Genomic DNA, 144179 nt, shown 5'->3' with positions numbered 1-144179 from the left:
GATTTGCATTTCCCTGATGATTAGTGATGTTGAGCATCTTTTCATGAATAATGTTTTAATTAAACATTACTTTTGGAATAATTTCGATTTACAGAAAAGTTGCAAAGATAGTTCAGAGTTCCTATATACCCTTCACCCAGCTCCCCCTAATGTTAACTTCTTACATAACCATTCTACATTTGTCAAAACTAAGAAATTAATACAATACTATTAATTGAACTACAGACTCTATGTGAATTTCACTCATTTTTCCATTAATATCCCTTTTCTGTCCCAGGATCCAATCCAAGGTTCTGCTTTGAATTTACTCATCATGTCTTTTTAGTCTCTTCTGGTCTGTGATGGTTTTTCAGTCTTTTCTTGTTTTCATGACCTTGAAAGGTCAGGTATATTATAGAATTCCCCCAAGTTGGGTTTGTTTGGTGTTTTCTCATTACTAGACTGGGGTTATGGGTTGTTGGCAAGAATACCACAGAGACAAAAGGCACTTCTCATCATTTCATGTCAAGGAATACATATCAACATAATTTATCACTGGTGATGTTGACCTTGATCATTTGGTTAAAGTGGTGTCTGCCAGGTTTCTCTGCCATCAAATTACTATCTTTTCCCTCTCCACACTCAATTTTTTAGAAGCGAGTCACCAAGTCCAGCCCACACCCAAGAGGAGGGAAATTAAGTCCCACCCCCTGGAGAAGGAGAGTCCACATACATAATTTGGCATTCTCTTTAAGGAAGGTTTGTGCCTTCTCCTCATTTATTTATTTCTTCAATTGTTTCTTTATATCATTATGGACTCAGATAGTTATTTTATTCCTTAGATTATAATCCATTACTATTATTATTTATTTTGTTCAAAATTTTCTAGCTTTGGCCATTAGGAGCTCTTTCATTTGGCTCCTGGGTCCCTTTGACACACCCGCATGCTTCCTTCCTCCCTCCCTCTTCTTTTCCTTCCTTCCTTCCTTCTTTCTTTTTCCCCTTTTTCTTTTTCTCCCCACACACCTCTCCTCTCCTCTCTCTCTCTTTCTCTCTCTCTCTCTCCCTCCCTCCCTTCATCACTCTCTTCCTATTTCCTTACTTTCTTCCTTATTTATTTAGTGAGCACTTCCTTACTTCCCTGCTTCAAGGTGCACCAAGCTCGTTTTGTATTTCTCTGCCCAGTTCTACTGACGGCAATTTTGATATTAAGATTTTTAAATGCAGGACTTCCCTGGTGGTCCAGTGGTTAAGAATTCACCTTCCAATTCAGGGGACGCAGGTTCGATCCCTGGTCGGGGAACTAAGATTCCCATAGACCAAGGGGCAACTAAGCCCGTGTGCTCTAGAGCCCACATGCCACAACTAGAGAGCCCATGTGCCACAACTAGAGAGCCCACGTGCTACAACTAAAGAGAAGCCCGAGCACCACAACTAAGACCCGACTCAGCCAAATAAATAAATAAATAAATCTTTAAATGCACAGAGAGCAGAATACAAAGCAGCCAGAGTTCACAATATTGATGCTAATTAACTAATCAGCATCGAATCCATATAATGAGGTTTTTAAATGACATTTCATCTGTCTTTATTGGGAAAGAATGGGGTAACTCTCTGAAAGACGAGCTCACATATGAAGGAAGAGGCCACATTGTTTAGCACTGGAATTCAGCTGACCTCTGGAATTCTACCTTCTTTATTCTGTTGGGCATCTCACCTTGGTACTCATTTTCAGATTCACACAATTTTTCCAGGACAGACATCCAATTAGAAGAAACATTTTATAAAGATCATCCTAAGAGATTTTGACTATGTAAATTCCAGAAAGGAGAGGGGTATGATGCATGTGCCATCTGCTAGGATGAATGCAAAGATGGGACCAACTCAGCATCCTTCCCAGTTTCCTCGTTTATCACTGCAAACAGGTAGTTGCAGACTCTTGGTTAAATATATCCCCAAACTGCCTGTCCCACCTGTAAACAAAAAAGAGGGTTCCTTCTCAGAAAAATTCAGACTCTGACACAGAGTGGTCATGAAGTTTCCAGGCACACCCCCCATTATATCAGAATGCGGCTGTATTTGGAGACAGAGCCTTTAAAGAGGTAATTAAGGTAAAATAAGGTCACTGGAGTGGGCCCTAACCCAATGACTGGTGCCTTTATAAGAAGAGATTAGTACAGAGACACACACACAGATGGAAGACCAGGTGAAGACACAGGGAGAGGACAGCCATCTAACAAGCTGAGGAGAGAGGCCTCAGAAGAAACCAATCCTCCCGACACCTTGATTTTGGACTCCAGCCTCCAGAACTGTGAGACAATAAATTTCTGTTGTTGAAGCCCCTAGTCTGTCACACTTTGTTACGGCAGCCCTAGCAAATGAATCCGCTAGTCATCTGGGGCTCTGTGGAAATCCTGCTCTTATCAGAACACGACAGAATCCTCAGCCTCTGAGGAAGACAGCATTAATTCCAAAAGTCCTGACACAGAGACAAAAGTGATAAACACAGGGTCATGGTCCAGCCGCAGCTGGGTGGGGGACAGGATGACAGCGTAGCAAATGCTTTTTGACCTTCAGAGGCTGATGAACTTATTTCCCTTCAAAATGCTGATTTAGGAATACTGTTTGGTTTCTTCCCCCTTCAAGTATTTCTGTAAAATAACTTACATCAGCATTCTACATTTTAATCAGATTATTGAAAGAAGGGTTTTGATCAGGTGTTTAACTGTAGGAATAAACTTCATTTCACTATTAAATATAATTTTTTCAAGTAGAATTTTTGTTAGAGTAGTTTTAGGTTCACAGTAAAACTGAGTGGAACGTACAGAGATTTCCCATACACCTCCACCCTCACACATGCACAGCCTCCATCACAAAAGAAACATATATTCAACAGCTGTCTTCCTCTTTTCTATTCCCAAAGCAAGAACAGGCTGTGTTGGGGCTGATTTTGAAATAGTGGTAATTTAAAGGTTTTCAGTACTATTGTGTTATGTACAAATTTGATTCGGCAGCTGAATGAAGACACTCTGACTTTTTAACCTCTTAAACTTCGGTAACCTTAAGAGTTTGGTGAGTGTCATCAAGTGAAAGATAGAAGCACCACATGGAAATCCAGCAGTTCAGCAACTGTTCTGTTGATACTTGTACTAAAGCTCATCTTAGGACCATCAGCCCAACTGTGTACAGGCAAATTGTGCACCTAGAGTATCAGATTTGAAAACGAATGCATATGTATATTTAACAGAACTTGTGACGTATCTAAACCATATATCAATAGTATCAAAAGCTAAATTATGTCATGTGCTGTTGTAACTCTGCAGGACACACATACGTATTTAATGAAATGCTAAGAATATCTATATGGCTGTGTTTGAAGCTACATACCCATGCAACAAATGCAGGTTTTCCACTTTAAGTAACAGCAAAAAAATTAATTTTAATAAAATGTCAGATTGATTCTTATATCCCATGAGTTCTTTCTGTGATAGTGATAACTGGCTTCTGCCTCAGTTTCAGCTTAATGTGAAATTTTTGTCCTTAGCCATTTGGAGATCAACCAAAATGAATATTCAGTGCCTCGCAATGAAGTCCACTTTAGCCAAGCACCCATTCTCCTACAGTGTTCATTTAAAGAAGCTGGGACTGGGACTTCCTTGGTGGTCCAGTGGGTAAGACTCCACGCTCCCAATGTAGCGGGGCCCGGGTTCAACTCCTGGTTGGGTACCTAGATCCTGCATGCATGCCGCAACTGAGTCCGCATGCTGCAACTAAGAAGTCTGCATGCCACAACGAAGATCCCACGTGCCGCAACTAAGACCCAGCACAGCCAAAATAAATAAATACATACATACATAAATTTTTTTTAAAAAATAAAAGCTGGGACTTTCATTTCTAAGTCAGTTCAATACCACTGAGACACTGAAGGGGCCCACGTGCCCAGAGTTCTAGCTCTGCTGTCCCCACGGTGCCCACAGAGAATGGGATTGATGGGAGTGGGTTTTCTCTCTCCCCTGCACGAGGTTTTCTCTCTCCCCTGCACCAGGTTTTCTCTCTGCCCTGCACTGTTGGCAAAGTACCTGCAGTGCTGCAGACACTGACTCTGGGCATTAGAGACTCAGACACGCAAACAAAAACTAAACTCTCCACATTAGAGCAAGGAAAATGGATCTCACACACCAAGGGGAGAAAGACGCCAGGGATACATTGGACTCTCCTTAGGCTGCTTTGGAAGTTCCTGATATTGGGCAATGTTGTTTCTCAGAGGACTCATGTATAGTTGGGCAATTTCCCTTACAAAATCAAGCCAAGAAAAAATAGGGTTTAGACACCTACAGAATCTTCTGTGTCTCTTCCTTGGTTAGGACAATAAAACTTGATTACGGTGAAAGAAATTGCATGAGTCACCATTTTAGAAGAATCAGACGTGATATTGTTAAGAGGTATTTGTTGGCTTTTGTTTGTTATTTTCCTGCCATTACTTTAACCTGTGAGCCTTTGCTTTGCGGGCCAGGAAATTCCGGACTGAGGTTGCCCCAAAGGGAAAAGAGCCATGAAGAAACAAGAGGGAAATAAAAGTTTTTGCCTTTAGGTTTAGAAAACCCCAGTCAAATTCTGCTGCCACCTAGATTTGTTCTCCCCCATGAAACAACCAAAACCTGGACAAAATACATAAAAAATGGTTTTCAAGATAGTGAACATCAGACAGGGAAGGACTGTGATCCCTGAGACAGGAAATAGACAAAGCAAGCCCTACAACGGCCGCAGCTGAAGCCTTGAGAGTTTCCAAGACACAGCACAGGGATGGGCATCAGGTGGAACCCGGCAGACTCCCTGAATTGGAAAGACAGATCTGAAAATCTAGAGAGCCCAAGGAGGCTAGAGTTTGCAGGACACAGAGCTGCCCAGGGAGAGAAGCTGGAGCTCTGCAGGGGATCACCCTCAAGTATTCAGCAGAGCACTGAGAGGGCACACACGTGAGGATACTACCGGTCCGGGAGAGACCCACGTGGAAGGATTAGAGGCCTCCAGGAATGAGGTGTGGGATTCATGGCAAATTAGATATCAAAGCTTGATAGCAATAATTTCAGATGCTACGATACCTCCAAGGCAGTACCCATATTTCTTTCTTGATCTTTTCTAATAAACAATACTCAGTTTCACTAATGGTTTGTATATTACATGTTTATTTACTTTCTCATTGATATGCATATATTTGTTAAATTCTTTCATCTATATACCTTGGACTTTATTTTTCTTTTTCTAGCTTCTTAAGGTGGAAGTTTAGGTCACTGATTTTAAGCTTTTCTTTATAATATAAGCACTTAACATTTTAGCTTTCTCTTGTATATCAATAGTTCTTTAGTTCCATCGCTCAAATTTTAATGTGCTGTGTCTACATTCTCATTCAGTTCCAAATATATTCTAATTTTCTTTGTGACTTCTCTTTTGACCCATGGATTATTTAGGTTTTATTTCTAGCTATTTTGTGATATGATGCATATATTTTTGTTATTGCATTCTAATTTAATTCTTTTTGTATCAGAGAACATACTTGTATATTTCAATTCTGTTGCATTGAGACTTTTTTATAGCCCAGAATACCGTCTATCTTGGTGAGTATTCCCTGTACATTTGAAAAGCAGTACCCATTTTTAATCAAAATTTTATACAGGGCTGTAACCCCAAAGGAAAAACACATGGCCTGGGAACCAAGGGGTGGCATCACTTACCATCACACTCAGCGACCCACATGGGGAATCTGTGCTTCTGTCCTTCCAGCTCTGGGCTCTGCAACTCATGGTTCCCAAAGGGAGGACACCTCTTCCAGTGGACACAGCAGGACTCCTATTGAAGCTGAGGTGGTGACCGCCATCTGTGCGCTTCAGCTCCTGGAGCCAGGGGACCACCAGGAAAGAAGGGGATGCACCATCCTGGCAGGGCTAATTAACACTGATCAACAAAATGGGGGTGGGGAGGAACCACTTGAGCACCTCTCGGCACTCCTTTGTCCAATTTGGACACAAAATGAACAAAGGCAGGAATTCCAGCCTAAGATGGCCTTAGTGACCACGGCTCAGACCCCCTCAAAGGTGAGAGTCTGTATTATGCCACGAGGACCAGCAAACATGCTAGCCAAGGTTGCAGGGAATCTAGGCAGTAGAGGAAGGGGATAATGAATGTCAGCGTGGCCCAGAGGCCAGCTCAGAGGTGAATGTTGTAGTTCATCCCGTAAACCTTCCCCTTGTAGATTTCCCCCAGGAGGACAAGTGCACTGGCACCCTGGAGTAGCTGCTCCTGAAACACAGATGGAGAAGATCCAAGCAGTGTGATGGACTGAAGTGGATACTGTAATGTATCACCAGATCTGCAGCTACAGGTGGGTGGGGGGATGTAATTGGCAGACAGCCTTCAGCTGTCAGCCACTTAAGAGTCTGTCTCAGGGGACTTCCCTGGTGGTACAGTGGTTAGGAATCCGCCTGCCAATTCAGGGGACACGGGTTTGAGCCCTGGTCCGGGAAGATCTCACATGCGGCGGAGCAACTAAGCCTGCGAGCCACAACTACTGACTCCGTGTGCAACATCTACTGAAGCCCACGTGCCTAGAGTCCATGCTCCGCAACAAGAGAAGCCACCGCAATGAGAAGCCTGGGCACTGCAACCAAGAGTACAGCCCGCTCGCCGCAACTAGAGAAAGCCCGCACGCAGCAATGAAGACCCAACGCAGCCAAATAAATAAATAAATAATAAATTTACCAAAAAAAATTTAAAAAGAGTTTGCCTCAGCTGCAGAGAGCTGTCTTGCCTGAGATTACATCACCTCCCAGGGTAGCCTACAACCAGTGACTGATCAATGTGCAAGTACGAAGACCTGGCCATCTCAGCCCAACTTGGGACAACTCAGAAGGCTTATCCTAGCTTCAGAGCAGCCCGTGGGGTTGGCCAAAGCTGTCTTTGGGCTTACATTACAATTGGACATCTTTCTTTGTCCACTCCCACTCCCGTTCCTCCCCTGAAAGGCATTGATCCCGAGGGCGCTCCTTAGCAAACATCCTGCATCTCATAGTTTGCTCCTCAGGAACCCAATCTGCAGCACCAAGACTGCACAAGATTGTAAGTAGAGATGCTGGTTTTCAGTGCAGGTTCAAAGCCTCATTCATGATCATAACAGTCTATGGCCTGCCTAAGCCTGGAATTTAGAATCAGTCTTCTGGAGAGGAAGGGGAGTAGGGGAAATCCTTAGCTAACTTTAAATCTAAAAGGACTGAGAAATCATTGAAGGGATGGAATTTTCTAGAAGTGGCTTGATTAAATTTTGATCAGGTAAATGAAGCTTGAGATAGAAATTATAGGGGAACAATTAAGGGTTCCTTTTTGCACATCTGAGTCTTAGAAATCATACCCATTACAAAATATTTAGCATCAGTGAGCTTTCACTATTGGAATTAGAGAAATAATCAGAATTATAGTGCTGATATAGTAACATAACCATTTCTGTATTTTCCCAGGAACTGTCTAGTACGTCAGCCCACAGAAATGTTTCTGTGCCCAAAACATCAAGGCATGGGGCTAAAGATAAAATATCTGTAAGTCATCCAATTTGAAGTCATTCTTAGTCCTCTGTGGTAGACTAAAACAAGGACCCCAAAAAGATACCCATGTCAAATCTGGAACTTGCGAACGTGAACTTATTTGGAAAAAGAGTTTTGCAGATGTAATTAAGTCAAGGATCTTGAGATGAGGATTATCCAGGTGGGTCCTTAATTCAATGGCAAACGGATTTAAGAGAAAGGCAGGGGAAGATTTGAGACAGACAGAAGAGGGGAGAAGACACAGACACACAGAAGAGAAGATGAGGGGAAGAGGGAGGCAGAAGCTGGAGTGAAGCACTCCCAGCCCAGGAATGAGGGGGCAGCCCCAGAAGCTGGAAGAGCACCCGGGGGAGCACTGCCCTGGTAGATTTCAGACTTCTGGCCTCTAGAACTGAGAGAGAATAAATCTCTGTTGTTTTAAGCCACCAAGTTTGCAGTAGTTTGTTACAGTAGCCGCAAGACACCTACACATCCTCCTGCCTTCTACATCTGAATGCATCCTTGACTGTTGGTGAAATATACAGATTTACATTCCTCAACTGGCCAAAGAAATAGTTGGAATAACACAGCTTCCCCCAGGTATAAGTGCTATGGGTACAATCGCTGTGTAAAAATTGCCCACTGCTGAAGACACAGCAGTATTGATCTGCCCATGAAGATGAATTACAGCTCCTTTCCTGAGAGAGTGCGCAGTGGAGTGGGGATGCGTAGATTTTTGCATGCTGAGTTTATTTCAGTCACATCTATGCTGAAGGTCAAACAACTTAAAAACCCATAGACAAGTCAGTCTTAGATCCAAAGAATTGATCTCACTGGCATTCTGTTAACAAACTAAAAAGTAAATCAATTATTATTCCATGACGAGCAAATGATTAATGCCAAGCAGGAAGTCAGACCTTGCTTTGATCCCATTTTCCACTGTAGGAAGAGTGCTGATAAACTGATGAGGATATCTGAATAAGGAAGAGGACACTTCCAAAGAAAGCCAAGGAGAGAGATTGTTCTTTCACTTAGCGTAGCAGGAGATTCATTTCACGGTGCATAATCCAACAGTTACATTGTCTAGAGAGCTATTGTTCTCTCTCCCCGGGGAGCATACAGAAGGATCCAGCTTATCTGTGGAGGTTCAGGAACCTCTCAGGAGGGACTCAGGAGCCTCAAAGCTCAGTGCCTTTTCTCCGGGGAGGGTGGGGGCAGGTGGAGGTAGGAGCGAATTAATGAATAAAGAATGAGGTTTTAAAGACTGTTAGTGAGAACTCCCAAGTGATGGCCAATTGTTTAATGCGAAGGCTTAAGAGTGAATAAGCAGAAAGGAATAAATATTTTACTTAACTCTCGGCACCATTCTGAGTGGTGGATGTTATTGTCCCCACTTTACAGATGAGAAAAATGAGGTTCTAAGAGGTTAAGAGACTTGAGGTCACAGTAAGAGATGAAGCTGGGATTAGAACCCAAACCTGTCTGGCTCCAAAAGCTCAGCTCCTTGAACTCTCCCCTAATTTCCCAAGGTCAGATATACACATAAATAGAAAGGGGGTATATGGACACTCCCTTGGGAGAGAAAACAGTAATATTTGTCTACCTCACAACACATGAGGTAGGGGGTCAAATAAGATAATTAATTTATTCATATAAATCAATATTCATATTAATATAATCATATTCATATATTGAGTTATTTCTATGTTTAACCAGTAAGAACAAGGGGCATATAAAGGTGAAAAATGGATAAACAACAAGGTCCTACTGTGTAGCACATGAAACTATATTCAATATCCTGTGATAAACCATTATGGAAAAGAATATGAAAAAGAATATATATATATATATATATATATATATATATGGCTGAGTTACTTTGCTGTACAGCAGAAATTAACACAACATTGTAAATCAACTGTACTTCAATAAAATTTTTTAAAAAGGGAGTTCCCTGGTGGTCCAGTGGTTAGGACTCGGTGCTTCCACTGCTGTGGCATGGGTTCAGTCCCTGGTTAGGGAACTAAGATCCCACAAGCCATGCAGCCATTAAAAAAAAAATTGTTTTTTAATAAAAAAAGAAAAGAAACTGGGAAAAAAGAAACAAAGATGAAAAATGCACAGTTGTCTCTACCTTCAAGAAATGTGTAGTTTAGAAGGGGAAGTGTGAAATAGAGAAACAATAACGTGAGGATGGTCTGAGCAAGCGAACACAGGTAGAGATCCAACACAGAAGCTCAGAAGGAAGAGGCTACTTTTAGATGGAGGTGGCATTTTACCAAGTGGGAGGAATTTGGTGAGGTGAAGAAGGAAATTTCATGCTAAAGAAAGCATACACAAAGTTAGAGAGGCAAGATGGGATATGAAAGGGCTTTGAAAATATATAAAATGCAAAGACTTATTTGGACAGAAGCCCAAATGGAAATAAATGTTAGATTCCAGCTTCTGTAATATCCAGGAACAGACCCTATATATAGGAGAGAATTTATTGGCCTCAGCGCATCAGACCATTATGGATCTGAAGTTGAAAAAGATTCTTTAGAACCGCAACTATACAGTAACTATGCTTTAGTTAATATTGTATATAATGCATTAGTTTGGTATATCGAAACAACTACACGAAAATAAACATAATAGTCAACTAAAACTTACAGTACAGAAAAATGCGCATTGTGAAGACTATGTCAAAACATAAACTATTGTGTGATATAATATGCAGGGGAGACTTCTGCTTCTGGGAAGATGGAGTAGACACACTTTTCCTTATCCCTCCTGCTAAGCACAACTAAAACTCTGGATATTCCATGTGCAAAAACATAAAAAGACTATGAAAGGTGGAGAGAAGATGGCCCACTATGTAGGGGCTTTGGGTCCCGAGGAACCTGGTAGTGAGCTCCTTGGGTTTTCTCTTTGCCTCACCTCTCTCAGACTTGGAGCTAAGAAGCTGCCAACTCAAAAACATAAATGACTGCAGATAAAAAGCCCCCCCAAAAGCTTGCTCTCTCTAGCCAAAGGACCAGATAAGGGTCAGCCTAACAAGGGACTTCTCTGGTGGCACAGTGGTTAAGAATCCGCCTGCCAACGCAGGGGACACAGGTTTGATCCCTGGTCCAGGAAGATCCCACATGCCGTGGAAGAACTAAGTCCATGCACAACTACTGAAGCCCACGCGCCTAGAGCCCGTGCTCCGCAACAAGAGAAGCCACCGCAATGAGAAGCCCGTGCACCACAACGAAGAGTAGCCCCCGCTCGCTGCAACTAGAGAAAGCCCCACGCGCAGCAACAAAGACCCAATGCAGCCAAAAATAAATAAAATTTAAAAAAAAACACCTAACAAGATAGAAAACATTTAGACAACAACTGCTCTACTCCAACCAAATATTATGGAAAAAAAATTGTGGCCCCACCTCCACCCATGCCAACAAAAGCCAAGTGGGGAGCCTAGATTTCCACACTTTTCAGGGAGTAATGAGGCATTCCAACACACCTCCCTCCAACCATAGTGGTGTCAAAGAAGACAGAGTGTGGACCAAGATGTTCAACCCTGCCAGGTTATAACACTGTTCATCAAAACCACCACCACCACCCCTCCCCATGGTGTCAGCGGAGAATACACTGGGAGTCTGCCCTGCCACCCCTATCAGGCAGTCATGAGGCACCCTCCCACTCCTCCTGGGTGGTACCAAACATTGCCTAGTGGAAAGTCATGACTTTCACCAGCATACAACAGTAACAAGACCAGCCTCCCACGTAAAACTGTCATTGGAGACCACGTGGGGAGCAGTGACAAGGCACTCATACCTCTCCCAGGCAAGTCAGTATCAGTGAATGCCTAGTAGGGAGATGCAACTCTTACAGCTCTCCAGTAGTAATGAAGAACTCCCCACTGTCACCAGAAGCTGAGAGGGGAGCCTAAATTTTTACTTCCATTTGGCAATAGTTAGGCAGCATCCCCCCTTCTCCTGATGAAGGAGTGTCAGAGGAAGCCAGCTAAAAGAGAAGCTGTTTGGGTTTCTTGGGGTTTTTGTTTATTGAACTATAGCTGATTTACAATGCTTCAGGTGTACAGCAAAGTGATTCAGTTATATATATAAAAGGTCATATGTGAAAAACCTACAGATAACAACAAAATCAACAGGGAAAAACTGAAAGATTTCCTTCTAAGATCTGGTACAAATCAAGGATGCCCACTCTCAACACTTCTTTCCAACATAGTACTGGATAGCCTAGCTAGAGCAATTAGACAAGAAAAGGAAATAACAGGCATCTAAATTGCACAGGAAGAAGTAAAATTATCTCTGTTTGCAGGTGACATGATCACATACATGGAAAAATCCTTAAGACTCAAAAAAAATTGTTAAAACTAATAAACAGATTCAGTAAAGCTGCAGGATACAAATCAATACACAAAATCAGTCACATTTCTTTACATAAACAGCAAATTATCTGAAAAGGAAATTAAGGAAACAATCCTATTTGAAATAGCAACAAAAATAATAAACTTAGGAATAAACTTAATCAAAGAGATCAAAGATTTGTACTCTGAAAATTAGAAAACATTGATGAAGGAAATTTTAAAAGATATGGAAAATTAAATGACATCCATGTTCATGAATTGGAAGAATTAATATTGTTAAAATGTCCATACCACCCATAGTGATCTACAGAGTCAATGCAATCCTTATCAAAAGCCCAACAGCATTCTTTAGAAATAGAAAAAAAAAATTCTAAAATTCATCTGGAACCACAAAGCACCCTGAATAACTACAGCAATCTTGAGAAAGAAGCACAAAACTGGAGGCATCACACTTCCTGATTTTTAAATATATTACAAAGCTATGTTAATTAAAACAGTATGGTACTGGTATAAAAAGAGTCATATAAACTGATGGAACAGAATAGAGGGCCCAAAAATAGATCCACAGATCTACAGTCAACTCATCTTTGACAAGAGTGCCAAGAATACAGAATAGGGAAAAGACAGTCTCTTCAGTAAATGGTGCTGTGTAAACTGGATATCCACATGCAGAAGAATAAAAAAGGACCCTTATCTCACACCACATACAAAAATCAAGTCAAAATGGATTAAAGACTTAAACATAAGACCTGAAACTATAAAACTACTAGAAGAAAACCTAGGTAAATAGCTTGTTGACACTGGTCTGGGCAGTGATTTTTTTGGATATGACACCAAAAGCACAGGCAACAAAAGCACAAACAGACAAACGGGATTGCATCAAACTAAAAAGCTTCTACACAGGAAAGGAAACAATCAACAGAATGAAATGATAACCTATGAAATGGGAGAAAATGTTTACAAACCATATATCCAATAATGAGTTAAAATCTAGAATAAATAAGGAACTCATACAACTCAATAGCAAAAACCCAAACAACTCAATTAAAAAACAGGCAAAGGACTGGTATCTAGAATATATAAACATTTTTAAAAACCCTCAAAACTCAACAGTTTGAAAAAAGCAATCCAATTAGAAAATAGGCAAAAGACATGAGAAGATATTTCACTGAAGAAGATACACAGATGGCAAATGAAAAGATACTCATCATTAGCCATTAGCGAAATGCAAACTAAAACCACAATGAGATATCACTACACACTTAGAACGACTAAAATAAAAGGCAGTGACGATACCAAATGCAGGAAAGGATACAAAGAAACTGGACCACTCATGAACTGCTGGTGGAAATGTAAAATAACACAGCTACTCGAGACAACAGTTTGGCAGTTGCTTAAAAAACTAAACATGCAACTATCACATGACCCAACAACTGCATTCGCAGGCATTTATCCCAGAGAAATGAAATCTTGTGTTGCCACAAAAGCTTGTACACAAAGGTTTATAGCCCAAAACTTCAAACAATGCAGATGTCCTTCAACAGGTGAATGGTTAAACAAACTGTGTACATTCATACAGTGGAATACTACTCAGCAATGAAAAGAAATAAACTATTGATACATACAACAACGTGGGTGAATCTTCAGAGAATTATGCTAAGTGAAGAGAAGGAGAAGACAGCTATCTACAAGCCAAGGAGAGACACCTCGGGAGAAATCAACCCTGCCACTGCCTTGATCTCGAACTTCTAGCCACCAGAACTGTGAGACGATAAATCTCTGTTGTTTAAGCCACCCAATCTATGGACTTTGTTATAGCGGCCCTAGCAAATTAATACATCTGCCTTTTCAGATTGGATTGTTAACTAGTGCTATACAACAAAAGGTCCCACAGGATCCTAACCCAGGATATAGCCTGGACTCGGAATCAAGTCAAGCTGGTCAATTCTGTGTCTGCCACTTCCTAGCTATGTGACTGGGGAAAACACTTCCTGTCTCTGGACCTTAGTTTCTTCATGTATTAAAGGTGGGTTCCTACCTCACAGGGTTAAATAAGGATCCAATGAGACTGGATGAAATGAGGTCAAGTTTAAGAAGTACCTGAAACCTGCAAGGCACTAAGTACATATTAGTTTCCCTTCCCTTCTCTTAAAGACTGCATATCCCCAGGTAGATTGATCCTACCGTCACTTGTAGACTGCTTGGTACTTTCACATATCTTCACATTTTCATCTAAGTTTTACTTGATTTTCAATTAAAATAGAAAGGGTAAACATGACCCCATTTTATAGAGAGGAAGAATGAAATAACTGGACAAAATACAAAGCTAAATATAGAAGAGACTAGAACCCAAGCTTCCTGTTTTTCTGTGACTATAGAAGGGTAAAACTTCCAGACGTGGAATGTGGCTGTCCCCATGTAGGATAGGAATATCTGTCCTTGGAGGAAGGGGGAAGGAGAGTGATGACCATGTTTGTAAAATTCTGCCAAACTGTCTAGTAAGAGATACTAAAGTGTTTGACCTAGTGATTCCACTTTGGGGAACAGCCTCCAAGAAAACCCACAGAAAAAACACTAATTTATGCAAAGAGGCTCATGATGGTTTCACAGAGAGAACTGAAAGTTTGGACATTCCTCAAATGCCCCCCTCGGCATGTACCACCACTCCCCACTACCAAAATTAGGGAAATGGTAAAGGAAATTATAATAAACCAATATGCTGGACTATTGTGAAGTTATAAATAATATAACTAGATATATTATATATATATATATTGATATATATATATATCTATATATCAAGTAGATAAATGATTTTAACACATGGAAATGTGTTTGAGAAAAAAATCAAGTGATAAAAGCCCTACACATGATTGCACCCACAGAGGGTGCATCTGTGCAAACATTAATCACCCAGCACTGACAGAACCACAGTGAAACTGATGCTATAGAAAGAAAACGTTTCATGCATTAGGTTCTTTAATATGTAAAGTCACTTAAGTTTTTAAAATGTAATGCCAAAAGAGTTCTCCCAACACGCACAGGGGGACGGCCACTATTTTAAAACTACCTCTTTGCCAGAGCTATAGAGAGTGTAAAAAGTCCCTCGCGGTCTTTCTAGCAGTAAATTTACCTATTTTCAAATAAGCAGAACAAGCAGGAGATGTACGTCTGCATTCCTAAAGCTCTGTGTTTTCTCCTCTTGATGGTTTTGGAGTCCTGCCCTCTCTCTGTGTAGATCTTCTGGCTAAAAGCTCCAGTGAGGACTGTCCCAGGAGCCCTGAGCAAACACAGCCTTGACCTCCAAAGCCCAGAATTCTGGACTGAGTCTCCCCCCTTACTTCTATCCCACAAAGCCTTCTCTTTGCCCCCCAAAAAAATCTGAGAAAAAGACATTTAAGTAGGATGCCTAACTATAAGAGAGTAGGAGTTTTCCCAGATATTTTTTTTCCTTGTATGGAGGCAAGGGGACCTTGAGAATCTGAATTCTGAGTCTGAATTTGACCTGGCTTGGCCCAATGCCAATATTTCCAAGTTGGCTCTGGACCAAGTTATTTAAGCCTCAATTTCTCCATCTGCAAAATGAGGATGCCACCATCAACCTGCTGGGGTGGTGTGAGTATAAACGTGCGAAAGACTTGGTACCCAAAAGATAAACAATCACCCGATCCTGCCCGCCCCCTCTATCCCTCTTGTCAGGCTCCAAAGCTATTAGCACAGTTTTCAGTACTTAGCTCCTCAGCTGTGTTTCTCTCAATAGATATTTTCACTGATGGGAGAAAGGTCCTGGAAATGGGCAACCTCGCAGAAATGTTTCTAATTCTTTAAAAGCCCCACGTGAAGAAAACTATACCCTCCAACAAGGAACAAGTAACAAGTCTTCTTCAGAATAAGGAAGGAAATAAACGAGCACGCTTTCCCTCTCACACACGCCTTGCCCAGAGGAGGTGGCCACCAAGGACCCAGTGACTGGTCTCTCTCCACCTACTCCCCCCCCCCAGCACGTGGACCAGGCAACCAGGGACTTGAGTTCGACTTCCGGCTTCCGGTTCTGTTGTGGGCGGAGCCTCCGGGCGGATGGCTAGGGAGGCTGAGCCTTCAGTATCCCAGCAGCCTAACTCTAAGGGGTATCCCCACCCCGCAAATTCATCCGGACTCGTTCTTGCAAACACACGCTTCATTCCATCTCTTCTCAGAACCTTCTCTGACTCCTCTCCCCCCCCCATTTCTAAAAGAAATCCTGCCCAGCGCTTCCGTCTGACCTTCACACGGCTTGGTGGCCGGCCTCACCCTCCTCGTCCAACCTTGTCCGTGAGCCCCTCCACTCTGTGGGCCCCGTTTCCCAGCCCTCCCTCTCCGGCCATACTCACCTCCATCTCAAGCCTTGGCTCTTGCTTTTCTTCCCTTCTCCTTCTCTCCATGCAAAACCAGTGTGCCTATTCAAGGCCAACTTTATTAGTCTCTGAAGGCTTCCCAGACTACTGCAGACCCCCTTTCCCGGCTCCTGGTACCTCAACCCCTCCCTTCACCCCCATTTCACTGAATGATGATTCCCTCCGCTCAGGAATCACCCTTCACTGCCTCACCACCCGCAGGACTCAGAATCTTCACAAACACAGCTTCCACTGTGTTTCAAAATAAATTAGTAAACAAGGACCCAAGGGCTTTTTCCTCAAAGGAGAATTAAAGGATTTGTTTGAAGACTCTTTTTCATTTAACAATGTACAGGGATCTAGCTTGGGGCCTCCTTCTGAAAGCAAGAAAAATACAAATTTCTTTTTAAAAGGCAAACATTCCATTTTTATGGATTAAATCTGATCCTCAGGATAGAGGCTTAGTAAAATATATTTGTAGTACTTTCTCTTAACACCAGAGATAACTGGTTAAGATAACACAGGGATCGTGCTGGGGCATGGCTAAGCCTCAGGAAGAGTGAGGAGAGGAGGTCAAAGGCCAGAGGGGAAAGAGGACTAGACACCTACACACTGGCTAAAGTGAGTTCTGGAAAACAATTTTGTCAAGATCATCATACGGCAGATTATATATTCCTCATGGAAACTACATTATAACTGGAAGTTAACTGAGCACCATTAACATACCATGAAAGCAAAGACATATTCAATACTATAAAATAGTTCTCTAATTATTTACAAGAAATATGTATGCAAGAATTGGCATAAATATATCATATATATGATATATGCTGATTAAAAGAGGGGTTCATGGTACACCCATAAACACATGAATGCACAATTCTACTGTATCACAAATTTTTATCTACAACTAACATATTAGTCATAACAACTATAAACATTGAATGAATACTAACTTTCCTTCTTGGTATTTGGACCAATTTTGAGAGAATGGTTTGGATGTTCCAGTTATCCTAAAGAGATAATTGGGAAAGTTTGAACAGATGTAGCAAAGAGAAGTATTGAAATGATCTGGTTAATCGCAGAGTGACCTCAGAGTTTGTAGGTGGTAAGCAGAGCAGGTGAGGGTGGCGGGAAAAGTGTGAAAGCCGAAGAGAGTGCCCCAAATTATTTTGGAAGGAGAGAAGAATGCAAGGAGTCATCCAACCTTTAGTGAAATTTTTGCTGGTAGGAGGGGGAGAGGAGGACCAATATAGATACTGAGGTGCAAGCAGCCCACATTCTCTTTGTGGTGGTGAACTCTGTGTGTCAATTTGGCTGGGCTCTGGTGCCCAGTTGTTTGGTCATACACTAGTCTAAATGTTTCTATGAAGGTATTTCTTAGATGTGATTACATTTAAATCAGTAGACTGTGAGTAAAGCAGATGACCTTCCAGAATGTGGGTGGGCCTCATCCAATCAGTCGAAGACCTTAAGAGTAAAGATTGAGGTTTCCCAGAGAAGGAATTCTCCTCAAGATGGCCGGATAGAAATGTTACCTGAGTTTCCAGTCTGTCACCCTGTGGAATCCAGGTTCAAGATGGCGGCATCCACTTTTACCCAGCTTAGCGACCTGCCCTACAGATTTCAGATTTGCTAGTGCCCACAATCACATGAGCCAATTCCTTACAATAGATCTAGAGAGATAGATAGGTAGGTAGGTAGGTAGGTAGGTAGGTAGATAGATAGATAGATAGATAGATAGATAGATAGACAGACAGAGAGACAGACAGACAGACAGATATGTATATCCTGCCATTTCTGTTTCCCTGGAGAACCCTGACTAATATACTAATAAACTTTCTGTTTCCCTGGAGAACCCTGACTAATATACTTTCCCAGCACCAGTGGGCCCCAGATGGGAGCAAGTTATACAAAGAGGGGCCTGTACAGAAGAGAAACTCCAAAATATGAGGAAAACTATGGCTGAGGACTCCAGTTCACTCCATCCATAGATCTCTCTTCCAAAGACAAGAAGAGACTTCTGAGGTTATTGGACAGCCCTGGACACCACACTTTTCTTTTCTTTTTTTTTTTTTTGGCCATGTGGCATGCAGGATCTTAGTTTCCCAACCAAGGATCAAACCCACGGCCCCTGCAGTGGAAGCACCAAGTCTTCACCACGAGACCACCAGGGAAGTCCCCGGGCTGGCCTTGATATTGCTTTGGGCAGCAGAATGTGGTAGAAGTGGCCTTGAGTGAGTTCTAGAACTGAAGAGGCCTGCAGCTCCCACTCTCTCTTTTTTCACAATCAGTATGTAAAGAAGTCCACACTCTCCTGCGGGAGAGAGGTCACACAGAGGGAGGGATCCCGAAGGATGAGAGGCCGTGGGCAGAGAGAGGTCACAGGAAAGAGACCCAAGAGCCCCCAGATAACAGCCCCACGAGGCTCCCTCGACGCGAGTAGCTCAGACTGCATCCCTGCTGACACCGCATGGAGCAGAGACCAGCTGGAGCCACTGAACTCTGCCCACATCCCTCACCCACAGAGTCATAAGCAACAAGATAGTCATTTTTGCCCACAGAGTTCTGAGGTGCTTTGCTACATGGCAATAGATAACTGATCCATCGTGACAGAACAGGAGATGAAAATACAGCTCAATTAACTGAGAGTTTTCAGGACCCAGTCATAGAGAGTAAACAGGAATTCAGACTATAACTGGGCCACCTGACTCTCATCAACTCAGCCAAAACAAGACAAATCTGACACCAAATTCTCTTTTTTTTAATTGAAGTATAGTTGATTTACAATGCTGTGTTAGTTTCAGATGTATAGCAAAGTGATTCAGTTATGCATATATATATACACGTATATATATTTTTTTCAGACTCTTTTCCATTATAGGTTATTACAAGATATTGAATATAGTTCCCTGTACTATACAAATAGTATAGGGGAAGTCCACCAGGGAAGTCCATCAAATGTAATTTAAACTAGGTCATCAATTCAGGTCCATTCCAAGAAAATTGACATTTGCTGAGATAAGCTGGGGACATTTGCATACTGAGCCCAGCCAAACTGGAAGCAACATCAAATAATAAATTATTAAAAATATAAAAATTATTTTAGGGACTTCCCTGGTGGCTCAGTGGTTAAGAATCCACCTATCAATGCAGGGGACACGGGTTCGAGCCCTGGTCCGGGAAGATCCTACATGCCGTGGAGCAGCTAAGCCTGTGAGCCACAACTACTGAGTCTGCGTGCCACCACTACTAAAGCCCGCATGCCTAGAGCCCATGCTCCGCAACAAGAGAAGCCACTTCAGTGAGAAGCCAGCGCACCACAACAAAGAATAGCCCCCGCTCGCCGCAACTAGAGAAAGCCCGCGTGCAGCAACGAAGATCCAATACAGCCAAAAATAAATAAATTTTAAAAAATAAATAAAAATAATTTTATAGTTTATACCCAAAAAAGTAATACACTTTATTTGCAAAGTGATAATAGGACTGATTTTTTTCTTCTACTTTTTCAGTGTTTTCCTAATTTTCTTAAGTAAATGTGTGCTTATTCATAATAAAAATTAACTTTTAAATGAGTAAATCAGAAAACAGAAATTAAATTATCATTATGTTTAGTCCACTGGATGCTTTTTTTCAAAGTGGTATTAAGGCAGATGTATTGTTTCTTCAGCCTGAAAGAATCATTCACCAGTTTTCTGATCATCAGCTAGATATGATGTGTGGTCCCGCTCTCTGACAGACAGAAGCCAAGCATCTAAAAGCCAGTCAACCCACGTGCCCAGCTGGCCAGCTTCCCTGTTTCCAGCTGATCCTTGGAATTTAATCTCAGTCCCAGATTTATGGGTGAAATTCTCCCATCATACCCCCCAACCATATGAATGATCAAAATGGCTCTAGTTTCATTATTTGAAATCTTTTCAAAGTTAAACTTCAAGAAACACCTCTGTTCTTATTTGAGGAGGCTTCACCTTGATATCTTTCCTTAAGAGAGTCTAAAGTTGTCTTTAAATTAAAATAAGATCTTCACTCCTCGATCTACCATAAAAATCCTTCACCGCCTGGTCCAGTCTGCCCTTTCAGCCTCATCTCTAGGTTCTCCCTGGAACCCTGTTTCTCAGTGTGGCTGGTAGAGCATCCGTATCAGAATCACCTGGGTCTGATTAAAATGCAGATTCCTGAGCCCATGTACTGATGCAGAATTGAAAACAGGTTCCCCAGGTGATGTTCTGGTCCACAAAATCTTGAGAGTCACTGCTGCCGAGCCAGAAGACTGCTCACCATTCTTCCAGCATAGCATGTAGTTTTGTGCCCTCTGCCTAGAACGCTCTGTCTTCCTCCTTTGCTGATGCCTGCCTATTTTTCTAGACCTCGCTTAAATGTCACCTGCCCTCTGAAGCCTTCACTAGCCCTCTGAGTGTGGACTGAATACTTGTATCCCCCAAAGTTCATCTGCTGAAGTCCTAACTGCCATGTAGCTGTAATTAAGGTTACATGAGGTTCATAAGGATGAAGTCCTAATCTGATAGGATTAGTATCCTTATAGGAAGAGACACCAGAGAACTCACCCCCTTCTCTCTCTGCATACACACAAAGAAATGGCCTCCAAGCCAAGAGAAGGGGCCTCAGAATGAAATTTACTCTGCCTGAACCTTGATCTTGAACTTCCCAACCTCCTGAGCTGAGAGAAAACAAATTTCTGTTGTTTAAGCCATGCAATCTATAGTATGTTGTCAGGCAGAATAAGTCATTTCCTTGACTGGTCCACCACACTGATCACTTTGTACTGTCATTAGCTGGACACTTCTCTGGCCTCTGCTGGACGGGAACTTTGTGAGGACGGGGATACCTTCGTCACAGAGCACAGGGCCCCATCAGAGCTGAGTGCAATAGAGGAGAGGTCAGGCTGCAGGTAACTTAGGGCCAGGCCAGGAGGGTATCGAGGGCGGTCTAAACACAACGTGTTGGCAAGACCATGAACTTTCAAGTCCAAAAAACTGTTTCAATCCGGCACTAGTCCTTACTGGCTCTGTGACCCAAGGATGTCACTCAAGCCTCCCTGAAGCTCTACTTCCTCATCTGAAAAATGAGGATGGTACCACCTACTTCCCAGGTGGGGTGTCAGATAAAAGGCAGGATATGCAGTTAAATGTGAATTTCAGATAAATAACAATTTTTTAGTATAAGCATATTCTGTGTAATGCTTGGGACATACTTTTACTGTGAAAAAATATTTCTTCCTCTGTAATGAACTATATGGGAAAAGAATCTAAAAAATATAGATATATATGTGTGTGTGTGTGTGTGTGTGTGTGTGTGTGTATAACTGATTCACTTTACTGTACACCTGAAACTAACACAACATTGTAAATCAACTATATACTCCAATAAAAAAAAGTTTTAAATATTATTTCTCTGAAATTCAAATTTAACTGGGCATCCTGGTTTTTTGTTTGTTTGTTATTGTTGTGAAATCTGTGAAGCTCTCCAGGGGTATTGTGAAGATTAAAGAAAATGATAACAGGGGCCTGTCAGCAGCATGCATACAGTAGGCGCTCTGTGGTAGTACTTACTAAACAACAGGACACCGTGAACATTACTTGAGCAAGAGCATGACAGAACCATCCATCTTAGAGGTTCTAAATTTAGTTCTGGCCAAAAACAATTATTTGAGATTTCTTAATGTGCCTAGAAGTATAAAGTTGAACTCATTTAAAATATATCACGTAAGTAGCTTTCAATTATAACTTCATCTTTTGCAGGTTCTGCCCCAGCAACTTTGTAATCTAGTGGTTTTTGAAGTGTCTGAAGTCTCTGCACATAATGAATGGGGATAATCATCCTCTCCCAAAATGCCTTGGCTTTGATGATACAGTGTTAGACATATGGCCTGACTCGAATGACAATTGACTAAATCATTGTTTCCGCTCAATTAACTTCCAGCCCCGGGGAACAGAGCCTGAGTTCTGAGCTCAGGTCTCCTGACAAGCCCCCTCCCCATTAACAGCCCCAGATCTCAACCCCAGGCTTTACTTGAAGAATGGAATATATCTTCCTTTCATAGGTGACCCCTGCAGCAAACAAAAAATTTCACAAATTTGCAGAGAAATCATGTAAAACTTAAAACAGGTGTATTTAACTCTCGCATCACTAAAAACACGATGCACAGATCCACTAGCCAGCTATCCCCCAGTTATTTCTCCTCTCTTTCCTGGACACGTGGCTATACAGCTGGAGACAGGCTCTCCCAGTTTCCCTTGCAGCCCAGTGTGTCCGTGGACTTGTTCCAGCCCCTGGGTTGTAGATGAAATTGACGCGTGTGAGTTTCAGGCACGTGGTGAGAACCGCACCTGCTACTCTGGGCTCCTGGATGAGGTCATGGTGCAGAGGCCACCCACCTGCCCTGGACCAAATCGTGAGAGAGGAGTAAACTGCTATGTTCTCGAAGCCATCAAATGTTCTCGAGTAGCTTTGTTACATCAGCCTCACGTTTACTCTAACTGTGAGAAAATTAGTCCATGTAACTCGTTTCGCTCACATCAATTACAAGAGTGAAATCCAAATGCCTTGATCAAAGCCTACAGGACGCGCATGATCTGGCGGCTCCCCCTGACTCTGCAAACATGAAGCCCCTGCTTCTTCTGCTTCTGCCTCCTTTCTGACTCCTCCTCAGTAAGTCTCACCTGCTGCTACCGGCTGAATGCTTGTGTTCTCTCCAGATTTATATTTTGAGCCTCTAATCCCCGGTGTGGCTGTGTTTGGAGGTGGGGCCTTTGGGCAGTAACTGGGTTTGGATGAGGCCATGGGGGTGGAGCCCCCAGGATGGAATTGGTGCCCCTCATAAGAGGATGAAGAGACCAGAGCACTCTCTCTGCCAAGAAGGCCCTCTGCAAACCAGCAAGAGGGTCCTCGCTAGAACCCAACCACACTGGCACCCTGATCTGAGACCTCCAGCCTCTGGAACAACAAGACATAAATGTTTGGTGTTTAAACCATCCAGTCTGTGGTTTTTGTAGGGTGTCTCACACCCTACATCTCTACCTGCTCTACTGATCTCCTTCTCGGCATTGATCACACTCTGTAATTTTCTTGTTGATGTATTCTTGTACTCGCTCATTGGCTCTGTCACTATGTAGGCCCCCTGACAGCAGCGGTATTCCCTCTCTTGTCCCCATTGCATCCCTAGCACCTGGAGCAATGCCTGACACACAGCAGTGCTCCATAAACATGTATCAAAATAATGAATTATTGATTATTTATATAGAGAGAGCTAGAGATAGAGATAGAGGCCAAGGGGCTAAGAATGAGGAACGCCGGACCTGGGGATGCGAGCAGACATCTGGAGGGGACACCAAAGGAAGCCCTCCACCTAGACAGCTGAGAAAGTCTCCAGAGACCTTCTCTCCACCTTGACTTAGCTTTCTACCCCCTACCAAAACTCCAGGTCTGCTTCTGTCAGATTCCTGAGGCCAAAGGAGAGAGGGCGAATAACAAAGGAACAAAGTAGGATTAGACTAACCTGGCCCTCTGACGATTATAATTCATTGAGTTTCAGGTCCTGTTCTAAGTGCTTCTATTTAATCCTCACTATGGGGTAATCCTATCTCTGAGGTAGGTCCTGTTATATCTTTCGAAGGGATGAGAAGACAGACACAGAGAGGTTACAGGATAAGCCCAAGGCTGTACAGCCAAGATTTGACGTTTGAGGTCTGGCCTCAGAGCCGGTGCTCTGACCCCCTTTGCGCACTGAGGGACAGAATACTTAATCCACAGCCTGCACACTGGCCCCGTGCTGGAATGAGGGACACCAAGAGTAGCTAACTGCAGCAGAACGGCAGGACAAGGAGTCCAAGAGAGGTGGCCACTCGACGCTCAGCAGCACCAGGCTTGCTGGCAGGAAGCAGAAAACACCACATCGAAGCCTGTGGGGATAAACAATAAGGTCCTACTGTAGAGCACAGGGAACCATATTCAATATCCTGTGATAAACCATAATGGAAAAGAGTATGAAAAAGAATGTATGTATGTGCATAACTGAGTCACTTTGCTGTACAGCAGAGATTAACACAACGTTGTAAATCAACAACACTTCAATTAAAAAAATTTTAAAAAGAAAACAAAGATGCCTGTGGGACCTGGTGTGAGGGCAGGGCCACTTCCAAAGGGAGGGGAAATCTGTCTACACTCTGGACAGTGTTATGTGTGTAAGGCTGCATCTATGCTATGTCTACGTGATGCATCGTGTGTGTGTGTGTGTGTGTGTGTGTGTGTGTGTGTGTGTGTGTGTGTGTGTGTGATCAGAATAAAGGTTAGAGCTGCCTTAGATACAACTCTAAGGGTAAAACCTAACTAGAGAAACATCAACTTGTGACTTGGCAACTGAAGCTTCTGTGCCCTGAGCCAACAGTCTCTGTCATCACTGACAACAAGGATTTGAGACCCCGATGAGAGGCAGGAGCTCTTCCCTTGCTACCTTGAACCCTACAGTCTGCTCACAGAAACTGCCTTAAGATGCTTCTATTTCATTCTTCAATGCCTTGGCCCAGCTCTTTGTCAGTTTGGGAACTGATTAGTTCCAGAAGCCCAAGTAAATTCAATCTTCAGTTCACAAACCCAAGGTAGTGAGCATGGGCTGAATAAGTAACCACACAGACCTAAGGAAAAATTAAATTATTTTTTTCTGTTCTTTCTTTTTCTTTCTGATATCATCTGCAGGGACGTGCCACAGTGAAAGGTTAGGACTGCTTGAAATGAGGGTTCTTCCCTCTACTGAACTAGTGTCTGAGTTCCCAAGATACAATCATATCTGAACAGCAGGGCCTTGTTGCTCTCCCTGGAACTCCTTCTTAGAGCTGCTTCCCTGTTAAGTCACTCTCTCAAGCAAGGCCCAGCATCATCTCAAGAGCTAAGATACTCAGCACAGCAGCAGCCGTGTCTCACTCTGGGTGTCTTGTGGAAGTGAGAAGAACCACGCTGCATGCAGAAGAAACTGAAATGGTGACTCACTCTTGCTTTCTCCTGGCACACTCGACTCAAGACTAAATTTGTTCCCGCAGAACAATAGGGAAGAAGTATTCACTGGGTTGAGTGTGAGACACCATTTCAACAAAGAGAGATTTCCAAGCTATTGACTCTAAAGAGTAGAATGGGGTCCCCAGCCAAGAGGCATCAGATAACAGTCAGAGAAACACAAAATAACAAGAGAAAGGGAAAAAAGAGCCACAGACACAAGAAAAAGAGCAGGGAAAAAAGAGAAAACATCCAGGAAAGTAAGAGACAGTGTGGCCAGCAGCAGCAGCAAAGGGCTTGGAGGAGAAATAAGGGGAGAAGATAGTTACCTGAATCCACATAAAGAAATTGGGGAGTTCCCTGGTGGCCTAGGGGTTAGGATGGTTTTCACTGCCATGGCCCAGGTTCAATCCCTGGTCAGGGAACTGAGATCCCGCAAGTCACGCAGCATGACCAAAAAAAAAAAGAACATCACTAAATGTAACTACATAGGTAAATATAAAAGACAGTTTAAAAGGAGTCAAAAGGAACAAACTCCCAGTTATAAAATAAAAAGTAGGGCTTCCCTGGTGGCACAGTGGTTGAGAATCTGCCTGCCAATGCAGGGGACACGGGTTCGAGCCCTGGTCTGGGAAGATCCCACATGCCGCGGAGCAACTGGGCCCGTGAGCCACAACTACTGAACCTGCGCGTCTGGAGCCTGTGCTCCGCAACAAGAGAGGCCGCGACAGTGAGAGCCCTGCACACCGCGATGAGGAGTGGCCCCCGCTCGCCGCAACTGGAGAAGGCCCTTGCGCAGAAACAAAGACCCAACACAGCCATAAAATAATAAATAAATAAATAAACGCAAAATTTATATAAATAAATAAATAAGTAAGTAATGGGGATATAATTTTAAAAGTAAAATTTAAAAGACAGTTTAAGTCTTAAAAAAGAATATTAATACCTGAAAATCAAAAGACATCTCCAAATGGGTCATGAATGATATGAAAAACCAAAATCAGAGCATCATCAGAACCTGGGAAGCACCTAGAAAAATATAAGTCTGGTAGAATCAGGGTAAATATAATCTCTGAGCCACACTTAACTAAAGGTTTTTAGAAGGCTCTTTGTAGGGAAGAATTTAAAATTAATAATACTTTTGCATTAATATTAGGCATGAGTTAACTCTACCTTAAAGTATATTTAGATTTTTTTTCAATATTTTTGATTCAATTATTCTTATGTTCTTGACTTCAGAAAATTTTAGGTTAAAGACTCTACCATTGCAGTGATCCTTAAACTGGGGACAGCCATGAACTTATTTGATTATCTATTAAAATGTATATGTTCTTTTCACTAAAAAAGGAAAAGAAATAGGGGAGAAGAAAAATGACAGGTAAGGCTTAGAAGGAAATAAACAGACACAGTAAGAGTCAGCCAGAAATGGTGATAGAGACAGACATGCAGAGATAAATGCAAAAACCACAAAAAAACAATAGGCAAAATGACCATAGGCAGAGGTCCTGTGTCTTAAAATAAGCCAAAACAGGGACTTCCCTGGCAGTCCAGTGGTTAAGACTTTGCCTTCCGGTGCAGGGGGTGCAGGTTCTATCCCTGGTCGGGGAGCTAAGATCCCACGTGCCTTGCAGCCAAAAAACCAAAATATAAAAGAAAAAAGAAGCAATATTGTAACAAATTCAATAAAGACTTTTAAAATGGTCCACATCAAAGAAATCTTTAACCCCCCCCGAAAAACAAAAAATCTTAAAAAAAATAAATAAATAACCCAAAACAATCAGTCAAAGCCCTTGGTGGCAAGTATGTCATTGAAAGACCATCTTTTAAGGGAAGACTGCAGGTGAACGTCCACGGTATAATTTCATCCCACCTGTGTCTCAAGTATGCCATCCCCAGTGGAAAAGCCTGGAAAGACAGAGAGCCCTCAGGCTCATGCAGCCAAGTGAATCTTGCACAAGTATTCATGCCCTTGAAGAAGAGTGGGTGATCAGCCACAGGTAACAGCAGACCATTTCACTTCAAGGTAATATCAGATGTTCTTTCCCATCCACCCTCTTCCCTTTGTACCCAGTGAGCGTGTACACAGCATCCTCTGGAAGGTTCCAATGAGCATTAACGGGGGTAGAGATGTGGGTGGGAACGTGGAACATGGGCAAGGTTGAGGGATATTTTCCCTCAATGACTGTCAGGTTTTCCCCATATTTTTTGAAATATTTCATTTTCTGTTTCTAAGCTCTAAATTGCTGATAAATACAGAGGTCCCTGGCTATAGCCTGGTTACTAACCTCAATTTTTTCCTGGCTTCACCATATTTACTCTAAAGGTCTAACTGGTTGCAAATAACCTCTCCTTTGCAAAACACTCAACAGTCATCAGAATGTATTCATATACACTGAGTAAAGGATGTTCACAGAAACACTTTAAAGAAGGTAGGGCCACATATGAATTTTCTCTACTCTACAAAAGGAAGCCCAGAAGAAACTCGTGGAAGAAATTCATCCAAGGTCTCACAACCCAGCCAAGGCAGAGACAAGACCCAAATTTAGGTCCCCCACCCAGTGCCCTTCACTGCCGACTATATTTCCTTGGCTGTATCCCTGGGGTACAGAGCTTCTGATCTCACCCAGTTTCCCTCCTTTTGCTTCAGATCTTTGTTGTTGTTGTTAAATTTATTTTTGTTGAAGTATAGTTGCTGTACATGGTCTTTGGTGTTTTTAATTAAAATATCACATTACTTGAGTCCCTACCTAGATCCCATCATCCTTCCTCCCTCTCCAGAGATAACCACTCTCCTGAACCCAGAATTTGTCCTTTCCGTGTATATTTGATAGTTTTATTACTAGGCTATATACATACAAATAACCTAACGCCTTGTTTTGTAGATTTCAAAATTGTTTCTATTATTCCACAACTTGATTTTTGCTTTCCACAATTGTTTCTGAGCTTTGTCCATACCTGAGCTCTGATTCATTCATTTAAACTGCTATTAGTATTCCATGTCCTCACCTGTTTTCAACAGCCAAAAGCCACGCGGCAAGTCCAATGTTTCCCTTTTTTCCACCCTCCTCCTCAGGACTAAGCATCAGAATTTGGAACCAGATGGGCTCCATGAGCCCTCCTGGGCTTTCAGTGGGCCCATCCCCTGCTACGTTTCAGCCTTTACTAATTTCCATTGGGGTTTATCCCGAGTGATTGGATTAATGAGACTTGATATTGTCATTTCACTGCCATCTTCATAATTAGTTCTCAGTGGAAATTGTTATAGTCATGACCCTCCTCAGTAGGAAGAAGTCAGGATCAAATTCCGGGAATAGAGCTTTCGAAACTACATGAAGCAGGAAATTTGAAATGGGACCTGACTCATTGCTCCTCAAGAAGATGACTAAAACTAGGTAAATAAAAATAAAGTAAAAGTTGTGGTTTGGGAATGTTGGGAAAGCATGTGTATGTAGGGATGTCATATTCTAAAAATATTCTGATACAATAATTAAACCAAACAATCATTATCTGAACACTCATTTTGGGGGAAAACCCTAGGAATTATATGGCATAACAAAGCAATAAAATGGCTTGTTTCTTGGGATAGGTGCTCATGAGAGTTGCTCATTGTCTATGCTTACCTCTACTGCAGCCCTCAGCATTACATGATAGCTGTTTACAAGCCCATCCCTCCTATTGCAAACTTCATGATGGTGGGATCCATGTCATTGGTCCCTGGAGCCTGACACATATTTGGAGTTCCATTTGTCAAATGAACTGTTTAGTAAGAAAAGAAGAGTAGCACCAGTGAAGTCCTATTGGCATGTAAGAATCTCCTAGAGGCTGCCCATGAAAAAACGAATCACACCAAGCTACTAAAATCGCTGCAGAGCAAGCTCAAATATGGCAGCCATGAGAGGAAGGGGCAGAAGCGCATCTACAGATGTGATGAAGCCAAGTTCATTCACTCAGCAAACACCAGCTGAGTGAGGACCTGAGGAGGAACAGAAACAGTCTAAAGGGAAGGGAAGGAGGGAAATATATAGTTACTGAACCTCTACTTTCTAAGCTTATTTATGTTGGATATAGTATTTACCACACAGAAAAGTGGGTACAATCTCTATTTACTCACGAAGATACCAAGTCTCAGGGAGGCTGCCTTAGATAACCACTATCATTTCGCTCATCAGTAATAAACCCAGGATGCAAGCTCAGTTCCATCTGACCTGAAGGCCAATGGACTTTCCATAGCAAACGTGGCATCTCTCCAAGGTGAGGAATGATTCCTAACTTTGAGGAGCTTATGGTCCAATAAGGGAGATCATTTTGGCTTAATAAAAAAATAATAATAATAATGACTAATTAGAAAATGAACACATTGCAAGAGGGAGGAGATATGGGGATATATGTATACATATGGCTGATTCACTTTGCTATACAGCAGAAGCTAACACAACATTGTAAAGCAATTATAGTCCAATAAAGATGTTAAAAAAAGAAAAGAAAAGAAAAGAAAAGGAAAGGAACGCAGAGACTGAGATGTCAACATGCCTTATAACCAGGTAAAGTTTAGCCTATTAAATTTTGCCTCCTACTACTTCTTTCCTACCTTCTAGAAAAACACCATGTCAATTGTTCTCATTTCTTCTGTTTCCTCTACCTAGGATACTTTATTTACTCACTCTACCTGACCACATGCCTTGCAGGTTTGTCATGGACGTGTTCACTTTTGGACCACCCAGAATCTGAAGCTCTGTCCAACATTTGGGAAATTCCCAACCTTATGAATTTTAGTGAGAGGCAGAGCCCACCTCCCACTTCAGAGGCCAAAAATGTCAATTGGTCATCTTCTGCCTACCTTGCAGCTAGAACACAGCTCAAGTTCTGCCAATCAGGCATACTCACCACAGACTTGGAAACAGGAGCAAGTGAGGTGAAGAAGCAAGGACCACAGATGATTCTGTCTGGAAGTTTAACAAGATTGAGGTCCTAGAGTGAAACTGAACAGGAGTGGGCACAGAAGCCTTTCTGTGTCCCTCATTTCTTGTTTGTAGGGAATAGACCCCAGCCACCATGACCTTCCCTGAGTTCCAAAGGGCAGATTCAAACAGCTGCTAATCAGGGAAGGGAGGGGTTGCAGAGACAAGGGAGGAGCAGCCAAGAAACAATAGTGCAGCCTTGGGGCAGGGTCCTGGTTCTGCCTCAGTTCCATAAGCGAGAAAGAAAAAGCCAAAGGAAAGTGGGATGAATGTTTATCAAAGATCCAATGGTGTGTGCCGTAGTCTACCCATGAGACCAGCCAACATCTCCATATCTGACAATCGAGCTCAAAGTCCAGGATCTTAGACCCAAACATGCCTTCTCAACGTCTGGTGACCTGGAAGCTTCAGAACACATTATTTAATTCACTCAGTTGAATTCACCCAATAAATAGCGATAAGGAAGGCATAGGATAAATGAATCAACATGGTGCAGAAAAGGGAAGAAGGGAAAACACAAAGCAAGCACCAGTCCTAACATGTGCCATATTCCACTGAATAGGACAGGTACTCTGGTTGGCAGAACAGTGAGTTCCTTTGCGGGTTAATCCAGAAATCCCTGGTTCTACTTTTGGAATGCTCCTCTTTGTCCCCTGGCCTCTGTGATCCCTTGTCCTGGCCTCTGAGAGAAACTTCCAGGCCCACTGTCCTCACAGCCCCCTCTGAGGTGGGCCTTGAGGAAGACAGCCTTCTGGGAGGTGCATGGCTTTCATGGTCTTTTTAAAATTGATGCAAGTAGTTTTTATTATTATGAGTAAGACTACTATGTACATTCTGCACAGTTCTTTCTGTGGATATCAGAGACCATCTTTCACTTAACAGATTGGAAAAGATCAAAAACTTTGATAACACACTGCATTGGCAAGCCAGTACTGGCAGACACTTTCATATATATGCTGACAGGAGCATAAACTGTAGCTCCTTCCATGGAGGGCAATTTGACTAAATATATTACTCATAAGTACATATGAGTAATTTTGAGATATATATAGCTATCTATCTATATACATTTGGTTATATACATATACATTACTCATGCAATATCTTTTGACTAATTCCACTTCTAGGAATTGATCACACAAATGTATTCACACAAATAAAATGACATTTCTGCAAGATTATTCACTGCAGCTGTGTTTCTAAAGCACAGGATTGGAAACCACCTAAATGACAATCAATAAAGGATGGTTAAATAAAGCATGGCACACCCATATAATGACGTCCTATACAGCTATAAAAAAAAGAATGATAAAGCTCTTAATTTAGGTCTCCTAGAAACATTGTTAAATTTTTTAAAAAACAGGTGCAAAACAGTATAAGGTAGTAAGTGTCACCTGAGTCAGAAAGAAAGGACAGTCACACATCTCTGGGAGGACCCCCAAGAAACAGATGACAAAAGTTGCCACTGGGGAAGGGAGCTGGGTGGCTGTGAGCATGAGTGGGAGCAAAACTTTTCACTGTGTTTCCATTCTTTTGTGTTTGAGCCATATGAACACGTAAGCCATTTAAAATCTTTTAAATTGAAGTATAGTTGATTTATAATGTTGTGTTAGTTTCAGGTGTACAGCAAAGTGATTCCGTTTTATGTATATATATATATATATATCTATTGTTTTTCAGATTATTTTCCATTATAGGTTATTACAAGCTGTTGAATATAGTTCCCCGTGCTATAGAGTAGGTCCTTGTTGTTTAGCTATTTTATATATAGTAGTGTGTTTCTGTTCATTCCAAACCCCTAATTTGTCTCTCACCCCCCTCACTATCCCTTTTGGTAACCAAAAATTTATTTTCTATGTCTGGGAGTCTATTTCTGTTTTGTAAATAAGTTCATTTGTATCACTTTTTTAGATTCCACATATGAGTGATATCATATGATATTTGTCTTTCTCTGTCTGACTTACTTCACTTAGTGTGATAATCTCTAGGTCCATCCATGTTGCTGCAAACGGTATTATTTCATTATTTTTTATGGCTTAGTAGTACACAGCCGTAAAATGTCAAGTGGTACACACTTGACTTTTAACCCAAGGTCACCTCGTGGTCCGAGATGGGTACTGGAGTGCCAGTCATCACAGCTAAGTGCAGGCAGAAGAAGGAAAAAGAAGAAAGGACAAAAAGGAACCTGTAAAACTGAATTATCTCCCTTTGAAATAGCCTTTCCAGAAATTCTGATGTCTCATTGACAAAACATAAATCCCATGTTCAACCCTACCAAGGGGACTGAGAAATGTAGTCCTTTATTCCAGAAAGCAACATATTCTACAACGTGTTACTAAAAAGGGGAAATGGATTTGGGGATAAATAACCTTTAGTCTTGCCAATAGTGGGTAAGGCTGCTGCTGACACTAGCTTCCGTTTGGCCTACAAAAGTTGGCTTTCCCAGTCCCTCCAGGCTCCAACTGTAGAAACTTCAGTTAATGCAGACATCAGGTTATAGGAAAAGATCTCTCTTTAAAAATTTCTATTTTCTTTTCTCTGTCTCTGCTCTAAGTTATTTCCTCTTTGGTAGGACTTTGCTGAAATCTAGATGCAAATGAACTAACACAATTTAGTATCCTGAATTTCCCCTGCTATTTGCCCCAATACTAGAGCCCCAGGTCTCAGAGGAAGAGCCACCCACGCTTCGTGGAAGCAGCAATGCCACTTGGCCTGCCTTGTGACCCAGTGAGACTGTTCCATGTGCCTGGGCCGAACTCATGTTAACCTAATTACAGACCCCAATGGATGCTCTGGGGCCACAGCAAGCCCAAGATGGAGAATCTTAGCAGAAGCCCCGAAGTTGTGGAGCAAAGTCATATTCCCTCTTCAGTACATAACCATTTTCCTTTTGAGGAAGAGAACACTTGATGGGGGGCCCCAGGAGGCCATGACAATGAAGTGTTTATGAGCTAGATTATCTGAACCACCTAGCAGCCATAAAATCGGAGGAGCTCAGCACCAACAGAAGAAAGCGGTACATGCAGGACTGGACCAAGCAACTGCGAGCCCAGTTTCCTGATGTCTCAGGGGGAAGTTACAGGTAAAAAAGGAAGACTATGGTGAGCCATGTGGTACTGGATAAGAGTTGAAGACATCAGTATGAACTCATGTTAACCTTATTACAGATACAGATAATATAGTACAGTTGAAAAGATACAGAATGATTATAGATATATGTGTACACATGGATTAGTATATACACATATATTTCATAGCTCTGCCCACAAAAAAGCCCAACGGCAGTAACACCCAAGTAGCAATAAGAACACCCAGCCCCCAAATCTCGTTATCTAAATACCATTTCTCTGCCTAGGGCTGAGGAATGGAAAACACAAGATGAGTCTGGAGTATTTTGTCGTGCCAGAAAGTAAGAAATTGTTCAAAAAATAGCAGAAGAGGGCATGTCAATGGCCAAGGCTGGAACAATTTGATCAGTGAGATAAATAACATAATACTGGATTATAATCCAAAGTAAAACATTTCATAAATAAATAAATGGGGAAGAAGAAGAAGCACATCATCCTTACAGAAGGATTCCAAATAATTTATGTAGATGATGCCCCATGCCAGAGGTGGAGTTTAATCCACCACTCTCAACCTTCACCCCCACATCCTTGGCCACAAGTGTGGACCAGATTTATGACTTGATTCCAAATATCAGAGTGTGGAAATGGGGGAAAGGTAACTTGAGACTGAAGAAGCCTGGCAAGCACAACCTTGATCAAGGTTAACCTCACCAGTGTTAAGTCATGTTGATATCATATACCCTGTGATATGATGTGACAAGAAGCATGCTTCTCCTCTTTGGTACTCTTCCCCAATACCAATAACCCAGGCTTATTTATTTATCAATAATTTGATAAATTATTTTCATATAAGTAACAGAAAGGAAAACCAACATGTCGGACAAACAAGGTCCTGAAGCATGAGCATCGATCATTTGGTCAAAGGCAGGGGACAAAACAAGCAGTAACAAGAAGAAACAAACCAAGGCAGGTCCCTACAGTCTGTCCTAAGGAAATAAGATCTTGTAAGGGGGGGAAGGGAGACAGACCTGAAAACTAATCTGAGTGCAAAGGGGAGTGCAAGAGGCATTCTGCAAAATACCTGACCAGTACTCCTCAAAACTGTCAAAATGATGAAAAACAAAGACTGTTACAGATCTGCTATACAATGAATGTCTATGCCTCCCCCCAAAATTCATATGTTGAAATCCTAACCCCCAAGGTGATGGTATTATAAGGTGGGGCCTTTGGGAGGGGATTAAGTCATGAGGGTGGAGCCCCCATTAATGAGATTAGTGCCCTTGTAAAGGAGACCCCACAGAGCTCCCTTGCCCCTTCTGCCATGTGAGGACACAGAGAAAAGATAGCCATCTATGACCAGGAAGTGGACCCAAACCAGACGCCAAACCCTCCAGCGCCTTGATCTTGGACAACCCAGCCTCCAGACTGAGAGAAACAAATGCTGTGTCTATAAGCTGTCCAGTCTATGCTATCCTGTTATAGCAGCCTGATCAGAAGGCAAGATCAGAAGAAACTAAGGAGACATAACAACTAAATGCAAGGTGGTATCCAGGATTAGATCCTGGAACAGAAAATGAGCATTAGTTTAAAAACTAATGAGATCTGAATAATGTCTAGATTTTATGTATTAGTAATGTGCCAATGCCAGTTTTCTACTTTTGACAAAGGTACCATTGTTATGCAAGATGTTAACAATAAAGGGAACTGGGTGAGGGGTAAACCACACTCTCTGTACTAGCTTGGTGATTTTTCTGTTTTTCCAACATTTTTAGTTAATTTCAGAAATAGAATTTGTCAAAATAATCTGACTCACCTAAATTTGACAAGGGAACTCCTTCCCCCAGGTACTCCCATAAGTATGTCCTTCAGGTCTCTGCCCAAACGTCACCTTCTCAAGGACTCCTTTGACCGCCCTATTAAAAATAGCAAACCCTATTTTACCTGGTTACTCTAACCTGCTTTGTTTTTATCCCTGGCACTTATCACCATCTAATACTCTACATATAATTTATTGGTTTATTTTCTTCCTTCCCACCTCCTCCAGCCAGAGGAGGGCAGGAAATTTTGTTCTCTGAATCCTCAGCACATGGATGGGTACCTAGTATACAGTTAGCACTCAATAAACATTTTTCAAATGAGTGAATGAACCTTCTTTTAAACTATTTAATTGGGATTTCTATTACTTGCAGACAAAAGCATCCTAACTAATATGCATGTACAGTGTTTTAAGTCAATGGAGAACCAGAACCACCTGACACAGGCAGGGCCACCATGGCTTCAGACTCTCAAGAATGATGATTTGGGTCACCGTATGGAGTGGCAAACCCCAGTCAACTGACAAAGAGAACAAGGGTTGGATGGTGCTGCAGAAGGACAGTCCCGATTATCAACCATGGCCTCATGAGTAGTCTAGAAACAAGAACTGTAACATCTCACCCTAACTTTTTTCCTAATGTGTCAAAGAAACATTTATGTATTTTAACTAATTTTACCCCTGGTGTCCATCTCCCTTTTCCTCATCACTCTATAAAGGATTTTGGTAGGTGGTCTACAAGAACGGCTTCTATCCCAAGACACTATAATGGGACCAAAGAGGTAATTGATGAGTATTTGGGTCATTCCTCTTTGGGGGAGGGATGGATACATTTTCTATTGTACTAATGCTGCACTATGTGAGTCTGGAGTTGTTAAATTTCTATTTGAAAACGTAAATATGGGAAGAAGTGCGTGTGTATGTGACATTGGACAACCATACTGGCGGACTCTGATGGACATTTATCTATCTCTTTGGCCACACAGCATTTGAACTCCCCACTTTTATAGCTAAGATTTATTGAGTGCTTATCATGTGTCAGGAACTGTTTCAAATGCTTCGTCTACGTTACCTAATAAAATCCTCACAGCAACCCTATGAGATAGGTACTATTATTCTCCTCCTTTTACAGATGAGGAAACTGAGTAACAGGGACATTTCATAATTTAATAAAAGCCATACAGTTAGTAAGTGACAGACCTTGAATTTGTATCCAGAGAGTTTGATCCCAGTGTCCACACTCTTAACTACTACTCAATGTTGTCCTCACTATATTGACTATATTCAGAAAATTTCCCATCTTGTGGTTTCTAGGGGAAGGCAGAACCCAACCGCCATTTTAGAAGCATTGAGAAAATTCCAGAAATTCACCTCCCCAGGCCCCCTGCAGGTCAGTCATGAGTACAGAATCTAGACTCCATCAATCTGAAGCAACTGCCCCAGACTCTAAGTCAGTAGGCATTTTGTAAAGATATAAAAATCACGGAGAATTTTTTCTGGAGGCAGTGGCATTGTACCAAGATTGAACTCCTGAGCTTGAACTCCTACTGAGATTGAACTCCTGAGCTTGAACTCCTACTGAGATTGAACTCCTGAACTCCTACTGCCCTGTCCAGTGTCAATGGTGTTACCCACACATGCAGTGTCTGGTGGTGGAGTCAGTCTGTCAGATAGATAGAACCAGTCTACAGCAGTAATTTTGATCCTGACTTCTGGCTGTATAGCCTCCAAGTCTAGTTTTCCAAGCCACTTCCCCCATGTGCTTCTCTGAGCTACCCAATATCTTTTTATAAGAATGATATTATCTTATTACTGAGTCTATTTTTTTCTTTTTTAATTGAGTTATAATTGACAGTTAACATTATATTTGTTTTAGACATACAACATAAAGATTTGATATATGTATACATTGCAAAATGATCACCACAATAAATTTAGTTAACATCCATCACCTCACATAGTCCCAATTGCTTTTTCTTGAGATGAGAACTTTTTAACTGTCTTAGTGACTTTTAAATATGTAATACCATAATATTAACTGTAGTCACCATGCAGTACATTACATCCCCAGGACTTATTTATCTTATATCTGGAAGTTTGTACCTTTGGACCACCTTCATCCAGTTCCTCCAGCCCCTACCACTCACCTCTGGCAACCACCAATCTGTTCTATGTTTGTTTGCATTCCACTTTTTTTCAGATGCCACATACAAGTGAGATCACACAGTATTTGTCTTGCTCTGTCTGACTTATTTCACTTAGCATAATGCCCTCAAGGTCCATCCAATTTGTCGTAAATGGCAAAACTTCCTTCCTTTTTATGGCTGAGTAATAGTTCATTGTGTGAATAGACCACATTTTCTTTATCCATTCTTGCACTGATGGACATTTAGGTTGTTTCAATGTCTTGGCTATTGTAAATAATGCTACAGTGAACATGGGAGTTCAGATATCTTTTCAGATATTGTTTTCTTCAGATAAATACCTAGAAGCAGAATTGTTGGATCATATAGTAGTTCCATTTTTAATTTTTTGAGGCACCTCCATACTGCTTTCCATAGTGGCTGCACCAATTTACCTTCCCATCAAGAGTGCACAAGGGTTCCCTTCCCATCATCAGTGCACAAGGGTTCCCTTCCCAATATGATTTTAAGAAATGACTTTGCTACTAATAGCAATGAGAATCAACTTCTGTTGCTTGCAGCCAAGGACCTTGGTATATGAGTCCTTTCCTGAGGATGAGAGACCCAGAAACATCTAGGCTCTAGTCATACCTGGGAAGTTGATGGCACAGTCATGCCAGAAGCCTATCAGTACAGGACTCATGTGGGCTGTGGTGCCTCTTGGAAAGAGAACTTAAGCTCTATTCTCTGCTGGACCTCATCCATATCTTGTATGGCAGACTGATGGAATGGCCACACGTAATCCTCTGTTCAGGAGAGCTGAGGACCCTGTGATGGTTCATTTTATGTACCAACATGACTGGGCCACAGGGTGCCCAGACATTTGGTTAAATCTTATTCTGAGTGTGTCTATGAGGGTGCTTGGTGATGAGATTAGCATCTGAATCAGGAGACTGAATAAAGCAGATTGCACACAGCAGTGAGGGTGGGCCACATCCAATCCACTGAGGGCCTGAATAGAACAAAAGGCTGAGCAAGCCAGAATTTGCTCTCTCTCTCTACCTGACGGTGTTCATGCTGGAACATCGGTCTTCTTCTGCCTTTGGACTCGTATGGAACTTACACCATCAACTCTCCTGGTTCTTAGGCCTTTAGACTGTATATCTTTGGACTTCTCACCCTCCATAATCATGTGAGCTAATTTCTTAATAATGAATGGATGAGTGAATGAATGAATGAATATTCTTTTGTTCTGTTTCTCTGGAGAACCTTGGCCAATACAGACCCCCTTGAGAGAGAAATGATCCTAGGGGAATAAAGAAATGTACTTGACCTAGTAAGGAAAGGAAAGGCAATTCTTTAAGAAGAGTTGTTATGTTGAACCAGGATTTCTCTGACTTTGAAATCCACAGACCACTTAACGAGCCAAATTTTAGGTCATTTCTAAAGAGAGTCATCGTGATTTTAATAATAAACATAAAAACCTTTAAAATCAATAGTTTATTTCATATCAATTGAAAGTGTTGAGACTTTGAAATCTTTCACTCTTTGGCTTGGTGACGTAGTTTTGTCACCAGATTCCACATCCAGTTGGTTTCTCCTCTCTATTTTTTTCTACCTAATTATAAAATTCTAAATTCCAATTATAAGTTATTGAGCATGGCAGGAAGAGTTAGGCTCTGTCAGATAACGCTAGGTATTTGGGTTGAACAGGGACACGGAAGTCATGGAGAGATGACTCACTGAAGTCTTCTTTCAGCTTTGCATCAGATGCTCAGTCAATAAGCAGATCACACTCAAAAGCTGGAGGAATGACTCGCAGCTTGGGAATCGGTGCTGAATGGATTCCTAATCTACTCTTTGGAAAGTAGCTTTTCATGCGCCCTTGCAGCCCCTGGACATAATTTTAAAATATGGCCAATAATACATCATTGATTTCTTCTCCCTGAGAAGGAAATCAGCAAGTGCTGGAGAAAAGACAAACTTTCTGCAACTGAGCTATTTGCACCATGAAGAAATTCTGGTATCTTACCCTCAGTATTAAAATTTATGATCATTCAGCCCTGAGGCAGTAGGCTCAGGCTCTCAAGACAATAAACACATTGCTGAAATACCCAGTTGAGCAAAACACTTGAAGTCCTAGAAATGGAGTTTATGACATTTATCAGTGTCATAGACAAATGTTTTTATTTCCTTCCTGACTTCAAAAATTCTTGAGCTCCTTTCTCTCTGACAGTTGGGTACTTCAGTATGGAAGAAGTCTTGTACTAGGTGCCCATTTCTTGACATCCCACATTAAAAAGGTATGCTGCCAGTGGGTATAATTTGAATGGATTCACAGTTTTCACTATTTCTATTAACTTTGAATCAAGATCAAGATGTGTTTGAAAATGCAGACTTTATTATTATTCAGGTATGATGAGGCCAACAGATCAGGAGAAGCTTGCCATTGAAAAAAATAGATTTGTTATACAGATCCCAAAAAGTAAGGGCACACCATGCCATGAGGGGGGCCACATGAGGAAACACCAGGGTTGGTCACAAGGCAGAGGGAGAGGGAATTCCCTGGCCGTCCGGTGGTTAAGACTCTGAGCTTCCACTACAGGGGGCACACGTTCAATCCCTGGTCAGGGAACTAAAATCCCACATGCCAGTGCGGCCGGTGAGGGGGCGGGGAAGGCAGAGGGAGAAGGAGAGAAACCTGAGCAATAGCCTTTATTGCGGTTCCCATGGGAAGGAATATGTGAGGCAGGGTAAACTGGTTTAGGATTGGCTAAATTAATATTTCAGCAGGCCCTGGGGCATAGCATAGGGACTGTCCCTAATTTCTGCTATGTTGTCTTGGAGGTTTTAGAGCAGATGGGTAGTGGCCCGGAGTGTGAGAGGCTGATAAAGAAGGTGGTTGGAGGTATGGGCTCTGGATTGGTTGGTTTGCATATAAAAGGCAATTCTGGAGATTTTCATTTACTTTCTCTAGGAATTAGCTATCCTGGGAGGGGTAGTCTCTCCAGTGTCAGCAAGGTCCCAGATGTCAAAGCATCAGCACACAGACAATGAAAGACACATTGAAGATAGGATGCATACTGTTGGCCAACAATTATTCTCAGTAAATAGAGCAGTGTGGGCACGACATTACAGAGGACTTTTTTTTTTTCAGGTATAATCTCTATGCTTTCTTCATTTCTTTTTCTTTTTTAAAATTTTTTATTGTAGTACAGTTGATTTACAATGTTGTGCCAGTTTCTGCTGTACAGCAAAGTGAATCAGTTATACATATACATATATCCACTCTTTTTTAGATTCTGTTCCCATACAGGCCATTACAGAGTACTGAGTAGAATTCCCTGTGCTATACAGTAGGCCCTTATTAGTTATCTATTTTATATACAGTAGTGTGTATATGTCAATCCCCACATCCCAATTTATCCCTCCCCCCCCATTTTCCCTGGGTAACCATAAGTTTGTTTTCTACATCTGGAATGCCCCTCCTTGCTTTACACACAGCTATGTATATTCAGGGAAGGTCCCAACATTTATTTCCTAGTCTACACCATCACTCATGAACCAATCAGCAGCTAGGTGAAAACTCTCTTCTGCGGCACATGCCTTTTGACTGAGAAACAAGACAAAAAGTCTCTAAACACTTCTCCCTCATGTTTGCATCACACGTATTCCAAGAGCTATTTCACCCTCTATACATCAGTAGTTTCGTCCAATCATACATGATGATAATTGCTCTTTCATATTGCCTGTGATATCCGACAGCATCATTTTATAAAATTTATTTATTTATTTATTTATTTTTGGCTGTGTTGGGTCTTCGTTGCTGCGCGTGGGCTTCCTCTAGTTGCGGCGAGCAGGGGCTACTCTTCATTGCGGTGCACGGGCTGCTCATTGCGGTGGCTTCTCTTGTTGCAGAGCACGGGCTCTAGGCGTGCAGGCTCAGTAGTTGTGGCCCGCGGGCTCTAGAGCGCAGGCTCAGCAGTTGTGGCGCACGGGCTTAGTTGCTCCGTGGCATGTGGGATCTTCCTGGACCAGGGCTCGAACCCGTGTGCCCTGCATTGGCAGGCAGATTCTTAACCACTGCACCACCAGGGAAGTCCCAACAGCATCATTTTTTTAATGAATTTTTCAATAATTTGTTATGCTTTCTCTCTGAGTACAATTGTCATCGTATTTAGCTGGTTTTATAAGCTTCCCTTCAATAACATAAATAATACCTCTTTTTCCTCTGAGGATAGCAATTCTGAATGATGCCTCTAGTTTTGGTCTCCCTTCTGCCTTTAACGGGAAAATTAATCAGTTCAAGGTTTACTAAGGAGGTTTCTGTGCTTCATTTGCAAGAAATTTGATGGCTCTCTTTCACTACTTGACAAAGTTTCAGACAACATATGAGGGACTGGGGGAAATAGATGACCTGTCCAACAAAATCCAATTTCTAATTTATTATCACGCTTCTTTGCACTCCTCTTTTGACAAATTGTGTGGTCTTACTTGTTCCAGCACATAGACTCACATACTACATTTGAGTTGTACTCTTTACATTATTGTTTTCACCTCTATTTGTAATGCTTCATTGAAGCACTTCCAAGCCATCTATCTTTCTTTGTAAACTAGGGAAATGCTACAACACATTTTAAACTAGAAATTTTCCCTTAAATGTTGCTTTCACTGTGTCCAACTGGTTTTGATATAAAATGTTCTCCTGTTCTCCACTTCACTGGTTTTTTCGACATTACAATAAAAAGATTAACTATGACAAATGCAAACTTCAACAAATGTATACAATAACTCACGAATGACATGGAAGTACGATGAGCTAGATGAACTGAATTCTATTCACTGAAACTTTACATGAGATGATATCGCAAAATTGGAGGAAATACACAATACATTTTGTAATAAATACAAGATGTTCAAGAAGACAAACAATAATGTAGTGAGATTTTAGTTAAAATTATAACTGAGATTATAAATTTGTAAAACTCAGATGAATAATATTTTCCCATTGTTTTTTCTTTTGAAAATCCCTGTGAATCACTTGATAGCTGGGCAGGGATCACAATAATCACAGTAGGTCTGGTTTCCCTTTTGATCTTCTGGATAACTAAATCAGTCATGTTTGTTCCATTGTTTCAGGTATTCTGTTCACTTTTTTAAATTCAGAAACAACTTTGTATTTCCAGAAATTTTTTTTTTCTATTTGACTGTTCCTTTGCAATATAGTAAGATTTGTATAATTTTTTTAATCTCTAATTTCTTCCTAAGTCTGTGTCAGAACTCCCTATTCTAGTTTTGGTTAGATTTGCCTTCTGGCTACTGAGCCCATTATATGATTCAGGGGCTTTCTTTGCCTGTTTGCATCACTTAATGCAAGTCAGGATGCTGGGCTCTTGCAGGCAGTGGGGAGCTGACTGCTTCGGAAGAAACTGCTTCTTCTGTAGGTCAGAGCCAAACAAACTGGCAAGCTGGGACTTTTTTTTTTAAAAAAAACAGGGTATTTATTTATTTATTTATTTATTTATTTTTGGCTGTGTTGGGTCTTCGTTGCGGTGCGCAGGCTTCTCATTGCAGTGGCTTCTCTTGTTGCCGAGCATGGGCTCTAGGCACACGGGCTTCAGTAGTTGCAGCGCATAGGCTCAGTAGTTGTGGCTCGTGGGCTCTAGAGCACAGGCTCAGTAGTTGTGGCGCCCAAGCCTAGCTGCTCCGCGACATGTGGGATCTTCCCAGACCAGGGCTCGACCCACATCCCCTGCATTGGCAGGCGCATTCTTAACCACTGCGCCACCAGGGAAGTCCCAGCACACTCATCATTCTTAAGTGTGAAGGAAAGGAGAGAAAGAAAAAAGAAAAAAGGAAGGGAGGGAGGGAGGGAATGAAGAAGGAAGGAAGGAAGGAAAGAAGGGAGGGAGGGAGGGAGAGAGGAGGAAGGCAAAGAAAAAGAGAGAAAGAGAAAAGCAGCATAGAGTACATCTTAAAACTTAACCAAGAGGATGGATTTTTGTATCTGCATGACAACAAGCCACTACATGATTACCTAGTTTCCCAAAAGATAAGGGTTTGTCCTGAATCAACAACAGAGATACCACCATTGCAGGCCACTGTCAGAAAATACAACCTTGAACCATCTACTCTGCTCTTTTAGAAAGTCTTGCTAAGAGGTATGGCATTTAAGGGGGTCCTAGAGCCACCTACTTCTAACTTCAGTCCTACCAATTGTTCAGATGAAGCCACCAAAAGGCTTCATACTTGGCCCCCAATAGCCTGAGCTACAGAACCACCTTCACTGAAGTGCTCTTAAGTTTTAACATCAACTTTCATTGAGCATTACTACAGAGACAGACGGTGTATGAAATGTGATTTTGCTTTTGTTAAAAATCTTGCTATTAAGTAAATTATTCAACATTCTTGATAACAAGGATAACAACAATAAAAACCCTGTGTGAAGGAAAGCCTGAGAAACTCACAATCCAGAGGAAACTAGGGAGACCAGATGACTAAATCCAAGATTCGGTCCTGGATATATGGATACCTGGATACCAGGACTGAATCTTGGACACCCAGATACTAGAACTGAATCTTGGATGAGAAAAAGGATGTTAGTGTGAAAACTGGTGAAATCTGAATAAAGTTAGAGTTTAATTAATATTTATGTACCAATGTTAATTCCTTAGTTTTGGTAAATGTTAGGGGAAATTGAGTGGAGAGTCTGCAGGAACACTGTATTATCTCTGAAACTTTTCTGTAAATCTAAAATTATTCCAAAATAAAATATGTATTTAGGGGATAAAAAGCTCACATGAGAAGCTTAGAAGCTTAGAAGAAAAAACACATCTCCCAAGAGAGTCTTCTATGCATTCCTCTTTTTTAACAATAAGTTCCCATAACTTACTGTCCTTATTTTTATGTTTGCTATTCAGAAGCTCAGAGCCAAATTCCACGCTGGGTCACATCAACTTCATTAACCCTTAGAGTTATCATATTTGTTTCCTCATTTTTCCTGATCCTGATTTCCCATTTCAGTTAGGAATAAAGCCTAACCTTGCTGTGTTTTTGCTATTGTTGTCCTAAGCCACCTCTAATCCTTTCAGGAAGGAGGCTCTGCATTAATTATAGATGTGAAAATTGTCCTAAAGCAGGGAAGGAAGATCGTGAAGGCTCAGAAAGTCATGGGTCACAAGGAACGGCTCCTTTAGGCAGAAAGATGACTCAGGGGAGAAACAATGGTTGTCTTCAAATAACTGAAAGATTGCCCTTGAGAAAGCAGGAGAGACTTTCTCCATGCTGCACCAGAAGGCCAAACCCCAACCAGGGGTGCTCATCACCAGAGGAAGACCCTCAACTCAAAGTAAGGAAGAACGAACAAAGCTGACCAATGGGGGAGTAGTTAGTTCCCTGGCCCTAGAGACACTTAAGGCATATCTAGATTATTTCAGCAGGATCCTCTATTTTTTTAAATGCTATTAAAATGCAATAAGTCTGATTCAATGGGTACCAAGACTCTAGTCTAGACCATCTGTCAGGAATTCCTCATTGAAGAGGTTCAGCTAGGAGATCTGAACATTTCTTTCAGCTGCATATTCTGCATAGTTCATACTACAGTTCTGGGACGTAGAATGAATAAACGTAACAGCAGTGGGTGATATTAAATGCATACTCTGTGTCAGGAGCTGTGGGGTGTGCCTTCCATCCATTATCTCTAGTAACCTTCCAACAACTCTTCCAGCTGGCCCAACAGGAGAGTTTATGCCCTCCTGGCCATGCCTTTTCACACTGCTCTTGTCTCTAGTGGCAGTGTTGGTGAGATAGCTGCAGCATGATACCCCAAAGGCAGAGTCTGAGATAGTTACTTGTGTCTTTTTGGAAAGAAGTATGGGTGACTGAGTCAGGTGACCCATTTAGTCGATAGCTATGGCCTTAGCAATCAACTTAATAATGTATTGAGAAGATGGCAAGTCTATCTGTTCAGGAAGAAAATCTCCTTTCCCTCAGCATCCCTAGCTTCAAGCAGAACTTCCTCTTCTTTCTATATTTGGGTGAAGGCTGTGTAATATATATTACAAAATATGGCACCCACTAGCTGTGTGACCTTGGGCCAGTCACTTAACTTCTGTCCACCCCTCACTTGCTCCAGGGGGTCAGACAAATATTTTTGAGAACCCTTAGTGCTAACATTACCGATGATGGACTTCCCTGGTGGCGCAGTGGTTGAGAATCTGCCTGCTAACGCAGGTGACACGGGTTCGAGCCCTGGTCCAGGAAGATCCCACATGCCGCGGAGTAACTAAGCCCGTGCACCACAACTACTGAGCCTGCACTCTAGAGCCCACAAGTAACAACTACTGAAGCCTGTGCGGCTAGAGCCCGTGCTCTGCAACAAAAAGAAGCCACCACAATAAGAAGCCCAAGCACCGCATCGATGAGTAGCCCCAACTCGCTGCAAGTAGGGAAACCTTGCACGCAGCAACGAAGACCCAACACAGCCAAAAATTAATTAATTAATTTAAAAAATAATGATAACATTACAGATGATGGATGGAGGTGAACTGATATTTTCAACAACATCCAAAAGTCACGTAATGAGTGAAGGATCATCTGAATGTTTCATCTTGAGGTTTAAACTTTTCTTTACAAAGTGCTCATTTGCCAGCGATTTTATTTTTATCCTTACTACCCCTTGAGAAGTAGCTATTGAGCTCCATTTTTAACATCTGCAAAATGGGGACATGGGCCTTACCCAATGACTCAGCCCTTCTGACCCTGGTGGGTTACCGGGCTGGGTTCCAGGACAGTGAAAACAGAGCTCTTGTGAAATCACAGTTTCTGCCGCAGGAAAGGGCTAATGATATTGACTGTTATTACACCATCCAGAGGAACATTTGGAAGCAGAATAGCATGGGCCCTACAGAGAATAAAACACAGGAGTTTGTGGAAGGGATCTTGGTCCCTAAGAGGAACAGCTTGTAGGAAGAGAATCAATGATGCCCAAGGTTCAAGGGAGAGAGAACCTTGTTAACAAGGTAACAAGTTATAACAATTTGTAACAGTTATAACAATTTGTCTCTCAGTGCCCAGATGGCATGTGGCATATACAGATCCATCAGACACCTTCCCTGCCCCTAATTACCAGCAGTTCACAGGGAAGGCAGAAAAACAACCAATAAACAAGGCAAACTGGGTTACATGTAATAATAGTGCTGTGCCAGCAGAGAAGAGAACAAGGTGGATTCAGAGAAGTCTTGATAAGCTTTTTGAAAAAAAGCGGCATCAGAATTTTGTCTTAGGGATGGTAAGAGTTCTATAGATGAGTTTAAGGGAGGAAGGAGGAAAAGGAAGAGATTCTGACCAGGAAGACAAGTTATAAATAAAGACACAGAAGCAGCCAAATTAAAATTGTGAGTTTCTATAAGATGAGGAAGAAAGGGGATACAGGAGATAAGGGGAAAAAAAGCAAGGTGAAGGCTAAGGCTTGCTAAGGAAATCAGCTGCCCTCGGAGGGTTTGGGGGCATTTGGAGAGTTTTCAGCCAGGGGAGAGGATTGTAGCTGTGTTTTAGTAAGACTGCTCCAGAGGCTGTGAAGAGGTTGTGATCAGACGCAGAGATTGAGGCAGGAAGCTCAGGAACGAAGCTTTTATAATGGTCCAAGTTCACAATATCAAAGGGCTCGGGTAGGGGCAGGGCAGTGAAGTGGAAACGGTGCGTGTGGGGCTCTACGGGATGCCCCCGGGTTGGAGGTCCAGGTTTCTGGAAGGCATTGGTGACATTAAGCAAGAGGGGACACATTTGCTCAGCACTTGAGTTTCCACACCACTTCCCCTTCCTTTCTCTCATCCCTGAGCCACCCCCATCTCCCTCAAGGCGTCACTCCCCTACCACCCAGTCTCTACTGTGATCCATTTCCAAGAGGCTGCTAGAATCACACTCCAAACACATTTTCCCACTGGCTCGAGAACCTGAAGTGGTTCCCAGTTCAACCCCTCAGATTCCTGGCAAAAAATAGAGAGGAAGGACTTCTGATTATTAACAGTGGATCTATTTCATCCACATTCTTTCCCCACTTGGGCCCCGGTGCCAGACAAGGCCTGTTTTCCAGCATGTATGAGTGACCAGCTGAGTCCTGCTGCTGCTGGTATTTCCTGATGTCATTTGCCCGACTCCCCTCCATCCATCTACACCCCTCTCCTTCTTCAAAATCCAGCCTGGAACTCACCCCTAGGAAACCCGAGAGTAGCGCACAGATGACCATTATCAACTGGACATGCCCCCCACTTTGGGCTCCCTGTCCCCCCCTCACTGCTGAAGACTAGCAGCCCCAGAGGTGGCCCTTCTGCCCAAAGGGACCCCATCTACTCTCCCACACCTGGTGGGAATCAAGGCTCCCTGAATCTCTTCCTGACAGAACTGTACATGCTGCAGAGACGTCCACCATCCAAAGTCCCTGGCTTCCCCTTTACCTTCCACCTGTTCTCCAAGGAGTCAGGGGGCAGAATATTTTAAGACACGGGCACCTCAACCTCACTGAAACTTGACCGCCAGGAAGACTCTCAGATCCCTGGATGACCTACCATCCCCTTCCTGCCAGCAATCTGCCAGAAACAGTGAAGGTGCCAAGATTTCTTCAACTAAAGAAAAGAGGATCCTCAGCCAGGCAGAGAAAGATACTGTAGATAACTGAATAAAGCGCTTGAAATCACTCAGTGGTGCAGCCATCTTTTAATTACCTTGGAAACAGGAGATAAGAATAACGGAAAGCTACAGATAAGCCATTAGTTTCAAAAAACCTTCCACGTCAAATGCGCAGTTTAAGTTGATGCTTAGGAGACACAAAAGAGGCCAGGGAAGAATTTTCGGAAAGGAAGTAAAATCCAAAGGACAGGAAAGACACAAAAACCTTCCGCGGTTATTCACCGAAGCTCCGCACACTCTTTCCCATTAACGGAAACGCTAAAGCTTTTCCAAGTATGACAAGTAGCATCTGATCACTCCCTAGGGATTCTCTGTTCTTTAGCCACTTAACAGTCACAATTTTCTGTAATTCCGTTTAAAACATTATTCTCCATGGGGGTATTCTAGTTTACCTTGAATAGCCTGCGACAAATACCCCAACCAAGAGCAAAAATGCTTAATTCAACCCACTGTAAGAGGCAGAAAAGTCTGCCCAGCCCAGGTAACTTTGTGAGCCAGGACGGAGGCTGGTTCCAAGTCTAATTCGGCCCTCTCGCTTTTACAGGCAAGACTGTTCAGTCCAAGAAAGGGGGAAAGACACGCCCGCGGTCATATAACTCATTAGTGACAGAGTCTGCTCCAGGTCTGGGTCCCTTAAATCTGAGACCACCTCCCCAAGAATCCTTCCTTCCTACCCCTTACAGCAGGTTGTGCCAACTACTGCTTCTGGAAGCTGTGGAGAATGTAAGGTCTTGTGTAAGTGACTAAGTAGATCTGTTAAGAGCTTTCTTCTCTTTCTATTCCTAACCCCCTACCCCTCAGCGGTAATTAGAGAAGTCACCCAAAGAAACCACTGTTTTGACCTATGAGGCATTAGAACTATGCTGTTCAATTGGTAGCCACTTTTATATATATATAAATTTATTTATTTATGTATTTATTTTTGGCTGCATTGGGTCTTCGTTGCTGCGGGCTGGCTTTCTCTAGTTGCGGAGAGCAGGGCCTACTCTTCGTTGTGGTGTGCAGGCTTCTCATTGCGGTGGCTTCTCTTGTTGCAGAGCACGGGCTCTAGACATGCGGGCTTCAGTAGTTGTGGCACACGGGCTTAGTTGCTCTGCGGCATGTGGGATCTTCCCGGACCAGGGCTCGAACCCGTGTCCCCTGCAGTGGCAGGAGGATTCTTAACCACTGCGCCACCAGGGAAGTCCCGGTAGGCACTTTTTAAAGTGGCTAAATTTAAGCCTTATTAAAAATTCAGTTCTTCAATTATATTAGCCACATTGGGAGTATTCATGTGGCTGGTGGATTCTGTATTAGACAGCACAGAGATGATGAAACATTTCTATCATCACTGAAAGTTCTACTGGGCAACAATGCATTAGAATACTTTTGCATTACCCTTCCTCAGATCAGTTAATTTTTGTTAGAGAATATTGATACCTTAATTTGATCAGTTACAATGTTCCATGAAAAATCTTGAAGACACTTTTTTATGTTCTTTATATCCTTCACCACAAACAAATCTTGCTTTGCTCATTTTCAGTTTCCTGTAAAGTTTATGATCTTCAAAAAAAAAAAAAATCTGAGACCACACCTAATTTTTTTTTTTATTAATTAATTTTTTTTTTATATTTATTTTTGGCTGTGTTGGGTCTTTGTTTCTGTGCGAGGGCTTTCTCTAGTTGCAGCAAGTGGGGCCACTCTTCATCGCGGTGCACGGGCCTCTCACTATCACGGCCTCTCTTGTTGCGGAGCACAGGCTCCAGACGCGCAGGCTCAGTAGTTGTGGCTCACGGGCCTAGTTGCTCCGCGGCATGTGGGATCTTCCCAGACCAGGGCTCGAACCCGTGTCCCCTGCATCGGCAGGCAGATTCTCAACCACTGCGCCACCAGGGAAGCCCCACACCTAATTTAAAATAGAAATTTTCTTCCTATTTTTCTGTCCCTCCTGTAACCGCCTGGGATGGAGGTGGGGATGCACCCCCCTGGACTCCCTTTCAGGAAGGACAGTGGCCCAGCTGTGGGATGCATATGCGGTCAGCACACAGCCACCGGCTTTCAGCTCCTTCAGGGTCTGCCTGCGCTGTACAAGCCTATGCCACGCAGGGTCACACCCTTCCTGGGCAGCCTGCATCCACTGACTGAACGAGGCGGAGTGTAAAGACCCAGCCATGTCTGCCCAACAGGGGCAGCGCAGATAGGCAACATTCACTCCAGAGCTTCCTGCTGGGCTAACCAGGGTTTTATCAGACCCACATCACACTGTGACTTCTTCCTCCGCCCGATCTTGTTTCCTTCCCCTTTCTTTCACAGATACTGATCCCTGAGACACACCTCTCACAACCCAGACTCCTCCTCAGTACCTGCTTCTGGAGAACCCGACCTGCCCCGCACCACACCCCAGGCCAGGCCACCCCACACTCAACTGGCGGCCCCCTGTGCTCGATTTGTTCTTCCCTGACTTGCCCATCCCAATGCTAGGCTTGAGCTGTAGGCCACCAATTCAGGCAGCCTTTCTTTCCTCACTTTGTACCCTAAGTCTTCCCCTTGACCCTGAACTGCGGCTCTCTGGTGTGTGGTCTTCCTGCCTCTCTGAAATCAGTGACACAGCAGAAGAGAAGCTTAGGACAGCTGGACCATCTCCTCACAGGCCTCTTCCCACCAGCCCAAACCCATACACAGGGGCCTCAGCTCACGTGGGACGAGCCAGTTTCCGGGAGCTGGTAGAGCAGCTGCGTGTAAGTGCGTGTGAAAATGCCCCTTATCCTGGGGCGTGTGGATTGCTCATGTACTTATGGCTCCCTTAGCATTTGCTGGGTTTGCTTTAAGGGACAGGAAATTTTAAAAAATAGAGTTACCATATGATTCTGCAATCCCACTCCTGGGCATATATCCGGAGAAAACACTAATTCGAAAAGATCCATGCATCCCAGTTTTCATAGCAGCATTATTTATTGATACAATAGCCAGGACATGGAAGCAACCTAAGCGTCCATCGACAGATGAATGGATAATGAAGATGTGGTACATATATACGATGGAATACTACTCAGCCATAAAAAAGAACAAAATAATGCCATTTTGCTGCAACACGGATAGACCTAGAGAATATCATACTAAGTGAAGTAAGTCAGACAGAGAAAGACAAACATCATGATATCACTTATATGTGGAATCTAAAAAAATGATACAAATGAACTTACTTACAAAACAGACGTAGACCCACAGACAGAAAACAAACTTATGGTTACCATAAGGGGAAAGGGGGCTGGAGGGATAAATTAGGAGTTTGGGAATAACAGATACACACTACTATATATAAACTAGGTAAACAATGAGGACCTACTGTATAGCACAGGGAAATATACTCAATATTTTGTAATAACCTCTAAGGGAAAAGAATCTGAAAATATATATGTGTGTATATATGTGTATATATATGTGTATATATATATATATATATATATATATATATATATATAAACTGAATCACTGTGCTGTACAACTGAAACTAACACAACATTGTAAATCAACTATACTTAAATAAAATACAGTTTTTTAAAAAGAGAAGATTAAAAATTAAGGCAGGATTTTGGTGGAAAAACACCTGTGTTCCAGTGAAGTTTGCCTATTTGTGGGTAGAGTGCCCATAGGTCTGGTTTACCTGGAACAGTTCTGATTTAAGCCTGCCATCATGGTATAATTAGCAAATAGCATCATGTTTCAGTCTCAAGTGTCCCGGTTTGGTGATAATGAGGTCACCCAGTGTAAAGGCCATGTGACTTCACAGCAAGTCTCTGTCTGTCTAACCGCCCCCCCCCCCAATCTTGGCCATGCTGAGAGAGAGGGATGGTGGTGCTCTAGGTGGTGAGTGGAAAGAACATGGTCCCAGGACAGACTTGGGAATGAGTAACCTCTGGACCAGGCACCAGCTCAGACACTTGGATGAGTTCCTGAGTCTCCTCTTGCTTTATCTAAAAAAATGGAATAAAGTACACTCAGCCTTTTACACATGGTTGTTGAGAATATCAAGTAGAATAATGGATGTAAAGTTGCTTTGAAACTATAAAGCCCTATTCAGATGTCAAGTAGGAACAAAATGCCCAACATAATAAATAGTTGCTAAATGAGTGAATGAACGATTAATTGATTGATTGAATGGCAAGGGAGAGATGTTAGGTATAATTATTATCAATATGTGGGAATGAAAACCAGCATTTTTTCCTAAAAGTCAATGGGCCTCCCGTCAAGAGGTAGAGTCTAATTCCCCTACCCTTGTATTAGGCTGGACTTAGGGACTCACGTCTAATGAAGAGAATGCAGCAGAGGTGACAGTGTGTGACTTCCAAGGCTAGGTTATAAAAGGTGCTTTAGCCTGGCTCTCCCTCTCTTGGGATGCCTGCTCTTCAATCTCAGCCGCCATGATGTGAGGAAGCCCAGGTGACAGTGGAGAGCCCAAGTGTAGGGTTTTCAATCCTCAGTCTCAATCGAGGTCCTAACAAACAGACAGCTTTTGAGATGACTCCAGCTCCAGTCACTATCTGATTGCAACCTCAGGAGAGACCCTGAGTGAGAACCTCCTCAGCCCAGTCAACAATAAGTGATCGCTTTGTTTAAAAAGAAGAAGAAGAAGTCAATGGGCATGTGTTCTGAAAACAAGATGCTCTTCTTGGTACAGACTACTTCCCAAGGATGTAAGAAGGAGCACACTAAATGTGACTTTGCCTACACAGCTAGAAATGTATGGCCCTGACAATAGTCTTAGGGAAGGGCCACTCAAAATATTCTTTTCCTTTTTAATAGCCAATTATGACTGTCATCTCCACATTTATTTTAATCTTTGAAATTACATTTTCAGGCAATACCACCTCTTGGGATAATAGTCCCATAAGCTTCTTGCCTATGAAACACTTCCAGAATTTGAAAAACAAATGTGTGCTCAATTTCTGTACTGCACTTAACCATTTCAGAACTTACAATCCCATTCGCTCTCAAATTTAACCTTTCCAGACTGAGAAGTCTGGTATTTTTCATCACATCCCCTACTGGCAAACAAACGTGGCACCTAAAACACTCAAGGCCTGTGAAGTCAGTGCAAACTCCCAATGAAATGGAGTTTAACTAAGTAGGTTATTTGTTAATATGTGTATGGTTTTAATTGAGTTTGAAGACAGCATGTGGGTTTTTAATTTGTGTAAAAGAATGTAATACATACTGGAGTACTTGAAAATAAATGTATAATGCTCTGAACTGAATGTTAAGATTCTTATGTGTGATTTTTATTACACATTAAAAACTAAAATTTTTCCTTGGGAATAAAGCATCACAATCATAGTATAATAAAAAACAGCCAGAAAATGTTTGAATGCATCAGGCCACCCCTGCTCAAAACCTTTTCTTTTTTGTTTGACTTTTTACATTTTTTTCCCACCTTTGAGATATTATTGACATATAACATATGTGCATATGTACATATATTGACATATAACATGTACAATGTGATGACTAGATATATGTATATACTGCAAAGTGATTACCACAATAAACTTAGTTAACATCTCTTATCCCTTCACATAATTACAATTATTATGTGTGAGGTGCTAACATTTAAGATCTACTCTCTTAAAAACTTTCAAGTACATAATACACTATTGTTAATTATAGTCACCATGCTGCACAAAATGTATTTAAAACAATGTAGATGTCCCTCAATTTACTGGTCAAATTATGGTGCTTCCATTCTATGAAATGTTATTCATTTGTTTAGAAAAATAAAGTGAATTGATATTTAGAAAGTTCTTCATAACATACTACCACTTGATTAAAGTAGGCTAGAAAATAATTATTAATACCGTCGTGCAATTTATGAAACTAAATGTATTTTTTAAGTCTAGAAAGGTATAAACAAAAAAAAGAACAAGAAAAGAACTTAGAAAAGTATAAATGAATATTTATATATAAACAGGTTGGCTATGAATGGTTGGACTGTGAATACCTTTTTCCTTCCTTTTGTTTCTTTTCAAAACCTTTAAGAGTTACTACGCCCTTGGACATATACACACTACCAAACGTAAAATAGATAGCTAGTGGGAAGCAGCTGCATAGCACAGGGAGATCAGCTCGGTGCTTTGTGACCACCTAGAGGGGTGGGATAGGGAGGGTGGGAGGGAGGGAGACGCAAGAGGCAAGAGATATGGGGACATATGTATATGTATAACTGATTCACTTTGTTATAAAGCAGAAATTAACACACCATTGTAAAGCAATTATACTCCAATAAAGATGTTAAAAAAAAAAAAAGAGTTACTATGCCTTGCCTTGCAGAATCGAGTCTACATTGCTCAAACGGATGGTGTCCACAATTGGACCTCCAACCGGATGCTCTCAACAAAATGTCAGATGTGATAAATAGGATGTACTTACTGATTCCCATACACACAGGGCTACGTTGCCTCTCCCCGTCATATCTGTTTGCCAACCCTCCCTCCACAGCTGGAGTGTCTGTCCATCTTCACCCACTTTTCCAAATCCCCTTTTGCATTTCTTTTTTGAGTCCTAACTATTTATAAGGATTGATATTTTAGGACTATCTTCTTTCTTAGAGGTTTTCCAAAGAACAAAAAGAGAATTCCCATATTTTTAATTAAGTAAAAACGTCTATCTTGCCATTACCATATGGACCCTTTTATCTAAGGGTAATGTGTCTAAGATACAACGTGGGATCTTAATGATCTTATTTTCCCTACATCTTAAAACATGTTACTCTTCCATTACCTGGGATATTGTTGCTCATCTTTCCCCATCATTACTCATCGACTGTTCCCAACTATGCTAAAAAAGACGAAAATAATTTTTAAATGGAAGGATGACAGCATTGCCTAGGAAGATGGTGCAAAGTGAAGAAATCATCATTCTTTTGTTTTCTTGTTGCCAAAAGAAATACATCATCTTTTAAGACGGTATAGAAGAAGGCAGTGGACACAATCTTTGTAGTCTGCTCTCAGCCTTCATTAAACACAAATGACAATTTGGAATTTTCAACTTCCTACCTTTGAAGGCAAAGAAAATAAAACGAACAGAGAAAGACATTTTAAATTATTAGACAAACCAGAAAACGAAATGAAAAGCGACAGACAGCAGCACTCTAGACTAGAATCATGATGGGAAAATGTACCTGTAAGTGAAATCTCAGACTGCAGGTCATCAGATGATGGTATCCTGATGATTCTTCTCAAATTTATGGACCAATGTGTGGACAATGTATTTTTAAGGACAGAAGGGAATACGGTATTTTCATCATTAGTCTGTCAAAGGATAGATAATTGTTACAAGCACCTGGCCTATCCCATTTTGCTAAAAGGACATGTGATAGCATTGTTTCATTTTTTATGATGTTTGTGACTCAAAATTTACTTGATACAAAGAGGTTTACTATGTTTGAATTCTTATTAAAATTTCTAATGAAGTTGTTTTTCACTATTCCTTTATGTTCACTTCAATAAAGTATTCATAGAGGGACTTAAAATATAAAAGACAAATAAATAAACCATTGGACCCTGATGGTGACTATTTTTCCATCTACCTCCTGGAAACCTCCCTTCTGTTCCAGCCCACCCTGATATTCCCTTTCTAGAATTGCTGTCCCCAAACTTCCACCATAACAATAGTTTCATGTGATTTTTACATTTGCTTGGTTTCTTACCTAAACCAAATAATAATGCTCTTCAGGGCAAAGATATTCAGCCAACAAACAGTTGAGTGCTGTGACTGGCCCTGCAGCAGGCCATAGGGACACAACAGTATGCACATTACACATCATCCTTGCCTTTATGGTGGTGCTTACTTCGGCTGTGGCAATGCCAGAAACTGACCAAGGGGGAGCGCAGTGAAAAACGTCATAGCTTCAGTGTGAGACAGACCTGGATTTGAATGCTGGTATCACCACTTCCTACCTGCAGGAACTTGGGAAAGTTTCTTTGCCTCTCTGAACCTTGTTCTCTTTATCTGAGAAGTGGTGATCCTAGTTCCTTCCTTGAATAAGTGTGTATTACTTTGCTAGAGCTTCCATAACAAAATACCACAGACTGGGGGGGCTTAAAAACAGAAATTCATTTTCTCACAGTTCTGAAGGCTGGAAGTCCAAGATCAAAGTGGTGGCAAAGTTTCTCCTGCAGCCTTGCTCTTTGCCTTGCCAACGGCCAACTTCTCACTGTGTCCTCACACAGCCTTTCCTCTGTGCACATATCCCTGGTGTCTCCTCCTCTTCTTATAGGGACACCACTCATACTGGATAGGGCCCCACCCTTATGACCTCATTTAACCTTAATTATCTCCTTAAAGACCTTATTTCCAAATATAGTCACATGGGGGGTTATGGCTTCCACATATACATTTTGGGAGGACAAAACTCAGTCTGTAACAAAGCATTATGAGGATTAGAGCATATACCATATATAACATACCTGGCACACAGTAGATGCTCAATTTAAAAGTATGAATTATCATTAAAGTCTTTTAGCCCCTGGGTCAATACTTTTTTCACAAAGTCCTTCAAACAAGTTGAAATGACATTTCACAGTTGTTACAGAATTGACTCATTTGACATTTATATGGCACTTTTTTTCACATTCTTCAAGCCAACATGCACCTATTCCTCTGTACAAGTCTTTCCCGGTGTTTCCCCTCACTTCCAAGTGTGAGTATAACCTCCTGAACAATGGGAAGCATGTCTTCCATTCATTTGCACATTAACGAGTTTAACACTCAACACACAGTCCGTGCTTAATAAATGCTACATCCTTGAACATGCCTGATGCAATACATAGTAGGTACTCAGGACGCACTTGATTGACTGTAGCAGGGTACCAGTTGTTTACATGTACAGGGTTATACAGCACAGAGAGAAAGTGCCACCTTTGGGGTCTCAAGAACTGGTTCAAGTCTGGACTCTGACACTTACTAGCATGTGACCTGGAGCAGGTTTCCTAACCTGACATTCCTTCCCTCTTTGTAAAAACAGAATAATAGTATCTATTTTGCATGGTTGTTTTGAAATATAAATGAGATACTGGGACTTCCCTGGTGGTGTAGTGGTTAAGAATCCGCCTGCCAATGCAGGGAACATGGGTTCGAGCCCTGGTCTGGGAAGATCCCACATGCCGCAGAGCAACTAAGCCTGTGCGCCACAACTACTGAGCCTGCACTCTAGAGCTCGCGTGCCAAAAGTACTGAGCCCACGTGCCACAACTACTGAAGTCTGCACACCTAGAGCCCGTGCTCCGCAACAAGAGATGCCACTGCAACGGGAAGCCTGTGCCCCGCAACGAAGAGTAGCCCCTGCTCACCGCAACTAGAGAAAGCCCACGCGCAGCAATGAAGACCCAACAACGAAGACCCAATTCAGCCAAAAATAAATAAATAAATTTAAAAATAAATAAATAAAGGAGATACTGCCTGTGACATCAGCTATCCTGGCAAATAATGGGAGATCAGTAAATATTAGCTGAATTTTGAGAGTTTGTCTGCATATGCACCCCTAGGGAGGTAAGGGGCCCAATAAATAAAACTGTTTGCTCCCACCAACATATTCATATGGGTAAACCTGGGTTCAAACAAACATCAAAGGTAGGTTTGAAGTAGAAAAATGGGATGGACGTGTCTCAAGAAGATAACATGCGGAAAGCTTGGGCTAGGCCCTTAGTCCCAGTCTTGATGTCCTGGAGTATTAAACCTTCCAGATTTTTCCAGCACCCAAGGGAATCCCCTCCCCTCTAACACACACACACACACACACACACATACACACACACACACAGGCAGGAAGGTTTGTTCCATGGGCCCCTCACCTTGCACCTCAGCCCCCTCCATAGCCACTGGGGTGGAGGATGGGGGGTAACATATTCGTGTTAAACCATTCAGATTCTCTCTTTTGGTTGGTCTCAGATCTGGGGTGAGGAAGTCCAAGATAATTCTGGAACATATTGTGCCAGAAGACACAAAGTATTCATGGGGTTAGCTCAGGACACAGGAGCCAACTTGAAGGACTCCCACTGGCCAAATCTGGGGCAACGTATCAAAAAAAGAGTAATTACAGTAAGTATTGAGGGTTTTTTTTTTTAAGATATAAGTTCTATAGTGCTCCTAAAGAAAGAGGAGGAAATAGAAGGAAAATGGGGAAAACTCTTCTTTATAAGATTGCCATGTAAAACTAAGGAAGGATTGATAGGAAATCATTTTGCAACCTGCAACACAGTAATTAATTTAGGCAAAGATCATCAAAGAATATTGGGTAAAAGTTGCAGGGAAACAGAATATTCACACTGCCTCCAAGTTATCACCCCACAGATTGCTTACAGATTAGAAAAGCCAAACGTAACGTTACAATAGAAGAACTTGGTGGTTTCTATATTAACTAAATAATCAAGTTTAGTCTCACCAGAAATTGCCTCCTGATGTGTGAAATAGGAAGTATACAACATCACCGAGTTCACTGTTTTACCAAAAAATGTTTAACCTAAATCTAATCATGAAGAAACACCAGACAAATCCAGAATGAAGGACATCCTATAAGACAACTGGCCAGAAGGTTTCAAAATGGTCAATGTCGAGAAACATGAAAGAAGGCAGAATGACTGTTCTAGATTTTTAAATGACCAAAAATATGCAGCATAATAACCTTGACTGGAGATTAGCATACTAAATGAAGTAAATCAGACAGAGAAAGACAAATATCATATAATATCCCTTTATGAGGAATCTAAAAAAAAATGATACAAATGAACTTATTCACAAAACAGAAACAGATTCACAGACTTAGAGAACGGAACTTAGGGTTACCGGGAGGGAAGGGTAGGGGGGAGGGATAGGCTGGAAGTTTGGGATTGACATGTACACACTGCTATATTTAAAACAGATAACCCACAAGGACCTAGTGTATAGCACAGGGAACTCTGCTCAATATTCTGTAATAACCTAAATGGGAAAAGAATTTGAAAAAGAAAAGATGCATGTATATGTATAACTGAATCACTTTGCTGTACACCTGAAACTAACACAACATTGTTAATCAACTATACCCCAGTATAAAATAAAAAAATTTTTTAAATCCTTGATTGGATCCTCGATTTTAAAAATTATAAAGGGAAATTTGGGACACTTGTGAAATTTTGAATATATACTGGACATTACATGATATGGTTGAATTGTGGTTAATTTTCTTAGGTGTGATGAGGGTATGGTGGTTCAGAAGAAGAAAATCTTTACCTTAGGAGGCCGTGCTGAAGAATTTGGGGGGAAAGCATCGTAATATCTACAACATACTTTCAAATGGTTTAGTCAAAAAACAGCGCGCGCGTGTGTGTGTATAGGGTGAGAAAGAGAAAGCGCATGAACATGGCAAAATGTTAATTGATGAATCTGATTGATTGAAGGTTTATCGTTCTATTCGTTCAACTTTTCTATGGGCTTGAAAATTTTCAAGATACACTTGGGAGCAAATAATCTCTTTCCTGGGAATTTGCGATTCGGATTTAGAAATGTCATTCTAGGTTGATCAATCAAACCTAAAAATTGAGTTTGGGGTGTTTTTTTTGTTTTGTTTTTTTTTTTTCAAAGAAGACAAGTATGTAAATCCAGAAGCTAAGGACAACCACCTTCTACCACATGCTCGGAAAAACAGAGAAAACAGCCCAGATGAAGAAACGGAAGAAACAGACGTCCAGAAGGATACAGAAAAGAGAGACCAGGCAATCCCAAAGACAGACTGATAAGAGCATCTCCTTGTTTCTGAAGCTTTAGTTCTTGGTCCCAGTCTAAAAAGCCAGCCACATGCCTGCCATTGGGTTCTCAGAGACATTCCTATATCTAATGTCCTCCTTTTGCTGAAACTAATTTGAGCAAGTTTTTCTGTTACCTGCAACCAAGTGGTGCTGGTAGGGGTGGTGGTTATGTGGTGAGGAGAAGGTGGTAGGGTTTTATTTTAATTGAACATTTTTTATAGTGGTAAAGTATACATAGCCTGTGGGATTAACAGGTACAAACTACTAAAATAGATAAGCAACAAGGTACTACTGTATAGGGGCTTCCCTGGTGGCACAGTGGTTAAGAATCCGCCTGCCAATGCAAGGGACACGGGTTCGAGCCCTGGTCTGGGAAGATCCCACGTACCGCGGAGCAACTAAGCCCGTGCGCCACAACTACTGAAGCCTGTGCACCTAGAGCCTGTGCTCTGCAACAAGAGAAGCCACCACAATGAGAAGCCCACGCACCACAACGAAGAATAGCCCCCGCTCGCCACAACTAGAGAAAGCCCCCGTGCAGCAACGAAGACCCAACGCAACCAAAACTAAAATAAATTAAATAAATTAATTAAAAAAAAAAAAGGTACTGTATAGCACAGGGGACTATATTCAATATCCTGTAATAACCTATAATAGAAAAGAATATGGAAATATATATACTTATACATAACTGAATCACTGCTGCACACCTGAAACTAACACAATATTGTAAATCAACTATACTTCAATTTGAAAAAAATACATATATAAATGCATAACATAAAATTGACCATTTTAACCTTTTTTAAGTGTACAGTTCAGTGGCATTACATACATTCACCTTGTGCAACCTTCACCCCCATCCATCTCCATAACTTTTCCATCTTCCCCAACTGAAACTCTGTACCCATTAAACAACTCCCCATTCTCCCCTCCTGCACCCCCTAGGCAACCACCATTGTGCTTTGTGTTACCATGATTTTGAATCCCGTAGTTATCTCATATAAGTGGAATCCTACAGTATACGTCCTTTTGTGACTGACTTATTTCACTTAGTATCCTGTCTTCAAGATTCATCCATGTTGTAGCCTGTGCCAGCATTTACTTCCTTTCTAAGGCTGAATAATGTTCCATTGTACGTATATACACATTTTGTTTATCTATTCATTGTTGATAGACTACCTTTTGGCTATTATGAATAATGCTGCTATGAACATGGTGGTAGGGTTTTAACGATACATGCATAAAGAAAAGTTCAGTAGTCTGTGCAATCAAATATTAATAGTAGTTATCTCTAAGAGATAGAAGTAGAGATACATTTTTTTTAAGATTTTATTTTTTTAGAGCAGTTTTAGATTCACGGCAAAATTGAGAGGAAGGTGCAGAGAGTTCCCACACACCCCCTGCCCCCCTCACATGCACATCCCCCCACCATCAACAACCCTCACCTGATGGTACATTTGTTGTAATTAATGAACCTACACTGACACAACATAATCATCCAAAGTCCATAGGTGACATTAGGGTTTGCTCTTGGTGCTGTACATTCTGAGTTTGGACAAATGTACCCACCATTATAGTATCATATAGAGTACTTTCACGGCCCTAAAATCCTCTGTGCTCTGCCTATTCATCCCTCCCTCTCCACAACCCTTGGTAACCAGTAATCCTTTTACTGCCTCCACAGTTTTGCTTTTTCTAGAATGTTATACAGTTGGAATCATACAGTATATAGTCTTTGCAGATTGGCTTCTGTCACTGGGTAATATGCATCTAATCTTCCTCCATGCCTTTTCATGCTTGATAGCTCATTTCTCTTTAGCACTGAATAACATTCCATTGCCTGGATATACCACAGTGTATTTATCTATTCACCTACTAAAGGGCATCCTGGTTGCTTCCAAGTTTGGGCAATTATTATGAACGAAGCTGCTATAAACACCTGTGTGCAGATTTTTGTGTGGACATAAGTTTGCAACTCCTTTGGATAAATACCAAGGAGCACAATTGCTGGATAATTTGGTAAGAGTGTATTTAGTTTCATAAGAAACCACCAAACTGACTTCCAAAGTGGCTGTACCATTTTGCTTTCCCACCAGTGAAGTGTCTCTTAAAGTCTTTGGCTCATTTTTTATTCTGGTTGTTTTCTTATTATTGAGTTTTAAGAGTTCTTTGCATATTACAGACAATAGTCTTTTGTAAATATTTTCTTTCAGTCTGTGGCTTGTCTTCTCATTCTTTGACATTGTCTTTTGCAGAAAAGATTTTAGTTTGAATGAAGTCCAGATTATCAATTCTTCCTTTTATGGATCATTCCTTTGGTGTCATCATATCTAAAATGTCACCTTTATACTCAAGGTCATCTAAGTTTTCTCCCATGTTATCTTCTTGGAGTTTATAGTTTTGTGTTTTACATTTCAGTCTATGATGGATTTTGAGTTAATTTTTGTGAAGAGTATAAGGTCTGTGACTAGATTTTTTTCGTTTTCTTTTTTTTTGCATGTGGATGTCAAGTTGCTTCAGCACCATTTGTTGAGAAGACTGTCTTTGCTCCTGTGTCAAAGATCAGTTGACTATATCTATGTGAGTCTCCAGATATATTTTTACTTTTATTTTTATGCTTTTTTTGTATAGTCTAAATATTATTTGTTATAATGAACACACATTGCTTATATAGTCAGAGAAAAAAAACTATTTTCATTTTGGGGGAAATACCATTTTCTGTTCCATAAGTGGTCATTCCATCCCTGAAAATTACTGGAATAATTGTCCGTGTGATGAAACATTCATTCATTTAGCAAACATTTCAGTATGAGAGAATATTGTATTGCTTGCAAAGACTCTGGATATATCTTGAAGGTTTTCTCATCTAAACTTATGTTTTTTCCCCCTGTTTTACTCTATAAATATTACTGTAAGAACGTGAAATAAAACTTTGAAAAGAAGGAAAAATCACCACGTTGATTTCTTTCTTGTTTCCACCCCCCCCCCCCATCTGTGTCCGTATCATTTTACCCAGTTGTAATCACCTGGCCTTCCTTTTAATTCTCTCTTCAGAATCTATCAACCCATTCATTTAAAACCCTCCGGAATCTATTCATATATGGAGCATGTTCTGTTTTGTGTTCATTCTAAACGCATTTTTCAAGCTTCGACAGTTACTGTGTGCTAGAGACGGGGTCTTGTCCCCTTGTCTGTGTGCCCAGCCCCGAGCCCAGTGCCGGCACAGAGGACGTCAGTAGTCTGTGTTTGTCGAATGCATGAACAGGAATACGGACAGTTGTGTTGGCGGGGGAGGGGATGGTCTGTGTGTGTTTAGACCAAGCACACGTGCAAAGCTATGGAATTGCAAATGAGAATGTTTCCACCCCAATCCTGAGCCCTGACTCAGAGGCCTCTGGTGTCTTTTGTCTCCAAGCTGCAGGGAATCCAAGCAGAAAATTCACTATTAATGGTTCCATAAAACATTCAGGTCCTGGATGCAGCCCCGTGGAGGCCACGTGGCAGCCCAGAATACAGATGTGCCGGCTCAGGAGGGAGTCCCGTTCTCATTTAGTCTTATCTGTCATTAGGGCAGGAGCCTGAGCCCCCGAGCCAGGCCTGGGGAACTCTTCACCATCGGAGGGTAAAACGGAGCCAAGTTTTGGCCAGCCCCAGTTAGTGTCTGGAAAAGTTCCCCTCCTGGAGGTCTGCACTGGGTTTTGTTATATATGACACAAGAGGCTAATCTCCTACCTTTCCCTCAGAGGAACAATTCCATTATCTTAACCGACCATGTGGCTTTGGATTTTTTTAGGCGCTGGGCTTGTGTGATTCAACAAGATACATTTTGCGAGTAATTCTGACGGTGCCAGCTCATGTGGGTGCTTGGGAAAAGCTTTTTGATTGTAATGATGGCAGACAGAGCTGGAGGTACCAGCTGTGCGCGAGTGCGTGCGGCCAGCAGAGGCCCAGGGTGGGTAGAGGACATGAGGGAGGGAGACAGTCACGACGAGGTTCTTAGGAAATATCTTTTAATTGATGCAGAAAACTTGGACTTGGAGATCTATTATTTCATTTTGCAAAGAATGAAAACAATTTCCTTTCTCAAAAAAAAAAAAAAAAAAAAAAAATATATATATATATATATATATATATCTGTTTTGTATTCTCCTCTCCCGAAACCATGAAATAGCTTTGGGAAGATAGTCATCTTGTGTGAAGAACAACACAATTTCGTGAAATGGCATTCTGTGAACTTTGGGGAGAGGGAGGAAGAAGGGGCCCAGACACTCTCCCACTTTCTCCCAATCAGTAAGTATTTCCCATCTGCCCTAGCGTAGCGCTCCCCAAAGACTGCCTTGAGCCCCTCACTCCCTGAGCAAAAACTCTCCATGTCTTCCGATCGCCAAGACAGAACACAAATCATTGAGGCCACCATTCCAGGCCTGCGACTGTCTCACCCAGTGGGCCTGTCCAGCCCCTCCTCTGACCGCCCTCTTCTGCAAAGCCTCCTCCACTGCAGGTGAGCTGGCCTGTTCGCTGTAACCCACTTCCCCGCATCTCCATCTATCCGGATCTCACCCATCGTCCAAGAGCCAGGTCAAATCTTGCCTTTTGGCCAAGTCTTTCCCACCACCCCAGCTGGAGTGGGATCCATCACCCTTAAACACCCACGTGTCTTTTGTAACAGTCTTATGCATCTTTTTCCATTCCTGCAGGTCATCTTCCAAGCCAGACTGTAAGCTCTTTGAGTGCAGGTATTTTTATTATAGTTCACTGAATCTCTTGCTTATTCATATGTGCCTTGTGTGAATCAAATATCTGATGCTCAGTCAGTGTACGTGGGATTGGTTGACTTCAGTGTGCTTGACACCGCGCTCAGTTGGAGAGGAACAGGAGAGAATGTAAGCGCGTCCCTCGGGTGGTTTACAATCCTCCTGGACAGGCAAGATGTGACACCAGCAGAGAACAGCAGGGGGCGCACCATGCAATGCAAACTGCAAATCTGAATACCACAAGCAGTTGTCAGGAAAAGCGTTAGGGAAGCTCAGGAAAGAAAAAGGCCAGCTTTTAATTAGTTGTAAGAAGTGGTTGTGCTTGAGATGGTCTTGAGGGGTAATTATATTTTGTAGTATTTGTGTGGTACCTTAGTGTTTTCAAAGCCCCTTCACTTACACTGGCTGAATAAATGTCACACCGCTGTTGTTAGGGATTACTATTTTAAAGAATAAGAGGACAAGGTCCTGGAAGCAGGAGTGATTTGGCCAAAGTCACATGGCAGGGGAGGGGCAAAGCTAGGACTCAAACCTGGGTCTTTGGAGTTCAAGTTCACTGGGCCCCCACTGCCTTCCGACTCTATCATCCTTTGCCTTTAAATTAGAATTTTGGAGCAAGGTAGTGAAGCAAAATGAAAACGTCATTTAAAAAAATATTGGGGGGGGGGCTTTCCTGGTGGCGCAGTGGTTGAGAATCTGCCTGCTAATGCAGGGGACACGGGTTCGAGCCCTGGTCTGGGAAGATCCCACATGCCGCGGAGCAACTAGGCCCGTGAGCCACAACTGCTGAGCCTGCGCATCTGGAGCCTGTGCTCCGCAACAAGAGAGGCCGCGATAGTGAGAGGCCCGCGCACCGCGATGAAGAGTGGCCCCCACTTGCCGCAGCTAGAGAAAGCCCTAGCACAGAAACGAAGACCCAACATAGCAATCAATCAATCAATCAATCAATCTTTAAAAAATATATATATATTGGGGGCTTCCCTGGTGGTGCAGTGGTTAAGAATCCACCTGCCAATGCAGGGGACACGGGTTCGAGCCCTGGTCCGGGAAGACCCTACATGCTGGGGAGCAACTAAGCCCGTGCACCACAACTACTGAGCCTGAGCTCTAAAGCCCACGAGCCACAACTACTGAGCCCACGTGCCACAACTACTGAAGCCCGCGTGCCTAGAGCCCGTGCTCCACAACAAGAGAAGCCACTGCAATGAGAAGCCCACGCACCGCAACGAAGAGTAGCCCCCGCTCGCCACAACTAGAGAAAGCCCGCATTCAGCAACGAAGACCCAACACAGCCAAAAGTAAATAAAATAAATAAATTTTAAAAATATATATTGGGCACAGAAACAGAATCACGGACATAAAGAACAGACTGGTGGGAGGGGTTTGGGGGAGGGATGGAGATGGGAGGTGGGGTTAGCAGATGTAAGCTTTTATATATAAACTGGATAAACAACAAGGTCCTACTGTGTAGCACAGAGAATTATATTCCATAGCCTATGAGAAACCATAATGGAAAAGAATATTTTAAAAAAAGAATGGATATGTATGTACAACTGAGTCACTTTATTGTACAGCAGAAATTAACATAGCATTGTAAATCAATTATACCTCAATATAAAAAGTGATAAAAATAATAAATTTTTTAAAATAAAAATAAAAAATACTGGGCAAGCTGCTCTGTATAGGATAGGTTGAAGTGGGGGGGGCCGGTTGGGAGCTCTGACAAATGGCAATAAAGATGAAATGATGACACTTGATAATACCCTGGTTACAAAGGCTAGGGAAAGAAGGGGGCGGAAGACGACTCAGGTTGTAGTCGTGGACGTGAGGGTGTTGTTTGCGACACTGGAAAGGTGAGGGGGGTGGGCTAGAGTAAATAGGACAGTGTCCCTGTGGGCATCGAGGTGACATTAGTGAGAACTCCTGAAGGCATTGGCAACGTGGCACCAGAAGTCCAAGGGAAGCTTTGGGCTGAGGGAGACCTAAGGATCCCCCCAGTGGGTCAAGGAAATAAGCTCACTGACGAAACTTGTGCCTAATTTAACAGAGGAACCAGCTCGAGAGGGGTTTCGTAGCATTATTTACACGAAACGATGAAACATAAGGATGTTGGAGCCACGCCCCGGCATTCAGATACTGACCTGAAGTGGCTGCAGGCCTTCTTCCTCTGAGCATGGCACTCCTTAAGTTTCCATGATCTTCACATTCCAAGTTTCAGGATACACCTCCCTATAGGGTTGGGACTCTAAGACAGGGCCCTGAGAACGGCACGGGTGCCAGGCGCACCATGATACGGCAAAGCGGGACATGTATGGTCAGGGGTTGGTGTCTGGGGTTACCAGGGTCTGGGTCTTGGGGTCTGGGTGGGGGGCAGGGGAAGGAACCCACTGTGCACATGAGTCGCCCGGTGTCCCATGGTGACCTTTAGTTCCCTTTCTGGGACTTTATCCCCATTATCTGATGGGCACAGTATCATTTCCCCCATTACAGGTTGAATTGTGCTCTCCCATCCCCATAATATGTATGTGGAAGTCCTAATCCCCAGGACCTCGGAATGTGACTGTATTTGGAGAAAGGGTCTTTACAGGAGGTGATTAAGGTTAAATAAAATCATCAGGGTGGGCCCTCATCCCATATGACTGGTGTCCTTATAATAAGAAGAGATGAGGACACAGACACACAGAGAGAGAAGACCACGTGAGGACACAGGGAGGAGAATACAGAAGGAGAGGGGCCTCTGGAGGATGCAACCCTGCTGATACCTTGACCTCAGATATCCAGCCCCCGGAACTGTGAGAAAATGAATGTCTGTCGTTAAGCCACTTGGTCTGTGGTGCTTTGCTGTGGCCGCCTGAGCGGACCAATATACCCCCAATCCTGATACTTACCCAGATTGAAGCCCAGCTGCCCCTTTTCTACCCACTCAGAACCTGCAATTGATCTTCAGCTTCTTAACATTTCGTTCAAAAAATAAGACAAACATCCTGTCTCTCCCGTCTCACCCGAACTTTTCTCTCACTTCCAGGCAGATCTGCAATTAGCCCCTTATGACGTGCGCTCTCATTCTCTCATTTCTAAGCCACCGGAGTGTGTGCTGTCCTGTCCCGCAGGCTCACTTCTCAAGGGCGCGACACCTGAGTCCATCTCGCTTTTGCTCTCCCGTCACCTGGAGTAGCACTGGGCTGAATGCTTTGGGTCACAAAACCTACCCTTGTGACAGTAACAACGGGTTCTTTGCCTTGACATTGGATTTGCCTAACTCTTCATTTAAAACGATCACTACCACTCAACTTTCCCCCAATACCCCCAAAAGCCCATCCATTTGGGGAAGCAAGGTTGGGGAGAAACAGGGGAGTCTCTCCATTTTCAAAAGCTATCTGTGTTCTGATTTAGGGTGTTTTACAGTGTGAAGAGGGTTTGCCCTCTTTGAAAATATGAAGCAGCTTTTCCAGCTGGGACCCTGCTCGCCTGGTTACTAAGGAGACCAACTGGCCTAGGTGCTGTAATTAATCACTAAATTCTGAGCAGCCAAATCCCCGGTGATGAGGGCCTCTTTCCTTCGAGAGGGACAAGTGCTGGGTAGGTGGAAGGTTGAGATGTTCACGGTGGAAGCCCAGCTCTGGCTGTCCCTTCCCCCTGCACTCCCTCCACTGAAATTTGCCAGCGGCTGTTTTAAGAGCTTCTAGATCTGCTTCCAAACTTACCTGTCAGAACTGAATGAAGAATAGATATAGGGACTTCCCTGGTTGTCCAGTGGTTAAGACTCTGCACTTCCAATGCAGGGGGCCCAGGTTCGATCCCTGGTCAGGGAACTAGATCCCGCATGCCGCAACTAAAGACCCCGCAGGCGGCAACGAAGACCCAGTGCAGCCAAATAAATAAATAAATAAATTTAAAAAATTAAAACAATGACAAAAATGGAATAGATACATGTATATGTATAACTGAATCACTTTGCTGTACACCTGAGACTAACACAACATTGATAATCAACTAGACTCCAATATGAAATAAAAATTTTTTTCAAAAAAGAACTGAATGGAGTCTAATGCTTGCAGCCACCCTGGCTCAGGTCCCTTGGCTGCAAGAGGATGGGGAGCTGGGACGGGCAGAGGTGACCTCTCCTCTCCAATGATCTGAATAAGTAGGTGCTGTCAGTCAGAAGAGCAGAGGGCAGCTTGCTTTTCCAAGACCAGGTCCCACCCCCGAGGGAAGCCCACGGGCCTCAAGGTGTCTTGATTCAGCCACCAAGTGCAGAGGAGAAAGGCTTTAAGTGACCCTGACCACCCAGTTTGCACCCACAGTTGGCACCCTTGCTAGTTCACTCCTGCTGTTCCGAGAGGCAAGCTTCTCACACACCATCCCCCACCCCACACACACACACACAACTGTGGCCGTAAATTCCCTCTGGGCTCATTCCTTCCCTCCCCTCCAGGCGGTACAGGAAACAACCCCCCACAAAAGGCAGCTTCATTCAACCCAGGAGGAACGTCCGGCTCATTCAGTTCAACGCTTCCATTTGGTAAAGGAGCAAAGAAAATTTCAGAGAAGTTAAGTGGCTTTTCACTCTTGCTTTTTCTCTCCCTCCACTGCAAGGACAGAAAAGCATCTGGTCCCCCAACACCCAGGGAATGATGAGATGCTCGAGGGCAGGGAGATCATGGAAGATGCTTTTCTACTGCGAGTAACAGAAAACCCAAGAAGGGTTTAAACAAAATGTGGTGGCTAAAGTTAGCAATGGGGCTTCCCTGGTGGCGCAGTGGTTGAGAATCCGCTGCCAATGCAGGGGACACGGGTTCGAGCCCTGGTCTGGGAAGATCACACAAGCCGCGGAGCAACTGGGCCCGTGAGCCACAACTACTGAGCCTGCGCTCCGCAACAAGAGAGACCGTGATAATGAGAGGCCCGCGCACCGCGATGAAGAGTGGCCCCCGCTTGCCGCAACTAGAGAAAGCCCTCGCACAGAAACGAAGACCCAACACAGCCAAAAATATAAATTAATTAATTTTTTTAAAAGTATATTATCAATTATTAAAAAAAAAAAAAAATTAGCAATGGCTCCAGTGAACAGCTTCGGTATAGCCACCCCTTTGTCCTCTGACCCTGTGGTCTCCACCCAGCCTGGCTCTGGACTGGCCTTGTGATGACCTTTAGCCAATAAATGCAGCCAGAGCAAACGGAGTGCCAGCGCCAGGCTTAGGCTTCCAGGGATTCTACGTGCTTCTGCTTGGCGCCTTGCTTGATTGTACTTGCTTGCACTCGCACCTCAGCCTTGCTATGAGACCATGCCAGACCAGGCCTGCTGAGGGGATGTGAGAAACACAGGAAGGATAAGACACTTGGGAAAGAACCAAGATGCCAACGTGCAGCTGACTGTAGATTCACGAGGGTGCCTGAGACCAGGACTTCCCTGCTGATCCCAGCCTAAGTCGCCAATCTGAAGGATCAGAGCCAAATAAATGGTTTGTTGTTTAACAAAGCCTCTGACTTTGGTGTGGTTTGTTACTAAGCAACAGTGAACTGAATCCTGACATTTGAAATAAATATTTGAGTTTTTTCTCTTAAAAAAAGTTGGAGGTTTCAAATCCAGGATTGGTGTGGCAGCTCCATAGTCAACCAGGACCCAGAATGCTTCTATCCTGATGCTCCACCATCTTTAGTTCATGGCTTTCACACTCAAAGCTGTCTCATGATCCAACATAGCTACTGAAGCTCCAGCCATCACATTTGTGTTCCAGGCAGGGAGGAAGAAAGAAAGGCAAATAAGAGGCCTCTTCTACCTGAATTGTTCCTCTTTAAAAGAGTTGGAAGCCCTACCCAATGACTGGCAGTTTGATTCTTATTGGCTACCCTTGGCTGCAAGGAAAGCTGGGAAAGGTAGCCTTTTAGTGGAGCACATTGCCACCTAGAATAAAATCAAGTATACTGTGTAGTAAGGAGGAACAGGGGAATGGGTGTCGAGTAGGCAACCAGCAACATCTGCCGCAGCGTGTGTAAAATCAAGCTCCAGGCCCCAACATACAACAGGATGCAAAATTGACCACGTCATGCTGATTTCTCAGAGTTCATAGTGGTGGCTTTGCCCTGTAGTAACAGAGTGTAAGATTTGGGCAATAGACATCTAAGTGGAAAATCGTGAGTGTGCCGGTCTCCTGGGCCCTTTTGTAGTCAATACAGATGGAAGCGAAGTTTGTTCTTAGAAGGTGTTGCTCTTAACCTGGGGCAGGTGTTGCTTGCTTGCTTGCTCTCTTCCTTGCTTTCTTCCGGTTGTTTTTTTTTTTTTTTTTTATTGAGATATACTTCACATAAAATTCACAATTTTAAAGCATACAATTCAGTGGGGTTTTAGTATATTTACTACGTTGTGCAACCATCAGCACTATCTAATTCCAGAACATTTCCATCACCCCAAAAAGAAACCCCATATCCATTAGCAGTCAGAGCAGATGTTTTCTTTAATCCTTCTCCACCAAGTCTCAGGTCCATCAGAGAGCCAGACTCGCCACATGAGAGAGTGCTGAACATCCTTGGACCACTAAGGCTCAAACCCTGGGATTCTAGAATATTTGTGGATCTTCTTGGGAGAGCCAAGGAGGAGGTCATGGTGTAATTCACCTACAGCTGGGAAAGGAGGGATCCACAAGGGCGCTGCAGAATCTAAACATTCCCTGCCTGGGCTGACCGTGAGGCTACCTTCCCACAGGGAAAGGAAGGGAAGGGAAGGAGGCTGCACGCTGAGGGGTGGGTGCTTGGTGGTGACACCCTAAAGTAGAGCAGCAGCTTTAAAAGCACTCTACTGTGACGGTAGATGTCGGGAGAGGAGTTTCAGATTCAGTCGGAATGATTTTTGTGAAAGGATGGAGAGGATGCCGAACTCGCATTTATTAAATGTCTCAAAGGTTCCAAATACAAACAGAATCTCGTTTTTCTACCCACAACCATCCTGGGAGATATTTCACCCCTTTACAGAAGGAGGACCTGAGGTTCACACAGAGAACTTGCTCTAACCAGAATTTCAGACACTTCATGCTGAGTCTAAAACCTCAGCATCTTCCATTGTGCTGCACGGTGGGCACCTGTGAGGCATCTCTGGCCCCGGCCCATGGCAGGTGGAGCCACTCCCTTGAGTGGCCTAGTTGCTGCTGCCTGTGGGGCGGTGGCAGCAGGAGGGGGCTCATCTGAGCTCAGCTCTGGGCTTCTCTGTGCCGGTGGGAGCTCCCCCCTTTTCTGCCCACTCCCTGTTCTTCATTCCTCAGGCACAAAGGTTGCTCAAGGAGACTCCAGGACTGGGGTCTGCCTTGTCACTGTCACCAGGAGCCTCTTTTTCTTCCTGACTAGCCAGAGCTCCCCGTCAGTCTTCGCAGCGCCTCTGGAAGCAAAGGGAAGGCAGCTGTGGGATCCTGGCTGAGCTGAGTCCAGGTAAAGCAGGCTTGGGAATGGACTGATGGGGAGGTTGGGATGTCACAGGTCTGAGCACAGAGCCAGGGGGGCGGGGAACAGCCAGGAAGGATGGTAGGTTCTGCTGCTCGCTTGATTAAGGGGGTCAGCGTGTGTCTGTGTCATCGAGGTGGGCAGGGAAGGGGAGGGCTGTGTGGGGTGCGGGGGGGGGGGGGAGCGTATATATGCTGGTGTGGCTGGTACCGTGGAGCCTCACATCCGAAGGAGCCTGGCTACTGACAGCTCCCAGGTAGGCGACTGCAAGCAAGCCCCAGCCCCAAGACTCGCTGCTGAGAGCCTGGGGAAGTAGCCGGGCGGCAGGGCTTTCTCCCCAGCCCCTCTCCTTTGTCCAGTGTGGATGCTGCTGGCCTCCTGTGAGGTTATCCCTTCATTCGTCTTCTTTTCTGGGCTCGGATGGGGGGGTGGAGGGGAGGGCTGAGGCTTTTATCCTGAAGAGAGATGCCGAAGAAGAGCTGAACTTGGAAATGAGGAAAAGTTTTGATTCCCCAGCTGTGGCCCCTACTTTGTCACTGCTGTCTGTGGCGACAAGGTGGTTATAGGTGTGAGGTTAGGGGAGCGGCAGGCACTTGGGGGTGGGAGTGAGGGCTTGCATTTCAAGGCAACCCTCCAGAAGCCCCCAGCCCTCCAAGCACCCTTGTGAGTGATTTCTCTCTGCGCCTGACTTCTTTTCATAGGGCGTGCAGACTGTTTTCAGCATATCACTGAACTTGATTCGGATTGGGGTTTTTAATCCTGAGGGAACCCTGCTCCCCTAGGCACCGAATACAAATCGCTAGTAATGATGCGGGGGGCGGAAACCGGACCCTGACTTGTGCTCCACCAGTACGTGGCTGATCGCGGTCGCTGTGTGTGAATTCCGCGTAGATTTCTGCAAGGTTGACCTTGGTCTCCAGACGCTGAATCCTTTGGAGGTCTCTTCTCTTTCTTTACATCTTTCTTCCTCCCGCCCGTCTCTCCCACCTAAAGGTCTCTGCCGGGGTCCTGTGGAATAGGATGTTCAGAAGTCATCCAAACTCTCTCGGGCTCAGCCTTTTTCCTCCTTCTCTCTTTGTGCGGCTCTCCCTTTGCGTCTGGCTTCCCCTCCCACCGCTACCCATCCCATCCTCCCCCATCTCATTCTGAACATGGGCAAGTTCTGGGGGAATTTCAAGTAAGGCAGGATGATTCGGGAAATGGACTATTTAAAGCAAGCAGCTTTGGACTTGAATACCCTGATCCTGGGCTTCAACATCTGTGTTTCGTTTCCTTGAGCAGCCCATAATTGTCCCAATTATAACCAATAACATTGGTCGGCAGACTAACAAAAGATGAGCTTTGCATGGCATTCGCCAGCAAGCCTAAACCGGAGTTTTCAACATAGAGGGGGGGAAAGTAAGTGCCTGGCTTCTTATCAAAACCTCCCAGGGAAACTGCTGCTCTCTCGCTTCCTGTAGCTGGCTACTGCAGACACTCCTCTCTCTCATTTATAAAGTGTGGCAAGGAAAAAGTCTGCACGCTTCCACCGCGGCTGTGATACCATTCACAAAAAGCATGCGTGTTCCTTTGGCCTTGCTGAGTCTTCGGCAGGGGAGGGTCCCTGAAAAGACTGCCCCCAAACACCATCTTGGTAAAAGGAGCAGCTTCCACCGTTCCCTGTGCTGCCCATCGAGGGCGCTGTGGTGCAGCCTGGGGTCGTTCAGGGGGTGCAGTTTTGTTCTCCCAGGGGCGGCAGCCCTGGCTTTATCAGCTGAAGGCTGGGCGTACTGGGGGATTGAGAGGATGCCGATTTTGCATTGTCAACGAAGGGAATAATTGCAGGATTAGGCGCAAACCGGTGCTCTCTGGAGCCCAAGACAGGAGCTGTCACAAAGCTGTTCTGCATTCAATCAGGTATTTATCATCTACACTCCACCAGGCAGGGTGGATCCAACAGAGGTGATAATAACAGCCCTTTACACTCATACAACGATTGACATCTTAGCGCTTTTCACACCCACTAGCCCCCGCAACAGCCGTGAGAGATGGTGTCATTATCTCCATGTTGCGGTTGAAGAAACTGAAGCTGAGAGGTTAAATAATTTGTTGAGGACGTGGCAGAGAGGGGACTGAGTCCAGCCTTGCTGGTTCCTTTGCATCCCCCTCTTCGGGCCAGGGGTGCTTACAAACTAACGGGGTGGGCTCGGGGCAACACACACAGTGAAACAACTCGCAGATGATGCGAGGCTGGGTGTAATTAAGTCCTGAATTGCGTGGTCCAGACAGCAAGTGCTGGAGGAGTTTGGGGGAAGGAGTCCTTGCTCAGAGATTCCAGGGATTCGAACCGGGCAGGGAAGGAGGTAGAATCTGGAAGAGCCAAGGGCTTTGGAGAGGGAGGTGGCAGCCGGGACAAGGGCACAAAAGGAGGGCAAAGAAATGAACCTTTATTGGAACCTACTATGTGCCAGGTAGTGAGCTAAATTTGTCTACATGTCTATTTCATGCTAATACACACACGCACAGTAGGGATGGCAGGTTTAGGGTGAGTGTTCTCTATGCTTTTATCCACACGGTTCAATTAGCCTCACGCCCCCAGCCCCAGGGCTCCCATGAAGGAAATCTACCTGATGTGAATCTGGGTGGAACTACTCATCAGATATCCTAGGGAGGGGAGGGGAGGGGAGGGGAGGGGAGGGGATGGCCCCCCCCCCCCCCCCCCAGAGAACAGGAGTCATAGTGATGACAGCCTGCAGTGGCTTGAATGGCTGGGAGTTCATTAGGCAAACTGGATGTTCTAAACACTTCTATGTAAATATCTATAGGTCCTCCCACTAACCAACATGCTGCTTTCCTTCTCACCACACACTGGCTGTGAGATTTAGGGCACACCAGTTTGGGGGGCAAGCCGATTTTCTGGGCATCTCCCTAGATAGCCAGTGATCATGTTCGGTTTTGATTTTCTGCCATCCTGTGATTTTTCAAGTACTGGTTGCTGCCTCAGTGTTGCAGAAACACAGCATCGCCAGCTCTGAAGGGCCTGGCTCGGCACGTGACTTGTGGAGCTGGCCTCCGAGGGGTCCTGGGTCTCGGTGAAAATGTCAGCGGATCACCAGCACACACCCAGGGCTCTGCCTTGCAACCAGGGCTCAGAGCCAACGTCCCCTCAGCTCACACTCATCCTGTGCCCCTCCCCCACCAAGTCCCCATTCATCCTTTCATTCATTCAGCCGAGAAACGTGCTTGGCTTACTGATAGGAGCCCGCAGTGCTGAGTGCCAGGAAAACAGACCTGGCAGCCTGTCCTCAGAGCTCTGGCCAATGTCACTAGATGTGAACAAGTCTAGGCCAAGTGGTCTCCAAAAGGGGCGTGGGTGCCCGACAGTCCACTGGGCTTTGGGAAACTGAGGTTTAATTTTCTGTGTGGTTATCTTGTCTTTCTTAATTTGCACTTTAGTGGGTTTTATATTGCATGTAACTTTTATAAATAAATTGGGAAGGTGAGCTCAAAATGGTCTGATTGCTAGAAGTATAAAGTTAAAGAAGTTTGAAGATTATTGGTCTAGATCCATTGCTCTTTTGCTTATCTGTATTTTCTAATCTTTTTGAAAGGAACCTTAAGAGGCTTTATTGTAAAAGTAAATAAAAGCTTTGAAAACTCCATTTAAGTTATTTTGACAGTATATGTGGAACCGTGGGCCAGAATCAGGAAGATCCAAGTTAAGAGCGATGACACCTTTCCACTTTTGTGGCAGCCCTGATAGAAAATGTGTCCCTTGGGACTTCTCTGGCAGCCCAGTGGTTAGGACTCGGCGACGGGGCCCTGGTTCAATCCCTGGCGGGGGGCGGGGGGAGGAGGGTAGAAGCAAAAATAAAAAATAATAATAAACATAAAATTTTAAAATAAAATAAAAACAAAGACTTTAAAAAAGAAAGAAAGAAAATGTGGCCCTCTCCTGAGACCCAGCTGGGCTACTGTAACAAATATCTGGCAACTTATAATATCAAAAATATTGACCATCTAATCTATTGTAACTGCCTCTTTTTGGAGAAGGGGAAACTGAGCCCCAGAGAAAGAAAGGGCCTTGTTCAAGATCCCACAGGTGAGGGCAGGGCCAGGCCTCTCGCTTCCAAGCAGAGGGCTTTTGTTCATTCACTGCCCACCAGCTCCAGGCACACCCGGTCTGTGCAGGGCGGGGGCGTGCTTTGCCCTCCACCTCCTCTGCGCCCATCCTCTCCTTCCAGGTGGAAATTTAGAGCAGAAGAGGGACCTTTTTGGATGTAAGTGTATTCGTCAGAGGAGGAAAAGAAATAAAGGGGCCTCAGTCATAGCTGGTGAACAAGCAAAACTCAGTGTAGGAGTCACGTCTGCGTTAAAGAAATGAGGCGTGTGGAAGACAAACCCCCGTACTGGTGGGCAAGGAAACACTCCTCCAGGAACTGGGGAGAGGCAACAATAATGAGGGTGTCATCAGAGAGGGGGAGCCCAGAGTTCAGGACAAAAGGAGCTCCTTACAATGAATTCACGTACATGAACACAGACAGAAAACTGCCGAAATCTTTTTTTTTTTTGGCCGCGGCATGTGGGATCTTAGTTCCCTGTCCAGGGATCGAAAAGTCCCAACCACTGGACCGCCAGGGAATTCCCCTGCCGAGATCACTGAGAGGTCTGGTGAGAGCATGAGCTTGCAAATCAGATGGGTTGGGTTCTCAGCTCTGCCACTTCAAGTTATTTCTCCTCTTCAAGCCTCAATATTCTCAACTGTAAAATGGGGACAACAGCATTTACCCCATAGGGTGGATGCTTATAAAGCAATCAGCACAGTGCCTGGCACAGAAGATGCTAAATATAATAATAATGTGATTACTATTAAATACAGAGACCATCCCAACGAGATTCCACCAGAATTTGCCAACCTTTCCAAAGCAGGTCTAGTGTGTGGAACTTATGGTTTCCCAGAACACGTTTTAGAGTCAAAACACCTGAGTTTGTCTGGCTCCTGTATAAGCTGGATGATCTTAGGCAAGTTGCTTAACCTCTATGAACATATGTTCATCTCAAAAGGGGGGATAATGTTAACCGTAGATTATAGGATTGTGTAAGAATATAAAACTCTTTTGTAACCTACAAGAACAATATTTATATGTGTGGTTGATGAGAAGAATGGGGACAGATATACCTCTAGCAGAAAGGCATATCTGTCATCTTCCCTTCTCCACTAGAAGCACTAAAATTACAGGCTTTCTCATAGGTCATAAGACAAAACCCAATTAACTTTTAGCTTTGGCTAAATCTTCATATGTAATCCTCCAAACAGATAAGCAACTAATTACATTGCCCTTGGAAGCAAGATTACAAGCAAATAGATTAACCTAAACACAGTGGTATTTTATCTTCGTAAAGAGTGAGGCACGATTAATTTATGAGGTGTTATTACTGAAATAAAAGGTAATTAAACATTTCTTTACTCAATACAAGATGTCCAGACGCATAGCATCCCCACATAGAAGGGTTAGCTGAGTTTGGTTCACTAAATGAATACAAGCCATGTAAAATTCAAACACACTTAGGGTAGTGTTATTTACTGATGGTCTCTATTGTACAATTTAGAACAACAATAACAACAAAAACTGTTGTTATCCCCATTTTGCAGGTGAGAAGACTGAGGCTCTCAGAGGGGAAACAACTTTCCCAAAGTCACACAAAGTGCAAAGATCAAACATAAATATAACTCGGGAATTAACTAATTCCTCACCTTCATTTTACTTCACATTAACTGATATACAGAGCAACAAAGCACACAGATGTTGTCAAGTCTTCTCAAAAATGAAAAACTTCTATTGAGTTTTCAAGAAAGTTTAGTCTTAACCTAGAACACAATTGTTCGAGGGTTGTGAGGAGTACCAAAAAGGACAAGGCGTTGTCCCCTTTATAAGGATTATTACATATATTTTGAGCTTTTATTTATATTCATCTCATTTAAATATCAGAAACCATCTTTGAGTTGGACTGTGTGGTGATTCCCATTTTAAGGATTCTTTGAATTGCAGAGGAGAATGAATAACGTTGAGTAATGACTGGTTTTTAATTACTAGGTGGAGTCACTAGTTAAAAGCAAGGGGTAGAAATCTCTGTCTTCCGGCTTCTTTTACAGGCTAAATGCCCACTGAAATTCATCAATCTTTCTGTTTCAGTGTGGCTGGAACATTGTTACGAAAAAGAAAGAAAACCTTTAGCCTTCAGCATCAACTACTCTTTAAACTCATGCTAATTCATAAACAAGGATAATAACCAACCATGCCTCCCCGGCACTCAATTGCTTCCAAGTGTTTTTCATTAAATCTAAGTGAAAACACTTCCCACGATGCAATTTTAAGGGAATATTATTAATCACATGCCTTGATTAGCCTTGGGGAATGGAATAAGCAAATTGGCTGAATAAAAATGACTTTCTTCTTTCTGAAAAAAATACAACTTTAAATTTTTAAATTTTAAATAAATAAAAGTGTGGGGTAGGACGTGGAGGGGTAGGGAGGTCAGAGATGGGAAGAGAGGTAAGTGTACCATGGACCAGCAAGGAGGGCCAGGCTAATGCCAAGTAGATTTGATAAGGTTTTTCCAAGTGCCAGACCAACAAAGGCCCACATTTTACATGCAGGAAACGTATCAAATGGAACACATGCTCAATGTCCCAGGAGCTCATCTTCTTTCCTCAACTCATCCTAAAAACCCATTTACCCAGAATTTGAGATAACAGGAGCAGTCAATCCATTAAACATTTCCTGAATGTGCAAATTGCCACGGTTAATGAAGTTCATGAAAAACCTCAGCAGGAGAGCACTTCATTAACATCTGCCACAACTTATCAGCTCAGCCTGTGCAAACATGTGTTGCAATTTTGTATTAGGAAGCAGTCCCTTTTCTCCCCGCCTTTCCGTCTTCTGTGAAGTACAGACACTGCCATCATGTGGCCAAAGAGAGCATAGCATGCTGGACAAATCCTACAAAACCGTCTCCCGCCTAGAATGAAATTGAGTAGAACAAGAAACGTAAAGGCAATTACCAAATTAAACAAAAGATCTATCCAAGCAGTCCTCAGTTTAAGACCTTTGCTTATATGGTGGCTGTTTGGAACTCAAGATACGTGTTCTCTTCAAAGGAGCCTGTAAGTGGTGATGAGTTTCCCTGGATTGTCTACCAACACGTTGCACCAGAGCAAACTTAGCACGTAGCTAACCATTCCAACCATGCCTCCCGGCCACTAGCAACCAGCCTTCTTACAGAATGGGCATGGGGTTCCAGCTTAGGATGGCATCTTGCCTTGCTCTGGAGCAAAACTCATTCCCACTCCTCCCTGCCAACCCCCCGCCAAGCGGAACAGTTAGCTACTGGACACTTTGTCAGTGACACAGGTCCTGAAGTGACTCCTGTGCCATGGGCATCCCGGGCCCCCGGGGGGCCGGTGATCCCAGACACTCCCCAGTTCTCTTCTCACTAATTTGTGAAGGTGAAGGGAGAGGGCTCCTGAGATACTCCACTGTCACTTATCAAACTTTCTTGAGCACCTCCTAAGTGCCTGGCCCTGTGCTGGGTGCTGGAAGTTCAGAGAACCATACAACGAGATCTCTGCCCTTCAGGAACTCACAGCCAGTGGGAGACATAGACACATAAGTCCAAGCTTACCACGTAGAGTGCTAAGGGCCGCGCGAAAGACAATGATAGTATCACAGAGTGAAGGCTATGTCCTAGGCTCTTTCTTTGACAAGCTTTTACGTCGTACTTGTTCTGTGCCAGGTGCTATTTTAACGGCTTAAAAAATCAACCCATTAATCGTCCAATAAGATAGGTACTATTATTATCCCAGTTTTACAGATGAGAACCTGAGAGGGTGACTTGCAAGCGTGGGATCTGAACCCACATCCGTAGGGATGAGCAGCTGAGAAAACGTGAATCCCAACAACCCCATCTCGGGAGGTCTGTTGTGCCTATTTGACAGGCCCCTGGGCCTCGCTTGCCTCCCGGTGTGATGTGCTGCTTAGCGAAGCCACAGGAGCAGAGGAGACTCATCTAACTCAGACCAGGGCTTGGAGAGGGCTTCCCAGAGGGGATAATTCCTGAGGTGTGTATGAAGTATGAGCTGGTGGCGGGTATTCTGGGCAGAAGATAGAGCAAGGGCCAAAGCGCAGTAGGCGTGAAGGACCCGATAGAGTTGGGAATTATGTGTGATTCACTAGGAATAGAGGAGATTCAAGGGTGAGTGACAGGAGCTGAAGCCAGAGAGCTGGGCAGGAGCCGCGCCGCCTCCCACTGGGGGTTACAGAATTATCTTAAGTATGAGTAACATCATCAGATGTAGAGATGGCTTGGTCGGGGAGGGGGATCATTAGGCAGACTAATTAGGGGGCCATCACAGTAACCAAGGCAATAAATCTCAGCTAAGGCACTAGCCCTCGGGGTACAGGAGAAAAATGCATTTGAGATATATTCATCTGAATAGATGTTCAAGTTCATTATTCATTAACCCCAGACATCCCAATCTGTAGGGTAAAGGTCAGACCCTTTAGGATGGCCAACATGACCCTGTTTCATCTAGACGGAGCCTCTCTCTCTCTAAGCAAGTGCTTCCCTTAGGGAGGGGGCCCCAGTGCAGCTGCCTGCTTATCTCCCCCCCACCCCCCGATCCCGGGCTGTGGTCCCGATTCCAATACGCCTTTGAAAAGGTGGAGTCACTAGTTAAAAGCGAGGTAGTTCTGTGTCTCTCAGATGCCCTCTTCTTTGTCCTCTTGGCAGACTCTTACTCATTATTCAAAACCCATCTCAAACGTCACCTCATTGACTTAACAAACATTGACTGAGCATCTTTCATTCGACATCCTCTTGGTATGAAATGCTTGGATGACGCCCAAGAAGAGCTGGGGTGGTCTCCCAACATGGCCACTGGCACGGGATCCCCCTCTCTCTCCCACTGACTTGCTCCATTTCACATCCCTCTTCTACCACTGCTTCTCAAACTTCAGCACATGTATGAATCGCCTGAGAATCTTACTGAAAAGATCCAGATTCAGTGGTTCTGGGGTAGGGCCTGAAATACTGCATTTCTTACAAGATCCCAGGGGGTGCTGCTGATCTGCAGACCGCATTTGAACAGCAAGGCTTTTACGTTTTCTCAGTACAGTCTGATGAAAAAGCAATTAAGGCAATTGGTTTTGTTTTTCTATGCTCAACTCTTATTAAGGTAAAGTTTACATACAGTGAAATGCACAGAATCTAAATGTACAATTCAGTGGGTTTTTGGCAAACGCATACACCCCTGTGACCTACACCTCAATCAAGAACATTCACATTTCCAGAAAGTTCCCTTGTTCCCCTTTCCATTTAATCCTCCAAATAAAGATGGTTCTACAGGGACCCAAAGTGAGGTAGTCCAAGAAAATAGCTTTCTGATTCAGGAGACTTGATCACAGGAAAAATTTAAAGGGAAACAGGAAGAACTGTACATCTTTGAGACAATCCTACATAAAGAATATAAACGACTGATCTAACTAATAATCATTAGAGCTATTACCTTAGAATAGTCTCTTTGTTTTTTTAAGATTTTTTTTTTGATGTGGACCATTTTTAAAGTTTTTATTGAATTTGTTACAATATTGCTTCTGTTTTATGTTTTGGTTTTTTGGCTGTGAGGTATGTGGGATCTTAACTCCCTGACCAGGGATGGAACCCACACCCCCTGCATTGGAAGGCGAAGTCTTAACCACTGAACCACCAGGGAAGTCCTTCTTTGTTCATTTTTCAATAGATAACTCCAAAGCCTGGTTCTGCCAAGCCTCGTCCTGTGCTTTGCACGGCTTAGCAAGGTGAACGTATTAGCTCTGTGCTCAGGAAGCTGGCTCACGTCTAGCAGGGGAAACAGACAAGGAGCCTAGCAGAACCGCCCGGAAGAGTGAATTCTGGGCCTCGGGGCACTCCTGGCAGAGGTAGGGGAGTTTGGGGAGGATCAGCCGCACATAAATCTACTGTACACGTCTCACTCATCACCGCACTTTGCAAAACGTCCCTTATGGGTCTAATCTTTGCAATAGCCCTGGGACAAGGTGGGTACCACTATTCCCCTTTTAGAGTTATGAAAACTGAGGCTGGGCGAGGTTGTCTTCAGGCCGCACGCTGGTAAGTTGCAAAGTGAGGCCTTTAGCTCCCTGGAAGGGTTCATGCCCGTGGAGGTCAGCTGAGTGGCAGGAATCGCAGGGGTCCTCCCCCCAGGAGCCCAGACACTAGCCCTGCCTGAACATTATGCCTGGCAGACAGGCCCAGGGCCACCTGTGCTCTCAACAGCCCACTCCCCTCCTGGGAGGTGGAATCTCAGGCCCGGCTGCACAGTCCCCTCAGAAAAGTCTTTCCCGCATCCCCTGTGTGAGGGTCTCCAGCCCCTACCGGCCCCCACAGAAGGGCTGTGCTAATTGCCACCCGCCCTCACTTGTGTTTTAGCGTCCTGCTTCCAGCTCCTGCACCATGAAGATCCTGTTCTGTGACCTCCTGCTGCTCAGCCTCTTCTCCAGCGCGTCCAGCAGCTGTCAGGAGGACTGTATGACCTGCAGAGAGAAGCTCCGCCCAGCTCTTGACAGCTTCAACCTTGAGGTAGGTCCAGGAGCAACCCTGTCTTCTCCTCCCTCCCCCCCACAAGGTCACGTGACTCTCCCAGTGTCAGAGGCTCTGTAGGAAACAGATGTGGACTTGAGCATCTTCTGAAAGCAAACCCTGTCATCTTTCCACTTTACCATGTTCATATAAAGACCCACCCATGCTGCCATTTTGTTCCCATCATTAAAATAACGCATACTCATTCTAGAGAATTTGGCAAATTCCAAAAACTATAAAAAAATTTAAATCACCTTTAATCCCACCAGAGAAAGAATCCTAGTTTTTTCACTTGCTATGTTACACAAGGATAATTTTCCCCTGTTACTAACATTATTTTAAATTACTTCTTCCCATGAATATAGTATACTTTGCTTAACCAATCCCCTCCTGTTGAACATGTATGTTGCCCTTCCGTTTTGATATTATAGACAGTTCTACAATGAACACCTAAATGCTCTCTCGTATTTTAAATTTTGATTTGAGCACTAAATTTCTTTTTACTAAGTAAGCTGCTTTCTCAACTGCTTTCATTACAGTTTAGTTATTCCTCTCCTATTAAATCCATTATAACTCAATTACTTTTTCTCTGTAGTCAAGTAAACTCTTTTCAAAAGAGTTTGAAACTCCACAACCTTTAAGAACAAACTTTCGCCTACTGTTCCTTAAGGCAAGCGTACTGTTTCTTAAGGCAAGCATACAAATATAGGAACCAAGTACTCACGCTGGGATAACACCCTAACGTGAGCAGACACAGCCCCCGACGCACCCAAACACCAAGCTCCTCCTGTGCCAGCTCAGTGGTTTTCAAGTCTGTTTTCTGAACGGTAATAACCACCGAATCATGAAGCGCATCCCCAGAGAACCCATTCAAAGTTCATCCATCCTCCTCATTCAGCCATGGTGGGTTTCCTGAGCACCTACTATGTGCTGAGCACTGGGCTAGGCCAAGGGCCCCGAGGTGAGCGGATGGATGGCTTTTACAACTGGTGGGAGAGAAGAACCCCCAATCCCTCCATGAGCGTAATTACTGAGCCCTGGGGAAGCAAGAACAGGGGACCCCAACCTAGTCTAGAGGGGCAGAGGGGGCTTTTGGAGGAACTAAGTCTCTAAGGAAACCGAAAGAGGATCGGGAGTGAAGAGGCAGGGAGCCAGAGCCCCAGGTGCCCAGGTAATGGAGGGAGGCGTGGGGGAGGGGAGGGAGGCACATGTGCAAATGCCTTTCCGGGGAGGGGAGCGGCAATTAAGGAACTGAGAAAAGCTGAGTTTGGCTAGAACACAGAAGGCCCACCTGCCTTTTCTGTGCAGCCCAGAGAGGCTTAAAAGTTCACCCAAAACAAAATGCTTTCCCTTGGTCTTAGTAAACAGAGCAGACAACTAGTTTACACATAAACCAGCGAAGGAGTTGATTAAGCAATAATCTCATAAATGCCACACTTTTACGGCTCTGAGGTTGCAGCCTAGACAAGACTGAAAGTTGTGAACAATTCCTGAATCACGAGCTTTAACTGCAACCCTTTATCTCCCACTCAAAAAAGCATTAGGACTCGAACAGATATTTGTACACCCATGTTCATAACAGCACTACTCACAAGAGTCAAAAGGTGGAAATGACTCAACTGACCACCGAGAGATGAATGGATAAAGAAAATATGGTCTATGCATACAGTGGAATATTATTCAGCTTTAAAAAGGAAGGGAATTGTGACACATGCTACGGCATGGATGAGCCCTGAAGATGTATGCTTAAGTGAAATACGCCAGTCACAAAAGGACAAATGCTGTATGATTCCACTTACCTGAGGTTCCTAGAGTAGTCTGATTCGCAGAAACAGAAAGTAGAATGGGGGTTGCCAAGGGCTGGGGAAAGAGGAAAGGGGAGTTAGTGTTTAATGGGTACAAAGTTTCAGTTTGGGAAAATGAAAAAGTTCTAGAGATGGCTGGGGGAGGTGATGGTAGGACAATAATGTGAATATATCAATACTTAATACCACTGAGCTGTACACTTAAAAAGGGTTCAAATGCTAAATTTGATGATATGTGTATTTCACAATAGAAAAAGAAGTGTGAGGACGTCAGCTATAAGGATAACCCTAAGTCTGCTCTAATTTATTTTCTACAAAGTAAAGCATTCACGGATTTAGGTGATTTGTTTGTAACAAACATCGCACCTGACTGTGAAGCACTATAATGCTCCCACTCCCAGGACACCTTGACCTTGGGAGCCCTGTTCTGAGACAACAGAGGCCACCAGGGACAGACTCTCTCCAGCCTCCTTATTGCCATCTCAGGATCTGCCCTCCAGCCCTTTCTTCTTCCTTCTTCCTTTGTACCATTGATTTTCCTGCTGGGAATTCTTCCTTCTTTCCCCTCTCCCACTTGCTCTTTCCTTCCCTCCGTTGTCAGGTTTTTGAAAGAGTATCTACACTTGTGACTTTGAGCCCCTTGCCTCTGCCTCACTCCTTAGCTGCTCTCGGAGGTCACCAGCAGCTCCTAACCATAGAACCCCCGGCAGATTGTGCAGGTTTCCTCTCCTCGTCCTCTCTGTGTGAACCCGGCTCTCTTCTCCACTATGACTCTTCCTCTTCTGCCTCCTGTTGGGGTCCTGTTCCTTTTCCTGCCCCCTGAACATAAGCAATCGCCAAGATTCCCTGCTTCTTACCTCCTTCTGAGATGCCGCACCCACTTTCCAGGCCGTCCGCTCTCCCCAGACAGCAGGTAACGCCCAAAGGTACACTCCTCACTTCTCCTCTGCTGGGCTTCCATCACTTTCCATAGTTTCTGGGAAATCCAGGCTTCCCTTCCCTTTCCACGGCTCCAAGAACCTGACCTGCCATCTTGCTCGTGGCTCTCCCTCCTCCCCCAGCCAATAAATCCTACTCATTCTTCAGAACCCAGATTAGGTTTCCCCTCTTAGGAGAATCTTTGCTGATTCTCCCCACCTGGCCCCAGCTGAGCCAGCCCCTAGCTCCTTTGCTCTCTGATGATTACTTGCGTCGGCTAGTCTCTCACCACCAGGTACGAGCTTTCTTTGCTGATTATTCTGGGTATCTCCAGCATGTTGCAGTGTGTGACACAGAGCAGTACTCAGTTAAGAGGTCCCATGGAAACTGTAAAATTGCAAGACCTTTAGTCTCCTAAGAGGTGCAGGCACTGCACAGTTTTTACACCGGTGTCTTTCAAAGCCAGGAAAGAATTTGGAGCCTGTTTCCATTTCTCCGTAGCATCTTCAGTCTCTGGGGTCCAGACAACACTGTTAGAAAATGGCCAGTTCTAGCCTCACAGTGTGGGATAATCCCCGCCAGTGCCTGCCGACCCCCAGAGGACCTGGCCGCCTGGTTGTCTGGTTTCTAGCTTGTATTCACTTTTAACCTATTTTTTAAAGTTTTATGAGATGCCTAGAATTGAGGCAACCACATCTCATTTCCGAATCTTTCAACCCTTGAGTATGTCCACTCTGTGAATGATGGGGGACACAGATATTTAGGCAAGGGTCACCTCCCCAATCCCTCCACCAAATGATGTAATCCTGAGCTATTCCCAGGACCCTCTGGACCCTTGGCTTCATCAAGAATTTCTTTATTTTTCATTCCAGGGCAATGGTCCAAGTATGGTTGTCTTTTTGTTAGACTATCATTTTGGTCAGTAAATGATTCACACACACCCCAAACCATTGCAATGTCCTGGGCTTTCAGCTAAATTGTGAATGGTACTTACACCAACGGCTTAAGAAGAAAAAAACTAGATTCACTGAGTTGTTTTAGAGACAAAGAAGAAGGTAACTCCCAAGAAAGGTCTGGGGAAATTTATTTAAATTCCCTAAAACTCTATTAACAGCAGAAGAGACTACCTTCTGCTAGTACTTTCTGTCTTCATTACATGAAAATTCTTAGTAGTTGACTTGCAGTAGGAGTTCCTAATACGTTTTTCTTTTGTTCTATTCCTCTGCTGGCCTGCTAGTGTTGGCCCTCAGATATCCTGGCAGAACCTCCTAAAGCAAATAGATCTCAAATGTCTCTCTGTCAGAAGTGGTTGGATTCCTTAGTGGCAGAAACGTGACAAACTCAATGAGCTGCTTCTTTTCCTTCCAATGGGCTCGTGGGCCTGTTTCCCTAATCTTCGATCCCAGACATCCAAATGGCCCTTTGCTCAGTTTCCTCCCAAGCCCAGATTTACAGATCAATTTGGCACCAATCTGGGACTTTCCAGATGCTCCTCCATACTGTGGCTTAATATAGCAATGTCATCAGTGTGGGCTGTGAAAATGTGTCCAGCTCACTTAACGGGCCATTAACCCATCTCTGGAAAGAAGCTGGTGGGTCCCTCAGACCAGAGAGTTTAGGCATTAAGCTCATATGCCCATCTGGTGTTACAAATGCTGCTGTGAATTTGGACTCCTCATTTTTGCCCAAAACCTTCTCCTAAATCAAGAATTGAGATGATTTTGTTAGTACCTAATTCATCTAATAGTATGTTGAGTCCCGTTGCGGGCTCTGCATCTGGTTTGATCGTAGAATTTCATTTTCTCTGATTGACACACAACCTAATTACCATCTGGGCTTAGAAACTCAGGGGCTCACAGAAGATCTGATAGCCTCTGGGCTTAACAGCTTCCACCTGTTTCTGTAAATGGAAGGAGCAGAACAATACAACAAGCACTTTGAGGCTCCTATTCTGTGAGGATCGGACCCAGTGTGCTCCAAAGGTCCATTTCACCTCTACACTTCACTCCTGAAACCGCACAACTCAGATTGGGACTTGAACCAATGGGGCTGGGACTGGAACCCAGCCAAAACCCAGACTGAGACTTGAACCCACGGTCTTTTAATTGAGATCACACACCTGGTCTCAGGACTTAATGAAGCTCAGATTCTTTATGTCTCATCACAGACAGAATTCAGTAAAAGACAAAGTGAAGGGTAGGAAGTGGATTTATTTAGAGTGGATTTATTTAGAGAGATACACATTCCATAGACAGAGTGTGGGCCATCTCAGAAGGAGAGAGGCCCCGAAATATGGGGTGGTTAGTTTTTATGGGCTGGGTAATTTCACAGGCTAATGAGTGGGAGGATTATTCCAACTATTTTGCAGAGGGGGAGGAGATTTCCAGGAATTGGACCACCACCCACTTTTTGACCTTTTATGGTCAGCCCCGGAACTGTCATGGCACCCGTAGGTGTGTCATTTAGATGTTAATGTATTACAGTGAGTGTATAATGAGGTTCAATGTGCCACTGGAAGTTGAATCTTCCACCATCTTGGACCTAGTTGGTTCTAACCTGTTTATGTCATATCTTCTAAGGCTATGTCCTTCTTTTAGAGGTTGTGCCCTGCCCCCTTCCCTCCTGTTTCACTTCTACTGGCTTTCCCAGTGCTACCCATGCTTTCCTGTTATCTCCTTGACCCTGTAGTGTAGGGTTTCTCAGACTCATCACTGTAGATATATTAGGCTGGATAATGATTTGTTGGGGAGAAGGGGGCTGTCCTATGCATTTTAGGATGTTTGCTAGTGTCCCTGTGAAACAGAGCAGGACTCTGTGGGGCCCTCCTGGGTACAAACCCTTTCTGTGTCCCCCATTTCTTGTTTGTAGGAAATAGGCTTCATCCAGCCTCCAGAACTTTCCCTGAGTTCCAAAGGGTAGGTTCAAACAGTTGTTAATCAGGGACAAGGGAGGAGCAATCAAACAATAGTGCAGCCTTGGGGCAGGGTTCCTCCTCAAGGGATACATATAACAATACCTTTGTGTTCTTCTGCGGGAACTAAGGCCCCCACCCTTAGGAGGATGGTAACTCCAGGCTGAGCACAAGATTCCTGGAGCACCTGTTACCTCACCACCAACACATCAGAACAAAGTCACACACCCTGCAGCCTTCACCCCAAATTTTGCCTATTAAAAACTTCTCCCCGAAAACCATCAGGGGTTTTGGGATTTTTGAACATGAGCCACCTGTTCTCCTTGCTTGGCCCTGCAATAAACCTTTCTCTGCTCCAGACTCCAGTGTTTCGGTTTGTCTGGCATCACTGTGCGTCGGGCACACAACCTCGTGTTCAGTAACAGCTGGCCTCCACTCACTGGATAGCAGTAACATCCCTGCTCCCACCCACTGTGTGACAACCAAATGTGTCTCCAGACATTGCCAAATGTCCCCTGGGGGGGCAAAATTGCTCCCAGTTGAGACCCACTGCTGTAGAGCAATAACCCAATAGGATGATGATCTAAAAGAACAAACTACAAATTGGTTCTACTCAGTTTTCTTCAAAGTGTTTCAGGAGCAGGCGAAGCACAGACCCAAGTGACTCTCTGAAGGAGTCCCCAAACACCATGTTCCATAATGGTTTCTTCCTCCTCAGAGCCAGTTCCAAAGCAGGGTTTCTCAAAGTGTAATCCAGCCTCAGAATCGCCTGGGATGCTTGCAAATGCAAATTCCTGGGCCCCACCCTCAGTTTACTGCATCAGAATCTCCAGGGGTATAGATTAAGAATTTGCATTCTAACAAATCCCAGTAGGGGTTCATAAAGACCACTCAAGTCTGCAGCTCCATTGTTCTAGAGTCCACCCTCCCCATCTGTGGCATTTGCCCATCATTCTTTCTTACCTAGTGAGTTTGTGGGTGTGAAAAACTGGTTTCTCTATGTATCTCACTGAGTTGTCAGCATCTCGGAGGAAACTCTAAATGGAAAAGACATACTCGCAAAACTCTTGTGTATCAGTAGGGGCCAACCCCACCACCTCTGGCCAGCAGGTGGTCTGGGCAAAGGTGTTCCTTGGAAACCTTACCAGTGAAGGAGAGTGACAGTAACCCTCCCACTGGATACCATCTCTTTCTTCTCTCTGGTCCAGCGGAAAATGAGCAATCTCCCCATCAGAACCTTACTTTTTGGTCTCATAGAATCCTTATTTTCCCATTAGTTTCCACCAATTCGTATTGCAAGCACAGAGAAGTCGCTGACTAGGAGGTGTCCTGGGTTGGGACTTGAAACATTGGAGTTCTGTTCAGGTTATACTGTTATTTCACCATGTAGTTTTGGACCCATTACTGAACCTCAGTATAACATGCAAACATGGACCACACTGGTCGTTTCCAAACCTAGGCAAATCTCACAGTTACCTGAGCTTTGTAAAAATAAGCTTTAAACCCTGGTTCTATTCCTCAGAGATTTAACTGGGTTATGAAATTCTGTGTTTTAAAAAGTTCTGCAGATGATTCAGATTCACACCCAGGTGTAGGACCCATTGGACCAGGTGTTGCCCAAGGAGTCTATGCAATGCCTTGATGATGCACGAGAAGAGTTGAGGCATCTCCCAGTGTGGCCATTGGGCGACCTCAGCTGCAGACCCCCTCTTCCTCCTCTGTTTCTCTTCATTTCACATCCTCACTAGGGACTCCACTTTGTTTTCCAGCTATGAGATGCCTGGAACGCATACACGTTCTCCCTACAGCACAGCTAGCAGCCAAGTGAAGAGGTCCTAAGCCTGGAGTCCACGGGTGCCTGTCCGTGGCTAGGCTTTAGAAGATGTATGAACCCCCTAAAATTATATGCAAATGTGACATGAATGTGCATTTATACGGTGAAAGGGAGGGAATCCCTTATGGAGAATCATTAGATTCTCAAAAGAGTCCATGACCCAAAAAAAGGTGAAGAACCCTGGTCTAATGGGACAGACAAGACAAAGAGCTGCAACAGGGTGACAAGCACTACATCAGAAGCGTGTGCTAAATGCCAGAGGAGTTCGAGTCTGGTTGCAACTAGCTGCAACTCCTGTTCTTCCAGTGACTCCCTTTCTCATCTTTTTTCTTTTCTTCTTTTTTTAAAAAAAGTTCTCCCTTTGTCACGCTTAGCTAAATATAAAGTGAATTCTTTATTAATACAGCTCAGGGCAACAAACCTCTACTTGAAACCCTCCTATTTACTGGATGGAGAAGATTCCTCCATGAGTAAGATGTGGTCCCTAACTTGTCATATTCTGTCTTGTAAGGTGTTACAACTATACTAAGCATTCAAATTTCCACAAGCGCAAAACAAAGTTTTGTGGGAGCACAGAAGCAGGAGAGAGCAATTCCAGCCAGGGAGCCAGGAGCAGGTGTCATTGAGGGGTAGCTCTGGAGCCTGGCTGGCCCCAAAGGATGGATGGAAGGAGGTTATTCCATCAGAAGGAACAGGTGAGAAAAGACACATGGGGAAGGCGAGGGAGCTTGCTGTGTTTGAGGCACTAGGAGCAGCCCCATATGCCTGAAGCAATGAGGGGTGTTGAGAGGAAGATTCAGAAATAAGACTGAGGGACTTCCCTGGTGGTCCAGTGGTTAGGACTCTGCGCTTCCACAGCAGGGGGCACGGGTTCGATCCCTGGTCAGAGAACTAAGATCCCTCATGCCGCGCGGCCAAAAAAAAAAACAAAACTGAAAGACGGGCGAGGACAGGATGATGGAGCCACTTGAATGCTCTGCTCAGGAGTTTGGAGTTACAGTATTTTATAGACAAAGACAGATACTGGACAGTTGTCGGTAAGTAACGATATGTTTATAGATCCATTCTTCAGGAAGGTTATTCTGCCAGGGATATAAAATGCATTAAGGCAAAGCAAAGATCAGAGATGGAGAGATCTGTTAGGAAGCCACTGCACCCCAAGAGGAACTTAGGCAGAGGGGATGGAAAGGAGGGGGCAGACTCACATGCTAATTGGATGGAGGAATGGGGTCCTGAGAAGGGAGACGTCAGAGTGATGCCCAGGGTTCTAAACCTGAGTCAACTGGCGAATAAGGTGCTGTTCAGAGATAGACAAAGAGACACAGAGAAGAAGGACAGACTTGGGGTGGAGAAAGTATATCAGATAAGAATTAAATTCACCTGCTAGTAACAAACACCTAAAGTTAACATCTTTAATAAGATGGAGATTTGGGAATTCTCTGGTGGTCCAGTGGTTAGGATTTCGGGCTTTCACTGCCCTGGCCTGGGTTCAATCCCTGATCCGGGAACGGGGACTGCGTGGTGCAACCAAAAAAAAAAAAGATGAAAAGATGGAGATTTGATTCCTCACAAAGAAGTCAGGAGGTGGCCAGTCCACGGCTGGTATGGCAGCTCCATCACATCACAGACTCCTTCGCTTTCTGCTTTACCTGTCTACGGCTGCCACCCTCATATGGTTCCATCCTCTGAGTCTCCTCAAGATTTCAAGATGGCCCATTGAACACCAGCCAAAATGTCCACATTCTAAGCAGGAGGCTGGAGGAAGGGGAGGAAGAAGGAAAAAAAAAAGATGTTCTTCCCGGATAAATCAGCTCCCTACTTTCCCAGAAGCCCCACCTGGTCCTTTCCATGTATATGTCATCGGCCACCTCTGGCTACAAAAGAGGTTGGGAAACATATATGTGGCCTTCAGGAAGAAAACAAGTGTTCTCTCTCTTTTTTAAAAAAATATTTATTTATTTATTTGGTTGCACCTGGTCTTAGTTGCGGAAGGCGGGCTCCTTAGTTGTGGCATGCGAACTCTTAGTTGCGGCATGCGTGTGGGATCTTAGTTCTCCGACCAGGGATCGAACCCATGCCCCCTGTATTGGGAGAGCAGAGTCTTAACCACTGCGCCACCAGGGAAGTCCCACAAGTGTTCTCTTAGTAAGGAAGAGGGGAGATGGGTACAGAATGGGCAGTTGGTAGCCTCTGCCCCAGAAGAGAAGGTGGGCTTTATTCTTAACAAATTGCACTTAATGTGTTGGTCAGACATTTTGATGGAGATAGAAGACAGGGATCAGAGAAGTGTCTGGACTTCAGGAGGTAACAGGTACCGGATATAGAGACCTGGGGTGCCCTGAAAGAAGTGATGGCCAAAATCACAGAAATGAACAAAGTCACCAAGGGGCAGATTGTAAAGAGAGATGAGAAGTGTAAAGACCGAATCTTAGGAACACAGGAGGAAGGAGCACAAACAGTCTGAGAGGTGACTGCAGTGTCAGACAGAGAATTTTCAGGAGGGTGTGGTCCCCATTACCAAATGCTGCAGGTCAAGAACTAAGTAGGACCATTGGATCTGGTGACTGGGAAGTCGCTGGAGGTCCCTCAAGTAGGGATGAGGGTGGGAAGCAGATTGCAAGGAGTTGAGGAGAAAGTGGAAGATGCTGAGATAGAGACATGGGCACATGACCACATCTTGGAGAACCTGGGCAGTGACAAAAGAGGGGCAGGGTTGGAGGTGGCAAAGGCTTCAGGAGAAGTCGGATTGAAGGGAACATTTTGAGGGTTTGGTGGAACAGCCTGTGAGGTCTGTGATTTAAGCTGCACACATATCTCACTCCTTGGTTAGAGATCAGGTTGGAAACCTTGCCTGTAGAGGCATCTGTGCCACTCTGAACACCTGGGTGGATGTTCGTGCTCCCCAGGTAGGGCCGATGAGGCACACACACATCTTCTCACGTCCCACACCTGCCCAGGCAGAGCAGTAACTCTTGATGCCCTATAAGCCAAGCAAAGACTCTGAGGTCTGACGAAGGGCTCTGCAGCTTCCTGCTGACCATGATGTCAAGGTCAGGTTGAAAGGTGGTTTCCATCTGGCTAAGGCCAGAAACACAGAGAGGAGCATTCAGGGTGAAGTCAAAACAGCAAATAGGAAAAAAAAGTTGGAGGCAGAGGCTTCCAGGAGACCTAATCGGAGACCGGAACGTGGGAGGAAAGGGCCAAGGCCAGGACCAGTCAGGAGGGTGGGAGATATCATGGTCAGGCTGATCGTCTAGATGAGAAATGGAGATGCCTGGAGAGGCAGAGCAGCAGCAGGAGTTCCTCGGGGGCTGGCGCGTCTACTGGATTGTGTCCGATGTTCCCCGAATGCCCAACCTGCCTACATCCCAAAGTCTTGACCCCCATTTTCTTTTTTTTTAAATTTATTTTATTGAAGTATAGTTGATTTACAATGTTGTGTTAATTTCTGCTGTACAGCAAAGTGACTCAGTTATACACATATGTATTCTTTTTCATATTCTTTTCCATTATGGTTTATCCCAGGACATTGAATACAGTTCCCTGTGCTATGCAGTAGGACCTCGTTATCCATCCATTCTATACGTAATAGTTTGCATCTACTAACCTCGAACTCCCAATCCATCCCTCCCCCACTCTCCCTCCCCCTTGGCAACCACAAGTCAGTTTGACCCCCATTTTCTATAACTGATGCACAGATAGTGATGACTAGTGTATGTGAGGTGAAAAATGAATCACACCAAGGTTGACCTTTACCTGGTGACCTTAAAATAACCATGCAGATTTAACTACGTGACTACATACTTTGACATCTCCAATTTCTTAAACCGATCTGACCTCTCCTAAGCTTGATAAGAGAACAAAATAAAATTCTTCTTTATGGGTGACCCTGATGAGTTGTGTTTGGCTCCAAAAACCCGACGAAGGCTATAACGTGGGGCAGATTTGGTGCACTAATTCTGTTAACTCGCTGTGTCTCCTGTGGTGAGTTAACCTCACCTCCCTGAGCCCCAGTTTTCTTTGTGAAATGACAGAGCTGGGCTAGTTTTCTGCTTCTTTCCAATTCTGAAATTCTACGAACTTAAATAACTGCATGTAAAACTGCTGCACGGTACTTGATAAATAGGTGCTTCAGGAGCACTTGCATTGGCACCAAAGTAGACGACAGAAGGACTTGACCTCCTCACAGACTTGATCTCCTCATTGCCTTGGACCAATAGCTGTCCCTGGTCTTTCTCCCTCTTCCACCTCCATCTTTGCAGGTGTGCATCCTCGAGTGTGAAGGGAAGGTTTTCTCCGGCCCTCTCTGGACTCCGTGCACCAAGGTCATGGCGAGGGGCTCCTGGCAGCTCAGCCCTGCTGACCCAGAGCACGTGGCAGCTGCTCTTGACCAGCCAAGAGCCTCTGAGATGCAGCATCTGAAGAGAATGCCCCGTGCCAGGAGCCTCTTCCAAGCTCAGAAAGGGACAGAGCCCGGCATGGAGGAGGTGGGGGAGATGGAGCAGAGGCAGCTGCAGAAGAGGTTCGGGGGTTTCACCGGAGCCCGGAAGTCGGCCCGGAAGCTGGCCAACCAGAAGCGGTTCAGTGAGTTTATGAGGCAGTACCTGGTCCTGAGCTTGCGGTCCAGCCAGCGCCGGCGCACCCTGAACCAGAATGGTAATGCGTAGCCGGAAGGGGAGCCCCTCCCAGCTGTACCGTCCACTTCAACCCATGAGTGAGTGGGGCCCGAATGAGCTGGGGGCAAAAAGGAACCTCCTCTACCCCTGTCTTAGCCATCCTCCCTGGCCTGGGGAAGCTCGCTGGCCCCCAAACACATGCACACACCCTACACCACCTCCAGGGGTTCAGCTCCTGGGAGGCCTGGGAGGTAAAGCCACCTCCCTACCTCCTGCCCACCTTCTCTCTGGGAGCAAAGATTTTCCTGGGAGTGCTCTCGACGCTGACCACTGCCATTAAGAGACTGGTTACCATGGGGATAATAGTAGTGTGTTGAGATAACTAATTCCTCTATAGCTCTCCAGGAGCTTAGTTTCTATGGGGACAGTTAAGTGGACCAATCCTCCTATCTGGTTGCCATAGAAACCATTCACTCACCTTTCCTCCGAGACTAAGAACCGAGAACTGGACCTACGCTTAGCCATTCACAGAGAATCTGATTTCTGTGGCTGTGATGTTGCTATTTCACCTTCAAAGATGGCTTAGCTGTCCCTTCCCTTCCCCCCTGTATCTCAAGGTGACTGGCTTCCATGGAAACCATTAAACTTTCCCAATCTCCCCCAGTCAAGGAGTTCTGGTTAGGACTCGTTCTTGTCAGGACACTTTTCTGCTTCTCTTTCTTCCACACATCACTCGTCCATCTGACCACTTTGCCAGAGACGGGCTGATTCTTTGCAGCCAAGGGTACCTGAGCAAGGCTTTGAGAATCTGGCCCAAATGACCTGAGTCGCTTTTGGAAGAGGGACTAAGGGATCATCATCTTTCCTCAGTTTTTGCCTCTTTCCAGGTGCCATTTTTGTTTTGTGTTTGTTTGCTTGCTTGCCCTTCTTCCTCTCTCCCTTCTGGTATGTTCTTACCCCCATAGACATGTTTATACATGTGCCTATAATGCAGACCAGATGATAAACATCAGAGATACTAATTTATTGCCCAGTCATTACAAACTCAGCTTTCCTCAGCCCATCAACTTACACGTAACTTTGAGTGGCAAAGGGAACCAGCACAGTGGAATTGTCTGAAAATCTAAGAAAATCCCAACCATCAAGCATATATGCCTTAATTCATGTGTGGGAATATGATTATCTGCAGTATCTCATATCTTTCCTTAAACAGTCTAGAAACTTCCCCTAACAGAAAGAACTAATCAGTTGGTCAAAAACTTTCCCCAAACATTGTTACCCAGGTGGGGGCTTTTCCCTGACTCAGAGGCATAAGAGGAAAAAGTCTGCATGTGCTGTGTTATTTTGCTTCCCGTACGTCAAAGGTAGCCAGATTGTTAAAAATCTTCCTCCAAAGTATATTAATACACGTGTGAATCTTTGGCAACCACACTTTAGCAGGGAGGCAGTCCACGTAGTGCTTTGCAGGTAGGCTGGCTTGTTTGCAAAACATCCACTGCCAAACACGGGTATAGGTATTAAGTTTTGAGCCGAAGGCCGCCGTGTTTATTTTAGCAGAATGACTAATCTCCGAAGGCCCTGAATTAACCTGCACTGTTTTTGAAGTCATATTCTTGGATCCTTAACAAGCATTCTATTTTTCCTAAGCCATACCTGCACAGGACCTAATGGTAAATTTTTCAGAACTAGCATGAATTGAATTCTTTCAAATCTTAAAGATATTCTTCTTTAAAGGGACCCTCAAGGAACACTGAAGACATGTCTAACTCTGAACTGCAACCATTTTCTTTTTTTTTTTTTGCAACCATTTTCTTTACCTAAAGAGAGTTCAGAATCAGTCACATTAGCAAGAATCGATTTATTTAAAAAAACAAAAAACTATTTGAGCCCCTATTCAGGTAATTGGTTTTTCTAGTTACCTATTAAGCTTCCAACTGAGTGGCACAGAAACATAACTGGTAACCAGCTTCTGTCTGTGGCTTTGCTCAAGATGTAAAGTTCTTGATGGAAACACTGCAGATATTAACCAGCTCATTTGGGTGTTATTGATTGCTCTCCTCCTGTGACCATCTCACTCATTCTTTTTTCCACGCATTCATGGTTGCTGAGTTCCAGTGCGGATGTGTATTTATGAGTCCCGTAAGCCTGTCTTTATTCGCCTACACATACTCCAACCAGCCCCACACATGCTTGAGATTTCTCCAAGGCTGGGGGACTCCTGTTGCCAGGCTGTTCTGGACTCCTGAGACATCCAACACCAACCTATATTTAGAAGGCTGGAGGAAATGGCGCCACCTAACACACGGGATAAAGAACCCTTATTCAGGGACTTCTCTGGCTGTCCAGTGGTTAAGACTCTGCACTTCCAACGCAGGGGGTGTGTGAGTTCAATCCCTGGCCGGGGAACTGAGATCCCACATGCCACACGGTGCGTCCAAAATATTAAAAAAAAAAAAAAAAAAAAACCTTATTCATAAAGTATAATTGTTACTGGGTCTAAGCTCGGCCACACGACAGGCCAATAACTGAGAGATGAGTTGTTGGGACAAAGCATAATGAGTTTACTCGGGAAGCCAGCAAACCGAGAAGACGGAGAGCCAAACCATCTTGCCTGAGTTAGAATTCAGGCTCCTTTTATACTAAAAGGGGAGGGCGTAAGGTCAAACACTTCCTGGTTCCCATCAGCCTCTGGAGGGGATGTGTTAATTTCTTCCTGCCTGCAGTCATTCACAGGTGGGCCTGCCTAGTCAGGGTGTTTCCTGGGAGCTAAACAAAGGTATTTTAGCTTAATGCTCATTACCTGGGAAGCAGGATTCCCAGAGATGGGCCTTTATGTATAACTTAAGCTTATAGGCCGCATCTCTTTAGTGATTAACATGTAATAGAATACAAAAGTTCTTCCCTGTTACATAATGATGTCCTAGAAAGGAAGGACACTGGGGTGCAGGACCAGTCCTAGACAGACCTGTGAAAAGTGCACAACTGGTCGTGGTATATACGGTCCCTTTCCCTGGCCCTATACTTCCCTCCTCTCTTCTGCTGTCCCTGGCCTTGAACTTCTAGACTGTGGAAAGTAAGCAGATTCATTCCTGGTGAGACATTAGTGAAGTTAGCACTTGTATTATAAAAGAGAGCCATAAATGAGGGCTCTATTTAGCCTGAAGAAATGAATTACCACACACAGATTCCAAACTCCAGGGATGAGAGAACTGCTTCTGGGCAGTTCTCCCCTTCTGCCTTCCAAGCCCTAGTCCACAGACCTCCCTTCATTCTGTTGGTCCTGCCACTAGACCGGGGGCGAGGAAAGCAGATGTATAGAGGGAGACAGGGAACCCTTCTTGCTGCTTTTGGGGCTAATTATGTGAATGATAGCTTTTCTTTGCCTCCTGTCTATTGCTCAGGCACTAGGGAAAACAGAACTGAAGGGTCAAAAAAACTGTCAGGGGCTTCCCTGGTGGCGCAGTGGTTCAGAGTCTGCCTGCTAATGCAGGGGACGCGGGTTCGAGCCCTGGTCTGGGAAGATCCCACATGCCGCGGAGCGGCTGGGCCCGTGAGCCACAACTACTGAGCCTGCGCATCTGGAGCCTGTGCTCCGCAACAAGAGAGGCCGCGACAGTGAGAGGCCCGCGCACCGCGATGAAGAGTGGCCCCCGCTTGCCGCAACTAGAGAAAGCCCTCGCACAGAAACGAAGACCCAACACAGCCATAAATAAATAAATAAATAAATAAAATTTAAAAAAAAAAAAAAACTGTCAGATTTGCCACTGTAATCATTTCTGTCTCCCCAGGTGTCCGGGTGATCCCCAAATCAGCATGTCTCCAGCCCCAGACCTGCAGGCTGGGAATCAGGATTCCTTCCTCCCCAAGGCCCTGAGGAAGGCCTTGTCTCCAGGCCTCCACCCCCAGGGCCCAGCCGCATCTGGTTGTCTTTCCTTTCCCCCCTCCTTCCTGCCCCCTCCCCCCATGGCATGTTTCATGACCACCCTGTTACTACATCAGAGTGTATTTTTGTAATTCTTCCAGCTAACATTTAAAAAGCCCCATCTTTTCTTCTCACCCGCCTCTTCCCTCTTCTAGGGGTGGGTTCAAGGAACAGGAAATCAAGAGTGGGGTTTTGACTCGTCACTGCCATAACTTGTTTGTAAAAGAGTTGTTCTTTTTGACCTATTGTTTTAAACAGATATTTCTCCATTAAACTTCTACTGAGCAAATGGTTAGCAAATTGGTTGGCTGGTTTTTTTTTCTTAAAAAGTGAGCATTTTTATTCCTGAAGAGCCTTTAGTGAGAATAAAAACAGGGACAAAGAGGGACTTCCCTGGTGGTCCAGTGGTTAAGACTCCGCGCTCCCAATGCAGGGGGCTGGGTTTTGATCCCTGATGGGGGAATTAGACCCCGCATGCATGCCACAACTCACACCTGGTACAGCCAAAATAAATAAATATTTTTTTTAAAAAAAGAAAAGACAAAATGTTTAAATCCAGAAATTACCCAGGAATATGATCCAAAATGCAAAGGGGGGGAGGGGTGGGGGGAGGGGTGGGAGGCTGGGATTAGCAGATGCAAACTATTATATATAGGATGGATAAACAAGGTCCTACTATATAGCACAGGGAAATACACTCAGTATCCTGTGACAAAGCATAATGGAAACGAATATGAAAAAAAATATATATATGTATGTATAACTGGATCACCCCGCTGCACAGCAGAAACTGGTTGGCTGTTTTTTTTGTTGTCGTTTTTTATAAATGTGTTTATTTTTTATTTTATTTATTTATTTTTGGCTGCATTGGGTCTTCGTTGCTGCGCACGGGCTTTCTCTAGTTGTGGTGTGCGGGCTTCTCATTGAGGTGGCTTCTCTTGTTGAGGAGCATGGACTCTAGGTGTGCGGGCTTCAGTAGTTGTGGCATGCAGGCTCAGCAGTTGTGGTGCATGGGCTTCGTTGCTCGGAGGTATGTGGGATCTCCCCGTACCAGGGCTCGAACCACAGTCCCCTGCGTTGGCAGGCGGATTCTTAACCACTGCGCCACCTGGGAGGCCCTGGTTGGCTGTTTTTAAGTGAAGTAAGTGAGAAGCACCGACGCCGGACACACGGTCAGAGCTGCCTCTCCTGGGAGGCAGAGGCAAAAAGAGAGAGGCTCTGCTTTATGTAAAGTGTGACGGGCGAGATACATGAGCAGAAACGCCGCGACTGTGCTGGGTCCCCAGATGCAAGCCCACAGCTGCGTGATTGGACCGGGCAGGATGGCGGGGGCCAGGTTTTTGGGCACCACCCCCAGTTTCTGACTCACTAGAAATTTGCATTTTTAACAAGTTCCAGGTGAGGTAGAGCCTGCGGGTTTGGGACCCCCAGATTGGGTCGCAATTAACACGAAACATGTTACGATGTGTAATCAGTTCAGCCAAGAAACCTCGGGTCCACCCAAACGGAGTGCCTGCAGAGAGTCAAACATCTACAGAAGTAGACGGGGCCGTGGGAAATCAGTAAGGGAGGGAGGATAAGGCTCTCTGTTGGGGAACTGGGGGGCCCTCGTGAGCGATTACTGGATCCCAGTGAGAACTGTAGCTCCCTCTAGCGGTCAGTAGGGAAACAGCCACTCACTGTGCAGGGCAGTAAAGGGCGGCGAGATTCAAATACCCCAACTCCTCTCCTCTGTCCCTTCCAACTCCAGCCTGTTGTCTCCAGTTGGTCAAACCCAACTGGAAGCCAGAAAGTTAGGGAGTCCTCAGATGCAGCCACAAAGGTAGGCCTGGGAGGGCCCAGGGCCGCAATCGGACAATGTCCAGCCCAAAGGCAGTAAACTGATTTAAAGGAGGGATGGGGGAAGGGGGTCAAACTGCAACAGAGCAATGATTCTATTGGGGCTTTCTTAGAGAAGTGGGGCAAGGACAAGGGAAGGGGGAGAAAGGAGCCCTCTGTTCTACCCCAAGGTGAGGAAAAGGCCAAGGACAACCTCCTCCGCAGGCTGCTGAGCTTGACGGACTTCGGCGGTAATCTAGTCCCTGGGTCTTCTCCAAGTGGCCTCACCCTCCCCACTGGGTGCTGTTAGGGGGCCCTAGAACCCCCTCCCAGAGATGCCTCACCGTCCCAGAAACGCCTCCAATTTCGTAAAGCAGTCCCTGAGCTACCAGAACGAGACATAGCTTTCTGCACCAGCTCCCCTCCCACCCACGCCAGCTCTGAACCAGCTACGTGGACCATCATAGGACACGGAACCCATGAATTCAGGGAGCAGCCCATGTCACTCCCTAGCGTCAGAGCTCACTCCATAAGCCGAATGTGACTCATTTTCTCCTTAGTCTCTTGCCCACTCCCCAACAAACTCAGGTACACAGCCAGGAACATCTCCCTGTTGTCAATACAAGCAGGAGAGAAAATGGTTACTTCCTAAAGCAAGAAAGTAACTGACATAGAAAGTCAAAGAATAGTGGTTGCTTTTATGCGGAAGAGAGGAGTGGCACTTTGCTTGAGGTACAAAGGCAATTTCTGGAATGCTGGCAGTGATCTGTTTCTTGAATGACTGGTAGATACTTTGGTGTTTGCTTTGTGATAAATCATTAAACTGTAAAAATAAAAATTGGAGACCAAAAAGAAAAAAAAAAAAAGAAAATGGTTACTTCCTAGATTATAATCCTAGTGCCATTATTTCCCAGATGATGACTTTGGTCAAGTTTTGTAACCTCTGGGCCTCACTCTCCTCATCTGTAAAATAGGAATGATGAAAAGAAGAAAATAAATTAAATTAAATTAATAAAATAAATTTTAAAAATAAAAAATTTTTAAAATAAAATAAAATAAAATAAAAACGGGACTGACAATAGTAACTCTTTAGTGGGTTATTCAGGTAATCCATGTAAGCAATTGGCTGGGTCCCTGATAATGTTGCCTGTTGTTATTATAAGCAAATGAGTGTGTATGCTTCGCCCCCAGGGCTATCACTTGTTTAACACCAAGGACAATGATATCTTATCCTTTGTAGGGGGAGAGGGCAAAGGGACAGGCACACATTAAATCAGACAATGTACCATTTTATTCCTTATAAAATATATTTCATATTGTTGCTGTAAAAACATTACATTTCACATTTTTAAAAAAATTTTTTGACAGTAAAAATAATACTTGGAAGACAGCTGGGGGAAAAGGCGCCAATAAGACAAGTTCACAGATGGGATTTGTCTCCCTCTTCTCCTTTTTTTTTTTGATTTGCCCCTGGTAAAGTCAGAATCTGGGAGGACCAGAAAGTAACAGGACAGATTTCTTCAAACAAATCAGAGTTTCCACATCCAAATTCATTACGTCCTCCAAGAAGTCGAGCCGCGGGCCGACTGCAACAATGAGGACGTCGCTCAGAATGCCTCCTGAAATTACACAATTGCTTTCACAGCCGGCTTAGGAGTCAGATCATTAAATCCAAGCCATTTTACTAGCACGTTGGTCCTTATGCTTTGCACCTGTGACCTCATTTGCCCACAGCTACTATTCGCCGGTCTCTCTCTGCACTGAATGCACAAGCACGTGTGCAGATTTGGTATCATTAAGGCTGTTCAGAGCAGGCACCACAGACTCCAAAGGTACTTCCAGAAATATTCTGAATAAGGGAAACGTCCCTGGAATAGAGAGTTTCCCAAGACACTGCTTTTGCCGATCCGTCCTGTTAGTTTCCAGTGCGCACCTGTGGCCTCTTACCTCCTATCAGATTCTGCTGCCCGGGTGGGCCGGGAAGGAGGGAGAGATACAGAGATGAAGAAAACAGGCGTGATAGCGGGATCAGTTCACAAACCCCCACCCCCACCCCCGAGAAGAGACGAATGGGACAACCCCAGGACAGACCACACGTCAAGAACCAACACGATAGCCACAGATGGGGCAGCGGGAGGAGGGCGGCCAGAGGAGGCCACCGCCTCCAGAAAGGAGGCAGGAGCGAATGCTGACGGGGAAAGCCGCACCAGAACATTAAAGAAAAAAAGACCTCAGTTTTTAAATTGTTGCATCAATTTCTTCTCTCTTCCTTTTCTGCCCTGTGCACCAGTGACATAAGAAGCCTGCCTTACTTAGACAAAATCTTTATATCCAGTTATATCTACACGGTCCAAACTGAGGGGGAAATTAAAACAGCTTTTCTAAAGGCGAGACCCAGCAAGAGCTCTGATTAAGAAGGGAAGGGAAGAGGCTGCTGGGCTGAGCCTCCCCCCACGCCCATCTCAGAAGCCCCTTCCCCCCTCGGGGAGGACCTGCAGATACACGGGTGGGAACTGAGGCGTCAGCACAGCAACACCCTGCATTAGCTTTTAATCAGGGAGCTTGAAGGGGCAGCAGGAAGAACCCAGGGCACCTCTTGCTGGCCTGGTTTCAAGCTTTACCAAGGGACAGAATTCCACATAACATTTTTCTTTTTTTGACTAAATGATAAAAATATACCCCATCACCACCAAAAACACTCATGCATAAGAGTGTCTTTCCCTTCTGTCACCAAACCCAGGTCACTATCACCCTTCACAACATCACAGCCCTATTCTCATGTTTGGAACACTCGGAAACCTGCACGTTTGCAGGTGTGTCTCGAACTGAAAGGCATCTGCACGGTTCCTGCTTCAGCAGCCAGATGATCCCACCTGGACCAGGAGGACAGCCTCGCTCACAGCCAAGGGCTGGACGCCGCTGTGCAGGCCCCAGAGGGGTGGCCTGGTGGGATTCCCTGAGCCCCTGACATCTGGGACACAGGCCCTGAGGAGTCCCCAGACCAGTCCCGCTCAGAAGAAAGGTGAGGCTTCCAGACAAAAACACGCCCTCCCCTCAGCCCAGCTCACCCAGCCTTGATCCATCACTGGCTGGCACGGCGCGGAACCCCCCTCTTCTCCCTCAACAAGAAGAGCTTGGCTTATTTACCTCCCAAGCATCGCAATCCGGGCTCCCCTCCGTTCCTGAGGTCTCCAGAAGCGCCAGCAGCTGCTAAATCAACCCTGGTGCCCCTCACGTGACCTCCTCAGGATCCTAACTTCCTGCGTCCTGCCGGCAGGCAGAAACGGCGCTCAGCAGGTATCTGGGAAGGTGACACTGTATCCAAGTGCCCCTCCCCATCACACTGACTGGACCAACCAGAAGTCTCCTGCGCTGACTGAAGAGTCCGGTCCTACCTGTCACCTCAGGAAGGAGACCAGATGGTCCCCAAAGGGGCAGGCGAGCCAGTGGACCCTTTGGGGACCACTCAACACCCTCTCACAATGGGGGAAGCTGCCACCTACCTTTCAGTCTGTTCTCTCCGCCAGCCCAGCCCTGCGGCCTTGGAGGGACACGGGAAAATCCCTGGTGAAACCAGAGACAAAGAGGAACCTACCTCAGGGCAGGGTCTCTCAGCCAAACAAAAGGAATCTTTACTCAGAAAGAGGCTTCTGAATACACCGTAACAGAAAACAAAGTGTTTCCGGGGTGTCTTCCAGAGCTGGGGGGAGTTGATTCACTCGGGGAACAGGGGACAACTCTCACAAATACTATACCCTCTGGTCTCTCCTCAAGGAAAGAGGAAAGAGTGATCAAGGTAGTGTTGAACTGCCACACCGCACAACGTGAATTCGTTTGAGCCTTTTGGCTCAGTTATTTGGGGACAGTCTTTACAAACCTACGAGGAGTCTGGGCTTGGAGAAGAAGCCATACAATATCTGTTGGGCTGCAACTCAGCGTCAGGGAGCCCAGATTCAAACAGTCGTCACCAGGAAAATGGTTTTCCTTCGACTTCCACGGAAGCTGACTGGTGAGGACGAGGTCTCCCTTCTCCCAGGTTCGGGCGGAGAAGAGGGCCGGCTGCACCTTACAAAGCCCCCAGATTCCCCCCACTCTCCCACCCCAGCCTCGGCAGGTCCTGCTCTCTGAGTCATCAGCCAGAAATTTCTTTCTTTTTTCCTTTTTTTTTTTTTTTTTTTTTTTTTAAAGAAAAGTAAATCCATCTTGCTCACCGTCCCTTCTGGAAGAGTGGAGAAAGCAGAGAATTCACCACCTCAGCAGGAAACAGAATGAGCTGTTCCTTCTTTCCATACGTACAAACTAATCCCCTAGGGAGGCGGGCTGGGGGGAGGGGAGCGGAATCAGTTCTTTGGTCTCTGGTTCGCTGCAGAATACCCTTGGTCAGTTTTGGCTCTCTTCTATTTTAGAGGGGAAAAAAATATTTTTCTGGGTTTTTTTTTTTGTTTTTTTTGTTTTTTTTGAATAAAACGTTCCCGCGAGGGAGGGAAAAACGTTTTAAGTATTAAACCTTAGCCAATAGAGCCCAAACTCCCAATGTCCACGCTTTAGCTTTTAGGTCCCTGCTGAGGGCTTAGGACGCGGCTGCCTCTGTCCTCTGGCCGTCGGGCAGGGCTGCGGGACAGTTCAGTCCAGGAAGCGCTGGCAGGCCTTCTTCCAGCGGCAGGCTGTGCACCACTGGTCCCGGTGCTCGATGCCGTACACCTTGCGGCACTTCTTAGCCTCCCCGCGGGCTTTCCTGCGAGACGGAGCAACGAGGGGACGGTCACGCGCTGGCCGGAGCGCGGCCGGGCCCGAGGCTGAGCCAGAAGCGGTGGCGGGAAGGGGTGGGAGCCACCGGGACCAGAGGACCAGCTGCCTCCCCACCCCCCGCACCCAGGGTGGTTCCCTGGGACTGACCCTGCGGATGAGGGTCGGGCGGGGACCGAAGCCAGAAGGGAGGCCACGGGAGCACACGGTCTCACCTGGTGCTGCTCTGGGCCCGGGGTGAAGAAGTGACAATCAGGTGAGATTTCATGGCGGGTGGAGGCTGCTGGGGCTCGCTGAAGCTGAGCGACCGGCTCCGGACCTGGGCATGGCGGGGGGTGGGGGTGAAGGGCCGTGAGCACGAGGGTGGATGTGCAAGGAGAGAAGCCCATCCCAAGGGACAGCCGGCCACACCCGCCTTGTGCCAGGAGGCCTTCTCTGGAAGGACATTCCGGGCAGAGGTGAGCAGGGACCAGCTAGGGAGGGGAGGCGGAGAGGGAGGAGCTGGCCTGGAAAGCCACACTCCCGCTGGGAGTAGGGAGCCACTTGGCCTGGCCACCTTGCGGACTGCTCCCTGCAGATGTGGATGGAGCCACCATATGTGGGACAAAAGGAGGGACGGCCCTGCCTCAATGGCACCTCCAAGGCACGTGGGTTTTACAACGTGTGATGCCTTCCTGCAGGAGATGTTTCAGACTGGAACCCACCAAGCATGGTTCAAAAGGACTTCCGATGTATTTTAGTTCAGAGGCGAGCCACCTAAGGCGCTGGTCCCCAGTGGCCTGGGGACCTCTGATCCACCCGCACAGCCCACCCACAAGCTCCTCTCTCCTTTCCCACCCGCCCTCTTCCTCTCCAGCTTTCCCGCCTTCTCTCCCTTCTCCTCTCAGCATTAAAACCTTACCAAGCACGCACAGATGCTCACGGCTAAATAGGGCACGGACCCCACCTGGCCCCGTGATCTTCTTGGCAATCAACTTGCTTGATCTGCGTGCTCCTCTGCAGGTGCGCCCCTCCCACCTTCTACAGGAGCCTGTGACCCGCTGGGGGTGGAGGGGGGGGCGAGCTGGGGGGCGAGGGCACACAAGACCTTCGAGAAGCTGGGGTACAGGAGGCGTGCGCGGGGAGGCAGCCTCCAGCACCGGGTCCCTGGAAGTGCTGACGGGCTCAGAGCTGGGCACACTCACCGGAGAGAGGGAGGAGGCTGTAGAGGGGGCAGCGGCCCAGCTAATACTGGTGTAGATGTGCGGTGACACGGGGATCTGGAAGGACGGCAGGGCCTGCCGGAGATCAGAGAGCGTCAGCCTGGGCCGCAGCTCAGGAAGCCTTCGGGGCCCAGCCCTCCCCCCGTGACCTCACGGTCTGCAGCAGCAGGTGCACCTCGGACCAGGAAATTCTGGGACACCCCGACATGCTCTTCCAAAGAGAAACAGGAGAGTACCGACTCCGTGGAGTCGCCTGAGTCTCAGGCTCCAATCTTTTTTTGGAGCCCTCCTCTCGGAGCTGGTGCACATGCCAGCCTCATGACTTAATCATCTCCGCGGATTAACTTCTTGGCTGGATCACCCACCAAGAACATGCTCGAGGCAGTTTCCCCCAAGAAGTCCAAAAGCCTTCCGAGTGGGAGCTTCTGGGGCTGCGCTAAGGGTCTGGCGTCCCCAGGCAACCGCGTGGAAGCGGCACGTCCAGGTTGAGGGTTGTTTGTAAAAACACCAGCTGCCCTCTCTAGGCCCCATCTCACAGAGTTGGCCGGCTGCCCGAAGGGCCACCTGAGGTTGGCCCAACATGAAATAGCTAAGCAGCCACTCCTTCTAATGAGCAGGAGAGATGCCTCGATCTGTAAAGGCTTCCTGATGGGAAACACTGCTTTTTAATTACAAACTTGCAGATCAGCCTAGAGTCGGATAAAACCAAGCTGTAGGCATACAAGGATTTTAAGAAAAACCGACACGTGGCAAGCAGGGTGTTCAGTACCTGCGACGTGCAGTAAAGACCATCCTAATGCCACTCCCTCCGTGACAGCTTTACCAACCCCACAGGCATAGTAGCTTGGTCTTTCCTGTCCCCACAACAATTTCTTATGCCTCCAGTAAGATACTTTGATTACTTATTATAATTAACCATAGTTACCCATTCATTTCTCTCTCCAGCTAAAGCACACACTTCACAAGGTCAGGAACTATGTCTTATTCTATCCGTAAAGCTTAGCCCGAGGCTTAGTAGGTATTCAAAAAACTCAGTGCCAGGTTATTTCTTAACACAATTCTAGGAACTGGGGATTTGCTTTGGGAAACCCAACTACACTATTCTATCCCCTTTTATAGCCAGCGATGTACCAATTCCCCAGCCCAAATCCATCAGCCTGGTTACCCAGGGATTCATCCAGATTTCTCATAACCGCTCATGACGGCCACTGAGGTAGAACTCTGGAATCCCCGTACTTAATCGAGCGTGAAGTCATTTTTCTTTTCTTCTTTGTATAAGTCAGAGATTAGTGATGCAGCCAAAGGACTCGGCCTTCAGCCGGGGTGGCCAGCGGCCCGTGATCAGGCTGCCCAGTGACAGTCGGACGCTGAATGTCCTCACGGCCACCAGACTGAGCTCCCAGCAGGTCCCCACCCTGTACCTGGTATGCATGGTCGGCCTGAATGTGCCAGAAGGAGCCAGGAGCTGACTTGCTGAGAGCACCGGAGGGCAGGTAGGACTCCAGGCCAGGGTGATCTGGGCCTGAGGACTGGGCTTTGGGAGGAGGCGGAGGGAGAATGGCAAGGGGCGGGCTGGTCAGGCTGGGGCTGGGAGCCGGGTCGGCGGCGGGGCCGCCAGCGGCAGCAGCTTCCTCCTTCGTCTGCACCTCTGTGTAGTAGAAATCCTCCTCCCGCTTGAACTGGCCGGAGTCCACGCTGTCCCTGCGCGGGAGGGAGACGCACTGATGACCAGGGACACGCTGCCTCGGCCCAAACACAGGGGAGAGTGAGGCGCGAGGGGAGCACTTGCCCGGGGCCACCTGGCAAGTCTGGGAAGAAGGCGAGCAGGACACCCGGCAGCCCTGCTCCTGACGTGGGCTCGCAGGGGATTCCATGCTGGCCCGTCAACGGGAACTGTTTTCCCCATCACCGAAGGCTTCTCCTCCCGCAAGACCTGACTCTGATCTCCGCCCCGGGTCCTCTCCGGGCCCCACCCACTCGCGGTCGCTCTCCTTCAGGGAAAGGGCTCTGAGTCAGTTTCCTTGGCCGTAAGCTGCCCCAGCTCCAGGGAGTCAGTGCAAAGGGAGCCCTGGCTTCCCGAGGGGCAGCTACAAGCTCCCACCAATTGCCCTCTATCTGTCCAGAACTGAAACACCTTCCTTCCTACAGTGAGGTGAGAAGACACAACGGCCAAGGTGGAGAGAGCTCCCTTCCCATCAACAGCATCAACATCCACTACTGCAGGAGGGGTCTCCTTCCCGGCAAAGATCTCTTTCCAAGGGGCTGTTTTGCAGGGCACAAGGCCGGGGACAGGTGGCGTCCTCAGCCGGCCAGTTTCTCAGAGGCATTCGGGACTGCGGGTCTCGGGGAATCGGCAGGTGGAGGAAGCCTGAACGGCACCCTCGGCAGAGGGGCCCTGGGCTCGTACCTACCCCAGGTGGAGGGCTTTGACGTGGCGCTTGATGCCCACGATGGAGCGCAGGACTTTGCCGCAGTTGGGCCACAGGCACTTGTACATCACCTTCACCGAGTTCTGGGGGAAAGGAAGACGTGGTAAGGGGGACGTGTCCTCCCCCTCAGCCCCCTCCCAGCCTCACCCAGTGGGGGCTTTAGCTGCCTTCGAACAGGACCCAGCAGAAGGCCGAGGAAAGGGTTTCCCAGGGACCAAAGACACTGACAAGCAGGGGCACAGAGCCTGGACTCGGCAGCTGGTCCCGGGGGCCGGCATTGGCGCCTGGGGTGGGGAGGGTTGGCGGGGAGGAAGGAAGGCCTGCCGGAGGCCTCTGCAGGAGAGCAGGAACGAAGGCAGGGTTGGGGCAGAGGTGAGAAGGCCAAGGACGTGGCATTGGAGAGGAGATGCAGGCTCCTGGGAATGCCAGGAGGGAAGAGAAGCGGCAAAGAAAAGCTGAAACGGGATGGAGCCTGAGAAGGCCCAGGACCCGGGGCCCGTCCACGGCTGAGCTCCCCACGCACGCCGCGTACCTTTCTTTTGCGGGGAGCTGGTTCATCCAACAGGAAAGCATCCGGGTCGGTCTCGAATCCATTATCAGTCTGGGGAGAGCCAAAGGCGTCCCCCAAATACTTGGGGCTGGCCTGGGGGTGGGGGGGCGAGGGGGTGGAGACGCCGCTGCTCCCGCTCCAGTGCCCGCTGGTGGTGCTGCTGCCGCTGTCCGACACGTCGCCGCTCTCCTTCCACGGGTCACAGGCCGCGCGGGAAGCTGGGCAGAGACAAGACAGGATGCTCAGGGGCCTGTCCCTGGGTCCACTCTGGATTCCGCACGGACAGCCCAGGGCAGAGGCCAGGAAACTCTAGTCTGGAGTCTGGGTTCTCGCATCTAATTCCTGGCTCTGGCTTGCCTGGCTTTGCCACTCCAAGGGGGAAAAACAAAAAGACAAAAAAATGTCGCCCCGCCCCCAACAAGCCCCTCCCCTTTCTGAGCGTCAGTAAAAATGAGGAGTGGGTCCATTCATCGCAGCGCTGTCTGTGGGTGGCCCTGCTCCGCTGTAGTGGACACTTCCTGGCAACAGCCACGCTGATAATCTGACCGCCGGACACACGCTGCAACTGCATTTTGTGTGCAGGTGTCCCCCACTTTTCGAAAGTTTGCTTTACACCATTTCCGTTTGATGAAAGACCCACAGTCGGCCCTCCGAATCTGCGGTTTCCGCATCCAAGAATTCAACCAACCGTGGATTGAAAATATTCGGGAAGAAAAAATTCCAGAAAGTTCCCCAAAGCAAAACTTGAATTTGCCACACACCAATTAAACATTTAAACAGCAACATTTAAAAGGCATTTACATTGTATTTACAACTATCTACATTGTACGCAGCATTTACATTGTTTTAGGTATTAAACGTAATCTAGAGGTGATTTAAAGTATACAGGAGGATATGCGTAGGTTACATGCAAGTACTATGCCATTTTATACAAGGGACTTGAGCATCTATGGATTTTGGTATCTGCACGGGTCCTGGACCAATCCCCCACAAATACCAAGTGACAACCGTACATTAGTACCTGTTCTCATTAACTAAAAGAAATCTAAGGAGGGTTTTCACTTTATGAAAAAAGGTGAAAATAGCGTTCGATGTTGGTTTTGCAGCGAGCTGTGACAGAGGCAGCGCGCGCCCCAAGCAGTAGGAGTGGCCCCGCTGAGCTCCTTTCTGGGAACCACACTCAGCGCCTCAGCACCTAGCCACCACAGCTTTGAACTGTGTCTGTGAGCATCCGTGCTTTATCTCGATTTATTCTGTGCATCTGTTAGCAAGATGTGTCCTAAGGTAATTGCTTCGCTTTATACCGTTTCAGCTTTCATCGAAACGTTCTACTTTCAGATAGCAGGGGAAACCTGTATTATTAATGGAAAGATAACCTAATTAAAATGTACTTGTCACTTTAAAGGCAGGGGGAGAGCGGGGAGAGGGGAGGGGCAGAGCCTCTCCTGCCTCCCTCCCAAGCACAGACAAGCGGGCTGGGTACCACTTGGGAAGCTTTCCCTGCAGCAGAGTAGGAATGGAGAGGCCAGGTTAAGGGCTTGTTAACCAGGCTTTCCTGAAAAATGCCTGTTTGATCATTTAAACCCAGGCAAGTACATCAAAACCGGCGTGTGAAAAGAAACCATCCAGCCAGCTCTCGCAGCTGTCAGGAGGTGTAGCCTTTACCAGAGCTAGCTGTGGCCCAGGTGGCTCCTCTTTTATCCACAGGCAACACGCTTAGAGAAGGAAAGACGAGCTCTGAGAGCAGTTCAGACTCATCACAAGATGACAGGAGGCCCACACAGCCGACGTGGCCTAAACCCGCTGCCCTGCTCCCAGCAATGCGTCTCAACAGGAAGGTCACAGGTGAGACATGTCAAATTTTCAGTTTTTAAGCTGCCTTTCTTCGGGCTGCTTTAGGCCCGACCCAGATTCTTCCATGCCGACACCATAAATCCATATTTATTTTTACTATAGGAGAATCTGAAATTTTGACATGTGGAAATAGCAAGAAAAGGGGGGAACACTGTGACACACGCAGGTATGGTGGCCTTGTCCCCAAAAGCCCCAACTCCCAACATGGGCAGCATTCCACAGAGCCTCCTTACCCTGGATTCCGAGACGGTCTACCACATCCCCTGTGGCAGGATAAACATCCCACTGCTTTTCTCTCATCCTCCTCCATATTCCAAACCCCTTCTAGGCTAATCTAGACACCCAGCATTTCGTGTTTCCAATGCAGGCTCTCCTTACTTAAGTCTCACACGCTAGGAAAAGCCCACCCAAACAGAAGTGGACAGATGAACTCTGCCCTTCCTAAGTGTCACTGTCAAGTCTCAAAGCAATGACTTCCTGGAAACCAAAGAGTTTACGACATCTACACATGGGGCTAAAAATAGGGTAGCCCTTCAGGAAAGATCTCAGGAGCTGCCAGCAGGTCAACGGTTCGCACACGTCCACTCAAGAAACCTATCAGGGAGAGAAGGGCAAGGGAGCGGAAGTGCTACATCTAGCATCAGGACAGGAGAAGAGAGCAGGTCAAACGGCAGGCCCGCCCTACAATACAGCAGCCTTCCACCGAGGAACCATTCAAGTGGCTCAACAATGACACTGGCAAATTGGCACACAAGGAAAAATACGAAACAAAGCAAAAAGTGAATCTCATAAATTAACCTATACCTTGTAAGAGGAACATAAATCACTCTACCTTAGGTCGTAAGATTTTCTAGGGCAGGGTCAACAGAGCATGAAAGCAAAGTGCTCCCCTGCAAACGCATGGTGAACGTCTAAGAAATCCTTGTGATTCCCTCTGCTCTCTACACGCCCACGCAGAGCCATCCTAACAGTACGGAGACCAGAGGGAATGGGTGGATTCTGCACAAAGAGTATCCACGATTAGAGCAAGGTTCTGGTTGTTGTAGAGACCTCACCTTGCAGAATACATCAACGTAATTAGCTGCCAAGGGGGCCTTATTTCTCCACCGACTTCAGCGTAAGATCAGAAATATATTGGAACTTCCCTGGTGGTCCAGTGGTTCAGACTCCACAGTTCCAATGCAGGGGGCCCAGGTTCGATCCCTGGTCAGGGAACTAGATCCCACATGCCACAACTAAAGATCCTGCGAGCTGCAAATAAGACCTGGGGCAGCCAAATCAATCAATCAATCCACAAATTTTTTTTTTTTTAAAGATACTGTAATGGGAAAAAAAGTCTTTAATAGACAATGAAAAATGTTTATCAAAGTGGACTTAAGATGTCATGGCGTATTATCAGTTAAGATACATATATGCTGGTGTTGGGATGTGTGTGTGAACATATGTAGATGGATTATACACAAACACACACACACACAACCTAATGGGAATTGCAGTCAACGATTTTCTTTCCCTTTATGACACTTTCCTGGATCTTCTTCCTGTTGACCAACCTCCTGCATCTCCTAAACTCGTAGAGTTTCCTAAGAACTTAAAATTGACTCCTTTCCTCCCTGCGTTGCCTGTGTGGCCCCCAGGTGCTCACAGAGCAGGTGTGCGATGCTTTGCCTCACAACTGGTACCGTCAGACTGCAACAGCTTCCTCTAGCAGCCTAGCCATTGATGACAGGCCTTGGGTGAAACAAGTAAGTCTGCCTTATCACCCCCTTAAATTGATTTTCTATGTAGGGAGATTACTTATGAGGGATGCTTATAAAGGCCACTTTCCTCCTGGTATGTGTTCAGAGCTGACTCCGTATTTTCCTATAAGCTTTTAAGGAGCTTGCAATTCAGTTAGAGCTCACCAATGAAAAAGTTATTCCCTGGGAGTAAGTTAGGCCAGCCTGATGACAAGTTTCAAAAAAAACCCCTTCAGGTTCACTACCAGTCTTATCAAGCTACTAATATCCAGCAACCCTCCTTCCTCCCATATTACTCGTGATGTATTTTGGGGGTTGTGCTAGAATTTTCTTTTAATTTATAAATTTGCTGTGAAGTCTTACTATCGATTTGTATTACTCAATTAGATTTATTTTAGACTTCAGCTCATTTGTTCCACACTAATTTACAAGGCTGAATCAGGCACTTGTAATGGGGGAGTGAATCGGCTGAGGCCACTAGGGGACCATTTGGTAAGTTTCTACCTTTAGAACTCAATGTTCCTCCACTGGCCACGTTCAGCCCCACAAGTGCCTCGCTAGCTTACTCCCATTGAAGAACTTACTCAAGTGGCCAGTGTGGCTCAGTCCCGTGCTCAATCATCTTCACAATGCACCAGGAAGCTTCTCCCCAGAGGAGGAAACTGAGGAAAAAGAATGGAAGCGGCTAACTCCGTGTCACTCAGCCACTCTGGGATGCCAGGGAGAAGAGACTCCAGAAACCCTGCTGCCAAGCCAGCGACTTAGGCAATTAGCTGCCCAAAGCAGAAGAGGTCGGTCGTGGGCCTCTGCCACGCCCAGAACCCACCCGGGCCCCGTTCCTCACCAGAGAAGTTGGTCTCGACCCCAGGAGGACTCTGCACCACAGGGCTGCAGGACAGGGACGTCAGCACCATGGCTGCCATCATCTCGTCCATTTCCACTGCATCCGACTTCCTGGATTCAGACAGGTGAGAGCCAAAGGTTACTTCCCGACACAGCTGGCCATGGGAGCATCTTACATTCCTAGACTGTCCCCTCCACGCCTTGACTCCAATCAGTCAGTGTGTGCTCAAGTAATATCGTTAAATAAAGCATGCAGACCTCTCCTCATTCTTCATGAAAAATACTCAGTTCTGAGCTACACTGATAATATCAGTCAATGCCCGCAGAAGCAGGCTGGTCCCCATCCCACTGCTGACACCCGGAGGCAGTTCCACTCTCCCTTGAATTCCCTTCCTAACTCTTAAGTCTGCAGCTTAAAATCAAGAATTTTATTTGGGGGAAAGGAAAATGAGTCCAAGCAATGAAATAAAGCATGGGAGTAAAAGACGGCCAGCTAGAATTCAAAATCACCAAAATTACCTTCCTTTCCTCGTTTTATATTTAAATTTAAGAGGGAGCAATTACACTAACCAATTCCTTCCCCTCCCCCCAAGATTAATGATGAGGTATTGTGATAGCTTCTGAATGTGAACAGAACCTGGTACGTAAGCCAATGATCAAAAAACCCAGAAATGCTAAAATAAATCTTCCAGTGTAAATCTCAATGCTTTATACAGCAGAGTTCTATAAAATTTTACACATAATTTTTTTAATCCATATAAAGTTACATTATTTGGAAATAAAATTAAAGCTATCTATAAGTTAATGCTAAAGTATGAAAAGTCAGTCTGAAATAAATTTCTAGGTGGCTCCTCTATTTCAAAGGACTGTATTATACAATTCATTCTTTACAATTCAGATCCACTAAAATATACGACTGGGCTTGAAGCAGCTAAACGAAAACTAGTAATGTATTAAATGTGTCAGCATCCCCCTTTTTATATGATTATTTGTATTTTTATTTCCACAGAATAGAAAGACAAATTCTTTGCCAGTATTCCATTGAACTGACAATCACAAATGTTGTTGCTCTGGTCTGGTCTCAAGACACGGGGTGTACTGTCAGTAACAGTAATACTCACAGACAAACACAGATGGGGCGGGGGGCAGGGCTCAACTGCTTACACATCCTGTATACGAGAATCTCATTGGCAGGGGCTTCCCTGGTGGCGCAGTGGTTAAGAATCCACCTGCCAATGCAGGGGACACCGGTTCGAGCCCTGGTCCGGGAAGATCCCACATGCCGCGGAGCAACTAAGCCCGTGCGCCACAACTACTGAGCCTGAGCTCTAGAGCCCGCGAGCCACAACTACTGAGCCTGCGTGCCACAACTACTGAAGCCCGCATGCCTAGAGCCCGTGCTCCGCAACAAGAGAAGCCACTGCAATAAGAAGCCCGCGCACCGCAACAGAGTAGCGCCTGCTCGCTGCAACTAGAGAAAGCCCGCATGCAGCAACAAAGACCCAACACAGCGAAAAATAATAAATAAAAATAAGTAAATTTATTAAAAAAAAAAAAAAAGAATCTCATTGGCAGATTTTCTTTTTTAATCTTAAAATATCAATGTGCATAAAGTATATAACATAGAAATTAGAATATACATATTCTCAGGGAAAAAAATCATGTCATAAAATTCTAAAGCAGGGACTTCCCTGGGGGGTCCAGTGGTTAAGACTGCGCTTCCACTGCAGGGGGCGCGGGTTCAATCCCTTGTCGGGAGCTAAGATCCTGCATACTGTGCGGTGTGGCCAGAAAAGTAAAAATAATTTTTTAAAAAAATTCTAAAGCAAAGTAAGCATTCTTCATTCAACGTCAATAGTTTTAAATATCCAGCCAGGGGTCTGCAGTCTCCAGACTGAGCCTTCCGCCTGTTTTAGCCCGGCTCACAAGCTAAGAATGGCTTAACAATTTTTAAATGGTTTTAAAAATCGAAAGAAGAATATTCCTTCTTGACATGACACATGGAAATGACATGAAATTGAAATCTGAGTGTCCGTAAGTAAGGTTTTATTGGGGCACAACACGCCCGCCTGTTTACATACTATCTGTGGCTGATTTCACGTGACCACAGCCAAGCAGAGCAGCTGTGACAGAGACCATTTGGCCCACAAAGCCTACGTTATTTACTCTCTGGCCCATTCTGAACACGTTTGCTGACTCCTGATCTAAGCCATTTTTTCTCTCTCATCATGAAAAACTAAGACCTAATTTTAGTTTGAGCATGAAACGGGAAAAAAATAGCCCTTAGCCAGACAAAGCTATATCACCCATAATAGAGTTACAGGGAAGAAAAGACGCCCTTCTGGGTCTTTTCAAAAGGATGCCCTCTCACTGTATCCCATTTGTCCAATATCTTGACAACTAGACACCTGGTAGTTCCACATCCCTTCCCCAACACACGGCATCCCAAAACCCCATACCTCACCACCCATATGTCTTTCAGAGCCCAGGTTCTGTCACACAAACCTCTTTGGGACATCAATGTTCCTGGAGACAGGCCTGTAGGCTGGCGCCTGGGTTCCCTGCTCGGGAGGTGGCGCCTGGGGGATGGGGCTCTGTAGCTCGGCCAGCCACACCTCCTCTGCTTTGCAGCAGATTTGTAACTTCTGGTCCAACAGCCAGACAGTCACCTTATCCTCTGCCCAACTATGCCGCTCCACCAGTCCTGTACACTCTTGACCCCCGTACCACACACAAACCTGGGGAGAGAAAAACAGCAAACAGTGGTCAGTACTTGGGAGTTCTCACTCCATATGTCCCAAGTTCTGGGAGCCAGGAGCCGTATGCCACAAACTGCATGCTCTGACTCATCTTTAATTCACGCAGATGCTCCCAGGTACCTGCTTCCCACCTGAACACCCAGACTAGCTACAGTGGATTGGTTCTTCCCAAAACAAATCCTTATAAATTCTCCAGATGGAGAGAGCAAATGTGTCAGTTTCTGGGATTTTTTTTTTTTTAACTTGGAGTCTATATGCAATTAAAGTTGTTATCATCTTAAAATAGACTGTTATAACTATGGGATGTTTTCTGTAAGCCTCATGGTAACCACAAAGAAAAAACCTCTAGGGGATACACAAAAGATAAATCAATGCACAGGACTCCAAAAAAAAAAAAAAAAAAATCAACAAATCACCAAAAAAAAGACAGCAAGAGAAGAAGAAAGAAACAAAGGAATTACAAACCAGTCAGAAAACAGTTAACAAGATAGCAATACCAAGTCCTTACCTATCACTAATTACTTTAAATGTAAACGGATTAAATTCTCAAATCAAACAAATTTGGAATCTGTGTCCCTCCTACTGATTTCTTGCCCTGACTAGCCTCTGAAGTCCTATATATCTGCTGGTCCCCAACTATTGCCTTGAATTGCTCACACCCTGCATTTTTCCCTTCAGAGAATCCTGAGTCTACCTGGGAGCAAGATGGTAGTGGTGAAGAAGTAGGCTGACTGCTTTCAAGGGTGCCTAGCAGTTGCCAGGTGGCCTCACCTCATGGGAAGAGATGTCTGGACGACACAAGCCTTGAAACAGAGGCAGAAAGCAGAGCCTCTATTATCAGCTCTTGAGAAGGCAATGAAAGAGAAGCCCATGCATCTGGATCTAGTGACAATATCAGGCACAGGTGATGCCTGAGCCCTGCCACAGGGGAGGAAACACTGGAAAAGGGACTCCAAATGGCATTCTAACTAAACAAACACCTTCATCTCTTGAAAATATCTAAAGGTAATTCAAAGATGCAATCTTATCTGTCTCCTGTAAGTCTGAGATTCTTTCCCTTGTTTTTGTAAAGTTGCAAACTGAGACAGATTAAGAGAAACAGCTCTGGCCATGCTTTGAACTGAGGTTCTGAACAGGCCTGAGCCCAGAACTGTCGTGGAGGAGCCCTGGGTCTGCTCATTCCCTTGGGAAGCCTGCTGCCCAAGGGCTCATATGGCTGCAGGGGAAAGGTCTATGCTAAAGCCAGTGCCCAGAGAGTTTCACTCAGGGCACCACTGGGCCGCCAGACGCAAGCCTGGGGAGATCGGACATTTGTCCACTCGGGGATCAACCTACCTTCTGCCCGGGCTGAAAGGCCACCTGCTGGAGGCCTGTGGTGCCTGGAGCCTTGAGGAGTTCCTTGGGCTGCTCCTGGCAGGACGTGTCCTTAGAGGCAAGGAAGGGCTGGGGAGCCGCCCCCTCAAGCAGCTCTGCCTGAGGCTCCAAGGGTGGGGCAGCCCCGGGTGGCCCCAACACCCGGGCGCCCAGGAGGGACCTCTTGCCAAGGCGCCGGGACAGAACGCTGGCCATGCCGCTGCCTTTCCTGGGAGGCAAAGGGGACACAGAGTCCTTTATCCCGTATCTGCAGGCATCAGGAAGCCATACACACAGCCGGAACCCGTGAGCGTCCGTTAAAAAGGATGAAACACTTTCAAGTAACTTTTACAACTTTTTTCTTTTTACAAAAGTAATACCTGTTACTAGTAGGACATTTAGAATATACTGATAAGCACAAAGAAAAACAAATCCCTCAAGAAGCAGCCTCCCAGAGATACCCATGTTTCCTATACAGCATTCCAAGCTTTCTTCTACACATAGATTTTTTTTTAATAAATTTATTTATTTTATGTATTTATTTTTGGCTGCATTGGGTCTTCTTTGCTGTGCGCGGGCTTTCTCTAGTTGCGGCGAGCGGGGGCTACTCTTTGTTGCGGCGCGCGGGCTTCTCACTGCGGTGGCTTCTCTTGTTGTGGAGCACGGGCTCTAGGCATGTGGGCTTCAGAAGTTGCGGCACATGGGCTCAGTAGTTGTGGCTCACGGGCTCTAGAGTGCAGGCTCAGTAGTTGTGGCGCACAGGCTTAGTTGCTCTGCGGCATGTGGGATCTTCCCAGACCAGGGCTTGAACCCGTGTCCCCTGCATTGGCAGGCGGATTCTTAACCCCTGCGCCACCAGGGAAGTCCTCTACACATAGATTTATATATTTCTATTTCTACAAAAATGGGATCATGGTTTGGTAAACTGAATTTACACTTATCCTGTGTGGGTTATACTGCATCACTAAATGTTATTCTACAATCTCACTTTTATAAGTCACACAGTGCTTTCTTAGGCAGATGCATCACTGCCAATTTAACAAATTCCTTATTCTTCTTCCTGAGGGCTGTACCCAGGGTTGTGTTGCTGAAACTGCTCTGCCCGCAGGGAGCATCTGAGCACACACACCAACGTCCGCTTCCCGGGTCAGGATGCTATTACCACAGCACTAAGTCAGAGCGGGAGGGGATCTGTCAGACACTCAGATTCTCAAGCTCAGCTGGCTTCAAAGTTGCCAACAGCCACAGAAGTGAGCCGTGCTAACTATCCTTGTTTTCCACTTGAGGGAACTCATGTGCGGAGCTTAAGCCACTTATTCCTGGCGGTACAGGTAGTTGGTGTCAGGGCCTGAACGGGATCTGGTCTCCTGACTCCAAACCCAGGTCTTCTCAGCGCCTCCCAGCTGCCTGCACCCTGCCCCCGACAGGCTCCGGGCTTAGGCCACTCGAGCATTCAGGGCTGATGGAAACCAGGACCACAGCCCTGACGTGGACCAAGGAGAACCGTTCCAGGCCTCTGCACGGTCACCCCACGAAGGGCAGGAGCTGCTCTGGAAACCGCACACATCATCTCTGCGTGCTCAGAGCCATCAGCTCGCCCCCACGTATACTACTCCAGGAAGCAGGGCACTGGGGGGCGCTGTCTTCTGCATTTTATAGGGAAGCAGAGCTAGGAAGGAGACAACACCGGAAGGCTTGGTGTGATGCTCCTTTAGTCAAAATCCTCCTGCCTGAGAGGCAGGGTTCTAACCAGCCGACACTCTATAAGCCCCAGGGCGGCGGCGGCGGGGGTGGGGGTGGGGGCGGGGGACACCCCTTGACCTTCAGGTGCCTACACCATTCCAGAAAAGAGGAAGTCAATCTCATGGGACCTCAGAGATTCAAAACAGTCAACGAGCTTGCTCTTGGGAAATCCCAGCCCGGATCCACAGCCTCCCTGCTAAGCGCTTAGGATGCAGGGAAAACACGGTAGGTCTGCCTCCGGCCGCGCTGTGGACCCCGCTCAGAGCCTGTTTCCTCATCCGTAAGTCACAATGCTAATACTCCCCTTATCGACCTTCAAGGAGCAATGAGAACGTTCCAGTAGAAGCCCTCTGGACACAGGCTTCTAAATAATTCTGTATTAGACTAACCTTTCATGCTCTTAAAAAGATGATGCATAATCCCTTTTCCCCCCATTAGGTAAGAAGATGTAACCCCCGGGTTATTTGGACAGCTCACCTCTTAACACCTCATTTATGTGTAGACACGGTATCCATACCTAACACTGAAGAGCATTTCCTATGTGCTAGACTCTAAGTGTGGTACTGGCATTCTCTCATTCCACAGGTACCATTAGCGGCCATCCTTATTCTGGTCTCAAAAAAACAAAGACCCAGAGAGATGAAAAGACTTGACCAAGGTCAGGGTAAAAGGCCAAATCAGGGCCCCTCAGGACCTACTGACTTCAAAGTCTGTGTTTTTTTTTAGGACGACACCACGCTCCCCCTCCTCTTTCCAAATACCCTCTGCCTGGGGCCCATGACCTATGGCCTCTACTTCCCTATTCTCACCTCCTTGGACTCCACTGACTTCCATCTCTGCTGTCCACGTCGTGACCTGGGTCACAAGGCACTGCCCAGCACCAGAGGGTCAAGCTTTGTGCTCACAACCCCAGGCATACCCTCCTTCCTGGTTCCCCCTCCCGGTCCTCAGGTTACTGGTTACCCTTCTCAGCAGCTTCATTCCCACCAGCTCCTCTCCAAGAACTGACTTCCACTGGTCACCCAACAACAGGTCAGAACTTTGCAGTCCCTTCACCCCCAGAAACCAGAATCCCTCGCATCCGCACAGGGCTCGAGGGGTGGATCGCTACCAGGGGGCACAGCTGCTCCCACGCCTGCTGGGTCTGCTGGCGGAAGGGGAAGACTCAGACCTGGCACCCTGCGAACTCACGCTGCCCCTTCTCCAGAGCGCTCGTGGCTCCTCAGCCATCCTGCGGCTCATTCCCTCCGGGTACCCTAGCACACTCCGAATCTCTGCTGCCCCAGGTCCTCTGTTCCCTCTTAACTCACCTCTCCAGTCAGTATTTAGCCGAGGAACTGATTTGTACAGAGCATATCCCCGGTGCTGTGGCAGGTGTAAAATACTAGGATTTTCACGGACTCAATACCAACACCATTTCCCTACCTGGAATGCCCATCAGGCTAACTCCACCCCTGTCTATTCAGCTTGGCATTCCCAGAGACTGTTCCAGCGGCCTTTCTCCTCCCTCCCACCCCTCTGCCCCTGGCCGCACCCACGCCAGGAGAAAACTGCACCACAGCTATGGGTTCAAACTTTCTTTGAATAGTTCCATAAACCTTCTTTACTTTTCACCCTTGTCCAGAAGTACCTCGGGGCTTCGTTTGGGTCCCATGCCATCTTCACGTCTCCCGATTCCTGGCCTCCTTCCCAACCATCCCAGGAAAGTATGCTCAGCAAACATCTCCACAATAGCAAAACGTGAAGGGTAAAAATAAGCTTAAAAGATAAGAATAAAGTCGCAAATATAGAGGAAAAGGGTTTGGCACATTTTTATCAGTGTTTTACTCAGAGCTTCAAGGGCTAGAATCAGAGAGTATGGTATCGCCACCATGAATTCCCTAGAAAGCAAAGAGATAAGAAAAAGGTCAAAATCACAGCATCCTACAGAGTTCCTCTCTAGGTGTCTGGTGACTTTATATTTAGTAACACTCTATTGGAAAGCTTTACTATGTATGTCATCAAAAGGAATAAAAACGTAAGGAGTAAATTCTTTACCACTACCAAAAAAAAATGTCCAAGCTAATTTGGTGCTAATTTGCGTTTAAAAACTCAGTCACCTACCACCATCCTCGAAGCCTCAAGCCAGAAACAAGAACCTCTAACCCTCAGTTTAATGTCGCTGAGCTAGAAGTGAAGCCACAGTGCCACTTAGAGACATCAGATGGCAGCATCCATCCAGAGAAAGAAACAATCCTGCTCTTGACCCAAAAAAAAAAAAAAGAAAGAAAGAAAAAAACACAGTGGCCACCCCCACTTTCCACAGCAGGAAGTTTGAGGTTTCTACCACTGAAAATGAAGAAAGGGTAGTATTTCCAAAATTCCTGGGCTTCCAGACGGAGCCTGAAATATTTGGCTAACAGACTCTGACGATGTTTTTGTTAAGTCTTTTTTTTTTTTTAAATGTAAAGAACGCTTTTTACTTGGTTTGTGAAGCTGCACCTTCCAAAGCCTGCTGGATTTGCACAGTTGGTGAACCTGCCCACTTCCGGCTTCTTCCCACATGCGTTCTCTGGCCTTTCACCTTTAACTGGCCTGAATTCCACCCTGAAATACCTTTTATTATTTATTTATAGTGCGCCCAAATCTTAATTTTTAAAAGCAGAAGAGAAAGAAGGAAGGGAAACTGCCTTTATTAAATGCCTAATAGCACCAGCTTTCGCAAATTGTACCTAATTTAATCCTCAGAGCGACTTAAGATAAACATACGGTCTTTTATTTCTGATGAGGAAACTGAGCCACTGAGAGGTTAGGTTGCCAAGGCTACACAACCAGGAAAGGCAGCCACTAGGGACTGAACTCATGTCTATCTGGTGTCAATGTCAAATACCATTATTCCAATAGGTGTGAGATCTCTCAAAATAAAACACTCAAGTTGCTTTTCATCTACGTGGTATTTTTTTCCCCTATGTCAGTGAACCTCTACAGGAAAAAAAAAAAAAAGCAGAAGCAAAACAAACAAACAAAAAACCAGCTCCCAATCCTGCAAGTCTCCTTGTGAGCATTTTCTTTCCTTGAAAACCCATTCTCCATTTGCATCCTAGCCTCCCACCTACAAAATAAAGGTCAATGCTTTCCTCCAACCTTGTTCAGCAGTCCAGGTCACTGTTAATCATTGAGCGGTTTGGGAAGGCCTTTATACACAATATTGCCCTCTGAGAGGGTGCAGAGAAATAATGTAATCAATCCCAAAAGTTAAGGGAAATCTTAGCCAAATTTACACTGCGGATTGATAGCATGGAAGTGAAAAAACATGAATCTAGACTAAATGTAGGCTGGGCAGGATGGCCAGGTTTGTTGATCAGCATTACATTAGGAACATGGCTCAACAGACAACACCATCCCTCAAGTCCTTCGGGGATTCGGAAGTGAATTCAAGCACCTACAGAGGTCTGCCATGCAGGCAGGAAGAGGATCCAGGGTAATCTGGACTCTAGAGGGACTTTCCAGGATGGTCTGTTACTTTATACCTTAGCTCGAGGGTCCCAACCCCCTCCCAGCATGTTTCTACCAATGTAACCACCGCTTCCTTCAAATCTTTCTTCCCTGATCTCTACTTTCAACTCACCCCCCTATTGGTTTCTTTCTTGGGAGCTATTGATGGTCCATAATAACCAGCCAGCCCCTAACTTGCCATATGGTTCTGGTACTGCAAAGAGAAATCAAGAAACATCTATTTCAGGGTAACAATAACAGTGTTTCAACACATAGTCAAATCCAGCTTTACAATGTTACATTTTCGACTTACTGAAGTCCTTGACCAAAACATAAACTCAAGCTAAAAAAGACTTCCTGGCTGATGTACAGTTTTAAGATATCCCGAGTCCTCTTTGCTTCTCACCACACCACTGTCACCCACAGGCAGGGGTTGGCTACCCGAGAAGATGTATTTTGGTCCATGTAAAAGGGGTTAGCCCTTTTCCAGGCTCAGCAAACATCTTCTGATGCGCTAATAGCCCTTAATGAGGACATCTGCCATCAGTTAAATAACTGGGACAGACAGAATAGGAAAACAAACCCTCTCTGTGGTTCTAAGTTGCAAATTGCCATTTGACATGTCACTGTTGCCAGACAATCCCAGGTCTCAGCACATCCATGTGTGTGTGCGCGCACGCGCATGTGCCCACGCTCAACAGGCGCTCTCTCCTACCTCCTGTGGCAACAGGCCATGATGTCACCGAGTAGCACTTCCAGGACACAGGTCATAAAGTCAAACTGATTACACAACTACTGGGGTTTTTGGCGATGGGTTTTTTTTTTGTCGTTAAGGAGGGTGAAGTTTGGAGTAAGACTCCCATTTGCCGAAGCATGGGTGCTTTGCTGCCTCTCTAATGAACAATTTAGGGACCAAGGTGCCGGGCATTACTCCTCTTCCAAGAGTTTCAGGTTCTCCACTAACCCTCAGCTTTCTACTCTATGATCTCCCCTGGTAACCACTGCACAGAACATCAATTTGAGTTTTGGGTTCTCTGGCTAATATTTTGCATATCATTCTTAATCTTTTATCAGAAAGTTGCTAATGTTTTCTTTTTAATTTTATTTATTTACTTATGTCTGCGTTGGGTCTTCGTTGCTGTGTGCGGGCTTCCTCTAGTTGTGGCACGTGGGCTTCTCATTGCAGTGGCTTCTCTTGTTGTGGAGCACGGGCTCTAGGCACACGGCTTCAGTAGTTGTGGCACGTGGGCTCAGTAGTTGTGGCGCACAGGCTTAGTTGTTCCACGGCATGTGGGATCTTCTCGGACCAGGGCTCGAATCCGTGTCACCTGCATTGGCGGGCGGATTCTTAACCACTGCGCCACCAGGGAAGTCCCTAATGTTTTCTTTTAAATCTGTAAAGTTTTAACTTAATTTCTTTTTTCAATGCGACATTCTAAGCTCATGCAAAGGTCAAAATGTTGCAGCACACCACATCTTTTATTTTATAACAGAATTCAGTGGAGAATAGGACAATTCATTTGTCCAAAACAATTCATTTTTCAGCAATTCTTGGCCAGGGGCAATCTCTGTTGAGAGACGCCATGTGCATCCACAGCATATTGATGACTATATGCAAATACGTCTGTGGTCCTTGCCATCTGAACCTTGGCAGAAAGATGTAAGTTGTCATACTCCACCATCACCGCCCAAATGCTGCCTGGTAGTTTCTTAAGCCTTATTTTCTTCTGGGGTGACTTCTCCAGAAAAAGTAAAAAAAAAAATTCACTTCACTGAGCATATATTGACCGTTTCTTCCCAGAGGATTTTCTTCCCAGCCTGGCTTTGGACAGAAAAACCTCCAAGGGTAGCCAAGGGCCTGCACTAAAACATCTAGGTCTCTCAAGTTATACATCAGGTCCTGTTACACCATTTTTTAAATGTGTGGTATGCATTTTAGGTTTTCATGATATGAGCTTAAGATCACAGCACTGAGCATATTAGTAATTGATTCAATACCAAGATTTCTAAATCAGCTGTTCAGAGAATGACCATTTGGATTCTCAGGTCATTCTAATTGTTGTCTTCTTCTGAAGGTTTTTGGGTTTTTAAAAATATTTATTTATTTATTTATTTGGCTGTGCCGGGTCTTAGTTGCAACACACAGGATCTTCGTTGCCACGTGCAGGATCTTTAGTTGTGGCACGTCTGAAGGTTTTTAAAAACTGGATTACACTGCCTCAATGTATAATAGTTTAGACTACCGGTAAAATTAAAATTAGACGATCAGGATTGGCAGGGATCTTAAAGGCTGCCCATCCCCCATTCGGGGCTGGATCCTCTCCACAGCATTTCCTATAACTGAGTGTCCAGCCTTCCCATCACTGAGTACTAGACGTAACAGAAAAATGGAAGGAGAAAATAAGGGCCCCAAATAGCCATGCTATTTTCATATCCCAGCAGATGGGCCACAGAAATAGGTCACCTGATCTGGTTACACTGAATTTTCTCCAGCAAATAACAAATGACCCTGATCAACAAATACTTTTGTTGGTCTGACTGCACAACAGCCATTCAATCAAGTAAAAGAGACCATTCTGTTTGCACTGCCGGCAGGGAAGGAAAGCATTTTCACAGTTCAGCCCAGAACTATACTTCCCCTTCCTTCACACCTAGCTCCCCATTTGCTTTCAAAACCACCAGTGCCCTTTATTCATTGCTCTGTTGTGCATACACTACTCTGTATGAAACAAGACAATTCTTAGCACAACACTGGGCACACAGGGCTCAGTGATCTGTAACTACTTCTATTAGTTCCGACGGACTGCATCTCCCTTACACGGCAAGCCCTTGCTTATCCCATCAAATTTATGATTTTGAAGAGATGCTACTCCCATAGGTGAGGAGAGCCCCAGATTTAAAAAATAATGTGTTGGGCTTCCCTGGTGGCGCAGTGGTTGAGAATCTGCCTGCCAATGCAGGAGACACGGGTTCGAGCCCTGGTCTGGGAAGATCCCACATGCCGCGGAGCAACTAGGCCCGTGAGCCACAACTACTGAGCCTGCGCGTCTGGAGTCTGTGCCCCGCAACAAGAGAGGCCGCGTTAGTGAGAGGCCCGCGCACCGCGATGAAGAGTGGCCCCCGCTTGCCGCAACTAGAGAAAGCCCTCGCACGAAACGAAGACCCAACACAGCCAAAAATGAAATAAAATAAATAAATAAAAAAATCCCTCTACTTTAAAAAAAATAAAAAATGTGTTGTAAGAAATAAGACCTGCTGCTCGCCCAAAAATGAAGAACAGTCATAGCGTCTTAGTAGCGCTTCAGTGTTCAGACTCGGTTCTAAGACAGCAGTGTTTTCTTGAAAACAGGTAGAGAATGCTTTATAAGGAAGCAGGGATAAGTAGAAGCATGCCTACGAATGTGCCATGTGAGAGGGAGAGATGATCCAGCACTGTTTCCGTACATGCACGGGGCACGCATGCATGTGTATACATGTGGGTGCCTGCACTGTGGTTAAACCTGATTTGGCTGTACCAAAACTATGTGAGACGCAGGAGGCACGGAGATGCATGACTGCTGACTCAGCATCCTACCCAGAGCCAGCAGGAAGGAGGGAGCCAGGAGCTGAGTATCTCCGCGAGAACAAGCCTCCGAGAACTGACAGTTCCCTCCAGCAGTTTGCAGGGTAAGCTTCCAACCTGAACGTTAACCGCCCATGAATGCCTGAATGGCATTTGGGTTTACAGTCACTTTGATACACACATTCGAGGCTTCCTTTTTTTTCTGACCTCCTGGCAACTCAAGGAAACACGGAGGGACAATTTAATCCCAATTTTATAGCTCAGAAAACTGAGGTTCCTCCAGAAGGCCACTGATTTGCCCGAGCTAGCCAGCTGGGGTGCCTGCAGCTTTCCTGGCCCCTCCCTGGACTCGTTCTCTCTTCCCCTCAACGGGAGACCCAGCAGCAGGACAGGGGCTCGGGCTGGAAGGGCTCCAGAGTTCCCAGCCCCAATGCCTTCCATTGCCTTGTCTGATCCTCACAATGAACGCTGTGAGGAAGAAAGCGTGAGTTTCATTGGGAAGAAGGGATCTATTAGAGGCACTTACAGTAATGAAAAGGGAAAGCTGGCAATAAAAGAACCATCCCCCAAAATATAAAACACAGAGGGGAGAATTTAAAACGCCTAACAGTCCAGGACCCATTAGTGTAAGGCCCTGAGTGGTGCACACGCCAGAAAAGCTCTGTGATCATGATGCCTGAGGTGCCAACCCCGAGATGCAAGAAAAGCGCCCCTTATGTTCTCCCCCACTTTGAAGGCAGAGAAATGCAGGCTCTATTTTTTCATTGAAGTGGTTAAAGTAGAAAAACTATTCAGAACTCAACAGTCATTTGAATGAATAATCACATTCCCTGACTATGCTAAATAAACAGACGGTGGGGGGCGGCAGTTGTAGGGAAGGTGAGAGCCACCTGGTGACTTTCCTGGCTGAAATCAATAGGTAATAAAAAGGTAGCAGCCCTCTACAGGGGTGGATAATCAGAGCACACAGGGCTGCAGGTGCCCAAGAAAGGAACCACCTGGTCCCGGGAGTGGCCCGGAGTGGCCTGGCCAGGAGTTGAAGATGCAAAATTATAGATGAGAAACTATGCACACGCAGACAGGATGAGTCAACTGGAGACACCAAACCAGAAAAGAGAAACAGGTACGGGAAGGGATCAAGGTGCCCAAGATACCCCTCCGGAATCCAAGTCTCATCTAGGAGCCACCGGTGCCAAACCAGCCAGTGGGAAATAAAAGTGTAATCTTGGCAGTTATAAGTCACGAGATAAGAAACACGTGCTGTTGGGATGACAGAACATTCTAGTGGCTGATAACATTTAAAAACCTGAAATAAGAGCTGGGTGCCAGAATTCATTCCAAGACCAGGATGGCTGACCAGCCAAGGGAATAGATGTGTCTAGCCAGAAGGGCGATAACAGGCCTCCACAGATCAACTTTTAATCCAACTTTTCCCTCCCTTCTGACTTCCCGGCTGACCGTACAGGCTTTCTGTCTCAGGATGGCAGTGGCTCCTCACGCTGTCACTCTATCACCTTCTCCCGGGAGATTGCTCTGATCTCCTGGGATTGGAGCATCTCCCCCAGTACCAACGGGAATGCTTCCCATCCCCCAGGAATGCTGTGGCTGAGGGGGAAAAAAAAGGCTGGTTACACCTGAGCAACTAAAACTGGCTCCTCGAAATGGAAACAGAACGTGCAAGAGAAGCTGACCCCGGGTGCACTGCCGAGGACGCCTCTCCAGGGAAGGGGCTCGTGGCAGCCCGTCACCTTGACCTGTGTGACTTTCGGGAACAAGCCACCACCTCGGAGCCTCAGTTTCCTGCCTCACCGTGAAAAATGAGAACAGTGCCCAGCATGTGAAAGGATCTCAACAGATGTGTTGCCTCCCCTGTTCCCCGATTTCAGACCAGCACTAGACAGCTAAATGACACGGTGGGCCACTCGGAGAGCTTAGGAGCCAGTGTCCCGCTGGCATCTGGAAACTGAGGTTGCAAAAGGATATTCAACCCGAACCTGTAATACAACTACCGACTCTAAAGAGAATCAAGAAGTTGACCACGGGTGAGCCGCTGATTAACTGAAATCCCAAACAGAACTGATTTCGGCAAGACAGGGGAACCGAGAAATCCAGCATATTCCATTTAGAGGCCAGCCGGCCACAGTGAACCAACCCCAGGGCTCCCTGCTTCGAGAGCTCAACACCCAGCCGGCCGGTTCTGCCCTGTGGCCCAAAGCAGAGCCCACGTGACCTGGCCCCTCACCTCGCTCTCAGCACACAGGTCCCAACCCTGCCCTCCTCTTCCAGCTGAAATCTCCATCTTGGTACCCTGCCCAGGGCGGTTCAAGGCCCGCTGCCAGGCCTTCCCGAGGCAGAGCGTGACCAGCCTCTGCGAGAACAACCCCCCAAATCTGATGCTTCAGTTCCGGGTTCCAGCTGTCCCAGATCTGGATCCACATTCACCCGTGCAGACCTACACAGCACACAGGGCAAAACCGACTCACCAGAAACCCAGGGCGAGGGGAGCCGCAGAACCAAAACACCAGCGTTCTAAACAATCTGCCGGTACTCAACACACGTGCAGGCTCTTGCCGATGAACTGAACGGAAGAATGACGGAGCCTCAGCTTCAGACCTGCCTTTAGAGAGCTTTAGGCCTCGCTGAGCTCCTCCTGCATCCCACACCCAGCACTTGTTTATTAAAGCGCTTAATACGCTCCAGAGTGACGTTCATAGATCTGTGCTGTATAATTAGCGTTGAGGCCACACTTTGTATTCTAAAGACGGACGGAGAAGACTCACAGATGCGTTGAAGATGTCCAGCTAGGGAATGAACTGGGTTTAGAATTTACCATCCAGAGTCCACCACTTCTGTTCATCCATCCGGTAATTCCTCTCCAACATGCAGGCCAAAGTCCTCAGGGGGCCAGACAGAACTGACTATGGGGCTCAGCGGAGCCCTTCCCAACACCCACCCTTCCAGCCAAACCGTGTTGAAGCATGGGGGCCACACACTCGCACACCCTAGAGCCTGCCCCATTCTTAGAAAACAGTTGCTTCGTGTCTGAGCCCACCTCATGTATGCCCGGCCTACGTTAAATCTAAGCTTGGAACTGACCTTGTAATGGGTCTTTATTAAGATTTAAAATTAATGTACCCTGTTACCTAGCAAGTCCCCTTTCTCAGGATCTACCCTAGAGAAACACTCACGTGTGTGACAAAGAGGCATGTACGGCCATGTTTATTGTAACAGCATTTGTAACAGCAGAGGATTTGGAAATAACTTAAATGGCCATCAATTAGGCTAAATCAACCAACAGTTTAGCCTTGTGATTCTAAAGAAGGCTATGCAGGAGTTAAACAAAATCAGTAAGACCTATACATATTGACAAGAAGCCATCCCTGAGATGTAGTGGGGTGGAGGGGGCCAGCACACTACTACTCTAGTGAGTGCACTTAGCTCCTTTTAAGTTCTTTAGGTATAAATGCAAGTATGTTAAGCATTTGGAGAATACCAACAAACTCGTAACAGTGGTTAACCTCTGGGGAAGGGCTGGGATTAGGAGTGGTTGTCAAGGAAGATTTTGTTTGCTCTGGAAGGTTTGCATTTTTTTTTCCCCCTACAGAGAATGTGTTCAAGTACTACTTGTGTAATGAAAATTTCATTTCACCATGTAATTTTTTAAAAAAAGAAAGAAACTGACCCTGCTCCGTACATTTCAGTCACGTGTTTGGGGGCAATTTCTACTCGAATCTCACACACGCTTCCCGGGAGGCTGAGCGCTCAGCAGTACAAAGCAGTGGGCTCTGCAACACAGATCTTGTTTCAATATTAGAAGCCCAACTCTGTGACTCTGTGGACCGTTCAATTTATACACTAGTTCAAGGAAGAGGCAAGAAAAAAGAGAAAGGCATGTCAGAGGACTTCTGGGTAATTCAAAGGGATGTCCAAGGAGCGATTTCAGTTCTTCTAGTTGAGCGTTCCAGCTCGCCACCACACACACACACACACACACACACACACATGCACATGCACACGCACACACGCACTTGCCAATAATGGCAGCCCTCGCCCAACCACACGTAATCCACACCAGGCCTAGCCGGCTGTGCCTCAGACTCTTCCATCCGGGAATCAGGATTTCTAACATAAATTCAGATCCTGTGGGCTAATGAGAAGGAAGAATCTGACCACCACATTAGAAAAGCTCCAAAATATCATTTACTCCCCCAGGGCCACCTAACCACACAGAACGCTGATTTTTAAACACAGACACTCCTCCACCTCCACCTCTTCAAGACACTACGTGAAAAGTCCTTAGAAACACAAAATTCTAATATTAAGGACCTAGGGTAGGCAAAACTAACCTAGGGTGATAGAAAACAGAGCTGTGGTCCTTCCGATCGGGGGAAGATTCACTGGAAAAGGTCACGTGGAACACTTTGGAGGTGATGGAAATGTTCTGTCTCGAAATGCATTTGTCAGAACTGATTAAACAGCACATTTCAGATCTGAGCATTCCACTGTATGCAAATTACACCTCAATTTAAAAAAAAAAAAACAACAAAAAAAACTACCCCAGTACAGTTTCTCTGCTAGCTGCAGCAGAACTTTGAGCTGTCCTATCAGACATCTGAAATCTCTGTTGTGCTATGTAAAGAGCACAAGTACCATGGCGACAGTCACCATAAAAATAGATAACAAGATTAAAATGGATAGAGGACACAGGAATTTAAGAACGGCGCACCAGGAGCAATTCGTTTTCGGCAGAAGGAAAATAGAGGACAGGGAGTTTTTCATTCCCCCTGCACTTTGAAAAACAACCACTGAGTGTGGTTGTTTTTACTAAAAGAGTTTTATGGCTTCCCAATACTCAAAGGACAAAAAAGGCTGAGAGCTGTTACTTCTTATCATGTTTTGCCTTAAAAAAAAAAAAAAAAGTATGATACCCTAAGTTTTTCCCATACCCACTGTTCTGTGGCCCAGGGAGCCGATTCACAGCAATGCGGCAAGCACAGATGACGTGCCATACACTGTGTGAGGTCCAAATGATACTGAGATAAAGGCGGCCTGGGCCCTTTATCAAGTGCACAAAGACTTCCAACTTTAGTTCCAATTACCAAGTTCTGCCTACATTTTTTACATACATCGAAAACTGACGCCCCCTAGGTGTGCACCCTGAAACTACTCCACGTGAAGAGAGCACTTCCTTGCCCAATACTGACTTTTTTCAAATGCCAAAATGTAGGCATGAATCACTTGGTGACAGAAATCTTGTGTTCTTCTCCAAAAGATGAGATAAACCTCTGTTCTCCTTGTGGATTTTCTCTAAGAAATGTCTGCTAAGTGACTTAGCCCTTGCAGTGTCCCCAACAGCAAAAGAAGTAATCCAAAAATATCAGGAAGAAAATCTAAAATTTTTAAATAATCAGGGTGGATTCTAAATAAACCATATATTTAAGTAAAATTTAGGCAAAATTAAACTTCCACATGTAAGGTACAAATAATAAAAATGCAAAAACAAAAAAAATGTTCATTCAAACCACAAATTTACTGTCGGATAGCAACTAAATATATGCATTCCTGGAAAATCCCACCCGAGAGTTCCTTTAAATCTGTCTCTTGTTCCCTCTGTCCCTAAGCCTACAGAGCAACCACAAGGTTCAGACTCGTCCCTGATGTTGGGATGGTTTTTAACGTGCTACACCTGGTGATATAAATCTGCAGTGGAGAAAATGAAGGAGGAGATGGTCAAGGACACTCCCAGATCCTCCGCAGCCAAGCAGAGGACCCAGGAGTCAGTTAAAGGTGCCCATCTTGGTTCATTCGTTATACTGAATACAACCGGCCAATAAACACATTAGTCCTCCGTATGTCAATCTGTTTTATTTACTGTTATTTGCCATTTTCCACCCCACACCCACCTCCTCGCTTTCCCTAAAGACAAAATTCCATTGTCAGCAGCCCTGGGGCCACAGACTGAGTCCTGACCCACCTTGGAATAGTTCTCTTCCTCCTTTCTAAAATAACCCCAGAAGATCTCTTGAAAATGTTAGGACCCACTTATTAACATTTTTTTAAAGAGCTTTAAAATGATGATTTGACCCCAGTACTGCACACTAGAGGTATATTCCATATTCCACATTATCTTTCAGCTTTGACAAGTCACACAATAACCCAAGAATGAGAAAGGACCTTGGAGGCCAGCCTAATTCCTGTTCTCTTCTACAGCACCCCTAATCCACAGCATTCAGCCCAACCTGAATACCTTCAATGATGGGGAGCTCACTACTCCACGGGCAGACATTTCCACTGCTGGTCAGACCTGCCAGCTAGAAAATTCCTCTTCTGATGGAAGTGAAATCTGCTCTCCCAGTCTTTAGGGTTAAAAGGAACCTTAAAGCTCGTCACCTTCAGTGTAATCATTCAGTGGATAAGGAATCATGTAATGCAATCACTCTACAGAAGAAGAATCTGAAGCTAGAGAGGATAAAGCAGTTGTTCTAGCCATTGGTCATACTCCAACACCAGAGCAGAAATGAACAAGTCGACTCCTTCCTATACCTCATAACCACGAAAATATTTGAAAAGGGCTATTGTGTACCCACCCCATGAATGCACTCCGGTCATTCCTGATCCCACAGCATCCTAGTCTCCTTCCTGTGGGTGAAGCCTTGTTTGTTCATGTTTCTTTTAAATCATGGCCCCCCCAGTGGTCCGAAAGTCACATGACCAGCAGAGGTCATTAAAACTAGACCCTGTGATTGGACTGATGAATTTCTGATCCAGTTATTAATGGGATTCAATTTCTAAAAAGCTTCATCCCACTCAGGGCTCACATTTAACTCATGAACAGAACAATCTCAAAACTTTTTTCCCACATGATCTGCCCCTTCCTCGGCACCTGAAGGACCACCAGGGTTACACTGTGCTTGTCTGTTTACCTGTCAGTCTCCCCCTTTCAATCAGATCATCAACTTCAGGTCAGGGACTGAGTCTTCTTTTTTTGACTCCAGTACCTAGTCAGTGCTTGACACATGCAGGTAAATACTCAAGATTAGTCACTAAATGAATCATCTACCTTTACCCATCCTGTCCTTGAACGATAAAATGTTTTTAAAATAGCAGTGTTGAAGAGAATGAAGAGACAAACCACGGGCTGGGAGAAAATATTTGCAAAAGACACATCTGATAAAGGACTGTTATCCATAATATACAAAGAACTCTTAAAACTCAACAATAAGAAAACAAACAACTCAATTTTAAAAAGGGAGCCAAAGACCTTAACAGATACCTCACCAAAGAAGACATACAGATAACAAAAAAAGCACATAAGATGTCATCACAAATCATTAGGGAAATGCAAATTAAAATGAGATACCACTACACAGTTAAGAGAATGGCCAAAATCCAGATAACTGACAACACCAAATGCTGGTGAGGATACAGAGCAACAGGAACTCTCATTCTTTGCTGGTAGGAATGCAAAATGGTGCAGGCACTTTGGAAGACAGTTTGGTGCTTTCTTACAACACTAAACACACTCTTACCATATGACCCAGCAACTGCCCTCCTTGGTATTTATCCAAAGGAGCTGCAAATTTATGTCCACACTAAAACCTGCATACGGGTGTCTATAGCAGCTTCATTCATAATGATTGCCAAAACTTGGAAGCAACCAGGACGACCTTCAGTAGCTGAATGGATAAATACACTGTGGGACATCCAGATAATGGAATATTATTCAGTGCTAAAAAGAAATGAGCTATCAAGCCACGAAAAGACATGGAGGAAGATTAGATGCATATTACCCAGTGACAGAAGCCAATCTGAAAAGACTATATACTGTATGATTCCAACTGTATAACGTTCTAGAAAAAGCAAAACTGTGGAGGCAGTAAAAGGATTACTGGTTACCAAAGGTTGTGGGGAGGGAGGGATGACTAGGCAGAGCACAGAGGATTTTAGGGCCGTGAAAGTACTCTATACGATACTATAATGGTGGGTACATTTGTCCAAACTCAGAAGGTACAGCACCAAGAGTGAACCCTAATGTCACCTATGGACTTTGGGTGATTATGACGGTGTAAGTTCATCAGTTATAACAAATGTACCATCTGGTAGGGGATGTTGATGGTAGGGGGATGTGCATGTGAAGGGGGCAGGGGGTATGTGGGAACTCTCTGCACCTTCCTCTCAGTTTTGCTGTGAACATAAAACTGGTCTAAAAAATAAAGTATATTTTAAAAAATATACTTACATATATGGTAGTGTTTTTTCCACTGTGATATACATACACAATACAAAAAATACAAATAGTAAATTTAAAATGTAAAAAAAGAAAGTCACTCAACTCATCCATTTAGAAGTAACCAATATTAGTATTTTGGTATCAGAATTTTTAATATATTTCCTTCCAGTCATTTTCTATGCACTTCGTTCCTTTAAGATTTGAAATCATATTGTAGATGCACCTTAACTTTTAGCAGAAACATCTGTCCATGTTATTTTAAAGTTATTCCTAAACATTATTTTTAATGGCCATAATATTCCACTATTACGGAATATTAGTGGAATCACTTTCGGATTACTTCCAGCCCAGTCGCACCATTGGATATTTAGGTTGTTTCCAATTTTCCATTATAGTTTAAAAAAAAAAGGAAAAAAAAAAAACCTCTAAATAATCTCTGTGCACAAAGCATCATCTACATTTTGGATGTGGTCTCCAGAAGTGGAATTATCTTACCAGAATGTATGAACATTACAATTCAAATTTTAAAAACTAAAATCAGACTTTACATTTATCCCTTACTGAATTTCTTTTTTAAATTTGGGCCCTTATTCTGGATATCTCTGAACCTTGGTTTATCTACTAAATAAGCAATTCCTCCCACCTCTACGCCATCAACAAAGCTGACAAACATACCTTCTGTATCTTGATCCACAGCACTGGAATAAATGTTCAACAGCTCAAGGCCAAGAATAGAACCCTATGGCACTCATTTTCAGACCCCTTTCCAGGCTGACTCGGTGCCACTAATTAACAGTTTTTGCATATGGCAATCAAATTAAAATAATAACACCATCCAGCCCACATTCTACCACTTATTTAATATGGACCTTCATATCTTCAGAAATTGTTAAGTACTTTACTAAAGACAAAGTGTACTATAGCTGCTGCACCATTTCTCTGATATAGTAACCATCATATAAAACAGGAAATGGGTTTAATTTGATACGATCTGGCTGACTTCTGATTATCCCTGCGTCCTAAGGGCACACTTTTTCAAGCAATTAAGCAAAAAGCATTTCAGTTTCTACGTTTTTTCCCCAAAACCTGTATTTTAAAATAATCAGATTGCATACCTGTATAAAGCAGGGTGGCTCTTATTCAGTCCCTGTCACCTGTGGCTCCCCCAGGGAAGGGCTCTGAATCACAGGCGGTTATGGACCCCCAGGGTAAACCAAACTGTCTCCAGACCACAGAGATCTGAACTTATTCATTTCAGCTGGTCCCAAATCAGCCTAGTTTTCCAGGAGTCATTTGCATTCACACCTTGAACCAATTATTCCGTAGTCATTACGAATCCTGGCTTCTCAATCTCTGGATCCTGGAGGCCTACCCCCGGGCCCATCCTAGGAAGAAGGAAATAAGAAGTGACACAGCCCCTCTCCTTGCCGTTCCTTTATTACTGACTCACAGAACCAAAGCTCCTGAGAATCTAATGTCTTGCGGCACTTGGCGGCCATGACTCACATCTCACCAAGTTATTACCCCGACATCGTTCTCAGAGGATACGTGCCAGGAGCCACCAGCTAACCAGGTCAGCCTGAAGTGGAAAATGGCAAGGCCTGAGAGATCTTGGGGTCGCTAGAAATTGGCTTCACCATAGAGAATACAGCCCAAAGCCGTCTCTAATTAGTACCATTCCAGTCATCAGAAAAATATTTCACAGTGCCAGCCGGCAGCAACTCAGAAAGCGCTGCTCACCTGCCCAAAACAAATCATTTGCACACAAGGCTCTCAGATTCCATGTCACGCTCCTACCCGAATCCCCGCGGAGGCCACCCAGAGCCAGGGACGCGATCCCAAAGTCCCTACTTGGCCTTCGAGTCTCTTGAAAACTCAGGTCACAAACCCAAAGGCCTGCAGGGCTGAGCAGGGAATTGACTTCGACTGGATTGAGGCAACAGAAAGAATGGGAACTGGGCCGGCTGGGAGCCCCGGGCCATATCCCGCCCACAGGGGGCAGCTGCCACTCAGCTGCACAGACCTGCCTGCTCTCTTTACCAGAGTCCCAACTCCAGAGGTTTTCTGGATTGCTCCTAATTTTTGAAAACCTTTGCGTGGTCCCAATGACAACTCATCTGAAGGTTGAACACATTCTTCGGGCCTCCCGTTTACAACCCTTCCACTACCCTTTGATCCTAACCGACCTTTCCAGCGCCTGACCGCTCCCTCCTCTCACAAGGACCTCTGTTCTTCACTCTTCCGCACACTATGTACACCCCTAACTCCAAGCTGTGGCCCGTGATCCACACCCCACCTGTGCGGCACCATGAGACACCCCAAAGGGTTCTTCCCAGACTTCCTTCCCTATTCCAGCAAGTTTCTCCAAGCCAAACAAGCGTGGCCCCTTCTCCTGAGCCCTATGGCTACTTATGTTTCATCTTGGCGTTTCGTCATCTTGCCTTGCTCCTTAATCACAGGTGGATCCTATCTTTCCATGGAGCCTGTAAACTTTCAATCCCTTCCTCATGCTTCCTTCCACCTCCAGCACAAATAAGGGTAGCTCTGCCCTGGCGCAGCTTACTAAATACTTCCTAGATATGAAAATGCTCTATAGCTGTTTTCCCAACTGTGAGTGATGATCCATTACAGACTGGTTACATCGACTTAGTGGGAAACAATAAGCATTTTTAAATCAAAAATAATGGAATAGAAAATAAAAGTACCAGAGGAGATTGCACCAAGCAAAAGAGGTAGTACTCATGAACTTAAATTAGATTTTTACATACATGATTGAGTATACTAGGTCATGATACAAAGTTTATTTCCTAATGTAGGTCACGGTCGAAAGTGTAGAAAACACTGCTAACGAGATGAGCTCCACCAGCGCTCTACGCAACTTTGCTTTTTTTTTTTGACAGTCATATATTCCCTAAAAAGAAAAAACTATCTGATGGCTACCTCTCCCCACACGAGTCAGCTTCCCCTGCTAGTTCACTGGTCCTGCAACTCAGAGAAACAGGGAGGCTAAGTAACTGCAATTACATTCTCACTCATTCTGCAACTTTTTGCAATCACCCTTCAAATTCACCAGCCCTCGGATGCTGCAAGTTGAGGCTTAGGGAATTTGTTCAGCAAATCACCCTAAGTCACCCTTGCAACAGGAAAGCAGAATTCAGAGCTCAGGAGAAGCCCCAGCTCCCCTCTGCGGGCTGGTCGCTGGCTTCCTGGAAACTGGCAAGGGCTCTGGTTCGGAGGGGACCTGGCCCAGGGAAAGGCACTATCCCTAGGCCCACAATCTTCTCCTTCCTCTTTTAGATCATCTTGCTGCCCCCTCATCTTGTTGCTTCCCCCATGCACATCCACAAGGGGACAACAGGACTAGACTGAAGGTCTCAGTGGAGAGCAAAATTCAACGTATCTCAAAGCCCAGCAATGTATGTGCTTATTGAATTCCATTCTACTTCCCTCAAATCTCCAATCCCACCCTCACCCTCCTGGTTAGCAGAAGTGGCCCATCCTCCTTGGAGCCTCATTTCCTCCGAGTTACTTTGCCAAATTCATGTTCAGGACCAGGTGGTATCTTCTGAATGGCAAGACAGAACAGAACCTTCCAACTCAGACCCCCAGTCCCCCTCAACAGCATCCTCTACTGCCCCCCACCCCATGACCAAGAAGACACTCCTCGGAGTGCCTTCCCTCCCCGGCTTTGGCAGCCTTTTCCACCCTACACACCCTGGTTTCCCACCAACCTCAGAGCCACAGCTGCTAGCAGGACACCTATGTTTCGACTTCTTGGCAAACACAAGAAACTTCCCTGCAGCCTGAGTGTCAATTACTTCTCTCCAAAACACACATTTCCGATTTCTCAAGTTACCAACTACAGCAGCTCCAAGGCCCTGGCATGTAATCAATTTCCACAAAGAATTAATTTCCATTCATCTCCTTCCTTCACCCTGCCCCTGTCAACAGATTATTTCAACAGTAATGCTTCTAAAATCCACCCTGTTTTCCATTTCCAGTTATCCCAGTCCAAGCCCTGGGCACTCCACAACTGTAACAGCCTGCTGATTTGTCTCCTAACATTACTTTTAAAAATCTTTCCAAATACCCTTTCCTTACATCAGTCTCTGGCTCAGAAACCTTTACTATCTCCCCAGTACACACAGGGTAAAATGCAATCCCCCAGCCTGGCTTTCTAGGACGTTCACAACCTCAACCATTGTTCCTCTCTATCTTTATCTCCTACTGTTCAGGAAACATCCCCCGGTCTGGCCAAGGCCATCTCCTTGTCTCTCAGGAAAAGTCATGTTCATTTGCACCTCATGGCCCATCTCAAAGGTCTCACGCTCCAGAAATACAGTTCTGGTGGTTCCTACCCTATTCCTTCTCTGAACGCCAACAGCACCTATTCTACACCTCGCAGTTTGCCAGGTCATTGTGCCCTATCTTGAGGTCTTATTTCCCATGCTCAAGTCTTTCTGTCCCCCCGCCCCCCGAGGTTATAAACCCTGGAGGGAATCATCTCATGTATCTTTTGCATCCTCCTCACTAAGATAACTGTTTGAACCTCTTCTACTCCATAGTCCCTTTCTGACCTCTCACACCTGTTACTTCTTTCTCCCTTGCCTTTGGCCTTTGCCGGTTATCCTTCACGTGCATAACTTATTTCCTAACTTAGGACTCTAAGTCCATTCCCCAACTCTGACCTTGCCTTTGATAGTCCCCCTGTCCCCCAGCATTTGCAGTCACTTACGCAGTCTGCGCACATTAATTTGAACTTGAGCTCTCAAATCACTTATACCTGGTCAGTAGGCTTTCTGAGGCCTTAGATTTCTTGAGTGTCTTTTATCTCCCAGAGAACCTGGCATGGTGCTGAGAACGCAGCAGCCCCCCAGAGGTACCTGTGGAGTTGAACTTAATTGCTATGTTTCCTGGTGTTTCAAGTTCCCTGAGACCCAGAACCTCTGTTTACACAACATCTTAGGAGGGTGTCAAAAAGGCCTTCAATACCTGTGGATCACTCACTTCCAGGCAAAATGCACCAAATACACTTTTCTAGAAAAGGGGGTGTAAAGAACGGACCGGTGGCCTGTAGGTAACCCCTGCACCTGGCCGCCTGGCATCAGGAGAACGCCGGCCTGCGAGAAGCGCTCCAAAGCCACCGAACATTGGCCCAGGCTGCCTGCAATCAAGGGGGCAGCGGGACCCCCCTCGCCGCCTGGCAGGTGGGCTTCTTTAGGTTACTGCGTCCGTCCCAAAGTGAAGGCGCTGAGCCCTGAATTCCCAGGCAGGAAAGAAAATGCTGCCTTTGAAATTGCACATGACAAACTCCCCGTCCAGGTCCCCACCCGGGCACCCCACATGCCCACAGTGCCAGTGCTGAGGAGGGTCAGGGGCCGCCGGCGAGGAGAGGCAGGGTGAAGGCGCGCAGAAGGAAGCGGGGGTGGGCAGAAGGGCAGAAGGGGACCGGGAGGGTGGGGGCCAGCCCCCGAGATGGAGGGTGTGTCGCGCCGCGCGTCCCGGAGCGCGGCACTCGCCCGCCCGGCCGCCCGGCGGAGCGGGCAGGAACGCGCGGGGCGCCGGGAGAACTGGGCCGGCGGCCCGGCCGGAAAGGGTCAGGGAGGGGGCAGGTCACCCTCCGGCGGAGAGGCGACTCCCGGCCGGCGCTCAAAGTTGGGGAGGGGATTCCTCGGCGAGCGCCGGCGGCGGGCGAGATAAACAAGGCGGCGCACGGGAGGGCGGGCGGCCACCCTCTCCCGGCCGGCGCGGCCACTGCCGCAGCGCCCCCGCGCCCCGACCGGCCGCTGCCCCGGCGGCGCCCGCCTCCCGGGCCCTCCTGTCGCCTGCCCGGCCCCCGCGGGCGTGCGGAGCATGGGAAGTTCCCGGGCCGCCCCCGTCCCCGGGCTGCAGCGCCGCGAGGTCCCCGCGCAGCTCACCTCGCCCCGCCACGAGCGGTGGCGCGGGCCGGGCAGCTCCCGCTCGGACAGCTCGGCTCGGCTCGGGGCTGCGGCTGTCGCGGCCCCCGCCCACCCGGCGCGGCCCACCGCCCGGCTCCGTTCCGGTCGCCCGCCCGCCCGCCGAGGCTCCGTTCGCGCCCACCTGGCCGGCCTGCCCTCCCTCTCCGGGACACTGCGCTCACGTACGCGGCCGCGGCCACAACCCGGCCCGGATTCCCCGCCCGGGAAGGGAGCGGAGGCGCGCGCCAGCCAGCGAGCGCCGGGGCGAGGCGGGGGACACACCCCCTCGCCGCCCTCCCTCCGTTGCCCCCCCCGCCCCCCTTCCCCGGCGCCGCGCGCGCACGCCGCCTGCGCGCGCCTCGCCGGCCACGCGCGCCCGCGCCCCCTGCCCCAACACCCCCCCAGCGCGCGCCCGGCGTACACACCCCCGGCCGCTCGTAGACAGTGGGCGCTCAATAAGTGCCCGAGCGACTCCTCGCGCACATGCGCACTTGAACCTGACCGAGTGGTGAAGCCCCCGCCCCCACCCCCAAATCGGACCCGGCGGCTGCAGCCCCGAACCAAACTTGAGTCTTAGCCTGTTTTCACTGAACCGGCAACCGAGCCAAAGTTTCTTGCTGTTGTTTTTCCAGACCGGGCTCTGGGACAGGCTTCTCCGAGAGAGGCCGAGCTCGCCCCAAGGCGGGAAATGCCGCCAGCGGGCTCCGGGCGCCTCCGACGGGCGCTTGGCGGGGGCGATCGAGACCCAGGCCGCGCCGCCCCGACCCGCCGAGCGTGAGCGAAAGGCGAGAGGGAGGGAACGCTGGAACCAACCTTTCCATCTTCCTTTGCTTTAATGTTGTCTTCTCCATTTTATGACATTTTACTCGATCTCACTCGTTTGTAGTTGTAAAGTGAGGCGTTATTTGCTGTTTCTGGAATTAACTTGAGAGAAAGTTAACTATTAGCCTTCAGCCCTTATGTAAACAATACCAGTTGCTTTTGGCACCGTTAGGCTCTGGCTTTTGTATAATTTGTAACAAGGAGAATTGAAGCTGATCCATTGTGTTGCTCTGTGTTTTTCAGAGATAACACCAGAGCCACAACGGTAGTGAGGAGCCCCAGTACCTATATGTGTGAGCATATAGAGTCATATTCAAATAAGTTTAATGGATAAAAGAAATAAATCCCCTCCTCCCAGAAGTTTTAAAATATTTTTGGACATACTTGTTGAGTTTGCAGTCCGTTCACCTTCAATTTGAGGTATGCTGTTTTTCCTGCAGAGAGGCAGTGGGGAGTGTGTAGGAAAGGACTAAAGGCTTTGCAGCCAGACAAGACTGGTTTGCAATCCTGATTTTACTGCTGAACTAGTTTTATGATCTTCAGCAGGTTCTTTTATGTCTCTGAACCTTAGTTTCTTTATCTGTAAGATGAAATAAAAAACATAGGTATAGTGCCTAGCTCACACCAAATAAACACTAGATATTATTTCCCTTCCCCCACGTCCACCATTTGTTACAAAAGAAAAAAATCTAAAAAAAAAAAAAAATTCCTATAGGACATTGGTTCTCAACTGGGGGTGATTTTGCCCCCAGGAGACATTTGGCAATGTCTGGAGACATTTTTAATTGTCACTACTTGGGGTAGTGGTGCTCCTAGCATCTAATAGGTATAGCCCAACGAAGCTGCTAAACGTCCGGCAATGCAGAGGACAGCCCCATACAACAAAGAATTACCTGGTCTGAATTGTCAATAGTGACATCGTTGAGAAATCCTGCTATAGGCTAATTCTGCCATCGAATAATTCACCAAAGACTGGTTCTACCTTTTAATTCTCATCCTCAAGGAAACATTCTTGTTTTGCATTCAAGAGCACAAGAATGAAAGCATTTGGGGGACCACAGCAATTATATTAATATGCAAAGCCTGCCCTTAACATGAAAATGCAGATTCGAATTTTACATTTTATTATTAAAGGAATATTTTACTTAATTAACAACCAATGTATGTGCCCTAATTATTAAGGTATCTTATGATATATTATGTATTACTACAAGTCACAAATAGCTTTTGGTTCTGTTTCCCTTTTTCCTCAAACAGTGGGTGTTTACTCACTTCCGCAGATTCAGCTCTCTGCTAAGTCCCTCACCTATCCTGAAGTTTATAACATAGTCCCTGCCCCCAAGGAACATCCAGCCTAGTTGGAAGTAGATGAATGCACATGCAACAATTAAGGAACAATACAAGATAGCATATAATTAAGCTTTAATTGCAGCACCCAGACTAAGGTGGCACAGAGGCAAGGGAAATGAGTTCCAGCAACAACACCCAGTGCCGCCTGGCCGAGGTGTTCTGTAAATGTTTGTTGAATGAAATGAAATAGCGAAAGCTTTTGACATGAGATAGGACTCCAGCTAGTATATAAATTCCATTCCAGGATTTAAACTGCTAGACTTTGTAAATGGATGTTGGTGCCTGGCTGTGAGTTTATTTTTCTTAAAACATCCAGTTCAAACTTGTAACCCAACCTATATATTTCCTAAAACGATCAAACTTTAATAAAATGGAAACAATCATTCGTTTGACAACTATGTGAGTGCCTGCTGTGTGCAGCGTGAACCAAAAGAGTTTCTAAATTTGAACAGAACCCAGAGCTTGTTCTGTCTGAGACAGGCCATCAAAAGGCACGTGCTCTCTTACAGCATATATTGAATGAATATCCCCTTTGACTGCAAGTATGTACTTGTCAGTATGCATTCCCGAGTTTTGCACATTAACACAGACTGAGAACTTTCCCTCACAAACATCCATTCCCAAAACACACACCCAGCTCTCAGAACCTTCACAGGGACTCCAGGCCCTGTCCTAAACACATACTGCGCAGCACACGGGACATAAAGCAGGAGGTGCTTAGAAAACTCTAACTGGTTGGTTTCCAATCTTGGCTCCAGCCCCAACCCCCAGAGTAGAGCTCGTCCTCCCTGGAGGCTGTCCCATCCTAGAACTGCCCCTTACCGTGGCCCCCTATTAAAATGTAGACATCTGGTACCTCCTTTCCATCAAAGTCATTAGCTTCTCAGAGAGCATCTCCCATTAAGCTGGGGTTCAGCAAAGCAGACCCAGGCCTCGTCTCATGTTATATGGACACATTTAGAGGAGACTTTCAGGGCACTGTGAGTCTGAAATTGCCACAATCTCCCATCCCCTGATGTAACCCTTTCCAGGCTTGCCTCCCTCCAATCCATGCTTTACACCAGCCTCCTTCCTCTGCTTCAAACTCCTCCAAGGCTTCCTGTAGCTTTTATAATAAAGTCCCAGCATTGCTCATTAAGATCCTTCATGGTGGGGCTCTTAATTAGTTCTCCAGCCACTACTTGCGGCTCTCAGCCTCCAGCCCCTTCACTCTGCACTCCACACGTGCTAAACTGAACTTCTGTCCTTTGCCTGAACAGACGTTTTCG

At 45.4% G+C, this 144179-nt stretch overlaps 2 protein-coding genes across 10 annotated transcripts; one reads left to right on the top strand and one right to left on the bottom strand.

Annotated features, from left to right (window-relative positions):
- Positions 1-72045: 72045 nt before the first annotated feature.
- PNOC (prepronociceptin) lies at positions 72046-99131 on the top strand. 3 transcript variants are annotated; one of them, XM_082402916.1, is made up of 4 exons: positions 72046-72258; positions 82343-82492; positions 94223-94616; positions 98365-99131. In XM_082402916.1, the coding sequence occupies exons 2-4, from the start codon at positions 82367-82369 to the stop codon at positions 98448-98450; spliced, it is 606 nt and encodes a 201-aa protein (XP_082259042.1). In that variant the 5' UTR covers positions 72046-72258; positions 82343-82366; the 3' UTR covers positions 98451-99131. The 3 variants fall into 3 exon arrangements, with proteins under 3 accessions (XP_082259042.1, XP_082259044.1, XP_082259043.1); XM_082402918.1 differs by having other exon boundaries at positions 94223-94674; positions 98365-98446; XM_082402917.1 differs by having other exon boundaries at positions 72109-72134.
- A 2458-nt stretch (positions 99132-101589) lies between these two features.
- ZNF395 (zinc finger protein 395) lies at positions 101590-143439 on the bottom strand. 7 transcript variants are annotated; one of them, XM_082402801.1, is made up of 12 exons: positions 141946-143439; positions 141553-141663; positions 117774-118020; positions 116185-116417; positions 114801-114908; positions 113681-113790; positions 109226-109461; positions 108676-108776; positions 107686-107965; positions 106247-106339; positions 105278-105381; positions 101590-105051 (listed from the first exon to the last, which is right to left on the bottom strand). In XM_082402801.1, exons 2-12 carry the CDS (start codon positions 141588-141590, stop codon positions 104940-104942), a joined length of 1662 nt encoding a protein of 553 aa, XP_082258927.1. In that variant the 5' UTR covers positions 141591-141663; positions 141946-143439; the 3' UTR covers positions 101590-104939. The 7 variants fall into 7 exon arrangements, with proteins under 7 accessions (XP_082258927.1, XP_082258930.1, XP_082258926.1 ...); XM_082402804.1 differs by lacking the exons at positions 141553-141663; positions 141946-143439 and adding exons at positions 135916-136185; positions 140719-140875; XM_082402800.1 differs by having other exon boundaries at positions 141553-143439.
- Between the last annotated feature and the right edge of the window lie 740 nt (positions 143440-144179).

This window comes from Balaenoptera borealis (assembly GCF_965194805.1).
Source record: "Balaenoptera borealis genome assembly, chromosome: 8".
Lineage (NCBI taxonomy): Eukaryota > Metazoa > Chordata > Mammalia > Artiodactyla > Balaenopteridae > Balaenoptera > Balaenoptera borealis.
Note: the sequence above shows the minus strand (reverse complement) of the source record. Positions and strands in the feature narration are given on the sequence as shown.

Bases quoted from the DNA above. Each gene is read 5' to 3' on its own strand.
- PNOC (XM_082402916.1), top strand. From the start codon at position 82,367: ATGAAGATCCTGTTCTGTGACCTCCTGCTGCTCAGCCTCTTCTCCAGC. The intron at 82,493-94,222 runs GTAGGTCCAGGA...CCATCTTTGCAG, and splicing joins TTGACAGCTTCAACCTTGAG to GTGTGCATCCTCGAGTGTGA. The intron at 94,617-98,364 runs GTAATGCGTAGC...CTGTCTCCCCAG, and splicing joins GCGCACCCTGAACCAGAATG to GTGTCCGGGTGATCCCCAAA.
- ZNF395 (XM_082402800.1), bottom strand. From the start codon at position 141,590: ATGGAGAAGACAACATTAAAGCAAAGGAAGATGGAAAG. The intron at 118,021-141,552 runs GTTGGTTCCAGC...TTTGCCTCCCAG, and splicing joins AAGCAAAGGAAGATGGAAAG to GAAAGGCAGCGGCATGGCCA. The intron at 114,909-116,184 runs GTTTGTGTGACA...CTGCATTGGCAG, and splicing joins AACATTGATGTCCCAAAGAG to GTGGATTCTTAACCACTGCG.